Genomic DNA, 144,179 nt, shown 5'->3' on the forward strand with positions numbered 1-144,179 from the left:
AAAATATAAATTTCCCGTCTTTATTCTTCACTTCCAACCTCGCTTCCAGCGCACTCTTCACTGCACTGCGCGCTGTCCGACCGGCGAGTTCTCTTGGGTGTTTCCGTTGGCTGCTCCGGCAGCGTTCCTTTACTAGGGAAGTGAGCAAAGCTCCTTTGTCGAAACGTTCCTAGCGATAGTGGCGAAATGTCGTCGGGTCCACTCACTCGCCGCGGTAAACACCGATTAATGATCTACCCCAGGAAAAACCTTCGCCCACACTGCTTCGTTCTTCTTTGCGTTTAACTGCGGAGGAGAGCCTGGTTCGTTCGACTAATCATCCACGGGGAGACCGGTTCCGGTATCTATTGGGTTCTCTCAATTTAGCCTAGGGTAAGGTTGTCGTCTTTTCTGCACTCCAGAGATTCGGAACTAAACGACCCCGAAAGACTGCACAAAACAATAATCATCTGCAGAATCCGGTGGAGTTCCACACCGAAAGAAGGAAGTTGGAGAAGCATTTCTGGCAATGTGAATACATTATCTTCTATTTTCTATTTTATTTGGTTTTGGGGGAGGCAATTCTTACTTCTACTTACCTCCAAAATAGATTACCGCCGCGATCACTTCAAAAGACACCATTCGAGCTATGGTGGGGAACAAAACCCGATTTGAGTCAAGTTCATATTTTTGGGAGTGAAGCATTTGTGCACGTGCCAGATTTCAAAAGGGGAAAATTAGACAGCAAGGCCCGTAAGCTCAAGTTTGTTGGGTATTGTATGAATCAAAAGGGTTACCGCTTTCTAGTCCCCGGAACAGATAACATTGTTGTGAGTCGTGATGCCCGTTTTATCGAGCTAGGCAACGGATCCTCCTCCATAGAATTCCCTTTGGTGGATGTAGATACTAATACAGAACAGCCCAAGGATGAAATTAAATTGATTCCATTCAAGGAAGAAGATTTTGAAAATGAAGGAGCAGTTGGTGGGGAAACGGATTCGGAAGAATTCTACGAATCGCGAACTGTCGAAAACGAAACCTCAGAAGAAGTTCGACGATCTGGCAGACAGAACCAGGATGCAGCTCCCCGCTACCTGGAGGATTTCGAGCTCGGTTCAGCAGGAGTTGCAGCGTGCGCTATAGATGAGCCGGTTGATTTCAAGCAAGCTGTCAAGATACGGGAATGGCGTTTGGCAATGTATGAAGACTCCATGTCTCACCGGGTGAATAGTACCTGGGAGCTAACCACGCTACCCCACGGAAGGAAAACCGTCCGATCGAGATGTGTTTATAAGATAAAACGCAACGAACAGAATGAAATCGTTAAATTCAAGTCCCGGATTGTCGCACAAGGACACATTGTTATCTTGAGAGAAAAAAGGCTCGCTGACCCACTAACAAAAGCGAACAGTGCCTGAGGTAAGATGAGAAATGTGTAGACTTACCGCTCAGCCGTCGTGGTTCTTCATCCGTCCCTTGGGTGCAGGGGTTCCGGCGTACGTCCTGGGCATCCGATTATCCACCTCCCGTACGTTGAACCGTTCCACAGCAGCAGAGACAAGCAGAAATTGGGGGAAACTGGCAATTTTATCCATACCAGAATTAATAATAGAGCGGCCAGGTGAGACAGAGACCGTCCGAAAATCGTTAACACTACACAGCAGGGAAAAACCAGAGCTGCACAGCAAGTTTTCTTCAGAAATCGCACCACTGGCCGTCCGCACTCCACCGGCTCAGAAAAATTATGAACATGCGGTTTTCTTTTCTGACAGCTCCAGTGCTGCCGTTATCCCAACAACGCATCCCGTGTGGGGTGCGTTCACACGCGTGCTACACACTCCCGCCTAACACCTCATTATTGCACTTATAATTACCCTTTACCCACTTCAAATGTAACAACACCCAGCGTTATGGGGAAGACTTTGAAGAAGTCTTCGCGCCCGTGACTCGTCAAGCAACGTTGATAATGTTTTTCGCGGTTGCTTCGAAACGAAAGTTAGCTGTTCGTCACCTGGACGTCAAGACAGTGTACCGCTATGGTAGCCTTGACGAAGAGATTTTTATGCGACAGCCGCAAGGATACGCGAAGCATGGACAGGAACAGTTAGTGTGTAAATTGAAGCGAAGTATCTATGGACTTCAGCAGTCGGCTCGATGTTGGTGTAAGCGGCTGCAGGATGTCCTAGTGAGATACGAATTCAAGAGATCAGGCGCAGACCCGTGCTTGTACATTAAGTTGATAAGAGAAGTGAGAGTGTTCCTTGTTGTGTATGTTGATGACATTCCAGATCAGAAATTGATTGGTTATTCTGATGCCGATTGGGCCGGCGACCTGGCCACCAGAAAGTCGACGACTGGTTTTGCGTTTGCGTACGGTGGTGGTGTAGTTTCCTGGACCAGCCGCCGTCAATCGAGTGTCACTTTATCCTCAATGGAGGCTGGATACTATGCCGTCAGTGAAGCTTTGCAAGAGACAATATGGCTTCGGCAACTACTGAACGACTTCGGTGAGAAGCAGGAACAGCCAACCGTGATTGAGGAGGACAACCAAGGTTGTTTCGCCTTTGTGAGAACAGAAAGGAGCAATAGACGTTCGAAGCATATTACTACTCGGGAGCATTTTGTGAAGGAGTTGTGTCTGAAAGGAGCGGTTGTACTGGAATACTGCACTACGGACCAAATGTTGGCAGACATATGTACGCAGCCGCTCGGCCCACAGAAGCATCATTTTTTCGTACGATCCTTGGGCTTGGCGTCGAACAGTGAGGACATCGCATTGAGGGGGAGTGTGGAACGGGAGCATTGCTTGTGCCTTACCTGACGAGCAGATACCTTGCGCCCTACTGTGAGTGCACCTTTATTATATGTGCGCACCTTGGTATAACGCCAATGATTCCGACAGCTATCGAGTAGCATCATCCAAAACTAAAACGTGCTTTCCGACCATTAAGATCGTTAAATAAAGTTGTTTACTAAAACTTATTTTTCGCGTAGTTTTACCGTTTATTCCGCGACCGAAATCTCATAACAGCTTCTACTGATGCGCCTGAACTCTCGCCGTCACGAAATTCCGGGATTACCAGCAGAGGCATCTTGGCCACCCTGTCTCACGGGTCTGCCGGGCAAATTTATATCAGGACCTAAGCAGTGGGACAACCTCTAGGGGCTGATCACTCTAGGAATGTATAACAAATTTACATCAAATTAGAAAAAATGCATTTAATTTCCATTTTTGCATCCACTTTGCACTCCATCGCTGAAAAGCTTGTTTAACAAACGTCCTACGCTGATCCACTTTGTTCGACGTTTTGGTGGATGGAGGGCTAATTGTTTTGTAGGGTTTTGACGTCTTACACGCAACGCAAAATACATTATGAATTTCTATTTTGATGGAAAGAAATGCATTTAATTTCGCTGATTTTTAAAAAAAGCATCACTAGTGATCTTCTTATTAATATTTCAATTCCAAAAAGTTAATAAAGAATCGGACTTTGAAAAAATTATGACAACCTTTTTTTGAGTGATCAACTTTTTTTAATACAATCTGTAACTGAATGACGTATTGTCAATTAATCAATCACCAATATATTCGATAGCATTTATTATAATGACGTTATTATTCGGATACGTGCAAATAAACATGGTCCTTTAGTCAAGCAAAATCATTTTCAATCCCTTATAAATGCAGCTTCTTCTCCAAACCCTTCAAAAATATTTCTCCAAATTCTTGCGCAGCTCCAACGGACTAGTTTGTGGCCCATGCCGCTCGACCACTTGACCCTTCTTGTCCACAATAAACTTGGTAAAGTTCCACTTGATAGCATCGAACAACGTTCCACCCTGCTGTTGCTTCAGAAACTTCCACAACGGATGCGTCTCATCACCGTTAACGTAGATCTTGGAGAACAGATCAAACTTTGCACCCTTCACATCCCGCGCGAAGTGTTTAATTTCCGCATTGCTGCCCGGTTCCTGATGAAACTGATCGCTCGGGAATGCCAGTATGCGGAGTCCTGCAAAACAGAAACGGCTTTCGTTTAAATTGTTGTCACTTTGTTCGGAACAAACACACTTATCATTATCCCGATTAAACGTACAATATTTCATCACCTGTCATAATCAAACACACCATTACGGAAGATTACGAACCTGCACGTCAGGGAAACCAGACACCGGTACTCGGAAAAGTTTCCCGTCACGATGAAACCCGCTATGTATTATGTATGATTAATGCGACCGGAACCACTCCCTCCCCAAAGACTCCTTGATACTCACCCTTCGTCTCACCGTACTCCTCCAGCAGCTGATTTAGCTCGGCGTAATGACCATCGGTGTAGCCGCATTTGCTCGCCACGTTGACAATGATTAGCACGTGGCCCTTGTACCGGTCCCCACTCAAATCTACCACATTCCCATCGATGTCGACGGGACTGAAATCGTACACCGAGCCTCCACCCTTTCCACCAGTCAACGGGCTGGAAACCGGCTGCGAAGAGGGGCAGGCCATGACACTGGAAGTATATGTGTAGAAGCAATTGCGTTGGAGAGATAAGTTTGCTTTTGTAAGTGTGTGTGAGTGTATGCGCTACATAAATATTTATGTTTGATTAAAATGATTAATTAGCGGTTGGAAGTTTTTCTTCGGTGCGGAGATGTTTTGGCGGAGAAAAGTTATTACAGAAAGTTAATGAGAAAAAAGCTTCTGTGAGAGGTGGATGAAGTGGGAATATAATTAGACAAAGAATAATTTAAGACTGGTAAGTATTGTTTTGGTTGAACATTCAATATTGAGTCTTATTTTTAGTTAAAGCATGGAATCGACAAAAAATTTCAAAACTTCATTTCCCGCTTCGAGCAAATTGCAGCTCAACCACGAAACAACAACCACACCAACCAAACCATGGTTAATTTTCATCCCGAGTGCAAATACATTCAGCCCGGTCCTAAAACCTAATTGAATCGTATCCAAAAATGCATCACGTTCCGTCGTTCGTTCGTTCGTTCCGGGGGAACTCTTACGCTTTATACGGTGCTGCTGCTAGCTTGCCCATCTCACACTGACCTGGACGTCGACAGAAGGTTGATTGCGACCACGGCAGCAGTGCCAAATAGTCCGAGCATGGCCGTTCCAGTTTGGCTAGCCGAGGTGGAGCGTCCGCGGCGACCAAGCAGCCGTAACAGGAACATGCTTTTAGGCTAGAAATAGAAATGGAAAAAGAAAAACAAAAACAAAACAGTGAGAAGTAATTGAAATTGGCAGACTCGTGGCTTGGCCGGTTTAATGGTGGTCATGGTATATAGCTGAAGGCTAGTAGGGTGTCTCGTATAGTAGGAATAGACAGCGCTTCTCATATGTTTGTTTTGAAAAGTTTTTTCAGCTATAACCTGTATTGTTCGTTAGAATCTATGTCACCCCGGTTAGGTCTTGACAGTACACTCCCGTATTCATTTCGCTTCCGAGCCGGACTGGGATTTTTCGGGCCAATAAAGTAAGGTTTTAGAGTTTCGTATTCATCTCATTAGTAACTGGCATCGTAGCGGCAACCAGTTAGATACTCGTATGAACGCCCAAACAAAGGACTGGAGCTCTGGTTTGCTGGTTAGAAAGCGAAATCGAAATTTTGTTTTTGGATTTTTATCATGTACTCCACCAATTTTCAATAAAATTTTGCCCATTTTTTTGCCTTGATTGATTTTATGACCAGCGATGGACAAAATTCCAACTATTAAATAACTAATAAATTGGTATGAAGTAGGTATCAGTCACGTCCCTATTTGAGTATAATCGCACTTCGAACAACTAGGTCCTGCTTCCGTGAGCCGTTTATCTCCCAGTTTTGCTACGATCTACTCGAATAGTCCCCGGCAGTGGACCTAGCCTACTCAACAGGACAATTTCGGAAGGAACATAGCTGGCGCTTCGACGCGGAGTAGGCTAGATCCTCAGCAGTGGATCTATCCTACTCATTAGCTTCCTGGTAAGGACCAAGGTCGGAACGGCATCCGGTTCACTGGCACCTCGACGACCCGCAACTGGTGCATCTAGCCTACCCTGTGGATAAGTGTGCTTATTCAAACTGTCAGCTGTGGTCACTTGGTTCTTCTGCAGCTCCACTAGTTGCGCAACTAGTGATGGTGTTTCTTGTCCTCATCGCATCGCACATCTCTTCTACGACATTCCCTACGCTTGGAGCAGGCAACTCGCTCCTTTCACCATATCTACGAATAGCACGTTCTGCTTCGCAAGGCTTCATCTGGTCCGAGTCATAAAGATGGGCGAAATATTTCTTCCAGGAACATTGCGTTTTCCATACGCGTAGGCTCGCGCTCGCTCAGCCGCAATGTCAAGAACTCCGTAACCTCTGATATATCTGAAACCCGTCACAACAAGATAGTCGCATAGCTATTCCAGTGCATTCCGAATAGATTCCGAAAATTTCTAGACCGGAGCAGAATCCGGCGACAGTAGCTGGCTTCTCCTAGCCTCCAATTCTTCATCCTGTAGACAGCCCTACAAACGCTTCAAAAACTCTAGGTTTAAAAACTCACTGGCAGCTGTTGTGTACTCGAAGCTGTTGATAAACAGCGGCCAAATTTCGATAATCCTTTTAAACTTGGCAAGGTTCCGAGAAACCGAGGGACCTCCGAAACATCACCGTCACTCACATCTTCGTTGCTTCCCTTGGATGTTCGATCCCTAGTTAGGAAGTCAGTCCAGATAGCAGGTCAAGCTCCGAAATGGAATGTAGTTCCAGGGATTTGGTTTCCTTGACCTATTTTACCCCTTCGGACTACTTCGCAGTACCATCAGCACCATGGACGTTGTAATTCGTGTTTCACAACCATCCAGACCGCCCCGTGACCATCGACCACGATGGTGGGAGTCATTGCAGACAGCGGTCGTTTTCCCGATGCGACGCAGAACCTCGAAACGAGTTGACAACCTCCGGTGTCGAGAGGTTGTTGATCAAAGCAATGCCTGTCGATTGGGACCGACGGTTACAGCCGAAACGAGAATTCTTACGAAGTAATAATAAGTAATAAATATCGCCACCGCATTCCGATTGGACGCCAGCACTGAAACGTTTGCCGTGATCCTTCGGTTCAGCGAATACAGCCTCATAGTATTCGTAGGCTTTCAACCCTCTGTCTTCATCGATTTTCGCGCGAATTCCGTTCGCGTATGATTTACTATTAAGAGTGCGGAGCACTAGTTCAATTCGCATTACGAAGTCCGAGTCGATGCCAAGTTAGCAGAGCTTCCGGGTCTAGATCCTCGTAAACAGTTTCGACAGAAAAGACCCATTTTCCTGTGCACGGCGGCGGTGGTTGAGTGGTAACCGTGACCGCCCCTCATTCCAGTTGGTCTGGGTTTAATCCCAGCCGAGGTCGTTGAGATTTTTCTGAGGTGAAAAAATCTGTGGTCACGTCTTCCTTCGGAAGGGAAGTGAAGCCGTTGGTCCCCGGTCCATGTGTTAATGGATCGATAATCGAGCCCAGATAGTGGAGTTACCTCTCTGGCGTCGGTAATGCAGAAGTAGAATCCAACTTCTATACTCTTTAACAAAAATCTTCCTCCCGTGATACTTGTGGAGTGCGCAGTAATACATACGGTCTCTAGCAAAAGCAAGTATCGGACTAACATTCCTTCCCTTTCCTTCCGTGATCTACGTTCGGGCCTGGCCGCCGACGTTTAGGATTAGCAGGAGTTGCACATTGAAAGATGTTTCGCTATTCTCAAGCATAATTATCTACTGTTTCCCTGTGTAACTTCAGCTAGTTCAGATCTATAACGTAGTGGTAGCCAGAGGTGGTCGCACAAGCCCAAGCTCAAAAGACCCATTTTTTAGTGCAACACATACCAGAAGCGACCGAATCCGAACTCGTTCAGCTTGCCACAAAACCGGACACTCGCATTCTCTTCCTGCATAATTTAATAAACGGCTCGAATAGATCCTTCCACACCAGACTCTGCTTCTGCTGATGCATTTCCCAGAATCCGTTTATAACTCTCGGCGTGGACATAACAAGCCCAAGCTGAACTGCTGGCTCCCCATTGTCCACGAACCTCAGTCACAACCAGAGGAGCAATTGCTACTACCCCACGCACGTGCCGTTTGCAGATTTTAGCCAGGTATCCATCCCCCATTCCGGTGCTCTGCGGACAAAATACATTTTCGCAAAGCATTGTGGCGATCGCAGCATCAACGACCAAACCATTTTTCCGCATAATTACAACGCCGATGGCAGCGCATTCCAGCGATCTTAGCCCGCTAAAGTGCCTTACCCAATTTCTAACTAGCATAACCTCCATTTTGTGGTGTGCGAGCTGTAACCTAACTCCATTCTTGGCGTCTATCGTTTCCAGGGCGCAATATCGATTTCCCCTTCTCTTCTCTTTGGACGCCATATCGGCACTCTCTGTGACCGTTCGGATTACTTCCATCGTCTATCTTCCCGGAATCCGAACTGTCTGTTTGACGGCACGGTCATCTAAAGTCGTATCGAACCTTTCTGCGTACCACTGTACGCCTTCTTCACACCCATCGGTGCATCTCCCAAATCACATTGCTACTTCTCAGCTCGTCATCTTTCTTAAGGTGCTCAAATCAATCTTTATTACGGTGCTCTTTCTTTTCTTCAAACGTGGATTCCGAGGACTTTTCGGTGTCATTTGCGCTGAAAAAGAAAACAAATAAATTGAAGTTTACCGTTTATTCTCCCAAAATTCTTCACTGCTGGTCGTTTTGCGGATCCGCTGAAGTTGGTTAGCTAGTGTAAGGTTTCCCCCCACTTCATAGGTTCTAATTTTACCTGCCCGGCAGACTCTAGGTGACAGGGCGACCCAGGTGCCTCTACCAGAGTTTCGGATTTTCGTACATAAACAAATAAAAGGGAAAACCAAACATATGTATGAATTTAACGACTATTACTCCTCCTCAAGACTCCACTTCACTGCTACTGCTGCTGTAGATCCAATGCAGGTGGTTTCGTCCGACCGGTTGGAACAAAAAGGGTCGAGTTCTCCCGGGGGACTGTTGGCTGCTCCGGCAGCGGTCCGTAGCGATTAGCTAGGAAGGTGAGCAAGGTTATCTTTTGTAAGAATCCCCCTAGAGACTGCGTGAATAATCGCCGGCCCCACTCACTTCCCATGAATGGCCCAGGTAGACACCGCAGTGGAAGAGAGCAAGGCTCGTTCGGCTGATCCTTCACTGCGAGTTCGGCTTAGCGTCTCCTATGTCCTTTGGTTAGGAAGGGGGTTTGGAAGCGAGTAGCTCCTTTGCGATGAGCTTCCCTAATCGACCTGAGTTCTCGAACCGACACTTTCTGGACACTTGGATGTGTTCAGCAACAAATCTTTCCAAAATCGAAAACAAACCGACCTGGTCCGAGCCCTGTGGATCAACTACGATCGCCGCCTCTCGCACGATGTAAATAAACCGCCCGCCTTACACCACCGTCGTCACTGACGCCCATCGCTCCGCGATTTCAGCACACTTTTCGACAGTAAGGCAGAATTATCTAGCTTTATGTTACTTATAAACATGAAACAAATTTTATTTAACCTATCTGTGCAACTAAAACTGTTCACAAACACAAAAATCAACAAACATTTACAACTAAATGTGAACGATGCAGAATAGCCGGTGAGCATAATTTTTCGTAAACAAATACACTCTACGGAGTGTAAACACAAAAATAGGTATATTTGCATCCAGTTCTAAATTGTTACCCTGACGCGTTACACGTTACGGAGGTGAGTTTGGCTCCTTTGTTGGAACATCCATGGCGATGGTGTCAAACTATTGCCGAATCGCCTTGCTCGTCAATAGCGACCGCGAAAGTCACCACAATGACTACCTTGGTCCGTCCCGCTTCGTTCTCCTTGACGATTATACATTTAGTCTTCTTAGATTCGCAATACCGAGACTGGAAATAGGGATGCTTTTAGGCAAAAAAGGCTAACTTACGTACAATACTTGCCTGCAAAAGGTTTGCGGAAGATCTGTACTATTTCAATTACACAAGGAAAATGTTCGATTACGTCACTTTATGATCAGCTGCATTGGATTCGATCGAAAACGTACTAGCCTAATGGATCATTGATGACAGAAGCAGCAGCTTCACATATATGCCGGGTTATTAATTAGAATGCAAACATTCGCCGAGTGGGTGTCATCAAAGACGTAAACAAATCTGAAAAATTCGATTTTTTTTTCTAATTAACGCGTGATCGGAACCTGGAAAATCATGAAGACGCTCATACTTACTTATACTTGATGGGCAACAATTCGCTTCGTTGAATCTACGCCGAGTGAAGAATTCTCCTCCACTGGACCCGGTCCTGGGCCAATCTCTTCCAGTCACCCTGGACATTGAGGGCTTTTAGGTCCTCTTCCACTGCAAACAGCCATCTTGTACGCGGCCTGCCGTTTTCTATTAGCTTGACAATATCTACTCCTTTATATACTTGGTATAACTCGTGATTCATGCGACGCCGCCAGATGCCATTTTCTTCTTTACCGCCGAGTATTGTTCGCAGCACCTTACGTTCGAAGACACCGAACGCTCTACGATCAACTTCCTTTGACGTCCACGTTTCATGTACAACGCGAATTTTTCCTTCGTCCGCAAACTACGGGACTTCAGCTGGCTACCAAGTCCGTAAAAAACCCTATTCGCAGCTGCAAGACGCCTTTTCATCTCGCGGGTATCATAATTATCGCACGTCACTAAAGTTCCAAGGTACACAAATTCTTCCACTACTTCAAATTTATCACCACCTAACACAACATCACTATTGGACCCACGTATTCTTCCAGCTATCATGTACTTCGTCTTGCTGGTGTTGATTGTGAGACCAATTCTTGCTGTCTACCTTTTAAACGGCACGAATGCCTCTTCCACGGCTCGGCGGTCGATTCCAATGATATCAATATCGTCCGCAAATCCTAGGAGCATATGCGACCGAGTGACGATGGTACCGTTCTTTTGCACGCCTGCTCTCCTGATGACACCTTCAAGAGCAATGTTGAACAGCAAGTTTGACGGCGCATCACCCTGCTTCAATCCGTTACGTAAGGTTACGAAGGACGTCGAAATCTCATCCGCATTCCGAACACTTGATTTCGATCCATCCAGCGTTCCACGAATCAGCCTAATTAGTTTCGTCAGAAAACCATGTTCTACCATTATCTGTCATAACTCGTTTCTTTTCACTGAATCGTACGCCGCTTTGAAATCAATAAGCAGATGGTGTGTCTGCAAGTTGTATTCCCGGAATTTATCTAGGATCTGTCGCAGGGTAAACATTTGATCCGTCGTTGATCGGCTTTCACGAAGACTACCTTGGTATTCGCCGACGAAAGACTCCTCCAACGGCCTCAATCTGTTGAACAGAATGCGTGACATGATTTTTTACGCCGAATTGAGGAGCGATATTCCTCGATAATTGGCGCACTCCAGTCTGTGTCCCTTTTTGTATAAGGGACAAATGAGGCCCTCTAGCCAGTCAGCAGGTAGTTCTTCTTCTTCCTATATCTTCAAAAGAGTACAGTGAAGTATTTCGTGCAGCTGCTCACTACCGTGTTTGAAAAGTTCGGCCGGGAGCTCGTCCTTTCCAGCAGCCTTACAATTTTTCAGCTCTTTGATTGCCTTTTTCACCTCTTCTAGCGTCGGAGGCTCCACAGCTTGTCCATCGTCGCTTATGCTTATTCTGTTCGTTGACGCGCTAACATTTTCTCCATTCAACAATGTCTTGAAGTGCTCTCTCCACCTGGCGCTGCTATCATAGTTTTATCTGTCAGCAAGTTACCTTCACGGTCATTGCACATGACGGGAGACGGCGCTGTTTTTCTCCGTACGACATTGACAGTTTCATAAAATTTCCGCATATCATTTTGTTCCATACTGTTTTGCGCCTCAGTAATGACTTTCTCCTCATACTGCTTTTTCTTTCTGCGGTGAATTCTTTTTTCGGCTCCTCTTGCTTCCTTGTACCACTCTCTGTTCTAACATCCGCCTTCTGGCAGCATTTTTCTCATCCGTCACTCTCTGGCACTCCTCATCGAACCAACCGTTTCTGGGTCGTCTCTGAGCAGTACCTATTACTTCTCGCGCTGCTGTGCTCACCGCTCCCACAGATTGTTGAGGTTGTCGTCTACGTTGATTCCCCTTATCCGCTCATCAAGCTTCTGGCGGTACTCGTCCGTCACACCTTCTGCTGAGAAGCGCTGGATATTGAAACGCAACGGTCGCTGAGTTCTTGAGTTCGCTACGGTTGATAACCGTGCTTGAATCTTGCTGACAACGAGATAGTGATCAGAGTCAATGTTTGGTCCTTTGAAGGTCCTCACATCTATCCGAGAAGTGTCGGCCGTCTAACAGGACATGGTCTATTTGATTGCAAGTTTCGCCGTTCGGGTGCATCCAGGTGTGCTTACGGATGTCTTTGCGTGTAAAGTAAGTGCTGCTCTCTAGCTACAGCGAAGGTTACTAGTCTCAGGCCGTTGTCATTGGTTAGAGAGTGAAGGCTCTTCTTTCCAATGATTGGACGGAAAAAGTCCTCTCTACCGACCTGAGCGTTGGCGTCCCCGATAACAATTTTCACGTCATGCTTTGGGCACTCTCCGTAGGTTTTGTCGAGACACTCGTAAAACGCGTCCTTCACGTCATCGGGTTTATCGTTTGTCAGTGTTGATCAAGCTGTAGTTGAAGAATTTGCCCCGTACCCTCAATACACAGATTCGCTCGGTTTCCACCTTATAACACGCTGTATCTGCTTGCCGATCACTATGTAACCGACTCCGACTGTTCTGCCTTTTCTCCGCCGCTATAGTAGATGTTGTATTTGAAGGAAGTGTTGGCGATGAGATTCACCGCCCTGAATTCACGTTCTCCAGTTCTAGGCCACTGCACCTCCTGCAGTTCGCGAGCCAAAAGACTCGTCCGGGTTCATTCAAAGTCCTGACATTCCATGTTCCGAGTTTCCAATCATTGTCCTTATTTCGCAGCCGAGTCGGTTGCCGAATGTATCGTTCGTTTTTCTTTTCTTCGTCACTTTTCGTGGTAAGTGGCTACCTTACCGGGGTCGCGCTACCTTCATCGCGCTGGTGGGGCTGCCAGCTTAGGTATAACTGAAGCGATACAGCATTTCATACTCAACCGCTGAATGCCAGAAGAGACGCTGTTTCAGCCGCACCCTCCTTGGTGAACAGACGCTCGGGGCGTACCTCCTCAATCTAGCTGAAGTCAGAAGGACAACAGTGCCCAGGCTGCACTACCAGTTAAGCACACAACTCTTAGCTGGCGGTCGTTGTAATCATATGACCCGGGGAAGCATGAGGTAGCTCATACGATGTCTAAAATCTTTGCTGGGAAGAGTAAATTATGTATGTTTTCTTTGGCATTTATCATTTCACCTACTTACAGTAAGTTTCACCAATCATCACCACGATGCAGGCTATAATTTATATTATTATTTATCACTTTCACTGTGGCTATGATATACTTTACGTAAATAATACTTAGCAAATTAGTATTATTCGTTGCAAGAGCTTTAACATTGTAAACTGCCTACAAAGAAGACTATTTCAACATGTTCAATGACGCCAGAGAAAAATGACATTCGCAGAACGAGCCTATTTTACATTCAAGCCGTACAGCACGGCTTACATATACTCAGGGCCGTCGAGAGCCGCGCCGGGCCCCAGGGTTTGAAGTACTGACGGGCCCTACCATATATGACTTCTTATTTCAATATCGATTAGAGAAACTATACGGATGCAACCGTTTCAATTAAACTATTTTTTATGAATATTGTTTATTTGACACAATTCAATGCGTTAACTTAACAGAGTCGTCAGTATTTTAAATAAGTAATAGATGGAAAAAATAAAAATAATAAAGGAATATTTGTGGCTGGCCATTAGAATTACTTGCGTCCGATTTGCCATTGCGATTGGAAACCTTTTTTGCGGCATTGCCATACAGTCCATATCACCATCGTTCATGCTCCCTTGACGCACGTTAATGCTACCATCGTTAATGCTGCCCAGAATCCGAGCGTAGAAAAATTGACATCCCTTTGTGAGCTTGAAAGAGAAACAAAATTCAATTCATGCCCGCCGCGATGAATCGAAGGTTTGTTTGTTTCCCTCGTTCTTCGCTTTTTCGGTACAACGCATATATTCGGTTTCAGGAGCAAACTGAATTTTGTTTCTATACTAGCTCTGAGATCATCAAGCAAAAGTGCACCAGATATAGATTATGCAGTTCAGTTATGCTCGAAAATGTAAAAAAAACTGCCTACAAACTGTCCACATAATAACAAATGAATGCTTCGGTCAGTTTGGCAGTGAATTAATGAGGGAAGCATTGGAACTGAATGTTGAATTCAGCAAATTATTCAGAAATAGGCAACTGAATGTGAAATTTCGCGTTACTGATGCTACCTTGTTTCTTGTTGTTGGTACATGTTGTTGATTTTGAGGAACTGGATGCAGCTATTGCAGTTGTCACTATGACCTGAATGAATTTTCTTTATTGGTTTCTGAACATGGTAAAATCGGTTTTGGAATCATGTTACATTTGCGCTGACATTCAGAGAGAAAACATTCTGAATGCGATGACTGTGATCCAACAGCGAAGTCTGCTGTTAGAAAGACTGAGACAGAGAGTTGTGAGAGAAAGAGTTTCGACTTTTGGTGGAAACTAATGGGTAGAATAAGTATCTAGTTAAATTCCCATATTTTTCTGCATCAAATGTGTACACTGGAACCTCCATTTACGAACCAAGCCAAAGGTTCGTAAATTGAATTAGTTCGTTTTTTGGGATTAAGATCGTAAAAAAAGTTCACTTCACATTCTTATTAAAATTCGTTGGTTCAGTAACATTATCGATTACCCTAACAATATGGGTATTTCCGGAACGGGCTTGACAAGTACATGATGAAAATGGAAATTTAATACCTTTTGAAATCCAGGATGGAGACTTCCGATTGAACAATAATCTCGATAACCCCAACAATTTGGGAATTTTTGAAACGGGCTTGACGAGTAGATGATAGAAATGGTACTTTGGAGCTATTTCGAACAATATCTGTATAAACTATGAGGGTATTTTTAAGAAGGTTTGACGAATAGATGAGCGATGCCCTTTTGAAGGCCAATATAGCGTCTTCTGGTTGAGAAAAGTTTTCTATAATCATATCATCCGCATCACAAATCAATATACCTATATCTCTACACAAACCTCTAAGTACCACCCCCTGGTAATTACGTAGCTTGACGGTAATTCCCCCCCCCCCCCTGTCAACGTAAAATTAAAAAAAAAAAACGATGTTAGTTATTCCCCTTTAAAAAAGCTACGTCGCATGACCTGACCCACTACCTCCCTGTCGTCACACATCATCACAAAATACAATACTCCCCCTCCCCCATATAATGCTACGTCATTTATGGATGATCCCTTATAGAGATGTCTTAACTAGAATTCGCCATCTTGGTTTTCAAAATCGCTTCATTCATAGATTTTCGTCATTTACTCGTCAACCCCATTCCGAAAATATCCAACTTTTATTAGTAACAGTTAGTTAAGAATATGATAAATTGTATACAACTTCATACTGTACACTTTGACAAACACTTGCGATAAATGAAACCAGAATGGTTCAATTGCACTGTTAAATGAATTTAATTGGGTTACGTTCACGTACTTCAGAAAACCATTGGAACGATTGGAACGTAGTTATATAATATATTTGCAGTGTCGACAGAAACAATAAACTTCAACAATTAAATTAAAATAAATTTAATTCAGTTAAAAATGCGGGCCCCCAAAACAGACCCGGGCCCCAGGGTAGTTGCCCCCCCTGACCCCCCCTCTCGTCGGGCCTGCATATACTAGGCTAGCTCGTTAAAGTGTAAACATTTGACGAGCGCGCGTCATAGAAATCGTCGGCGAAAACAATTACATGAAATTCATTTATTGTTTGGTGCTACCGAATGATCGACACTTGATAAATCACAAGGAACCTATGCCGATGTTCAATACCTTTACCAAATTTACGCTAACAATCACATAGATACACTGATTATCCACTGTGTCTAGTGTAATTATGGCGTGATTTACGTCAAGAATCCATTTCACACTATTTTTTACACCATAAGAGCTCAAATATTGTCAATTAACAACTTTCGAGAAATTCGTTTGTTTATCTGAACGATTTCTCTGACGTCACCGAAAACTGTCAATTCGCGGAGTAGAAAGCCTCTATTCTGTGAGCCGTGTGCCGTACAGTAGAATGATCGTGTTGCTTATTTTCTGCGACGGCCTACTGCACTGAGAAACAAAAATATGCATAGTTAGCATACTTTCTATTCCCGTCTCTTTTCTTCTGCTGTGATTTTTATGCATTTTGATGCATATACTTCTAGTAAGCATTCAATGAGTGGATAGACCGAATATGTCCAATGCATAAAATTTACAGCAGAAGTAACGAGAGGCAAATAGAAAAGTATGCTATCGATGCATAAATAAAATTCTGAGTGTGCGATAGCAAAAAAAGTCCCCATTATTGTTCCGGAATCAGTTCGGATCGTAAATCAATTCCCACATTAAAAACACACGATGGGCGACGGAAGTGTGCGAATGTTTTATATTTTTGACTTTTTGGACTGAATTACAACCGCAGCACACACACGGCGCTGCCAGATTATGTCAGTGAGGGAGGTGCGTCGTTCGAGTTGTCGCTTTTCGGTTACCATCTTTATGCGTTTTTTTTACCGTTTCCCAGAATCCCTCCGGTAATCTATATAATGCACTCTTTTTACGGTGTCCATTAAATGCGGTGCCTGATGGGTTGCGGTTTTTTTTCGCTTGGCAAAAAATGCGTCATCCCACACGGGAAAGGGGACCGGTATGATTGTATTATGGTTTGATGTTAAATTTTTATTGTACATCTGGTGGCTCTATAATTGGAATGAGGTCACAGACTGACTGGTGTTGTAAATGTGAAAATGATGATAATCAAGAATGAATTTTCCTGTGTGATCAATGCGAGAACCATTCGCATATACAGTAAATGGCACCGAAAGTCATTCGATTTATTAAACATTCAACATGTCAAATATGTCACACGGAAAACCCCGCAATCACAAAAAATGAATATTGCAATTTTTGATTTTTGTCTTGACTGTTTCAACTAAAAATTGTTGATTCAATTAACTGTCCTGTTGATTTTCGCATCATCAATTGGCTGAATAAATTAGTTGTTTCTGAAAGCTGTCAGTTTTCAGAAAATAAAGACAGCAAAAAGGAAACAAAAATTTGCAAATTTTTTTTAACCATTTCTTTAGTTGAAAAGGATACGTCAGTTTTCTCGCTATATTCATTTTGTAAAATTTTTGAGGCTAACATAAAAGAGCTTGATTTTGAAGTTTAGATTAATAAACCAGTTATAATACTTAGAAGTGCCTACCTAATTTAGTGATATATATGTGAATTTATGAAAGTATTTTTATATAATACGTCAGGTAGACAACAAATTGCATGATTCGACTGATGTTCGAACGTGAGCAAATCTTCTGGAACCAGGTGTGTATGTTTCATGTGTTTTTACAAATCAGCCATCCAATTTTCTCACATATTAACGAATGTTAGACATTAGAATAGGACATTAGTCTCCATCAGTAAATTGATCTGTATATTCTATCATTGCATAAATAATTGTTCCATGCAAATAGAGAATCTAGTGGAACATGGAACCATAATTCGTATAGAAAGTCAATGCTATATATTTTTTTATAAAATAGAATTAATGTAAACGTATTGGCGCTGAACAGTGTTAATATTTATATTTCCTAGTAATGCAACGCGTTTGGATAAATCAAACCATTGATATGATAGCAATAAACTTCTTCGAAGATAATTTGGCTTTTTATTACTGGGTAACAAATCCTCCTTATAATTAACAAAATCGTTAGCTGTTACAACTGGTTGGGATATTTTTCAATAATACAATTGACTGAAACAACCATCTTGGTTTTTAGTTTCAACACGCACCAATCTTGAAATCAACAATTATATTAGTTGTTACAACTGGTTGGGAATTATTCCAATATTACAATTGACTGAAACAACCATCTCGGTTTTCAGTTTCAACTCGCACCAATCTTGAAATCAACAATTATATTAGTTGTTACAACTGGTTGGGATATTTTTCAATAATACAATTGATTGAAACAACCATCTTGGTTTTTAGTTTCAACACGCACCAATCTTGAAATCAACAATTATATTAGTTGTTACAACTGGTTGTGAATTATTCCAATATTACAATTGACTGAAACAACCATCTCGGTTTTCAGTTTCAACTCGCACCAATCTTGAAATCGACAATTATATTAGTTGTTACAGCTATTTGATGAGCTGATTCGGATGGTGTGTGTCTTTGCTAACTGACAGCATCGCATTTTCAACTAGATGATTTAGTTGTTTCAGCAACTGTTTTGTTCATTCAAAAACAAAAATGAAAGTTTAGAAAAATCAACAATCGTTTAGCTGTACCAAATTTTAACCAATCGATTTCAGAAATTCGACTAATATATTAGTTGCTATGCGATCGGGAGCGTTTCCGTGGCAGATTCACTTTTGTTGCTATGCTTGCCCCTACTCTCCCACGACCCCCTTGTTCAAATTGTTCAAATTTCACTTGATGATTTTACATTCTTCAACCATCAAGTTGGCATTGACATAGACAGACTCTACACACAACAGAGAATTGGAAAGATTGACAAGAAAACAAACGAACGCATTTTCCGACCCACATGTGACTGCAGGCGCTGAAGGAGGTGGTTAACTGTGAGAGTTTTGGTGAAACGATGTTCCATCCAGGAGGAACCGAAAACGACGAGAGCGAACTCGGAGCAGTGAGAGTCAGAGACAAGCAAGAAATTAAAACTAAAAAAATACACGAAGAAATACTCGACTACCTACCCGAAGGAAAATCGATTTTCCATAATTTTGGAATCACGACTCTGGGTAAGTACCGAAGATCTTATTCGATTTGGTTAGGGTTCATATGGCAGGGCCAGGGACAGATTGAAAGAGATGTTTTTTCCCTCCCTCGTCGTCGGCGCGGACCGGTTGCTGGCGGTAGCTAGCTAGCGGCTTCAAGATGTGTGCATTGAAGCTGAAAACGAACTTTATGCAAGGCGATAAAACAGGGAACGACTTTTGCTCCGCGCACGGATGGTGATTGATGGACCGTCTTCCTGGCGTGCTATTCCCAGGGCGGTGCAGTCGTTGATGGAAGCCGGTATGGTATATGATTTACGTTGAGCTTTTCAACTGATTTAGTGGCAAATTGTAAGCTTGATGGGTTCAGTTTATGGATGCTTAAAGGTGTAAAATAAGATGCTTCTCCGTCGGTTCGGAGTTCGATGGAGCCGCATAGTTTTTTATGATTTTTCCTGTCAACGACATTCTTTTGGGTTGTTTGAAGTATATTCAAAATTAATTAAAATCAATTTAAATTCGAGTAATAATAACCCTATGTAAAATATGAGTTGTAATTTTACTGTAGTTATACGGAAACTACCTTTAACAGGGTTTTTCGATCTGTGTACAGAAAACAAATAGAAAGTAATCTCAACCCATGCTCAAAATCAAAATATAATCTTTCCGCGTTAATTTCCCTGCCCATAGTTTGTTTTCCCCGTTGTAACAACACACCCCGTTCACGGTAGCATATGCGCCACGGAAAACAGTATAATTCTGCACGTCGCTTAAGCGCACTATTTGCATTTGGCGAAATGCAAATATTGCTACAACCCCACCCGCCGCCCTTAAAGAACTGGGTTTCTGCGGTACAGTATGGAAATGAACGGCAATCAAATAGACGATACAAATTTTGTGTGTTTCGAAATCTCCGAATGGAAAAGTCAGTAGTTGTAGCAGCAGGGACTAGCGAGCATTGGGTTAAATCCGCGCTGATTCCGTACACAAAATGGGCAACAAGTCGAACAGTGCGGTGCGATATGCTGGGACCAGGGTAGCCAAAGCACTAGTCAGTATCTTTAACTAAAAAGAAAAAAATGTATTCACTCTTTGAAAAATCCATTTTGTCATTTTCAAATTAAAATTAAATCGGTAATTCAGAGATTTAGTTGTAGAATTTGCGTTTCGACTTCGTCTCATCAGAATCCGACACTAACTTAGTGACAGGACTAAGCTAGCGCCGGATTCACGCAAGCTTCAAAAACGAAAACACTATGTGTGTTTTTGAGCAATCAGAGATTTTATTAATGTTCGTTTATTCTTACAAGTAATCATTTGATTCCAAATCCAAATAATTCTTAACAAGAATTTGAGAGGCAATTTAAATGGTATTGAAGCCAACAAATGATCACATATCTCAAAATATCTGTGAGTCTTTTCTAAACAAATAAAATATAGATAGTTTATTCAAAATTAATCGAAGAAAGTGTGATCGACTTATACTTTTGGCAACCCTGACTAATACTTCCCACATAGAGAAAGACAGACACCGACGAAAACGAGGACGGAAACCATTCGCCAGCTATGGCAGGGCGCTACTACTCCTACTACTACTGTCCGGCGGTGTCTGGTCGGTGCACAAAATGGACAAATGGGAATAGCATTAGCTGAATGAAGCTAGAGAATTGGCAATATAAAAAAAAGTTTATTTCCCTAGAATTCCACTGGCGAGGCGAGAAGGGAACTAATTTTACTGCGGTTCCGAAGCAATTGGCGGAGAACGATAAAAATGAAGAAATTACGAGCATCATGATTTGCAGACAAAATAGCAGCAGTTACGTGATTAAACTGGTTGGGAGGGCCCTGAAGGAAAATCTCTACGTCTGTAGCTTTTGAAATAGGGAAATCAAGTCAGGCATCAAAAGGCGTTTTTGCTGGATGAGATATAAGTATGTACATGTTTAAATCTATTACAATCTATTTTGGACACACTAATAATAATTTTCAAACACATCATAATCTTTACTATCATTAACAAAGATGATTTTGTAATCTGTTGATCCTAAATCCGTTTCCTTTGTGTCTACTGCTAAGGGAATCAGTAGTGCCAACCGCACATAGAATAAAGCTAAACATCCACATTTTTGCCTTACCATTCCCTGACCTCTCTTTCAATAGATTTCAAAAGACCTGACGTAACGATAAGCGGCCTTAACTGACACTTCGAAATTATGGTCACATTAGCGAGAGCTCGTGATTTCTAGTCAAAAGATATCACGTCACATTGCTGGAAACAATTTTTTTACGAAGGAGTACCATGTCTACGTGCCCGCACAGAAAGTTTAGATCGACTGTGTGGTCATTGATCCGAGCTTCACACTAGTGAATCTGCTGAAAACCATTGTCAAGTAAGATTGATGGTGTCGTTCTGAAGTTTTAACGGACCACTTCATAATAAACTGTGAATATTTACTTACTGCATATAACGATTTTTTCAGCATGCATATTGCATCTACCGTATTCAATTCGCTTCAATGCCTAAAACAAAGCATAGAAAACATTTTTGAATGAATATAAAATTAATATATTCATTTTCGGTAAGGATACCCTGTCCAGAAAACCACAGGCCAAGTACAGATTGCAACTCTACGGCGTATGAAGATTGTGTCCTCTAGAAGGGCTAAGTTCTGCGGTCTCCTTGCATGTACTGGTCGAACTATCTATTTCGCTTCAGTATATCGTTGCCGTTACACACTACTCAAATTAGACGATGTAATCTTATTTTTCCACACTGCGTTTATTGGTGAGCATGTTATAAACATTTATGAACGACGACTTTTTCAAATGAAATGCTAGATTTTTGTTTGGCATGTCTTGTCGAAGTAATCAAAGGAATCAACAGTGTTCCTAGAACATTTTCGCTGTCAACATATTTTTTTCCGTTGAAATTGCCCCTTAAGGGACATTACAGGGTTACATTTGGAAAGTTGAGCTTTACCAATGTATGCATTAAAAGAATTTAGCTCTTGATTTAATGATCCAATTGGGACACTGTAACCCGTCAGGGTAACAATTTAGCACTGGGTGGAAATATACCCTTTCGTGCGTACTCTCTCCGTAGAGTGTATTGTTTACGAAAATTTATGCTCACCGCTGTTTCGATACCGTTCACTTTTTCTTGTAAATTTTTGTATAGTTTCGCGTTTGTGAACTGTTTTGTGCGTACAGATAGGCGTAGAAAATTTTGTTTTATGTTTGTGAATCAGTAGCATAGGGTTTGGCTAGGCTATCGCTCTACTCTTGCGAAAATACGAGTGCGCTGGTTATGTTGCTCATGGGTGACAGCTATGCTATGAGGCGGATTGTGTTTGTGATAGTCGAGTGCGGAAGGCGGCCATCGAGTTTTTGACCAGCAGATAGTGACAGACCACGGTAAAATACAGACGTCCCCGTTCCATCAGTTCGGGACAGTTTCCAGCCACAATAGCCGTAGTGCGAAGTGCGCGTGTGTGACGGAAAGTTATTTTGTGGTGCTGGATCGCCGTCGGGGGAAGCTAATCATCAAGGAATTTTCGCTTCCCCAGCTAACCGCAAAGGATCCAGACGCACCAATCCGCCCTCGCTGGGAAGGATAAGCCGAACGAGCTTTGCTCTCCTTCCCAGCTAATAGCCAAGGAGGGTGAAGCAGGGTGGACAACGGCTCCCCCTGGGAAGAACACTGCGGTGTCTTCCGGGATTCTTTGCGGGGAGCAAACAATCCGGTGATTCATCACCACCGTCGCTAGGGAGGTTCCAACAAAGGAGCCAAGCTCACCTCCCTAGCTAAAAGACAAGGACCGCTGCCGGAGCAGCCAACGACCAAAGGAGAACGCGGCCGTTGTTGTCCCGGCCGGTCGGAGGAAACCGCCCGCCTTTCCGACCGCAGCAGTGAATCACCAGCAACCGTAGTGAAGTGGAGAGTTGAAGGACAGTAAAGTCGGTACATTTAGTAATTTATTTTGTTTTGTTTACCCTTTTTTGTTGTTACAAAAATCCGAATTTCTGTAGAGGCACCTAGGCCACCCTGAAAAGAAGGGTTCGCCGGGCAAACAAGAACCCGAGTAGTGGGCAATCCCCTACTTACAACACATAGCACTCATTGCAGAGATAATAGCCGCTGTGGCATGTGCGACGGGAATCATGTGGATAACACCCTTCTGCAGGGATGTTAGCTAAAGAGAGCTATGCATGCACTTTCGGCCCATGACGAGTTCTACACTGATGTTTCCCAGAACGGGATATTCTTTACTGTGCCAAGAAGTTTTAGGATAAAGTCAAATATTTGCTCAGCTGAGGTTCTTTGTAAAGGTCAAAAGTTTTCCCTTTAGGAGCCTTCATATATCTCAGCTCGAGGAACGACTTAGCTAAAAAGTTCTCAGCGTTGCTAGAAACACCAAAAACCCCAAGTGTCTAAAGCATTTCAGTCAAAGATTTTGCTCATTCTTCCCTTCTGTTTTCTTCATTTTCACAAATATTCTGTATCGACTTTTCCACATCCAACTCGGTGTGTTGCCAACCCGCATCAGAGCTTAAGTACGAAATCGTCTGGAAAGCGAACAAACTGATTTTGGTGCCTTAGGTAGTATTCGTTCGCGGGCGTGTATGAATAGCATACCTAGCGTGTTCTTCATCGTTGGCTTCCGGATGAAACAAAATCCCAAGCGGCAATGTTTGCGAGGAATCCAATCATTTGTCAATTTCAGGAAACGTTCGGCTAGGGCTAACGTGTTGGCTGACATCAGTACACACACTATGGCGAAGATAGCCGAGTTCCGTAAGCCTAAACTCCATTTTCACAATAAGGCAATATCTCACTTCACGAAAATCCAGAGCAAAATTTGAAGTCAATGACCGAGTGACGCCAACGGCGTTGGGCAAGGCCAGCGCTTTTTCATCATCTTTATGACAGCAAGAATAAATACAATGCTTTCTTTGTTCTCGAGACAGTACACACTAGATCGAGAGGCTGCTAGTTGTCGTTCACTTGCCTCGATTGTAGGTCTGACTCGGGCAGAAGTAGAAAGTAGACTACCAGTAGCATGCTGACTACGGTATATTAGTCATGGCGAACGTCCACGGACAGAGCACACTCACGGAATAGACGGCGACTTTGGACTAATGGTCGAGCTGTTCTGCTCCCTGAATAACTTAGGAAGGTCACCAAGATCAAGCTGCTAGTAACGAGCATTAAATCTAAACGTAAGCAGAAGGCTGAATCAGCCGAAAATAGCTCTAGAGAAAGTCTCAGAACGCGCCACGGCCGGAACTGAGGAGGCACCGCAATATTCACTCGGCGAAAAGAATGACGGACACGTCGGGGGAGAAAGACACTCCGATGAAAAAAAAAATCCTGCAGCGATCAGTGGAACGTGGCTGGCGCATCGTGAAATGCGATCAGACGCGAAGCTGAAAATACTGCCGCAATCGGAAGAAACGGATAAGAAATAGAAGAAGAAAGAAAAATGCCAGTCTTCTCGGTAGAGATACAAGAGCGATACACTGAAGGGAACGACAGAACATCGTACGCGGTTCTTCCCAAGAGAGTGAGAGCGGACCTGGAGCTGAAAGAGTTGCTAAAACGAAGTGCACTCACAAAGGCGAGATGTTATACGAGCTGAAGAAGGATCATTCCGTGAAGAACTCGGTCTACCGCGATGTTGTTGCTAACGGGTGTTCAATAAAAAATGGGAATGATTTTAATACCTCTCTGTAATTAAAGTAAAGAGCGTATTTTTTTCTCTCCAAGCGAATTGTACTCCCTAGGAACGGGTGCTGGCAGTTCAATCGAAGATGTCGTCAAAACAGCAAGCACTCCGCGAGCGTGTTGTACGGTTTTACGAAACGCATGGTCATCGTGGAGAAAAGTTTACGGTAGACCACTTTCGAGACGAAAACGTGCCCGTGAGTATAGTTTACCGGATCCTATATCACTGCATACCCTGATTCACCGACCCCTCAAGACTGGAGGACGCCAAATTTCACATCATTTGGACAATTCTAGACCCCCGCCCACTTCGCTTGAAATTTTTGAAATTGGTGCTATGGGAAAATGTGGAGGAAAAATATATTAAATGCTATAACTTTTGAAGTAGCAATCATAAAATTATAATTTATACCTCTTTTTAAAGGAAATAACCTTAGTATTGGAATGAAGATATACCTGTTTCTATAAAAATACGGGAAAGTGGGGTACTGGGTCATCTTGACCTCAAAATCATTTATTTTTTTGAATTTTTCTGCTCCTTTGTGCAAACCATACATATTTATTGCAGTTTTTCTAATGTGAAAAAATCTCAGAAATCGAACGAAACCTTTTTGATCTTTGTCCAAATACGAAAAGTTGGGGTTATAGGGCCTTTTGTCATTCATATTAAACTTTATCATTTTCTCGTGCATATATCTCTATTATTCTTCATTCAATTTTCATAAATTGTACCTTGTTGAACGTGGAAAATCCTTAGGAACAAAATAAAAATAGATTCGTTACCGGTGAAATTCAGAAACATTAAATTATCTCACATATAGTCTCGATTTCACATTTTTATCATAAAATCGCGCATATTAACTCCATTTAACAACATTCTTATTTAATTTACTATTTATAGTGAAAAATGCGCTTAGGAATCACATGAGAAAAGTTTCATACCTGGAAAAATAGGTGAAGTTGAGGTATTAGGATATTTAATGAAAAAAATGTAGTTTATAGAGTTAATTTTTAAAAAATTGATGTTTTTGAATTTTAACGCAAACGAATCTATTTTTGTTGTATTTCCAAGAATTTTTCTTGTACAACGAGGTACAATTTATTAAAATTGAATGAAGAATAATAGAGATATATGCATGAGAAAATGATGTAATTTAATATAAATGACAAAAGGCCCTACAACCCCAACTTCTCGTATTCGTACAAAAGTCTAAAAGATTCCGTTCGATTTCTGAGATTTTTTCACATTAGAAAAACTGCAAAATATGTATGATTTGCACCACGTAGCAAATTTTTTTTAAAAAATAGGGGATTTTGGGGCCAAAATGACCCAGTACCCCACTTTCTCGTATTTTTCTAGGAATTGGAATTCTTTATTCCAATACTAAGGTTATTTCCTTTAACTTTTTATAAAATTGTAATAATAAATTGTTATTTATTATAAAATTGTATTATAAAATTGTAAATATAAATTGTAATTTTCTGATTGCTACTTCAAAAGTTATAGCATTTAATATATTTTTCCTCCACATTTTCCCATAGCACCAATTTCAAAAATTTCAAGCGAAGTGCGCGGGGGTCTAGAATTGTCCAAATGATGTGAAATTTGGCATCTGAGCTTACTTTGACATTTGTCACAATATGAGAGGGGGGGCCTTTGAGAATCCAAAAAAATGTTTTTTTGCGATGCCCTACTGGGCGCACTAATCGACTCGTTAGTCGGACAAACGCCGGTTGATGTAGAAGTGGGGTAGAAGGTAGACCAACTATTGGCGAATCTGCGGGCGTTTGGTAGTGTTAAAACTGTGGAAGATTTTTACAATTACAGGTACTAGGTTCCAGCGAATGGACAAGATAGTTTCCTGCGATTATTTCTAACTTATTTTTCAGACCTCGTTGACTATAGTTCCGGCAGTGTATTAAAACGGTAAACTTCAAACCACAAGAACATATTGCTTGCCATACCAGCACTTTTTGGACCAAACTTCTACACATGAATCAAACTGAGCGGATCGGGTACAGTTTAGTTTTCATTTCGACGGCAGTATAGTATCGTGGACCTGGAAGGGGCTTTGAATCCTCTTTCACATAGGTCTCGTCGTCTTCTAAAATGCAAAACTAGCTAATACAGATGCCGGGCCCGGTTTATTAATCTTTCTATATGGCTTCAGACTGACTGATTTTTTATATGTTAGATCATTCCGACGCTCGTTCCTGTATTATTGATCAAAGCGCTTATCGACATTGATATTGACATACTACTGTATCGATTTTTGTTGAACATTTTCAGCAAATTGAAGACTAAGAAAAAGGTGCGCTGTGAAAAGTGAAGTACGGACAGGTATTCTAGAACGAATCAGTTATAAACTTACAACGGAAAACTAGAGCTAGACAGGCTCATCTGGGCATGATCGAAAAGAGCAAATATCGATACAGTAGAAATTTGTAGCAATTAAAACATAACATTGATTTATTCTTCCTAACTTCCATTGTCAGTCGAGTTTATCGCCTCTGATGCAAAGAGGAACGGCGCCGACGGTTGAATATGGTAAGCGTGAGCGACACTCAGCCCAGTTGGTCTGCGTTCAATCCCAGCCGAGGTCGTTGAGATTTTTCTGAGGTGAAAAAATTCTGAGGTCACGCCTTCCTTCGGAAGGGAAATAAAGGCGTTGGTCCTCGGTCCATGAGTTGATGGGTCGATATCTAGTCCAGATAGTGGGAGTCACCTCTCTGGACTCGGTGTTTGGCCTCGTAGCGGAAATAGACCGATGGAAAAGATGCAAAGAGCAGTAAGATCGTTTTTGGACGTGCTGAGAACCGGCAGTGACACTATTCCGGTCGAAATCACGACACGAAGCGCGTTGTTTGGTCAAATAGCTTGTAACAACAACTATTTAAATGAATTGTAACCACGACAAGCACAAGCAAGCACTTTGTTCGGTCAAACTGAACTGGTTGACGGGTTTGTTAAAATAAAATGTGGAAACTAGATCGCAGCTCAGAATAATAAAATTAAGTCCCGCATAGACGCGTTTGGGTCCAGTTTGGTATACCGAAAAAGAACAAGAACAACGTTTCTTTAGCATTACTAAGGTGGTTCACTCGCGTAAAAAACCAATCAAAGAAATAAACGGGGCAAATGCCAACGCTAGATTTTATAACCATTTTACATGCCCCCCACCAAGCAAACCAACTACAACAACAACCAGGAAAGAGTTTCTAACTCCCGGTTTCGTAGGGAGGGGGTAATCATAATAATCGCACTCAAGCGAATCGCTTGCGATACACCTAATCCCATTGGACACAGGTGAGTGGGGAACCATTCCGGAAACTCATCGCACCTGGGGGGGAGTGTGCTCGAAGAAAATCAGTACGCGTGATGTAAATAAAATACCATGAACGACGTCACGCTCAATTCATTCCCCGCTTAACTTATAACGATGGGTCGTTTCGAAAGGAGTCTAGGACGAGGGTGGCAAGTTGGAGAAATAAAGAGAGCTGGATCAGTTACGTGCTATAATTTTCACACTTTTCAAGGTTTAATTTGAAAAGCTGTGTAAATAATTCGCACGTCATTAGAAATCGAAATTGTTGAATTGTGTTAGAATTAAATTTACATCTGGAAATTCAATTTCAACGTTTGAAAAATGGCTGACCCGGTCACGATCCCAGCACACCATGACTTGATTGATACTAGGTCCGATGACAACGAATGCCGAGTAGAGCTGAATCGAACGTCAGATCCACGATTGTGACTGACATCGGAGCTGTGAAAATCCGAAATCAATTCACCATACCTACCCGAAGGTGGTACGGACAATGGACATGCAGTTTGAGTCATGATGCTGCGCACTTTTTGTGCCCTTGGTGACTGACTAACTGACTGGCTGGCTGGACTGCACTGGTAGCAATCAGTTGCTTTTGCATTGGTCGGTCTACTTCCATAGCCGTTTAGCAGCGAAAATGAGGAAGTAATATGTAGTAGCAAGCAGTCCGTTTAACGGCGTGAGATTTTCTCACGATTTGTGCCAGAAGAAGTCAGGAGGCCAGGGGAGAAGAACATGTTTAATTCGCTTAAAAGAGAATGTAAAAGGATCGATAATGCTTACAGCAAATGAACGGGGTATCCCCCGTCCGGGGAGGTTACATTTTAGGTGGAGGTAGGTCGTTGTTGGTGTTCGCGTTTGGTGTCGGACCAGAAATGATTTCACGAGAGAGAGATCTGGACGGTTTTACTTACTCATTCGTTGCACCTGATTGAAACACGTATCTTTTAATTATTCACAAATATAAAAAAATCGTAAAACTTAATTTGCGACGCCCGTAACTGTTTCTAACATTTGACAGTTTGTCGTGGCCTACTGGGTGATTCGTGAAAAAAATATCGATGAAGGTAAAGGGTGTTGATAAAGGTACGGAATACGATGGAATGTCAATCCTCTCTGTTTATTTATTTTTTTATTTATGACAAGGCAATTTTACGAACCCATTTAATACGCTGCTTGAAGTTATATCGCAATGTTCCTTCCTTCGGTAAAATCTGCCCTCACTGACCAGCATCCGCGCAGTAAATTCCACCGGCCCGTTAAACGGGCTGCTGCGAGAGAAATTTCCTGCCTACTGCGATGCTGACTGGTTGCATGGAGGTGAAAATCATCTTCAGCGGATAATCGGAGAGAGACGATTCATTTCCGGCAGCGAAAAAGGCTCCCATCAGAGAGGTAGAGAAAGAGAGAGATTGAGAACAATAAAAGAGAGTACAAGGGAAAAAGGCGCCCAACCAGAGACCAGTTTTCCGATTTTCATCATTACAATCGCGTACGGGTACGAGAACGGACTTGTCCTTCACCGTGGAAGCAACAGAGTGGAAGCAGTACAGATTGGTACAGAGTCAAGGTGCACTCATTTGCAGACGGGGTCCATGATCTGAACTTTGTTTTTTTCACATCCGCTGCCTGTTCCGAAGGACCACCGACCACACACACACACGGATTGGGGGGTCGGTTCGTTGGTGCGCGTTTTGGGCGTGTGTTTGTCGTAGGAAGAATTTTCCACGGATTGGAAACGTACGGACGCCGAAAGAAGATAAAACACGGGAGCAAACGGAAGTTACTGTATCCGATTAGTGATATTTTAATCTAGATTATTGGAATAGACCGGATTTTGGATAAGATTTCATTTTTTCAACTAAGAAGAAGGAAAATCAATTCAATTCCTTGAAAGGGAATAGTGAGAGAGTGCTATGCCAAGGTGACTTGTGCAGTGAGTAACGAAACGAAACGAAAAAAAAAGGAAGTTCAAACCGGAGCTAATTTGCTAATTGAGGATCCAGTGACCGAAGCGAAAGAAAGAAGATGAGTGAATTTCCGGCAGTGGTGGAGTTGAACGTCGGTGGTACCCTGTACGCGACTAGTTTGGATACTTTGAAGCTGGAGGAGGGTTCCTGGTTGCGGGAAGTTTTCAGTGGAAGCGCCGACGATGCACCGAAGGATAGTCAAGGTCGGTTCTTCATCGACCGGGATGGAGTGTTGTTTCGGTATGTGTTGGATTACCTGCGCGATCCGGCCAAGTTTAGAATCCCTGCAGAATTCCGCGAGCGAGATCGGCTACGGAAGGAGGCGGAGTTCTACCGGTTGGGCGGTATGATCGAGGCAGTGACCAAGGATCCGGGCTGTATCACGATCGGCTACCGGGGTAGCTTCCAGTTCGGTCGCGACGGGTTGGCTGATGTTAAGTTCCGGAAGATTACCCGACTGTTGGTTCACGGACGGGTGGCGGTCTGTCGGGAGGTATTCGGGGATACGCTGAACGAGTCCCGCGATCCGGATCACGGAGGTCCGGATCGATACACGGCTCGGTTTTTCCTGAAGCACGTTTTCATCGAGCAGGCGTTCGACATGTTGCAGGATAACGGTTTCCGGTGTGTCGGAAGCTGTGGTTCCGGTACGGCCGGATCGGTGAATGAGAACCTGAAACCGGGAGTTGATTCCGAGGAGAATCGCTGGAATCACTACAATGAGTTTGTTTTTCTCCGTGATTAAGCGGGGGTGAGAACCGAAGGACGGAGATTGGCGTGCATTTGAAATCGGTTGAAGATCAAGCGTTATCGGGCAGGGGACAGACAGATGGAACTGTTTTTACTTTTATTAGGTATCATGCAACCGAGCGAGGGATTGAAACCAAGGTATAGTGCTGATTTTGTGACACGTTCGGTTGACTAGTTTTAGTGCAGGAACCTATTTAGAGCATAAAACAAAAATCACTACATCAAACGTGACATGCATCGATTTCGACGGTCGGTTCGTTATAACGAGATAGCACGAAGAAAGTGGGTGGACTGGTTGAAAATCCCGACGGGGCCCGGGCGAACGAAGAGCCACATCATCATCATTATCGCTTTTATCGCGATTGCTGGTCGGGACCCGTTCCCGGAACGGTTGCTGCAAAGAGAAGCGTACGGTTCTTGTTTTGGTTGGTGACGGGAGAAGGGGAGGGGAAAATCAAAACGACCCGGAAGTGGTGAACGGAATAATTTGAAGCACTGAGACGGAACAAATGGAACACCCTTCGTCACTCAGTCTGTGTACGTTCGAGGGGCGGGGGGGATGTTTGTTTCGAGACCCACGTCACAATCATAGGACTGTTCGTGTTTGGAATGTGACACTGCCGAAGCGATCTTTGATGTGGTTAACGATGATGCTGGTGTCGATGATGATGATGATGAAGAAGAGAAATTGATTGACAAAGTGAAAAGCTAGAATGGGAAGACGTTGGGATTTTTTTCGGCAACATATTCATTTCAGGATGTTTGAAATGAGGTCAGAAATTGGAATTTTTAAAATTTATTTCAATGAAATGCGTAGTTTTATCTTCGATGGAAAAAAAGAATATAATCATTGAACAGAAAAAAAACATTGTAGAAGCAGCCATGAATATATTTGATGAATGAATAATAAAATTGATCCTTCTTCATTTCATGAGCTGTTCTCTAAGACAGCGTTAAACTCACCGGTTATGAAGAATTTTGACCGATATCTTTCGAGTTTTGTACCAAGTATGCTCTGTAGCAAGATCGGTTTCAACTTCAATATCCGAATACTCGATCGCCTTGCTGTGAAATGAAGGCAAAATGCAATGTTTGATTCTGCGGTTGCCCGCTTGTTGCAATTCCTCCGCCTTATCCAACAATTCGATCAAATCGATGAATAACAAAATTAGAGTTACTCTTCAATTTAATACACTGAAACCTCTATTTACGAACTCTTTTTTACGTCCTGTTTGATATATGCAACTTTAATACGAATTGAATCCGAAAAAACGTACTCTTTTTGCACGAAAGTTCGTAACAAAATTTTAATACCCACAGTATAATATGAAGTTGTATACAATTTAACATATTCTAAGCAAACTGTTTGCTAATAAAAGTTGGGTATTTTCAGAATGAAGGTTGACGAGTGTATGACGGAAATCGATGTCTGAGGCCATTTAGAAAACCAGTGTGGCGACTTTCTGTTTAGATAAAATCTAAATAACCTCAACAATAAGGGTATTTTCGGAATGATGCTGACGAGTACATGACAGAAATCGATGTCTAGAGCCATTTTGAAACTTAGGATGGCGACATCCGGTTTAGATAAATTCAAAATGAGAATTTTTGGAATGAGGGTGAACAGTAGATGACGCAAATCGATGTCTGAAGCCATTTTGAAATCCAAGATGGCGCATACCAGTTCAAATATTTCTCTAGCCTCAAAAATATTCGCGAATTTGAAATGGGACAATTATATAATAGGTATATATATATATATAATTCACGCAAAAAACTGTATTAATCAACAATTTTCCGTACTGAACAAAACGGAAATGGAAAATAAATAATGATTTTACCCATTTCAGTTCTGACAACTGTTTCATCATCTTGAGATTACTGGACGTTTGCTGTGCTACAGACGCGGGTGCACCACCGTTAAATTGGATGGCTTCTTCTGTTTCCGGAAGACAGAAGAAACAAATTTTTCTGCTGAAATCTCCCTAGCGACGGTAGTGACGAAAACCAGATTATCTTGCTTCTCTAAAAAAACCGCTCATCCCATAGGAACCCCCACTGTTCAACCTGTCAGGCTCTCTTTTGCTGTCTGCTGTTGTCGAGCAGAGCTAGATTCAATCAGATGATTCTTCTGGATGCATAATGAAAGCTCCTTGTAAAATCAGTGGTCTCCTGGCAGGGATTTAGCAGCACGCTGTTGTATTCTATCAAAAAGTCTACATTTTCATAAATATTTTCTTGGGAGACAGAACCACCCAAGTATCCATAAGCATTAAGCCATAGCACAATTTTGACTATACATTTGTACTAATGTTGCATTGAAACTCAATTATAGCATTAACAATGCAATCAAGCTCTATATTAGCATCATGAATGCATACATGCACAGCCGAAATATAGGATTGTCGTTTGCTTTCGATACGTATATAAAGCTGATATATGTACATGCTTGAAGGATCTTTACAGCATGTATGCTTTACATGTACATTTAGTGCCAAATATAAAGCCGATATAATGCTAACAACATATGCAATATAGCTTACACAGAAAGAGTTGCGCACTTGCCGTAAGGACGAGGCTAGGTACCTTTGTTCAAGACTTACTAAAGTTGATTTTCAAAAAACATTATGCATATCGTGTAAGAACGAAACTTCGATAAGGATATTCATTACAATGCATTAGAAGGAAGTCACGGTTCCAAACAGTATTTTTAAATTTTTCCTTTTTTGTTTATCATACCGAAATGGAAATTTAAAAATCGTTGCAAAACCACATTACAGAAAATGACAGCCAATTCAAGCTTTCTAATGGCATGACTTTAGTGCACTGGTGCTATATAATAGCATTAGTACCGCAAAAACGGGCTGTCAATCTCTGCACAGTAATAGCACAATATTTCGCCTTTTCTGACATAAAACTGGCATTATATCACAATATTTGGCTTAGCGGCTCTTTAGAACTGCCTATGTAGATCTAAAGCAGATATTAGGCTACGTTAGAATGCTTATTGGTTACCTGGGCAGACTCAAAAAAAATGCGAATGACATAGTGACCCAGAATGAAGCTGTCACTCCGAGCCATGACAAAGTAACCATCGAGAAAAAAAATTGTCTTACTCTTGCTTCCGAACAATAAGTTTCTTTGATTTTTTTTTGTCTAGGTTGATCAAAGTTATTATTGAAACAGTGGAAATTCTTGAAAATTCCATTTTGGCCCGCACTTCAACAATAACAATAACGAAACTAATATAATCTTGAAACTAATTTAAAATTTCTCAACAATGTAAAAAATTCGGAGGGGGTCCGGACCTCCAGGACCCTCTCCTTGGATCCGCCACTGTCTAAAACCCAATCAATGTGGATATTTTTGGAACGGTTTTGACTGGTAAACGCCAAATATCGATGTTTGACACCATTCTTAAGATGGCAGTTTCTGGTTAAGCGGAATTTCCTAAAACCCAATCAATATGGATATTGGGCGGAGTGGGCTCGATGAATGCATAATAAAGATCAATATATGAGTCAATACAAAACCGTGACAGTTGAGTCATAAAACTGGTAAAATCTGGGGTAGACCAAATCTGGTATTTACTATATTATTAAAGTTAATTAAATTTTCACTAAACACGTCAAGCACGTTCTAAGAATACCCATATTGATGATATTTTAAAGAATTGCGCTTAACCGGAAGCCACCATCATGGTCTTCAAAATGGCGTCAAACATCAAATTTTGGCGTGTACACGTTAGTCCTGCTCCGAAAACAGCCATATTGTTGAAGATCCGTCATTACCACCTTTTCAAAATTCATCAAGTACTTTGCATTCAAAAGTGCTTAGAATAGATTCAGAAACCGTGTTAATTGTACGTCCGAATACATTGAACCCTTTCATGCCCAACTTTTTTCTAATGCATGAAGGGTTTTTACAAAACATTTTTTTCTTGAAAAGCCTTTTTCATAAAGATAGGTGCTTTCCTCGAAGTGCTGCCCAGTCAAAAAGGGCAAGTTGCTGGCTAACGGGGGGCTATTTGCCAACTCGAATGCGCTAATTGCCCTTCAATTTGCCAGCAAATTGCTGGCAATTAGGAGGCTATTTCAAATGCAACATTTGGGATTCATTATCTACTCACATAAAGTTATCACTACACTAGGTAATCACCACCAAACTATAGGAAGAATCAATAGTAAAATTGACATTGCCACCAAAACTTATCACAATCTGACTTTTATTAAGAGTTTAGGTCAGATATCTTGTTCCACTATATTTACACACGATTCCACAATTTTCCACATTCGTTGGCTAAATGAAGTGCACTAGACAAACAAAATACAAGCGAGAACACGCCAATCGTTTAAAAAAAAACTATTTTAAGCTTAAGCCAAACATGAACCGCCATGTTTGAAAAACGCAAAATCAACCAAGTCCTTTTCAGCCGCCAGAAAATTTGTCTAAGTATTGAAATTGCCTTTAAATCGCATTCGCAAATTGCATTTGTTCCTAGGGGCAATTAGCACAGGCGAGTTGAGTTAAACGTCAAACTGTTTAAATCGCCTGACCATGTTCGTCCGCATTTTTTTTGACAGGGTGGAAGCTGCTGAATTTTTACCTTCCAATGCTCAATACAGTTCTCCTAGAATATTTACAATAGTCCAATTGCATGAAAAACTTAGCCAAAGACAATCCAAATTGATAGGTTTTATCAGTTTTTAATAATATTGCAACATAACGAAGATATATGTAAAATTCATTTTCCGTCGTCAACATAAACTGTCCCTGGCAGCACTGCTCCATCGGAATCAAAATAGATTGTTTGCAATAACTTCAGTTCTAGAGCTGATCCTTGTAACTGTTATTACTCAACTGAAAGGCAATAGTCACATTTGTTAGCATTACTTGTTTTTGTGAGCAAATCTTGCCTCAATCAGAAGTTATAGCTGTTTAAAAACGTAGTTGTTCCCAAACAACATGGGCATGAATGGGTTAAGCGCCTGCCTGATTAATTTTGACTATCGCAAGTATTTTTGCTTCATGAAAAGTGTTGATGTTTACATTTCGTGCGCACAGTTTTCTCTTTCTCTCTCTATCTAAGGTTTTACCAATAGCTTTAGGCTGGGAACCATTTGGCGAAATTTTTAACTTTTGGACACTTCGGAAGTTATTTGCAAAATACCCCTGCTCTGGAACATGATTAAAATTGATAGAGCGATAGTGGAATTTGACACCTCGATAGTTAAAATTTTGTACATGGTGCAGAATAAAAAGGTGGAAACATTTTCTGTACCTAATCGAGGTTGTCAATATTTTTTAATTCAAAATTAAGGGATAAAGATAAAAACGATAATGTGTTGTGTCAAGCTTTGTTTGGGTTATTCCATGATGTGGATGTTTACGTTTCGAGGCTATAGCTTTCATACTTAACGTAATAACAAAAAAAACTGATTTAAAAATATCGAAAAATGTTCACACCTATACCAATTTGAGGTCATCGCAGCTGTCATTTGTTAATCCTAATAACTATCGAAATGTCAACTTTCGAAATGGTTTGCTCTCTTGGTTAAATTTTGCCATTCGAGAGAAAATAACTTTCAAACTGTCAAATTTTAACTAAAAGTTTAAAAAAATCGCCAAATAAAAATTCACAGCCTTAATAGGCACGACATCAATGGCATTGTTTGTCTATTCAGCCAATGCATCGTTTTGTCGCATGGTGGCAGCTTGAAGGATCCCACCAAAACATAACTTCTTCACGAGCGTGCCATTTTTCGACGAAATGCTTCAATTTATCGGTATAAACATACGCGCATCGATCGCTTTAGCTTTGTTTAGACGGCAGAGAAAGGCACTGAAACACTTCTCGGAAATGGCTGCCTACAGCTACACCTTCTGTTCGAATTTTGCGATTTGCTGGCAATATTCAATATCGTCTCGGGGTTGCCTGTCTGTTGTCAGTGTAACTTCCACTTAATTCATGGTGCGAAAATGATGAATTTCCGACTCGCAAAGTGCTTAGGGTGAAGTGTACGGAATCAAATTAGTATTTTTCGTGTTGTTTCGCTGTACTGTTTAGTGCTCGCTGTATTTTTGTACTGTCGGTGTTTTGGCTTCAATTTCGTGTCTGTGATTCGACAGACTAGGTTCGTTAGAAACGTGCTAACCCTTTATAATTTCCATTATTTGAGTGCTGCTTAAGGACATTATACAAGCGAGCCACACCCGTCTCCCCTGCCTAACCATGTATCTGACATGAGCAAATCAAAAAATACGTTTTTCAATACACTAACCTTGCCGGTGTACCACGAAACTGCTATTTGAGGAAGCTAGAACACTTTCCTATACAACCAACCCGAGTTTTTGACGGAATTCTATCTGTAGCCCTTATTTTGTGCGAAAATATCATCCCTCTCTACTTGGGGTTCCTTTTCCAAACACTCCTATTTTTCTTCTTCTCATTTTCAGTGCACTTCTTCAAATGCACTAAAATCAAACACCACTGCAAAAACATTCGCGAAACTTTAATCGTTTATTAACAAAACTTCAAATTTTCTGCCAATGTGCAGATGACCGAGGGAAAATGTCCGAAAACTCTCATTTGTGCGTTTGAATTTTCACTTCGAATTCCATTTTTTCTCAATGTAAACAAGTGCGTCGGTGCCTAGCAACAAGCGTGCGTTCCTGGCTTCCACATATCTTCACCTTAACTTGAGGTCCAGTACTTCGCTGCTAACTGCGTTCATAAATGTAGGCTTATCTCCCTTGTTACATACATCTACATCATTTGACGAAAGGTATTCTAGTAGGTACTCACCTCTGGTATTTATATCCGTGCTAGCCCATACTGTGTGATGTGCATTGACATCATATCCAATGATGAACGATTTATTATGTTTTTGCAGTACTTTATAAATGAATCGATTTCAAAAGATGGAGCTGTATCCATCCGTATCGCCAGGGAAGTAAACAGATGTGATTACAATCTCCTGCTTGCCCCTACCAGTCGAGGCCTCTACTGTTATTGCAATGACGTCTCGTTGAATGCAAGACGGATAAAGGTGTGAACATTTTTTTTCTGTGTGTGAGTGCGGTTGACATTTTTCTTTGATGAAGCCGAGAAAACAAGAGAATATGAAAAAGAAAAGCACAAACAAATGACGTAGTGGGCCTTTCTGTTGCCGTAAGTTTTGTTTCGGTTCGGCCATAGTTAATTTAATCGGTTTTTTTCGGGGTAAAAAGTGTCCCTAAGTGTTCTAATCGGTAGATCCGAGGTGAAGCTCGGCCTTTTCTCACTTTTCGTCGTGCGCCAAAGAATCAGGATGCTCGTTCGGATGTTTATGTTTACTTCAGGGGGCCCCGGCCGCCATGCTTATTTTTTGCAAGTAATAAAACTAATACACTCAAAAGTGTCAAATGTTCCCACTTTTTTCTCCATCTTGCATTGAATGAATCCCGAAATTGGAGAGAATTTTATTACTCAGTTTATTAAAGCTGCGGCCTTTGGAGCTGGTTGGTCTTTAGAATATACTAACTTGTAAGCTGAGGAATTTAAACAAAAAAATTGTGCCCAAGGCTCCTGTATTAGAGCAATGTCTAGATGATTTTTGGTGAACTTGTCACTTAGCGAGTCTCATCTCGGGTATAAACTACTGCAATTGTGAACGTATTTGAAAAAAAAATCTTATCAAAATGGAGTCCAGAAATTCGTAATTGATAACTTCCCTTTAATTTGACTGTAGGGTTTCTATGGCAAAGCTTGCTTTGCTTTTCGAAACGTGAAAACTGCTTCCCCCCAAAATAAAAATATCTCAACACAATCCTTCGGACCTTTATTGATCCAACGTTGGACGACATCCAACCGATCAATTCATATCATGGAACCCATATTCGACGAATCGGAAGCCACTTTACAAAACTTCTCAGTAGGCGTCTATCACGAAGAGCCACTTGAAGAAATCGGTTTTTCTTTATTTTTCCATCGCTTCCAATATCGTCCGAAATTCCTGATTAAAATTAAACTTGACGGATGAAAGTAATCACTTTCGCAAACGGAATACTAATTTCTTCCTCCTCGAGGCGGGCGATAATTTTCGCACGTTTCGGCCCCGGGGGGATGCTCCATTCCATGATGGCTACACTACAGTACTTGTTATTAACATTTTGCGCTCCGTGCTTTTTCGGTGTAGCAATAGGTCCTTCTCGCATAGAATTTATTATTTTTTATCGATAAACCTTTAAATATTTCTAGAGACAATTCTGCATGAACAAAATTAATTTTTTTGCGTTTTGCGAGTTCAAAACACCTCCCGTTTGCCTTCTGTTAGCGTTCATCGGGGAAAGTTGCTAGCCAGCGGAAGGCCATTTGCATTAAAGTTACAACTCAATTTTTGAACAATTTTAATAAATCGTAGACACTAATAAAACATTCACTCTTGCGAAAGTGATGTTATAATTTTGAACTCTTTCAATGAAAAATAAGCGAAAAAAGGAATTCGATTCGTTGGGAATGCTCTATTTCGTTCAGTTTCACCCTTCCACCTTCGATAAGCTTTGGCCGAAATGGAACCACCTTCTTCCTTAGCGACCCCGTCAGACGTTACGGGAAGCTACCGGGGTTGTTTAAATGATGAAAAATGAGATGATTATAAATTCAGACAATGTGCTACGGACCTTGTGTATACCAAATTGAGAGGAATATCTAAACAATTACCGGCTTTTTTCAATTGAATTGGGGCTCGGGAAGACGATAGATGAGATTCGTTGGATGGGAATCCGGTTCAAAGAGCTAGAGCAGGCACACCAATACGGTGGACGATATCTGGTTGAAGGTTTCCAAACTGATACACTTTTGCAATCAACAAACATCTCGTTGTCTTGGTTACGGCAAAACGACACAGGAAGCCAGCGAGCAAACGTCAAAGAAGGTTTGAAGAGTGATTGTAGTAGGCCGGAGGAAATATTTGCAAACAGATAAATTATTTTCTTTCTAGTTGTTCACAATTTGAACAAATTTATACTAAACACTAGTGAGAAACGATTACTATTACACTCTTGTACAGAAAAATGTCTCCTTTGCCTGTAGACAGGGTTGGCAGTTCAACTAAAAATATCTGGCGAAATCTGGCACTTGATAGCGACCTCAAAGTCATCGAAATTTGGCATATATTTTAGTTTTCATAGAATGTGCATCAATCAATTTTTTGTAAAATTTGGGACATTATTACCCAAATTTCCAAAATGTGTATGTAGCTGCTTCTAAAACCTACAAATCGGGTCTTTTTGTCTGGAAGCTGCCAAAACCTCTGGCTGTGTCAAATAAATCTGGCATAATGGCATCCCTGCCTGTAGAACGAAGTAGAACACGCACACAATCTCGCATTAACTCAACTACACATGTATTACTACCTAGATGAAGAGAAAAAAAGGTGGAAACATTTGACGCTTTTGAGTGGATTAGTTTTATACTTGCGAAAAAATTAAACATGGCGTCCGGGGCCTTGGAAGTAAACATAAACATCCGGACGAGTATCTTGATTCTGTGGCATACGATGAAAAAAGAGAAAAGGGCCGAGCTTCACCTCGGATCTTCTATTTATCCCGAAAATACCGATAAAACATAATTATGGCCAAACCGAAACAAAACTTATGGCAACAGAGGAAGCCCACAACGTCTTTTGTTTATGTTTTTCTTCTTCATATCCTCCACCTGCATAGAAAAAAAATGTGCCCACCTGTACCCGTCTTGGATTAGTACATTATCGAACTGTCAAAATTCCTCATTTAGATATATCTCGAATACTTTTTCAAATAGGTGTATCTATCAATGAAATTCTCATTATTTATTTTCGCTTCCGTTAATTGATCTATCTATCAATACAAGTTGCCGAAAAATCAGCAATTTGAATTGAACTTGTTTGACAGATTCGTTTTGCTGAAAATTTAGTAATTCAAATTGTCAAATTGACAGCGCAATTGCCGGATTCTCAGTAGTCCGGGTTGGATTGCTGTAAATCCGGAAATTGCGCTGTCAATTTGACTTACTGAATTTTCAGCAAAGCGAATCTGTCAATCAGTTTCAATTTAAATTGCCGATTTTTCGGCATCTTGCATTGCTGAAACTTTCAGCTGATGAAAATTCAGCAAATTTTTGCTGAAATCGACAACCAAAGTTTGGTGTGTACGATCTGTACATACATAGAAAATAAGCAAGAGAGTGAATGTTTTGACGTTTCTTTGACAAATGAAGCCAACAGCTGACTTCCTGGCTCAGCTAGTTGCCAAAAATGACAGCGAACGCGCTTTAAACAACGTTCACATTACTACGAGCCAACGTTGTTAACTCGATTCGAAATTTGTCGAATACAAATAAACTTTATTTTGATGTGTCTAACTGGTGGTCAGCTGGTAGAAGCCTTCGGATTAATTCGGGCAAAAGCAATGCAAGAAAATTATTTCAAAAGCCACTGATAAACTATATTTTACTGTTCGTGTGAACAGACCTTAAACATTTGAAACGTAGCTAACACTACTGGCGTTTAGTGGCAGCTTCAGGCAACAAACGGTATTCACGAGGCTGGAAATATGCGAGTCAACGTCAGTGAAGAACAGCGAAAACAGCAAAGTTCCTAGCTTGCTTGCTTGAGGCACATCTGACATGTTGAAAAAACTATATGATTCATTAATTCCCAGATTCACAAACAGAGCACGATATACAAAATATGATTATAAGCATATCGTCAGTATATCAGTCATTCAGAGTTCACTGTCAATTGAATAACAGCTTTTAGTCATTGGACTTTTTACCTGTTTACTTTCAATTGAAGACACTATCTCAGCTTATGGTTCTCAGTACTATCTCAGCTTATGGAAGAGAAACCTTCAAATGAACCACATTGAAAACAAGATAATAAATACAGGTAGAAGTAATCTTTAATTCAGGATGTGAATTAATTTTTTAGGTTGCTTTAATGATTGATGCCATTTTGAAAACCAAGGTGACGGGTTACGATTATCACCAAACAGTAAAACTATCATCAATATGGGTGTTAATTGAAAAGCGAAAGGTGGCAATTAGTAGGTGATGTTAATCGATGATTGGTATCATTTTGAAACCCCGAAATGGCGTCTTCCGGTTATCACAAAACAGTGAAAACTGCCATCCGATATGGATGTCATATGGAAAGTGGCGTCAGTAGGTGATGAAAATCAGCGATTGGTGCCATTCTGTAAAGGAAAATTCCGGTTTTCACAAAACAGCGATAACTATCATCAATATGGGTGTCATATGAAAGGTGACAGTCAGTAGAAGATGCAAATTTAAGATTGCCTTTGCACTTTGAACGAGTTGTATTTTTTACGTTTCCGATTGTCAGCACCAGACTTGAGACGCATTAGTCGACACACTAGCAACAAAATTAGCTCTAGTTAGACGCTATATCTACGTCTTGCATGGCGCCTAAACAATTGGTTGGGTTTGAGTGATGTCTTGGATAACCAAGTACAGAAGTGTGGTCCTCGAATCAAAAGACAATTTCTGTATTATCATCTGCGAACAAAAACTTCTGTTCTCGGAACAAATTAGTTGTGTAGTCGTCAGACAGGGACGTTTGATCTTTTTGATTTAACTTCTAACTGGTGCCAATTTTGGTGCTAGTTAAGATTTATCGACTAACTGACCCAAAGTCTAATGTTAGTTACTGATGAGACGAATCCGAAACTACAATTCCGGGTATGGTAAGGTGCAGTCTTGTACAAAAAGCATTGGGTTCAATTAAAAAATCCATCGACAATATGGGTGTCATTTGAAAAGAAGTTGTCAGAAGACGACGAAAATAGATGACTTCGTTTTGAAATCCAAGATGGCGGCTATAAAAATTAAATTATCACAAATTATCATCAATGTGGGTGTCATTTGACAGGTGATGGTCATTGGATAAAGGAAATTGATGATTAACACTGTTTTGAAATTCAGGGTGACGGTTTATTGGTGCCACAAAACAGCAAAAAGCTTCCTCAGTATTGATGTCAGTTGAAAGGGGTTGTCAGTACATGTCGGAAATGGGTGACATTTCCCATTTTGAAGCCCAAAAGGAGGGCTTCCGGTAGCCAGAGAACTCTAAAAATCGTCAATACGGGTGTCAATTGAAAGGTATTGTTTAGTAGATAGCCTTTATTCTACATTACGACGGAGCAATTTTTCGTACGAAGCCGCAATCTTGGATTTCAAAATGGCCTCAATCATAAATTTTCGTCATCTACTGACCACCCGTCTTCAAATAATACCCATATTGATGATATTTTTCACTGTCTTGTAGCAACTGGAAATCGCCATCTTGAATTACAAAATGGCCTCAACTGAACAGCCCCTTCCAAATGATACCCATATTGATGGTAGTTCCCACTGTTTTGTGGTAACCGCAAGCCGCCATGTTGAATAATAAATTTTTGCCATCCGCCGATCATAACCTTTCCAATGATACCCATATTGCACAGTTCACACCAAATCGAACTGCACAGTTTGAAAGTGTGATGAATCAAAAGTGTGATCAAAAGTGCATCTCCTTTGACCTGACAAATTTTTGACATTGAAACGTGTCAAAAACCGACTTCTTCTTACTTTTACTAGTTGTTAGGATAGCATGGCTGCCGGTCTCGAGGTTTTTATAATATATTTGATCGAAAAAATTAATTTCATTTGGCAACCATGGAAAAACTGTGGTAGCGAAGTGCATCGAAAATCCAACTTTCAAAGCAATAAACAATATTGATTGACCCATATTGATGATGTTTTTCACTGTTCTGTGGTAACCGGAAGCCGCCATCTTCGATTACAAACTGGCCTCAATCATCAGTTTTCGTCATTAACTGATCAGCCCATTTCAAATGATACCCATATTGATAGTAGTTCTCGCTGTTTTGTGATAGCCGGAAGCCGTCATCTTGAATCTCAAAATGGCCTCAATCATCAATTTCCGTCATATACCGACAGCAACATTTTTGCCGTTATCTTGTACTTGAAAATGGCTTTAATCATCAATATCCATCATCTATCACCAAATACCCTTGACCTTGGACAATTTCGACTGTTTACCCGAATCTCATTTGACGGGTGTTCACTGGGTCAATTGATAGCGGAATTTTTTTCATTTGACACGAGCAAACGAAGTAGATTGAATATCAACTGCAACTCATTTGAAAGCAACGATGAATGAAGAGCCATGAACTGAACAGCAGTTTGAAAGCAACCGATGTGTTAAATGCCTATGAATCTTGTCATGGCCGACTGATTGGCTGTATGATAATCAAACGAGAATGTGATCAAAAAGATCCAAATTTTCTTCTTTGGGAGAAATTTAGCATCGTAAAAATCGCCAATCGGTTCCCAGCCTAAGTCGTTCAGATTTCATAAACTTTTCAAAAGGGCATCGTTCAGCAACATTTCGTAATGTAAAAAACAGTGTTTTAATCAACTCAGGAAAGCATCGGATTAAAAGTCTACTTCCGTACAAGAAAAACATATTTCACGTACCAATAAGCTACTTCAGTCGATATCGAAACACCTCCCCTGCCAATCGGGGTCACATTTATCCCAGGAATAGAATCGCATTACCCTAATTGCTTTTCCTACTATTACTACTCCCGTCACTACTAGTTCCACCGCACACAGTAAATCTCAAAAGACTGCTAGTAAACCGTGCCCCTCGTTACCTTCTGATTTCTCGCGTGTTTTTTGCAAACGGCCAATACTGTCAAAATTCACTTTGAAATTCCGGACAACCCGTAACTCGCCGAGAATTTAACATTTTATGAAAGAGAAAAGTTTTCTCTTTCATCCGCTGTTCTGATTTATAGTCGGCGACTAATGGTCTGTCCAGAATTTCCTCTCAAAGTGAATTTTGACAGTATGCTTATTGGCCCTTTTCAAAAAACAGATTTGTTCCTTCACTCAAGCACATCATCTTGTTCCCGCTCCCGTGAAACTTTCCCCGATATTGATTTTTCCTTCCGTTGTCACGTTTGACTTCCTCCTCCCACAACGAAACGAGGGTCAAGTTCTCTGTCCCGAATCCTGAAGACAAGCAGGTCCATTAGAAAAAACCTCTCATTTGGAGGGTCTTCTCGCTGATAAAGGTGAACGTAGAAAAGCAAAAAAAAGAAAACACCTATTTTTGGGTTGGGTTAACTTACGACAAATGGCAAAAAACGTAGCAGGCGACGTAAAATTCATTTTTTGGATCCACTTATCTGTTATATATTTTTGATTACTTTGCCAGGGCGGGTTAGAATCAAAGGCATCAAAGTAGGCTCGAGCTCGTGTACCTATATGCCATTTTCTTATCCCACCTGGATAAGAAGAGGTTTGGTTACTGGAATTGAAGTAGATTTTTTGAATATATTGCAGTGACTCTTGTGCCAAAAAGACTCCATCTCATCAGATGCCAAGTTGTTTCCGTCGAAAATGCTTCGGGCTAGATTGCCTTGCCACACTCACACACACACACACAGATCAACTCGAATGATTCGAAAAACTTCGAAAGTGGAAAGACGAGGAATAGATGCGTCCTTTGCCAATGGCGGTCGCATAACTTTCGTAGCCCCTTGAGGTGATGCGTACCGTTATTGGACCGATCGTTTAGAGTTTAATAGGAAGAAGGTGAACTCAAATCAGTTGATTGGATCATACCGTGATTGGAATCTAGCCTGGATGAAAGAAAAAAATACAAACCGGTCCGTTCCGTCGAAATCGATGCATTCTTCAATACACACACATACACGTTTCTAACTATATCTGTCCGTATAGGTTTTTATCAAAAGGTACAATCAGTTTGAGGAAATGTATCATTTCTCGACTATTCAACAGCAAACTATACCCACCGAGCTTTGTTGATACAATCGTGAAGAAGATTGAGTATTTAGATATTTTAGTTGTCCATCAGAAGAAAAAAAATTCTCGAAAAATTGTGTTTTTAAAACGACGAGAAAGTGCGATAAAAACGGGTATTCACTGTAACTTCCACAATATTTAGGATCTACTAAAAATATTTATATTGTTGTCTATTATTCAAATTCTCTTTCTCTCACATAATCAACTTAACTTCTTTGGAAAATGTATTGTTAATGAATCAGTGAAGCAAAGGGCAGGGCTCCTAGAATTGCGCTTACCGAACCTAACAATCGAAACAGTATTAAGTGCTCCATAAACCAACACGTAATTTCACGCCGCTGTAAACAACCAACCACACACAACTTGATTGGCTCTTACAAAATTGTAAAAGAGACCCCTCTTAAAACACGCTTCTGGGATCCCTCTAACAAAACCCAAACCACGCAAAAACATCAAAAAACGAAAACACTCCCGCTCCCGCTAATGAACCATAAATACCCATTAGAGCGCTAAAAGCAAACTTTCACTTGATGACACCTATCTTCCCCCCCCCCCCCTGAACAGTAAACACAGGCTTAAAATCCCACACCGAAAACACCAAACTGACTCTTTTCGTGGGAAAAAAGCACCAAAATATGACCTCCGCCATCTTGAAAATGTGACATGTCAGAAAAACAGCAAAAACACATAAATGAACCACCACCGCCGCCGCCATCGCGTTAGGCCTCTTTCGGTATCCACGTCTCTTAATCCGAGTAGACTATACAGCCGCTCGAACTAAAAACCATCGTCACGGACACGACCACCACGCAACACGTACTCTGTAACTGTTTTCCATCTCCGTCTCCGACAGAGTCGAGTTGAAGGAAGTTTCCGGTCAGCATGGCAGAATGTCTGCCAAGCGGATTAAATTCCAGCGGGCCGCTGATGCGTTTGGTTTTCGACGGCATTCCAGTTCTACAGATGGAAGGCGCAAAAGTAACCTAGCCGACGACGACGACAGTTTCTGTCGAGTCTGTTTCACGAGAAAAACTGAGAAATGGCTAAAAATTCCACTCTTGCAGTAGGGTTGGGTAAAGGAATTAAGCTTATAATTCACTGGGAAATGGTTTCGATTTTCCGAGAATGGAACGAATTGTTCTTCTAACGATAAGCCTTACGCTCACGATTGTTTTTTTACGAAATGAAGTCTATTTTAGGATTAAAGTGTCCAACATCGCGTCTGTTTCATATTGCATTTGCCGATTAGAAATCTACTTTAAACGACCGGACTATTTCGGAATTTGGTTAGGTTTTCGTTTTGTCATTCGTTCCGTTGCACCCCAAAGAGACTTTTGCTCCATCGACTACATCTTAAATGTTTCCGATTTTTGCTGTAAACAAAAAAAAACAGCTAACTTAACTAGCTACCATGCAAAGAATCGAAAAATAAACGGAATAAAAGTGAAAGCGACCGAATAATTCTTATTTGTAGATAGGACATATTGAAAAATAAGCCTGTGGATTTTTCAAGGATGACAATTCCATACCTCACCGCATGCTTTTTTGATCAAGCAAGCTACGCTTACGAGTGCTACGAATGCACCATAGAATTAAAATTTTTGACAGCTGATTTACAATCACAGATGCAAAGTCAAGTGAACGGAGTTTGGTTTGTTTTCATCACGAAATAACTAACTTCAAGCAGCTTTTGCAGTGCAAAATGTTTTGTTTTCATAACGATTTAGTACCAGCTCATTTCTAAAGGCAAAATCAATACTGCGAATCCGGTGTGAGTTGACTATATCTAGATGAACGACTCTCTCATAGTGGGACACGTGAAGAGTGCGACCCAGTGCTTCACCAAACTGCGACCGTGCTTTTTTTTTTTTGGATTGGGCCTAAATAGTCGTCAACGATGTATCTAAACACCCGTATACGGGAATTTTCAAACAAACCTACAAAAGTGGTCCAATCATCGTGTTACCTTCCAGCACCTGCAGTAGTGCCAGCTTCTAACAAAACTTTGTTTCAAAATGCTTAGCTTTTGCATACGAAACCGCTGAAGAATCTCATTGAACGCCGTTTTATGGTTCTGGTGTTTGGAAGGTCAGTGATAACTGCTGCCGAAGATCCTCGTGATCTTTCAGCAATACCTGCACCTACTGTCACTCATCACTAGTCAGCGGCTCTTATTCGGTTTCTTTTCGGAACAGTTTCGTTGCTCTCGGCAAAGGAAGCTGTCGCTCGCAACTTAGGAAATCAGTTTGAGAACCCGATCAGGATTTTGCCACGGATGATGAAATGGTGTCGACAGTGATAATCATCTACCGCGAGTTTCCGAAACCCTCCCTAGAATGTTCTCAACACGCTCGATCGTAGCATCGTACCTCAGAGGAATTCGACGAGAAGTTCCGAATGTCAAATCTTGCTTGAGCATGTATGGACTTCACTTTTATCACGTGTTGAACCGATTTATGGATCGTGTATACACTATCCAGGTAGTAGTCAAGGTAATGAGACTTGATCATAACTTCGGTAGCCTTTGAGAATTGTGATCGTCCTGTGCGATGACTGTTCCGGTTGCTCCCGATAAACTAACCTCTGCGACTAGTTATCCTGCAAAGTGATCTGGATTTGGAGGAACAAACATCTCTCGAATCTCCCACGAATTACGGAGCCGCATCAGAACTGCGAATAGTGGCCTCAATATATCTAGCCCCTTCAGGAGCGTATCATTGAGTGAAACACCATTTGCACGTGCAGCATCTTCTCACATCAGATGCATTTTCACTTGGTTCTTAGGGTTTCTCGCGATCCCTAGTATAATACCATAAGCGATCATTATTCGTCGACTCCACCTCCTCTTGTGTAATTTGGTGGGCGTACACTGCTGACAGTACGTTCACTCGTTCTCGAAGACCTGCTTTCTTGGCTTCTGTTCAGCGCCAGGGGATAGCTGTTTGGGCACAATGGCCGGTTTCAAACCCACCGTGAACTCTTCGCACAGGTCTCTTAAGAGATTCTTTTGTTTTCCTAAGATTCTAGTTGTGTAGCCATTGCTGCCTTCTTTATAAGATCAGATCTGGTGCAGCTCATCAAGCAGCTCAGTTGCCGAACTTCTTAGAATTAACATGCACTTGTGTGACAGGACTGCTTCGATGAATTTTCTGTCGTGCCTTGGCAATTGGGCGCATTCGATACCTCTAAGATGTAGATAGGTCTTTTGAAGCTTGGTCTGCTGGAACGAGTGATCTTGGAGCTTCAGCCTCCGTACAATACTCAATTGGAATTAACTCAAGAGACCAGTTAGGAAGACATTCGCTGTGAACCTTTCTGTATCGAATATGACACTTCAAGCTAGTTCGTCGTATGAGAATTGGGGTGGGTATAGTACCAGAGATAGTGATCAGATAGATCCCAACAATAACTAACAAATGCCCAAGGTCAAGCAATGCTTCTTGAAGATGACTGGAGCAAGCCATTTGATGATGTAATAGCTCCACGTATCTTCTTGAATGCATACCCAGGAACAGAGTTGCCATCATCAGTACCGATTGCCTACCTTCTGTTGACAGTATATTAAAACGTACCGCGACGTTCCTGGTGAGACACCGCAGTAGTGTCTACAGGTGCGTCTAATACTCTTACGGTGGGCTACATTGGAACGACACAACCGCATAGATCAGTCAATTCGTGATAGGCTAATCTAGAATTTGATCCTCTTTCGGCCTCTGAAGCTGCATGTTAACACCTATAGGAGCTGATACTGGCTTGCTAGATTTCATCCGCCGAAACGACCGAGAATTACTTCAGTATAGTGCAGTTCACTGAACCTATCACGCAGTGGATTGCTTCGTAAAGCTAGTCACTCCCGACTTTTAGAAGTTCGATCGGTATTCCGTCCTTCTCAACGGCCTGACCTTGGCTCTCTCTCTCTACTTTGACTCGGTGGATCCGCTGCTTGTCCATCATCTCCGATCCTCATTCTGTTTGTGCCCTCTCTACTCGTTTGTCCTTTCAATAGCAATTCAAAGTGCTTCTTTGACCTGGCAGCCACTCCTGTACGATCTGTCAACAGATTCCCATTTCAGTCGTTAATCATAACTGGCCATTCCACGGAAAGCTTTCCTGTGCCTCGGCGAGTACCAGTTCGTCTTGCCCGGGATTCTTACGCCGACGGTATTTTTTCTCGGTTCACCTCTGCTCACTATATCGTTTCCTGTTCAGACATGTAGCCGCTGCTAGCATTCAGCTTCTGGTCTGGTACTCAGTATCGAACCAACCATTCAGGTAGTTCACTTGCCGACCGATAATCGAACTTTGATCCTTCGGGTATAATCTTCGACAACATTTTAAGCTGACGGTCGCATGATTTTCTCACGTCTGAAACCGACTATGCTGGACATTCTTGCGCGAATTTTATACACCACTAGAAGTCTTTCAGTCCTCGAAAGGTGCTGACATCAAAGACATCAAGGCATCAAATTACGATCGTCCTTCAAAACATGTTCGTTTGGCGAGCTACACGCTTTTCAGGGGTCTCGGGGGTGTGCTTTCGTATATTCTTTCGGAGTTGTTTGATTGTTTATTCGACATGCCGCCTAACAAGGGTTGCGATACTCTTCATAGGTCTGGCATCTTTAGTATAGAAGACAAGGTACCGCGCATATCTGCTTCAGACGCCCGTTCCGGGACAGACACTGTTTAAAGCCGCTCCTACTATAGAGAACAGATCTCATGTTGCACAAACACATAAATATTCACTCGTGATGGCCAGTAGGTTTTGGTTCGGCTGACTTCAACGAATTTTTAAAGAGTCTTGCTGAACCATATGAAAGAATCGGGAATAAAAATATATTGGCTCGAATGGCACGTTCCCCATGTTATTCGGAAATACGTGCCTTGCCATGTCGTCTTTTCACTTTCACATTCTTGGAAACGCTTTAAGTTCTCTAATATTTCCGATCTCTGCCGATCTCTAGCATAAGAAACAGATGAAAACAAGATTTTGATCCTGTGTGGACACTCCCACCGCCAGGCGTGACAAAACTCATGAAATCGTGTATTATTAAACTCGTATTTATAACCCAGTATTTGGGTTCTATATACATACACCTGCCTGGAAGACCCTTATTGACAGGGCGGCCTAGATGCTTCAACTAGAATTTCGGATCTTCGTACATAACCGAACAAAGTAATCAAAACAAATGAATAATTACTTTTGCTTTTTCTCCAAAGCTTCACTGCTGGTGCATAGCGAACTGCGTTATGTAAGCATGGCGCATTGTTGCTCAATAGTCCAACTCAGAGCTGCCACAGAATGTAAATTCAGCTTGTAACTGAATTTTAATGGAATGACTGCGCGGCATCGAACGAATGAGTGACGAAGCAAACCAACGAAGGAATATCCGATCTCTACTGATTTCTAGCATAGCATGTTGGAAACAAGTATTTGTTTTTGTGAGAACACTCACAACGCCTGGCGTTACGCAACATCGCTGAATCTTTAAATAAAGATTCGACCTCTTAATATTTTGTTTGCCATTTATCTGTCAGCGTCATTCCAATCTAATGCTAGACCTGACAAAAACATTCGAATCGAAATGAATCTTGTCGAACCCTTGTAAAACGAGCACAATTGACCATTGTATAGTAGATTCAGAGCCTTTACAGTTTAGATATTTTGTTGAAACACGAAAAAAAAATCACGATTCGGTAGTTTTCTGTTAACAAAAATCGTAACCAGACACATGAAATCGTGTATTATAAACCTCGTATTTATGAAACTATTTTGTTTCCATAGAGCTAGTTGCAACAGTTTGCCCAGTATTTGGGTTCTATATACATCTGTCCGCGCTGACCCTTACTGACAGGGCGGCTTAGATGCTTCTACTAAAATTTCAGATCTTCGTGCATAAACGAACAAAACAAATAAATAATTACTTCTACCGCGCGCTGTTACTGCTGGTGATGGCAGGAAGGCAACGGTTTTGTTGACGGCTCCGGCAACGCTCCTTTACAATTAACTAGAGAAGTAAGCTTGGTTCTTTTCGACGGAGCAACCTCGTGCCGGATCGTCTACTTACCGTAAACGATCCCGGAAGTCACCCTACTTCGTTCTCCTTGGCGATTAACCGTGCAAGCAGAGCTTGGCTCGTTCCAAATGATCTTTCACAGCGAGAACGGTCGGTGGTTTGATTTCTTCGCGTTTAGCCGAGAAAGCGAGAGTTCTCTTTAGTAGTTAGCTATCTCCTTATGGCGAATCAACGTCATAGTTAGGTGTTCCCGAACTACGGGTTGAGACTCTTCGGCGGTTGTATCCTGCCGTCGAACGAACTCCCTTACCTTCGCTGGCAACAATGGCGGAAAATAGTCCCGGAAAGATTTTAATATTCTGGGCGTCTGTCAGTCCTGGAAGGTCCAATTTGTACCATCGAACAGGTAACATTTTGCAATCCTCCTCAATCAAGAAGGAAATAGAATCACTCGACCAGGAACAAATATGTTTCGAACATGTTTTTAATCGTTTTTTCGATGTTACATGGACAAATAGGTTTGCAGGTTAGGGCGTAATTTGATCCCATATGACACGAGAAAACTCGGCTTATTTACACAACAGCGCAAAGCTGATAAAAAGAAACACATCTTGCGTATCGCGTATCTAGCAAATAAACGTCAAACTGATCAAGGCAGTTCATGGAAAGGTGTGCACATATTTATGACCTCTAAATAATTAGTGATCAGATGATGATGATCTCAACAGATTGCGCTGATATCAATTCAAATGTTTCATTTGGCGAAATCTAAACTCGGAATAAGTTTTATTAAAAACTGATGTTTCTTCCAAACAAATTTTTCTCTAAGAATATGTGTTCTTCTTGTGCTCTGCTAGGTTGTCAAACTCAATTCAAACCGAAAAACTATCCGTGCATGTTCCTACGCTGGCAATTGCGTCACTTTAGCTTTTCCAAGCACCAGCTGAGGAAACGTGCTGCACATAATTTTTCAGTTTCCCGTCAACCATACTGAATCGGATGAGTTTTAATGCAAACACACACCGCCCCCCGTTTCTATGTCCTAGTCTGCTTCCGACGATCTCGACCGACCAACCAACCAACCGACTGCTGGGGCCCTGCACGAACTTCTCTCGTTTACACGAATAAAGAGCCCCAGGTGGTGGTGTTACCTTGCTGACGTACCTTTTCTGGGTATTTACGGGATGCTAAGGGACTTTCCCTCGCTTTTCCTGAAAGTTGGGTACAACATTAACTCATCCTCTGTGTTGGGTTTTGAGAAAACGTGCAACTGGAAGATTGTGAAAGTTCTTCCTTCGGGGTTTGTATGTGTACTGCGGAACGGATGGACAGTCGGATGCGTCGCAGTGAAATGCAATTTGAACGTTGTTTTGTGCAGCTGGAACAAGCTTCCGGTCCATGGATCGGCAAGAGTTTTGGAAAACCGATTAAAGTAACTGAAAGCAAACATTTTTTTTAAATCAATCACTGAATAATAAACGAGTAACCGGTTTTTTCCGTCACCTAAACTGAACGTCGTGCTGTTTCCATGGAGATGTATTGACACTCGAAAATTGAATCGAGAAACAACAAAAAAACACCCACGATTTAAAAAAAGCAATTTAAACACTAGATAAAGTTTCATAATCCACGAGGGCGCCACAGGTAAACCCCCCGTGAAAAGCAGTCAATTCATTTTTTTCCAATTTACTGCCCTGACACCGGTTCGAAATGAAATGAACCGTCTGGCGTGGCCTGGTACTAAAACAGCCGAAACGACTGCCGGTTGCAGTTTACTATAATGGCAAAGAAGCAAATTGAAATGTAAACACATAATTCGCTAAAGGTTGAGCGAGAAAATCATGAATTGCGAAACGAAAACGTGGAAAACTTTTCAATCAGACCCAGTCAGCGCCAGAGTGCACTGCTGCTGGTGGTGATGATGGCTCGGCAAGGTGGCAACATAAATAATAACAAAAAACTCGAAGGTGGAAAGGTGTACGGATACCGGAAGGGGGGCGCGCGATGGTGGCGCTGCTGTAAATCGACTGTCAAACGAATACGTTGGGGGTCGGGGGGTGCGAAAAAGCCAGACCGAAAGTTATTTATAAACGGATTTGCTTTGCTATTTGATTTGATGTTCCCGCACACGGTCTGAAGAAATATGATAAAAGCAGAGACGATCGCTCGCGATTTGATTTTTCCCGCAGAGTTTCCGCAAAACAGATTTTCTATCTATCTACGGCGCAAGCAACAAATTGAAATAAACATGAAAATCATTTCGCGGTTTTTTTTTGGCTGGAGTTGGAAGAGTGCGCGGGGTATAACAGCAAGTTAGCCGGATTGAAAAGGGGTTCTAGAGTTGGAGCCAAGCAGTGGTAGCAGTAGGCGTTGGAAGAAAAGTTTGTAATTGAATTGATTAACTAGCCCGAAAAAGGCGTAGCAAACATAGTGAGAAGTGGACGCAAACAAAATGTTTCAACACTGCAATAAAACGAGATAATCTATAGTAGACTCGAATACATACAGACTTGCACTAGCAATGTTGAGAATATCGTTAACACGCAAACGAGACAGTGGCAAATTATACAAAGATAAACGATGGAATGGAAGGTGCGAGCTAAAAAAAATATTCAGAAGAAAAACCCATTTTAAATACACTACAATATAAACTTTTTCCCGGAAAGCTAGAGCAAATCATACATACAGATCAGCAGCAAAAACTTACTCTTACACATGAACAACAAAAAGAAATAAAAAAGCAGTAGCGTGTACAGCCGTAAATAATACACCCAAACAGGAGGCTATGAGAATTCCACAGTTAAGCAAAATATATAAGCGATACATACATACACTCTTGGGTAAGAGAAGTGAGATTTGAAACTTAATAGAATTTAACTAAGCAAAAAGAATCCCTTTAAAACCAAATCAAATAATGGAAGTAAACCGAGACACACAAGAAACCAAAATGGTATTATATATTATTAGAAGAAACCTTTGAATCAAGAATAAAAAATATTATCTGAAGATTTTAGATATAGCGAATAATAAATAAATTTAGCGTACGTCTAAGATACCAAGTAATACAAGCAGCAAAAGAAATCATAAATATTTGAAGCATTCTGATGAATTAGAAACTTATATACATATAGGCAATGTGACTATGACGAACCAGCAGAGGAGAAAAATGGCCAAAAAACGCCGAAAGTAGACACAACTTAGTGATGAGAAAATAAACTTTACATCCCGTTTCACTCGGTGAAAGTGAGATAAATCATGAATAAAAGAAGGAAAAACAAACAAACAAACAACTGATGAATAAAGCTACCATACACGAGAATCCAGCACACTGTTTTACTCGTTGAAAAAGAAAATATCACAATCACCGTAAATCTAGAACTCTTTGATCTGTTAACGAGCGGATGTGATGAAAATCGATGGAATTTCGCACGAAAATCGGGCACTCCTGGATACAATTTGCGTTTCCCCGAAACCATCGAATCGAGTAGAACTCGGCTGACCCACATCACCACACTCGTTCGACCCCCTAGCAACAACAAACAGTCCTAGTAGGCTAAACGGATGGGGCTGCGAAAACTTTTTTTTGCTCGTCCTGTCCCATTTCGATATGACGAGCGGAAATTAAGCTCTTCGGCAATTATTTTTTCGCTTTTGAAAAGGTTTTTTTTTGCTACCGCGTGATTGTCGATTGTCGAAAGCCTGACGGTTGACGTGGGCACGTCTTTTTGTTTCATTATGAAAATTATTCAATGTAATCAAGGAATTATTTGAATGGTGCTGACTGGGACAGATCACTCTAGAAATGTACATCAAATTTGAATAAAATGCATTTAATGTCCATTTTTGCATCAACTTTGCGCTCCCTCGCAGACAAGTCTATTCAACAAACGCCTAACGCCGATCCACTTCGTTCGATGTTTTGTTAGATGTAGAGCTAGTTTCTTGCAGGGCTTTGACGTTTTACACGCAACGCAAAATACATTCGAAGTTTCTATTTTGATGGCAAAAAAATGCATTTAATTTTGTTGATTTAGAAAAATGCATCACAAGTGATCTGCCCCTAGATTTTCAAGCAGTTTTAGTGTGGAAAACTGCTTTTTTGGTGTTCAAAGATGGACGCTTTTTGAGGTTTTCTCAGTTGAACTATAAAAATTGCAGCCAAACGAACACGAGGAAGTGAAGGGAAAAGTTCTTGCAGAGCTTATGCGATCGGCCGTGATGGTAGTTTTTTTTTATTAGGCTTTTTATTTATTATTTGCAAGACTGACGTTACACACGCAACGCAAAATGCATCCCAAATCCGGTTTTATGGATAGTTTTTATCTCATACATCTAGTTTTATTGATGTTTCAACGTGATCAACAGGGGAAACATCTCATCTACTCAAAATTTTAGCAAAAATTTAAAAAAATATTGATGCATAAAAATATATCAATAAAATGTCAACTGGTGCCAAATTTGCCACTGCAATCTCTGTGCCGTGGCGTGATTGTATGATTGTGGCTTTTTTTTGGGATGTGGTGTCGTTAGAAACTTTTCCTTTTTTACTGCTATCACACACCAGGCAGATGAAGGGAAATTATATATTCCGGCCTTCGAACTTGTTGTTTGTTCCCCGGTTCTATGCGCTGGACCATTTTTTCTGTTGTATGCCAGTTGAGATCTGACTGAGATTAGTGAGTCAAAAATAGCACTGAAGCCAAGGATAGATATGATGCAGCTTAAATGTGGCCGAGTTTGTTTCGTGGTTCGAGTGTCCATTTGTAATACGTGAAAATATTATAAATCACTTATTCAGACCAACAATAAGTCCCATTAAAAAACAGGTATAAAGCAGAAGCATTAGGTTATTTGATAAATCAATGTCTCCGTACAACAATAAGTCAATCAATACGAATAAACTTGTCTCGTTTAGAAGCTGCAAGGTACTGACATAAGTCACCATCGCAGGTAAGTACTATAAGTTCCTTTATTCAGTTTATGACAACAGCTCTGATGCAATCTATAACAAATTACCAAGCGCCTTCATCCGTCAGATTCTTATGGAGGCGTTTCGTTTATAGTGATAGTTTACTTTAGAAAAACGCCGACAAATAGCAGAGAAGAGAAAAACATAATTTTTTTATTAGATCTCTTTTCACATCTGAACACTTATCTAGTCGAGCTTCAAAATGGAGTCTCCACTGTGCTCTATCTATGAGAATCTATAGCTCAAAAGAATTGAACGCGTCAAGTCGAAGTAGGCCAGGCAACATAACGAAGGCCGATTTGTCGTTCTTCTCATGCTAATTAGAACACTCTAGTTAGAGTGTGGCCATGAGGAAGAAAAAGACACATGACGTATCCAAACGAGAATGGAATTTGACAGATACACAATAGAAATACGTCAAATTTCAAGCTCATTTGGATGCGTCATGTGTCTTGTTCTTCCTCATGACCACACTCTAACTAGAGTGCTCTAATGCTAATTCCGTTTTTTTATCTGATTGAAAGACGCTTGCTGAATATGTGGTATAAGGATTTGACATCTTTATCTTTGTTTACTATTTATCTGTCAATGGCCTTCGTTCTAGAGCGATTCGAAGACATTTTTCTCTAATTGATTAGTGACAGGACAACGGTAAATTATTACAACAACGATTAGGATGGCGAATCTTTATTCAGAGATTCAACGTCGTTAATTTGAATCAGAGTAGATTCGCTTCAATGTTTACAAAATTCATACCGAAACTACCGTTTAGAGTGAACCTACTCAGACCAGAGCTACCCCGAACTGCCAAATTTTATTTTTTATTCATTGTAGCATAATATTAGACTTCACCGTAAAATACTGTAATGTTACTGTGAAAATTGTTCCAATGCAATGAAATATGTCGCACTTAATATTCAAGAGTATATGCATAACAAAAAATATCACAGCATTGCATCAGTACATCTATAATACCAGTGCAATATTTGCTCTATAACAGCACTATAATGCTCTATAATAGCACTAAATGTATATGTACAGCATTCATGGTTCAAAGATTTTTATCGCTTGTATGCGTTAATATTCGTATATAGAGCTGGCACAGACGCTATATTTTGCTGTCCTGATATTCTAATGCTAATGCGCTAATGTTTGAATTTGAAGCTCAACGTTTGTCACAGGCTTTGTTGACCGGTACCGCGGTCGGTACAGTGAATCGAAGATGAGTCTGACACACCGCAGGTGATGCTAAGTAAAATATTTTCTTTACGCCTTTTTCCCTGATGATTCGCTACTTTTATGGGTTCCTTTTCCTCCCATGAATTTAAAGGATAGTCCAAACAATTACTCCCTCACCTGATTCTCTCAATATTCCTCGCATAAAAAATGTCCAACCAGTTCAAATAGGCCCTTCGGAAATCAACTTCCAGCCCAACTCGAAATGTAACCCAGATAACACGTGTTCGAGCTAATAGGATTCGAGTTTTAATGAATGACCTCGAGCTGGTAAACCAAATTGCTTGCCGGGAGCGTTTAATGAAGCACCAGCATGTATACGTACCTGAAAAGGCTGTGGAGATCGATGGTGTTGTCTCCGAATCGGGTCTCTGAAGTACAGTTGAAGTACAAGGACCCCTCATTTCAACAGTTGCAGATTCTAGAATGCAATTCAGCGAACATTGCGAAAACTAAGTTTAAAACTTATTCTCTATCAGATTCGCTTCGGGTGAGTTTCGTCCGCCAGGACAAATTTCGTCCATGCCTGTTCGTACTGTGAGTAATGAACTGCAGCAACTGTGAACGGTGCGGTACGGCAAATGCAAGGTAGAGCATGAGCATGACTCTTTAAGCAAACACACTGAAACATGTATTTACTGCGGGGGACTCTGCATGATCTTCGATCATTCAGTATAAATCTGATGGACCGGAAGAGGAAACATCTTTTGTTAATCTGGGACCCTTAGGAGAAGGAGAAATCTCTACTCCTCTAGACTTCCTCATAAGAGTTCTAAGATCCCTCTGAGAGTGTGTCAACTACAACTAATTAATTCAAAAGAAGAGGCAGGCAATGTCGCCCACTAAAACACTGCATTAGGCCAATTGAAGCGGGCTGTGATTCTGAATGTGATATTCATTGTACGGCTCAAGTATGTGCGGGCGTAGGGACTCGCGATCGCGTGTATCATCGCGAAGAGCTCGAGCATTTGTACGTTAATGTGTTCGATCGCGTGTGCCTTTGTATGTCGCGTGTGCTAACGTGTATGTAACTTTGCGTGCATAAATTCTATATAAATGCCGTTTGCTTTCGCATATTCGCGTGTATTCTAGAATGATCGCGCGCAGACCGTGAACCTGATACTTAATTTTTCGTGTGCGGTTCAGATTCTAGAAAAAAAGGGTTCTTACATATCACTAGAGTTCTCAGTCATGTCGCCAAGGAACATGTTACCTTGTGGATATGAGCTTTATTTTTCGATTGGTATAACTGAATGTATGGACCTAAGTTACTAGAATGGAGGATAAAGATTTCTGGACGTGACCGATTCATGATCGCGCGCGTTTGCGGGTTCACGTTTGAGACCGCGTTTGTAACTTCGTAAGTACTAAAACGTTCACGTTTTTACCGGAGTGTTGCGATCGCGAATGTGTGCGTGGATGATCGCGAAGAGCTGTAGATCTCGAAGAGCTGAAGTATCGTTTGTTGACGTGTTTGTAACGTGTGTTCGTGTGTATGTGCCACGCGGACCGTCATTCTGATACTTAGTTTTCGGTGTACGGATCACATTCTGACAGGGAGTGAGTTACTCCATATCACTAGATTTCCCGGTCATGTCGCCATGGACCGAGTTGTCCAGTTTATATGAGAGCTTTCTTTTTAATTGATTCAATTGAAGGCATGGGCCTAGACTTCTGGAATCGAGGATAGAGACTTCCGGACGTGAACAATTCACGATCGCGCGAGTGCGGGGGACTGTATGTTCACGCTTGAGACTGCGTTTGAGTGATTACAAGTGCTGATACGTTCATATTATCACCGGGATGTTATAATGTCTGGAAGAGCGCGGGTATAGGTTGCGTGGATGGTCGCGAAGGGCTCAAGCATTTTTATATTTGTTTGTCGCGTGTATGTGACATTGTGTGTATACATTCCATTTTTATGTAGTTTAGTAGATATGAGCAATATATTTTTGATTGGTCCACCTGACGCCATTGGACTTATGCTACTAGGGCCGAGAATAGGGGATTCCGGACGAAACCGATTCATGATCGCGTGAACACGGGTATTTTGAGGTTCACTATCGAGACCGGGATTGTTAATTTATAAGTGCTAAACCATTCATTTAGTCACCGGGGTGTTATACTTTTACAAGATCGTGGGTATGGAAGGACTCGAGCGTTTGTATGTGGACGTTTTTGTCGCGTGTGCTAGTATGTATGTAACTTCGCGTGGACACATTATTTTATAAGCGTGTGGCCATTCGCATGTTCGCGTATTCTTCAATGATTGCGCGTGGACGTCTTATCTAGTTTTTATTTCTATTGGTCCAACTAAAGGCATGAATTTGGGCTGCTAGGATCAAGGGCGGAGACTTCCGGACGTGACCGATTCATGATTGCGCGAGCTTAGGTACCAACGTTCACCTAATCAATCGGGGTGTTTGAATATTGGCGAGATCGCGGGCGTTCGTATTTGTGTTATCGCGTTGGCCACGTTTGTACGTTTGGAATGAGATATTGTTTGTGTATATGAGAGAATATAGCAACAAAAGAAGGGTGCCTGCAGAGAGAATTGGACCATAAACCCACATTGTATATTATTTGACCATGGCGGTGGATAATAAAGGTCGCCAAGTTAAGTACTAAAATTGATCACAATGTAGCTTAACTAAAAAGAAAATAATCGTATCCCAAGTTTCTGTGATATAATCACTGTAATATTGCTTTGGTGGAAAAGTCCCCGGACCACATCAAGGTACAGTATCATGCCGAGGGACTTGGAAATTTGAATTCAAATTCACACAAAAAACCCCAAGTGTCTCCTTGTATCAAATACATTCCAGTAACTGGATCAATGAATTTTTCTGACAGCAATTTCCACAGATTCCCGATAGCTTTTCTCATTATAGTGTGAACATTTTTGAAGTAGTTGATTATCAAATTCCTTGAAGCGATTGTATCCTTCGATGGTTAAGTCATCGAACGAAATCACCTGTACGATCACTGTTCTACAGCGGAATTGGAGAAGAATCCTCTCGAAAATCGATTCCTTCAAAATGTTACTAAACAGTTGTTTAATATGTGATGCATTTGCATTATCCGATACTTGTCTAACTTCCGATATAGATTCCAACTTCCACTATTTTATAATTATTCGTCTGTATCGTGAATTTCCCTACGAAGTACTTTTGGAAATTAAAAAGTGCTATTCTTTTGACCTCCCTTCGATACCAGTTGCACTGCTGCTATCTACATTCCTTCTAGAACCTCGTTAGGGTACTGAACCTTCCTAGACGATAGAAAAGACAATGAAGAGCTTAATAAAAGCCAAAAAATGCAGTTATTGGCGCTGATTCATTGACGGGTTAACGAGAGAAACATCGATGAGCACTCTTTGGACCAAGTATGAGTAACCGAAACAGTCACAACCGCTGTTCGCTTTCGCCCAGACTCTGACCCGGAACAAAAAACCTACCGCTTAGTTTCTCCTCACAACACTGTGAACGAATCACCATTTTCAATGGTGGGGCCATGCAACAATAACGCCCAGAGACAGAATCAAATTCAACTTGTTGAATAAGGTGCCTGACTCTGCGAAAAGGGTCTTTTCCATTTATTTAACAAGTTCCTTAGGGGTAACGTGGTCCTCCATGTTTGGAGACAAGTGCAGTCCATCACCACTGCAAAACAAGGAAAACCAGCCTCCGATCATAACTCGTATCGGTCGATTGTGATACTGTCCTATATCCGGAAGTTGTTCGAGAAAATAATTCTGTTTCGCCCCGACAATTAAGTAGAAACAAGTGGTTTTTGTAAGATAAAATTTGGGCACCGCAAAGGTATAGGATCAAACGATTGTCTTGCGTTACTCCAAACCAAAATTCAAATAGCCTATGCTCGCAAAGAGACTTTACAGAGCAACGATATTGTCAACGAAGATAGAGTACGGAAGTTTCTGTTGCCGTTCCACTGCGAGCATATATTTTGTTAAACTAAAGAGTATCGTGGATTGCGCATAGATTTGGGCTGTATTTCTTCTGCTGATAATTGTAAATTTTGAATAGTTTGTCGAGCTAAATTCTCAGACCGATTTGTACTTTGATCATAAAACATACAGTCTACTTCGTATGATCTTAATCGTGCTCATCTGATTCAACAGTATTTTTCGATACTTCCATGACGGAAAGGATTAGTGAAGTCCCGGATCACATTAGCCCGTAAGTGATCCCAAGCACCTTTAATAATAAATACCAACCGACTGTGGCAAAGTGTTCTACACTGAAGGATCAAATCTCGACAGGTTTGCTGGTTTTATTATCTTCAACGAAAATCTCGCCGCCTAATTCGAACCCAGTGATCCTCAGCTCCATTGAGGTAACCCGTCCGCCGAAACCTGGAAAGCACTCACCGGTGTTTCCTTGGAAAATAACGGGAATATCTGAGTGCTTAATCTGGAAAAATCTTACCAGATTACCTCGGTTTGAGCCACCGAGGTTATGTAAACATTTTTTCCGATCATAGACGCAAGTAATTTTAAATGTTCGTTGATTTGATGGCATTGTAAGGGAACACAAATCCGCCTGGCGATAGCAATTGTGCTGACGTTTCTTTGGACTGAGAAGACTATATTCTTTATTTCGTTGTGTAGTATCTATTTGAACAACCAGGGAATTTAAATGTGCGTGGAGAATACGCATGGCCTTGTCTGAGCGGAATGATGATTGTTGGATCGTAAACGAGGGTGGAAAATTGACAATTCGTGAGAAGAATCGAAAATTAGTTACAAATTTGCGTCAGCCATGTCCGCATGAAGAACAAATGTATTATTGTCACATTCATTGGTTTCATTATATTGATTTTTCCCATTGCATTGAGTATCTTCATATACCCTTGATTGGGACACGAACTATACTATCGATTGCCATGTTAACCATATCATGAGCATAATATTATTATAGCTTTATTATTGCCGCAAAAGGGGACAAAGCCAGGAATCTCTTCTTTATTTCTTGTATCTTCTACATTTTTTTGGTTTTAGCACATTTTTGATAATCAATATGGTCATATAAACAATATGGTCATTCGCCTAATTGTTGTTTTAAATAAGTGAATTAATTAATCTTTTCGACCTTATTGTCTTCAATCTTGTTCTAGTAAATAGCATGAAAACACGCGTGCGGCTGGTACCTGTTAGAAGGTTGATATCATCATTATCTTACTCCGGACAAACCCAGCCTAGAGGCTATGATATCTGCTTGAACTACATTCCAGTGGTAAGGAAAATAATAAAGTACGCACCCATGGAATGGCTAGTATGTCCATCATACAAAGTACGGGTTTCGGTACAGTTTTTGCTTATTTTGGGCCGCCCAAAATTCTCGATACGAAAACAGTCGAACTTTTTTAATAGTGGCCCCAGTTTATTTTCCCTTCTTAATTATTTTTTCTTCGTGAAATTTTATTATTAAGCATATTACCAGACATTCTCTCGGTATTCACCGTTACGGATTTTAGGAACCTTATGAATTTTGATGGCCGGACGCCCAGTATCTTATAAAAACTTCGCACGCGAACTCCAATTTTGAATACTTGTTCTTGCTAACAATCTTGCTCCTCCCGTGGCACTTGTGATGTACGCAGCAGTCTATATAGTCGCTATCAAAAGTAAGTGTCGGACTAACATTCCTTCCCTCCCCTATTGCGATCTACGTTAGGGCCTGGCCCGGGCGCAGGTATCGTAAATAAATAACTTGGAATTCCCAGGGGTTGTATTTTGAATATATTGTACATTATTAACAAAAAAAAAACTCAGCTCAAATTTCAGCAGTTAAAAACAAAGTACCATTTTCAGGGTTGAAATTTTGGAGGATTACCATGAAACCATTTGGTCTTCTTGTTTGCCTTCAATATCGATACCGAGAAGTACCTTTAATTCGATGAGAAATTAATCTGGTACTATCCTGTATAGTGTCGATAGTGACAGGTCCTCCAAAAATAACAGACGTACATGGCTACAAACGGTATATTTACATCCGCACGCCCACACAAACGGTGGCATTTTAACGGAAGGGGTGCTATATTTACCAACCACTCCGGCGACTGGCGTGTAGAATCATCACCGTCATCAGCATCGCCTAGCGCCACTCAACTAAAATATATAGCCCGACTGACTGACTGGTGCTGACGGTTTAAAGCGATTATCGTCATCCTCCCCGAAGTGGACCGGGGTGTGGCAAATCACAGCTCAGCTGAAATTGATCTAGGACATCTAGGCAAACAGAATGGTGGAACGAGCATCACAAATTTGTCTCCAACACGCTGTTGCGACCGACCGGATAGGATAGAGAACCGATCGATGAGACACAAAATTGAATTTGAACTGTTCAAGTGGAACTAACTCTGAACGATGATTGTCACTTTCTGTTTCGAGTCTACGCTTGCTACGCTCGAAACGAGATTTCGGATCCACTTGAGCAGAAGGTATATGTTAATTCCACTGATTTTGGTGCGCGGTGGAAATTCTGATGTCAACTACCCTGTCAAAACATTTGGAAATCGGTTCGGAAATTTGAATGATTTCCGTATTTTGAGTCTACTTCGGATACTTATTCAATCTGCTTTCTGTTTGCAATCCCAAGTGACATTAGCGAACTATAGTAGCTCGGTAGAGGCAACTTTATATCCGTTTTAGTCTCATGGGTTTCGGATATGTTATTGTCCTAATTAAAATTAAAAAGATTTTTTTTTAATTTCGCTCTTAGAAATAATAGAATTTAAATATCAACTCACAATACGCCGCACCAGAAAATTAAACAACCCACATACCCCTAAAGATCCATATTACTGCAAGCAGTGTTGCCTGCTGGTCGCTGGCAGCTTTCACCAGTTTCTGGTAAATATTTTATTTCTAATACAACAGACACCCACCACGCTTTTCAGGAACAGTCGACAGACGTGCCTGTTCCGCTGTGCTTCCTGTCGCCAAAACGAGGCTGCGAACCGAATATGCTCTGCTGGGATGTGTGTTTCCTGTTGTTTGCTCGAATAAGAGCAGTCAGCGGCTGGGGAGGCAGGATTGCTCAAGTCTGTTGTTTTGAATAAATTTTTTATTATTTTCTTTCTGCGTAAAATGATAAAAAAAAAGAAATTTGAACACACAGGTACACGTTCCATTCAACCACCTTCATTTCTATTTTTTTGCTCGGTTAACTGTCACAGATGCTAACCCCCTGTGGCTGAAACCATTGTCAATTGTCAAATTAAAAATTGTCAATTATTTATTAAAAATGATTCGTATAATTAGTAAATTGTGCTCTACCAATCTATGCAATAAAAGTGAAATTTTCCATTTGCTCTCTGTACAACTTTCCCTTTGAGCATCCCTTTCTCAATAAATTCCCACTTACATAAAACATGGCATTGACTGTATGGTGCACGGGATGTTCCTGATTATACATATTTGCGCTACACAAAACTGACTGTCCTTTCACATCCCCTTCCACGTTTCCAACTAGATCGGGAGACCAGAATAGAGAGTCGAATGAGCATCCCATGTTGGCTCGACTCACCCCCGTGAACTTCGACGACAATGTACGGCCCCCTCCCGCTCCCATCCCCAACCCCAATAAAATCAGCGAGTTGCAACGTTTCGGATCGCATTTACACGTTCCACGCAGAATTAATGCGCGACACTAATGAGAAGGGAGTGTTAGAGAGTTGCCTATTGTTGGGAAGCGCTTTTGTTTCAACGCGTGCGGAATATAGCTGACGGGGGTTCGGGTGGGGAGTAGGGGGAGGGGGGTATGGTACAGAGAAGATACCATTTCCATTCAGAAAATAATTTGGCTCTACTTTAATCAATATTGTGGCGAGAAATTAAATAAATTTCGAAAGTGAGACACCGAGCAAGGAATAGGGTTCCTCAGGGGTATGTGAGTTATTGAATTTTCTGTGCTTCCGGGACATCAGCTCCAGTCAGTTTTTTATTGTGAATACAAGTATTGTTTCATTTTGAATTTAGCGTCTATGTGATGGCCAAGTTGGTTGTCGAATAACACGAGACACTTTTAAATCGATTAATAGAAATATGAAGGAGTTTTTGTTCCAAATTAAAAATTTCTATCGCGTTATTTTTCGGTAAACATTTTGTATCTTTCCTTTTGAGTAGAACATATACCACCTGACATTTCCTCATTCCTTCGAAACTGAACAGTCTTTGCAAGAAAGTGCAAATCGTACAAAGCTTCTCTGAACGCGCTCTAGCCGGGGCACCCATACTTGTACAGCATACTCCAATATACTCCGGACCAGTGCACAGCATAAATATTTCAGTACGTAGAAATCCACAAAATCGACGGTGTTCCGTTTAAAAAAAGCCTTCACCGTTGTTGCAGTGATGTGGTCGGCAAAACGAAATTTTCTGTCGAATAACACTCCCACGTCACGGATAGAATTCTCCCTCTGAATGACACAGACTTGCAGGGTATATTCGCAACGCCTTAGACCTGCAGAGCGTTCGAAACTTGTCACCTTACATTTATCGACGTTGATTTGCATGCTGAACAGCACCAGTTCTCAATATTTGCTATGTCATCTTGGAGCACAATAGAATCGAATTGAGCGAAAGATTTTCAGATCATCAGCATAGAGTAGTTTTTCAGACTTGATGAGGGTGCAGAGAGGTCGTTGATGAATAAAAGAATGATCAGAGCCCATAGGTGACTTCCTCGAGGCACGCCGGTTAGCCTTCTAACGAACGGACGGATCGTTGTGAGAGGTAAGAATGCAGCCATCTGGTTACCTATCCAGAAAAATCTAGTCGCTCCAGTTTCAAAATAGCAATGTTATGGGGCGCCTTGTCGAATACTTTAGCGAAATCAAAATATATAGCGTTCACTTGTTTACGCTTCTCTACAGCTAGAGCTAGAAAGCTTGTGTACGTCATCAAGTTCGAAGTGGCGGAATCCGTGTTGACGTTTGTCAATTATGCCAGAAGAAGCAGTGTACAGCGCCTTGTACTTCCAGAACTTTAGCCAAGCAGTTCAACAGCGAAATTCCTCTAGTTTTCAACATTGTGCATATCACCAATCTTACGAATAGGAACAATGTTTTATAAACACAGGAGGCAAGCAATCCGAACCAGGAAGATGAAGGTTGATATTAAATGTTGGAAATGTTTCAAGGTACTGTTGTGATGGATAGACAGGAGGGCTGGTAAATACATATCTGAGGTGATCAGCAAAAAGGTCCACCGACTCGGCTGCAGATTGTGAATTTTTGTTTCGAAGATAGACATTTTCTGGTATAACCCCGGAGCGTTTTCTGCTATTTATAAACGTCCAGAATGTTGAGAACTTGGTTCAGATATTCACCGAATGCACTGTTTCGGGCTGTTTCATATTACAGTTCAGTTAGAATAGATTTGTTGTCGCCGGCCCTACGATGTAAGTATCACTTTCGTTGTTTTCGGAGTACATAGCGTAGACGACCAAGCTCAGCGTTCCACCACGGAAACTTCAAATCTGCTTTTCTGCTGACACGGTTTTTAGGAGCATTACGGCGAAGAATGTCATATATGGCATGATAGAACGCCGCAACTGCCTGATTTAAATCATTTCCAACCAGCATCCTACGCCAATTGAGTGCATCAATGGCCACTGAGATTTCATCGAAGTTGCATCGAGTTTGAGGTCGTCGTTAATTGTATCAAAGGCTTCACCATTACCAGAATGCATATCAAATCTTAAAACGAAGGGTTTATGGTGAGGGTCTACCTTCAGTATAGATGTCGGAGGCTCAATCAATTCGAACACGTCCGTGTCGTTAACGAAAGCTATATCCGTCTCTTGTTCCGATGTTGCATTTTCAGGAAGCACTTATAATTGTCATCGAAAATCAACCGGAAATGAGAGATTGTATTCACCTACAGCAAGTACATTGCCGCACATATTAGTTTTGTCCAGAATGCTTTGGATAGCAGAGGAGTGAACGTTGTACAAACCAGAATCGCTGTTCGACCTCAGATAAATGCTGTAAATATATAACGATCTACCTGGCAGTGAAACGCGGACGACAATTTGCTCCAAACGTTCACATCCAGGCATTTTAGTACAATCCGAGTTAGATGTTTCTTTACCGCTATAAGAACACCACCTCCCGACTGGTAGAAGAGCTGCGATCGCATCGGTAGATTGCGTAGTTCGTCTTTGGCTCGGCGTTTAATATATCATTACGTAGCCAGGTTTCGGTGAGAACGATAATGCCTGCGTTTTAGATCTCATTCCACGAACGTTCTGGTAGTAGACGGTCATTAAATCAGGTGTTGTACGCGACGGTGTGCTATGAACCAAGAGGTTTTTAGGGATCGGATTATCATTTAAAGCAAAATACTCGTCTGATAAGGAAATTCAGAAGACCCTCACGACCTCCGAACGCAGGACCGGGACGACTAAGCTGGTCGCTGGCTGGTAGCGTGGCTGCGTCGGAGCACTCGGAGGCTTCCGTGGTACGTGGTACGGTGACGGCAGCGATAAATAAAGTGCACCTTTCATTTATTCGGTTCAAGTCATTAGAGAGCCCGACCCGATGAAATTCCAATGGACAGGTATGCAGATGATCTTCGGTGACTGCGTTGAAACTGTTGTGTTAAGCAGCATTCTGACACAGAAGGAGTCTCCGATTCGTCTGGTAGGTTGATCGCTGAGAAAAATAAAGTTAGAACGACGAGTTTCTCCGGAACAGCGATGAGTTATAGACCACCAACAGATCAATTCCTCTCTGCAACAACCCTGATAATTGGTCGTTGGATTGTTGAGTTATTCACAAATTCAAGAAAGTAGATTTCTTTAGGGCCAGGTGTGTTTGGAGAGAGCCTTATCCCCATACGATTTGCGGACACCGATTTTAAATGTTATGTAGCTCGGAGATGTTACATCCTTGTCCTTAGGAACTGGATCATCCGTCGTGCTGGGGTCAAATGCTGACAAATAGACCCATAACAGCTCCTCAGATGGTGAAACAGTTTTTATCCCTTTCAAACGCAGCCTTAGCTCCACGAATATTAGTGATTTTGGGTTTTAGCGGGTCATCTTCATAGTGTCACACCCGATTGTGAAACAGTCCCATCCTTTTCAAGTGCAAGATATTGCCAACCAGCTACTTTGCCTGGGAGAATAGACGTCCTAAGTTGGTACCATGTTTCGATAAGTTAGTTATCAAACTCTATCGTGAATCAGCCTTCGTACCATTATTAGATTACCTACTACACGCAACCGAGTAAATATACAACAGCAGATTAATCTGACACGCTTCCGTCGTTACGACAGAAGTTTCCAAATTCTCCCAAATCCTGCGGGGAAACCCATTCACTACTACGTGAAAAGCAACCACGCGTTAACTCAATTTTCCTGTTACTTCAAACGGTAGCGGCTTCCATTCAATGAACCAAAGCCTCACTCATGAAATCCGTGCCCGATACTTGGTGTACTTTGGATCGTTCGTATCTCGCATCGGTGAATACTGCTACACCTTCCCATCGCAGTCGGCCGTGCCGAAAGTCGTCACCGGTGCGCCTGAAAGGGTGTAGTATCTCGTACACAAATTCCCCTGAATTGCTACGTGCGTATCGTTCGAGAAGGCGCACGTTTACAGTCGAAATGAATTTCGGCGGACCGAATCCGACGAATTGGAATTTACGATCCGCCGTAACAAGTGCGTCATTCGATTTCGTTGCAACAAGAGAAACGGTAATAAGGAATATAAATCATTGCTTCATTAATACCCATTAACGCGGAACGGAGAAGTAAAAGTTCCGGTAGAATATTATTCCAATGAAATACAGTGCTCTATCAGGAAACGAAGAGACGCTTTTCAATCAGCTTTAATTTCTGCTCCCTGCTGGCACATTTCTGTCTTCCCTCAACCTCTCACCACCGGTTCTCCGTCATGACTTGCCGGGGGTACCATTTCAAAAGCTTATTTCTTATTAATAGGAAAAGTTGTTTCTATAAATATAGACCACTTTCACAGAAGGCAACCGATGGTATGGTGGGTGGCCTATCCCGGCCGTAACCAACTAACTTTGCCGTCTTATTCAAAATAGAGCCAGAAGTAGGTACCTCAATGACGGTACCAGCCTGCCTATGTAGTATGCTCGCAAAGCAGACCAAATCATAATTTACGGCTGCTCATTTCCCGGTAATCAAACCGTGTGCTTCGACCGGTCTGGCCCCAGACTGGATCAGGTGAGGATTTTCACTTGTCTTATAAATATGTTGTAATGAATATACAGGGTGCGTGAGGTGTTTTAGAACTAGTTGATTTTTCGTACGATTCGTTAAGATGGCAACACTGAAAAAAAAACTAAACATAAATGTCGACGCAAGGCAAGTACACGATCATCGCGATTGGCCGAAATCTGGATTATAAAAAAAACCCTTAAGCAGTTGGAATACATATTTTGGAGAGTGAGGTAGGGGTTAACTCCTCTCACCCAGAAGGGTTTGAACTTTTTTTTGAAAATTGCATAATTTCTTGATCAGAGAAAAATTGAATGCTGTGAGTCATTTTGAAAATGTGGTTTGATCGGGTACTCTGAACTAGGAACTGGTTCTCTCTTAGAAGTCTTATGGCATCTATTCTTTTGGAATTTTGTTAAGTATTTTGATGGTTCGTTCCGACATGTTAAAGCTCCCAGAATGGAAACATTTTCGTTGTATTAGAATTTTGCCACCAATGGAAGAGTGCATGAAACAAGTGACACCAGAAGTTTCAACACGGACAAACATCCGATATCTATACTGCAAACAACAGACCCGCTCCATTCGCCGCCTGTCAGGTGTACAACAACAGACACCTTGCGGCAGATTGGCTGGCGATACAATCTACATGAATGCTGTTGTTGTTACCGGCGTGTACTCGGTTGGCAGGGAAAACTATTTTGGTGCTATCTGCTAGTTCACAGATTGCAAAATTTGCATGTTTTTCGGCAGCAGCAGGAAGTTGTTGGGTGTGGATGATTGCGGGTATGTGTACGCCGTAAGCTAAGTGTCAGACCAGGCAGAACTGGATATTGCAATAATGAACCAACGAGTAAGGAATATCCATTTAATATACGCCCGATTACAGTGAATTTAACTCGGAATTTAGAAACAAAATTAGTTTATAGGAAACAGCTACACCCGTGAATGATTTAAACATTTTCTGTTGAGCGTCCTTGTTTGACAGTATTGGTGCAATTTTATGGTTATTTCTAGGGGTTAGTTGGAACCTTTGACAGTTTATCCAACAAAGTAATTATGCCCAAGGTGTTGCCAGGTTGATTTTATTTTTATATAATAATTTATTTCACCATTTAATGTGTAGTACAGATTAAAAAAAATACAAAACCCGATTACAGCTTAGATTAGATTAGAAATGTACTTATAGGATCGTTATCCGTTATTACTTGAAAAAGACAAACAAACCAGAATCATGACTTTAAGAAGCATCGCTCCAAAGATCCAGTGAAATTTGAAGTCTCTTTTTGAATGATTTTATCAGTAAGAGAATAAAGGGCCCGACAACGCTCCAATATTACTAGTTCATTCATACTAAAGACTTGTTACCAATCGGCCCTCTGAGACCCCTTGCCTTTATGAGGGTAAGATAATACAGCCGAAGTACTACTACACAATCAGTCTCCGTAAACACTCGATGCAAATTGTAAAATTTTGTCCCAATATGGAAAGATTATCTCCGTTATGGGGGATAGACTCGGGAATTCTAAACGATGTTAGAGTAGTTAAAATTCAGTTGAAATACCCTATGGCATCCTTCGTAACATGCAGCCTAGATCGGTCTATTCTCAGACTACGATGTGTACTTATGACAATCAGTTTCCCGCTTGTCAGTATTGTAAGGTGAATTTCACTACGGAAACAAGCTGCAGTACTCAAGGCAAAGAAATCTACCATAACAAATACAAAGAATTTAAGCTGCCGTTAGATCGCAAGATGTGTCCAAACGGTAACGAGTACCAAAATCAATAACGAACACTAAGCCAACGATGATTATTATTGTAGCAACAATCGGCACCGCTAATGAGAAGACAGGAAACATGGAACAAGGATTCACTCACTAATGAAAACAATCAACGAGCTCTAACAACAGCAGAGAGAACAGTATGGACGGAAGCGGGCGGAATGAATCAGTAGTAATCAAGCGACGCATTGGCTGGAAATTGGATTGAACTTCGTAAGCTTCTCTCTGTGTATAAGGAATAAGTAGCAAACTAGGAACGTTATTCAAAGCTAGCGCGCCTTTTGTTAGTTAGGGTGATGAGCGTATTTTCACCATACTAAGCAAGGTGCCTCACTAATTCGGTAATTTCTTGCCTTACAATCAATGGAATGCGTAAAAATTGACATGAACCGCTTTGCTTCGTTGTTAAGAACCAATATAATAACACAAATGCGTTGAAAACAGTAAAATTCTCGTGTTTGAGCACAATGAAAACTCGAATCGAGAGCCCCTATTGTTGCGCTACCATTTGACTCAATGCGTTGAACAAAGATGGCAGACACTGCTCTAACCAACGGCTTCAAATGGGTAGGGTGATAATAGAAACATGGTGCAAATAGGCTCATCACCCTATTTTGTGGATTCCTGACTTGTTTAACTCGAATTTTTAGTTTATCGATAATTCTTTGGATGCTGTTCTCGTTGATATATCATCAGCTTTATTCCCTATTACAACGGATCACTTTTTCGAACGAATGTGATCTGCATTGCCTACTTCGATCGAACTACATTCGTTCGAAAATGTGATCCGTCGTTATGATGAATAAGGCTGCATATGATGAAATGCTGCTATTTTGCGTTGGTGAGAATAGTTTGACGTGCTGATATTCTATGGCTTTCTGTACATTTAGAATTCAAAATTGTTTGACTCTCTTGCAACGAAAACGTCTAAAAACGTGAGCTTTCCATGTTGTACCTGTTCAAATGAGAAGCAAATATTCCTGTTAATGTTGTGGACAGATTTTAATAATTCAAGGTAATTTCTCACCTTTGATGATGTTGAACGTGTCGTCGACGTATCTCCATCAACGTTCTGGCAGCAGATGTTTATCGTCTATTTTTTCTCAATGATTACCATATCGAATTCGTATAAAAACGGGAACATGGGGTACCCATCAGTGCTGCTGTTTGTAGAAGTTGTCTCTAAACTTAAAGTAGTCCTTCTCCATGCACAGCCGTGTCAGCTTCAGGTAACACCGTAGCTTGTCCTTCCATCCGTTGTCGTTTTACCAGAACGCGTGGAAATAATGCTGACATCGAAGGAAATAATGATTTCGTCGTCTCTGATGTGGTTTATTGATTGAAGCTGTTCGAAGAATTCTTGTTTTTTCACTGTTCGACTCCGGAATTTGTAGGCATGGCTAGTTTCTCAGTTGGTGCTCCGAAGGCTAAACCAATTTCTCTCATCTCATTCCCTGGTTTATATACTTTCAAAAGACGTTTAATTCTAGAAAGTGTCTTAAGACTTACTTGTTTGATGATTTCGTCGACTCGTTTTTCCATGTCTGGGAGCAGGTTCGTTCTCTGCCGTGATTTCCTTTTCCTTCCCTAATCGCAGTGTTCAATAATTTCAACTTTTATCCGAAAAATGGAGGATTCAGCAAGGAAATCCTTTGCTAATTTTGGGATGCAATGAGTAGCACTCTCAACATTTTTATGATTAACTTTCTGTACAGCGACCGGATGTTCCGATTGATCCATTCTTCTTCCATGTGGGTTGTTGTTCCGACTTTTGTGGCTTTTGGGTGGTAATTGGTGTTTTCTGCTTCTTTTTAGAAAACCGATGTCCTTGTGAAAACCTGCTGTAACTTATTTTAATGCGATGAACATGTTCGGCTCCGAGGTAAGTTTAGTTGACGTGGTTTTAATGGAGTACTGAAAGTAAATAATAAGTAAGGTGAGAAACTTTTTCTTGTTCATTGATTTCTTCCATCGCTACCGTAATTTCACTAGCAACTGCAATGCTGAGCGGATGTAAACAAGACCCCCTAAAGAGAAACCGGGCAACACTTGGTCGATTTCGGTCAAGTATGAAAAAGCTACTAGATTCTAGATGAATCTTTTTTTCTCCGAAACTTTAGAAAATTTGTCTGTATTCTGATGGAACTTGGAACTGCTACCGAGCAAGACATGCTAAGAACTACGACATAGCCTGTCCTAGAAATAGAAAGTTGAATGAATCCTGTTGTTCTTTTATCGAAGACTTGCTGAGGATTCTCACGGAATCCAGCTCATGTCTTTAATAGGATCTGATAAAGTGCAACCAAGAATGCAGATGAAAAAGCTGCTCTGAATGATGATCTGATCCAGTTCCATTGGAATTCTGAGAAGGATTCAATCAACAGAATTCCGTTGAAAAGGATTACTCAAAGTAACGAGTAGGACACCGCCAAAGCGCAGTATAGCAGTTCGTCGAAATATTTTGCCGGATTTCTTAAGATAGGTTTTTGTGAGTCCTAAGAAGAATTTCGCCATAATCCTGAAGATTCGGACAAAATGAACATAAATATTTCACCACAATCCTGAGCAAGCCACCGTCTAATACAAAACAATACCGCCGTAAAAGTCAAAACTAGACACCGTCAGAGTCCTGGGCATGACTATCATCTGGAAAGGATTGCAACACAATTCAGAGTAAGATTCCACCGGAATTTTGAAAGCAACTGCATCACAATCCTAAACAGTTTTCAGTCAGAATTCCGATCAGAATAACTTCTGGTGTGCAAAGTTGTATTATTGTGCAACATGTGGCCAAACTATGTCGCCATTCACCTCTGATATAGAGCTCCTATTCCTTACCTCCCCGAGGTATCAACCAAAAGTACGAGCCAACTTATGTCGTTTCTGCTTGGACTCAGGGTCGGGTTTTGACCACCGCCGCTATCAGTTCATACATTTTGACAGGGTTGGAGCCTGACTCAGCTCAGCTTTGGGAATGAGCAACATTAGTGAAAATCTGTGGATCGTATGCTAAGACCATATCTAAGACCGTATGTATCCGGCATACAAAGTAAAGCTTTCGGTTTAGTTAATGCTCATTGTGGTCCGCTCAAAATTATTTCCTAGTCTCTTCACAAAGAAAAGCAAGTTTTCTGTTGCAGTCTCGGTTTGTTTACTACCCTCGATTAGTTTTCGAGACTTTTTCAATATTTTCTTTTGCTAGTTTTCTTTTTACGAAGAGGATTTTAAAAAATATCGATTTCGTATGTGTCAAGACATTTCTCGCCATTTAACATGAAATTCAAGCTTAAGCTTAACGAAAACTAAAAAAATCTGGAAATGATCATTGAAGTGTTAATAAGAAACAACACTCCCGATGGCTGGCTGTCCGGAGTTCAAGTTGCTCGTTTAAAATTTTCTGAAATTGATCGCGGGCGACTTTCGTACATATTGCTAAGAACATATTGTCTGCCAATACATACCTCCTGATCTTTTCTGTCCTACTAATACACCTCCTTTTTCGTGATGCTCGCGGAGATGCTGAGTTAGAGCACGGTCTCTATCAACAGCGAGTGTTGAACTAACATTCCTTTCCATCCCTGGTAGAACAGCATTGGGCGTGGTCGGCGTCGTGATTGACTATTTTATGAAAATGTTGGGATAGTGAAACATGCACAGAGATTTGCTACTCCCAACCATCAGTGTCAATAGTACCAACACAAAGTTGCTTTCAAAAAGTATTTCAGCAAATGCTCACTATTTACAGAGATCAATTGATATTTGTTTAATTCTAAGTTTGTTCTGTGGAATTCAGTGGCGCAAATACCGCATTTTTACAGTACACAAACGCTCGAAACGAACGGCCATTATTTATGACATTCACTTTCGAAATCAACAAATCCAACAACCTAGCTCTAGTCAGGGACAACATCGATACTGTTAGCAACTGCGTCAATTTCACACAGACAATCCTCCATCGACTATCCACATGCAGTGCGTTCCAACCAATCAATCATCCACCACCGATCCCGCCATGAATAGAGCAGCAAACGAAGCGTTGGGATGGTGTTCACTTCATCATCTGTGTAGCTCATAGCAACTGGCTGGCCTTTGCTTGCTATACTGTGCTCTGCACCCGTCTCGACCGTATAGTAGTAGCATCAATGGCCGAGCAACAGCCTGTTTTGAAGTACGTTTTTTTACTAACCATCTTATTTTCTCCACACTCTACCGGACATGAATTGGGCCATCGTGGGAATCTTTCTTTTTCTTTCTTTCGGCGTGACACAATATTCGACTCCGTTGGTTGGTGTAGTTGTTGCGCTGCTATCCAAGGAACGTCGAGGGGGGAAGGTGTAACATAAAAATGAAAAATTTATGCTCTTCTGCAATATGTTACAGCTCTAGACTATTCTCACCAGGCTGTGAGGAAATTGAAGCACAATTTCAAGCTACCAAGTCGAGAAGTACCGAAATGAAATTGTATCTGTGCCAATAAATATAAATGGTTCGTTATTGATTACTTGAAATAATGCAATCTATGAACAGAAACTACGACTTCAATTGAAACAAAGCCTCCTCAAACAAGAACATCCTCTTCATCAAGCTAATCTCTCAATTTACCACTTCAGCTGATGGGTGAACCTTGACCATCTAGAAATCTTCTCTTGTTTAGCAATTTCAACAACCAGTTAGTTGTACATTCAAAGCAAACAACTGCCAACTGCTTAAAAATCTCCTCCCTTTTCCTGTTATTCCACTACCAGCAAAGCATACGGGCATCACCGTAGTCCAGAGCAATGGCCTCCGAAGGCCTGAAAATCCCGGGGCTGTATGACTACTGTATGTATGTGTCACTGTGTCGGTGTGCATTGCTGCTGCTTGCCCATACGACCGACCCGACCAGATTTTATCGATTGTGTTAAACGTTCGCCCTCTCAATCCGCCTTCAAGCGAGAAGAAATGTTTTACCACTCGAGTAGCAGGCAGAGTGCATCGTCGTCGTTGTGCAGAGTGGAAAACGGGAAAAATGACAGGGTCAGTCGGGGTAAAACGACACAAAGTTGGAAGTTGGGTTTGAATGATAACGACAGACGTCGTGCATCTTGCGCCGTTCATCTCAGCTGCGGAAAGACTTTGAAGATCCTGGTTGGAGCGAGAGCGTACGAAAAAAATACGTATCCTAAAGTGGAAAAAGTGCCTATTTCCGAAACGGTGCTTTGATCTTCCATCGGGATAGGTTCAAAGGGTAAAGCCCCGTAAAATTTGCATTTGCGACGGAACAATGGAGTTTGGGGAAAATTTGGCTTCGAGGAAATGGTTGCAGGACTGGGGTATAGGTCAGCTGATTTTCATGTCAACGGAGCACGACGCTGCCTGTTGGAATATTAATTTTGGATCGGTTTTTATTTAGGCTGAGATTAGCCTCTAGTTCTTATGGTTCAGTCGTTAAATGATTAAATATTTAATTGACAAAACAGTTCTATTGTAAATAGAAGTAATTTACAGTCAGTTATCAGGTAACTGTGAGCACCCTGACCTAGCAAACTAAAATATTCCATATGAACATCATGGATGTATTATTAGTCGCTATTCGATGATTACGCACGACTAAATCTCCGTATCAATAGGATACGGGCAATATATTACCAGTTCTAGTAGGAAAAATTACTTTTTATCCTGACACATTAAATGAGCTAAATATTTGACTAAATTTATAAAGGTCTTGAAAAATAGCATTAAACTTACCAACACTTGGACTCAATGCGTCCTCGTTTTCCAAAATCTGATGGTATCCAGAATTATTTCCAATGATCGACCTAATTTTCATCGTCTCTAGCTCACTACAAACTCCTGTGCATTTGGAAAACAAAAACACCGTTGCCGATGAGAAGTTCATCCGCCTTCTAGACCATCAGATGTAAACGTGTACTTTCACACTTTTAAGACGAGTGCAAATTAGGGGCCATGCATAAATGACGTAGCATTTTGAGGGGTAGGGAGGGTATAGCAAATTTGTGACGAAGTGTGACGAGGGGGAGGGTAGGGTCAGAAGTTGCGCGACGTAGCATTAAGTTTAAAACCCATTGTTTACAGAAAACAATTTAATGATCCTCCATTCCCAAGAGAAATAAATTTAAATTCAAACAAGTTACTTTTGATGCGGGTTTTCATGAGGTAAATTTTACGATTCGCGGAATTACAATAATACGAAAAGATTTTGTATGCGGATTTAACTTGCTGCATTAGTTAGCTAATGTTGCTAACTAGTAGACTTATTTTGGAAGCTGAATTAAATTTTCACTTCCGATTCAACCAAACAAAATTTAGTAATTTAGATGAACGTATGGTTCTTAGAATCGTTGGCAGCTGCACGATTGTGAACTGAGAGAACTTGTCTTCATGCTCTCCTTGACATATAAAATTAAAAAAAACTATCAACACTATATTTGTCATGAAATGGGTTTATTTTGCACGCAATTTGCTGTTATAATGAAAATGTTGATAAAAGTCGTCAAACATTTTGAAAAAATTAAAATTATAATTTAAAATTTAAATTTAAAATAATTGAAAAACATCTAATTTTTTTTCATCACCCGGGCGCTGTGCATGGGACGAGGGGGAGGGGGTAGGTAAATGCTACGTTATTTACGAGGGGGCGGTTAGAATTTTGTGACCAAATGCTACGAGGGGGGAGGGAGGTGTCAAAAATCGCCGAAAAAAGCTACGTCATTTGTGTACGGCCCCTTAGTATTATTTAAACTAAATTATTGGTGCAAAATCACGCAATACACTGATGATCACATTTCCAATAAAACCACTGAAAACTCGGTTTGGAATCCTGAATGGATTCCACCTCTAACACAACCGATCCCGGATCAATCGGTTTTGTGATCACCTGTTACATATGAGCAACTTCTAACTAGTTTGATCGGGTACATATTCTTTCAGGCTCCTTTCCAATTCAAAAACTTACCACACCACTACACATTCGCGAACTCAAACTTGATCTTACCGGATGGTGTAGCACCGAAGCAATGAATGAAAATGAAACCCTGAATTCACTTCCGAAAATTGCACCGTATTAGGCCGATATTATCACTATTTTCATGCACTTTTTCACTCAGAAATTACTTGCACTAAAACATTACCATGCCAAAATATTACCTCGATCATATTAGTGGTTTAGTTGTTTTTTCTATCCTCACTTCGAAGCTTCACGATACATTACAATGACAGACGGTGTTGTTCGATGCCGGTCCAGGGATGCCAGACGTGAAAATATGTCTTCACTCTTCATAGTCGAAGACATTTGATTTGTCGAAGATGATGAAGACATTTGATATTGAGAAGATATTTGATGTTGAGAAAACAGTTGGAAGACTTTCTAACATTTTAGGAAAATAGACGAACAATCTAATTGCGGTGTGTTAGGCCCTAGGGACATGCTTTTGTTTTTTAAATCAACGTATTAAAATGCAAAGCCCCGCAAGAAATTTAGCTCTACATCCCACTTAAGCTCAGCCGGAAATGAACCGGAATTCTGGCTCGTATTCCGTATTCCGACTCCAGTGACACAACCGATTCTAGTACGAACTGAAACCAGTCAGAATTCCAGTTAATTTCCGGCTGAACTTTACTGGGATCCAGCACACCATCGAACGAAGTAGATCAGCCGGAGTCGTTTGTGAATTTTGTTTTTTTGATTGAATTTAAATTTATTATACATTCCAAGAGTTATCTGCCCCTAGGTTGGGCCACAGATAACAGATGTTACGTTTAGGCTCGATTCGAAATGTGTGGAAATGCGCGCTACTGAAATTCGTTTGGTAACCGTTTGTAGGTGACGCAGTGATCGACACAATGCAGTGGGAATGCAGTTGTCAAACACGTGTAGCAAGCAGTTGCGTGGATGGCAATAGTAAAACACGGATTTCCAACGTTTATCAATTTTAAGTTTACACAGGTTTTTAAGAAATTTTGTTCCAGCCAAAATGTCTGTTACCTGTGGTTAAGCCTTTCCGGTTGAATATTGTTTGCATCTTGTTTTTATTTTTTATTTATAATTTGTTTTATTGGATACAAAAACCTGTAAGTACAAGACTGAATATCAATTCAAAATCAGTTTATTTGGATTCCCAACAAACAATTTAACTGGATAAAAGCTTTAACAGTTATTGTTCAGCTTATCCCCCCAGTAATAAATACTTGTTCAGCTTCCATTATTCGTTGAGTGGTTTACATTTGTACAAGATGTCAAAAATAAAATTTAAATAAATGATATTAGTGAGTGTTTTTCAGCACACAAATTACGTCTCTCTCGCCCTATATGTTCGTGTTATCTTTGTGGCTACTGCCTGGATGTTGGCAATCAGATTTTTTTTTCTAGCTTCTGTGTTGGAATGTATTTTTGTACATGATATTTCCTCGTCGATTTCTGAGCAAGGTTATCTGTAATGCGCCGTCTGCTCACAGAACTGGTACGTATTATTTTGTCTTTCCTATCGTATGTGTAAAGAGTAGTCTGGGCAATGGTACCACATTTTGTTTTATATTCCAGGGACAAGTAGCGAGAAACATCCATAACTCCATAATAGATTCCACCACTCCGAAATGTGACATGAACTGTCTACAGGTAAGTGATGCCAAATCTTGTAGACGAGTTTCGATTTTACCATCATCCATAAAAACGGCGATCTGAATTCAGGTGCTGTCATATTCGACCACGTATTTTAGGTTGTTTTGCAAAATGTATCTGACTGTTTTTTCATATGTAACACTTTTCGGCGGTATCCAACGGGGAAACGGATCGAAATGGTGAGTTAAACGAAAGCGATTATGTGAAAAAGTTCCCCCAGGGGCAGGATTCGAACCTGCAACCCTTGGGATTCCGGCCCAATGCACAAACCCATATGCTATCGCTGGGCTATGATTATCAAATTGGCAACAGTGATCATACCACTGCCTCTAGAGAGAGAGCACACAAAACCGCCGATGCCGCCCAAGAGATTTTTTAATTTCCCCGCTAGATACCAAGGCCTGGGTTTTTATTATCGTTTGATGTCTGATTTTTAGTTCATTACCCATCGGACAGAGCTAATGGAGACTGCTGAATTCTGATCCCTTGCCCAGTTAACTCACCATTTCGATCCGTGTCCCCCGTTGAATACCACCAAAAAGTCTTAAATAATGTCCACAAACATGAATTAATTGTAAATTCGAACAGCGTGTTCGCTCCCATCATACCTCTGTTGACTGGGCAAGGAACCAGAAATCGGCAATCTCCATTAGCTCTGTCACCCACCGAAGTACGATGGGTAATGAAGTAAAATTACACAATCGCTTTCGTTTAACTTACCATTTGGATTCCTTTTCCCTGTTGGATACCACCAAAAAATCCCAAAGTGACCAAATCGGCTGGAAATGGCTATAGTTATTGTCATTGTAGTTTTACGGGAACCATGAGCCTCTTGTATTCCCTAAAAAGCTACGTTTTTCCAGCTCCTGATTTTGGTCGGCATTCAAGGTCGATTCGCGCCTAAAAATATCCAACGCCTAACAGTTTTTTCCATATCTTTCGCACCCGTCTGCTGTTTAGCAAACTTAATGCTAGTGATTTCTACATATAATAAGTAGGTCGCGAGTAAAATGCAATGCTCGAAAGCGCGGACTGACTCATTAATTGCCTAAGTGACAGACTCTGATTAGCTCTGGCTGGCTGACTAATTCGGCGGCTTCTAACGACAGCTGAAGTCAAGACAAGTCAAGGCGGCTTCTAACGACAGCTGAAGTCAAGACAAGGCTTGTATAGCTTCCGGGATTGTGCTTTGACCATCATAATTTGTTCATCGTCACAATTTGGTGTTACTCCCTTCTTATAAATCGACAGTCCGGTTCGTTTTAGCGTGTTTGCAAAATTTTGGCTTCTCTCATTCGATCTCACACCGACTCAGGCTTCCTGGCGCTTGATAAACGCTTTCCGAACGGTTTTATCACGGTAGTGACAGTTTATTTAGCCACTTATTTCGCTAATTCGGTGTGAAAGAAGTTTAGATCTTTGCAAAGGGCAGCAAAATTTGGATGCGTCGTTCTTCTTGCTTGGACGCTATTTTGATAACGGAAGAGTAAATGTCAAAACTGAAATAGCGACATCTTTCTGTAAGCAAAAATAATACATGTTGTGACCGAGAAAGGACAGATTATTATTAATGACAGTAGCAGAACCTTTCGCAGACGATCAACTGTCACGACTATTGATGATATGCTCTTGCACTAGCGATTAAATTACTGCCTTAAACTGGAGAAATTGGTCTAATCAAATGGGTAGCGATCTACACCCATCACGATAAGGAGAAGATGGCAGCGTCAGGATTTGAACTGTGAGGCATTCAAAGATGCCTGTTTGAAGCGAGGCTCACGAGATGAATAATATTCTATGAAAAATTGGTAGAGCTTGCAGCTTTCTAAGAATGTCGAAAAGCTCTTATACTACCATACTACCAAATTTACTCTAAAAAGCAGAAATCCTGAACGCCGTTCAAACATCACGAAATAACTTTCGCTCTGTTTTTTGGGAAGCTAAAAACTGAAGTTGAAAACAGTTTATATATGGTATACACTTGCACAGGAGCTATGCCAATGGGTGAAAGCACATAGCGGCAGGCATAGAACCGCTAAGTATTCAATATCGATCGGTGACTCCGTGATTGACGACCCTATCAGAATATTAGACGAGATTAATAGCTATTTTGAGAACTTATCAGCGACAAGTAACTACAGCTGGAGATTGCATGGGATCGAGAACAGGAGTGAAGCATATTTGAAGATGACGAATAGTTGAAAGACTGCAATATGTCGTTTACGATGGAGGAACTATTGCTAGTTTTGGACACCGGACGAGCAACTTCATGCAGTCCAAAGGAAATTTCGTATCACATATTAAAATGTCTCTAAGAGTTAAAACCACCCTCCCGAATTCTTACACCGAAATCTGGTCTTCAGTTATTCATACATATGGTAAACCACCACCTTGTTGGAGTTCTCAAAGACCAAAGGCTGATAGACAATCGACAATTCGCATTTCGGAAAGGAACAGGATCCGCTGCATATTTAGTATTACTAGAGAGAACGCTTGAGGATACTGGGCGGTCAGGAGAACACGTGGAGTTTTAGATCTAGCCAAAGCATACAAACGAGCAGGGAAAGTGTACTGATGCAGTTGTACGATTGGGTTTTCACAGGGAACCTCGATAAACTCGTTCAAGGATACCTCACCAACCGGAGCTTCGAAGTAGCAACCGGTGGCGTACTGTTTTGGTAAAACCCGTACTGTACGTACGGGTTTTACCAAAACGAAAACGGTGTTCTGCTACCAGGTCAAACCATTCGGAATCCTGAATGGAGTCAGTATGAATTCCTGCTCAAATGCAACAACTGATTACGAAACCGGTTTGAGATTGAATCCATACTGACTCCATTCAGAATTCCGGAATGGATTTAACTGGGTAGGATCTATGTTAGCAGTCACACTTTTTCTAATATCGATGAATTCTGTGTTCACAACCCTCCACCCATGCATGGTTACTGAGAAATGTTTCATCTCGCACATATGCGACAAAAGACAACATCCATGGACCCGTCCCGTGTGACGGCAAACGATATAGTGATTCTATACCCAAAGGAGCCAAAGGGAATAACACTATATCAACGACGTCAAATCAGCAGTCGCCGGATAATGCTCAAAGTCGGGAAAAGAATTGTCCATGCTTTTCCATAAGTTAAGCGATGATTACTTCTTATCGCAGGAAAATTCAGAGCGCTATCCCACACTACTTTTACAGTAAACGGCAAGTTACGGCGGATAGCCTAGAACAAAGTTTCAATAGCCTACCGATCGCCGGCATTCAGTTTAACTCGCCTACCTGTCTTTTAGTTTACGGCACCCAATTCGTTGCAATGATTTTCTTATGGAATGAATACATTAATTGTAAATACAATTTACGCATACCTGAAAAGTATCATTTTTATTCAGTTTAATTAACAATTACAGTTAACGTAGCCAATTAGCACACATTAAATTTGTGTATTGTCTATCTCGACATGATCTCGCATTTCGTTGATTTGTTGCTATTTGAAAAACACTCGAGTGCAATCGAAACAAAAACAAATGTCAAAACGTTTCCTTACTCGCATTGATGCAAATTAGATGGGCGCGTAATCCAACGCTTAGCCCGCCCAGTTAAGCTCAGCCGGAAATGAACCGGAATTCTGGCTGGTTCCAGTTCGTATTCCGGCTCCAGTGACACAACCGATTCTAGTTAGAATCGGTTGTTGCACTGGAGCCGGAATGCGAACTGGAACCAGCCAGAATTCCAGTTCATTTCCGGCTGAACTTTACTGGGCGGTGGCGCATGGCTGACAAGACGTATCCCACACTAATTTTATAGTAAACGGCACGTTACGGCGGATAGCCTAGAACAAAGTTTCATTAGCCCATCGACCGCCAGCATCTAGTTTAACCCGCCTAGCCACCTTTTGGTTTACTGGGCATCATCAAAATGATGGAAAGGCGCGTTTCCAATCAAACGTAAATATCGCAACGAATAAGCCCACTTAAAAAAGGCGGACGAACATGGTCCGGTGATTTAAACACTTTATTGACGTTTGACTCTACTTGCCTGTGCTGTTGCCCACAGGAACAAATTAGAAGGCAATTTCAGCACTTCAGAAGATAAATTTTCTGGCGGCTGAAATGGACTTAGTTATTTTTCGTGTGTCTCTAACGGAACGGTTCATGTTTGGATGCAGCTCGCATTAGTTTTTAAACAATTCGCGTGTTCTCAAGTGTATTTCGTTTGATGTACATTTAATATACGTTATTTGAGCATCAGACTATGGCAATTTTAGGTTATTTTAATACAAAGTTCCCATGCACATCGACAACTTTGTACCTGTGTAAAAAATTTCGTGCACGCGTTCAACCTCAAACATCCGTTGTCTCGATGTACAGGTTGGCCTTGAACATCGAAACCATGCGAACGATGTACGAACGGGTACGTACATGAGAACGATTCGCACAAAGCAAAAAGAGCCAACGCTAGTGATGATAAGAGTGAGAAAGAGAAAATTGGTGCCATGAACCTGTGGTTACGCCAGGAGTACCCACACCGTGTACGTACATGGAGTTCGGTAATGCAGGCGAACATGTGTATGTGTTTTGCTACGAAATAGCGCGTTTCGTACACAAAATGTGGGTTTAATATGAGCACAGAACCAGAGCGAACATTGCGTACGATGTTCATTTGAGAAGACTGTTTATAACATAGGGCTTGACTGGGGAATATTTTAATTATAATATCAAGAATTTTGTTCCAGCTTCTGATATCTTATTTCTCAGCTAATGAAAAAAATGGCATTTGACTGCAAAATAAAATGCGTTGAAATTTGATACAAACAATTTTGCAACAGTATTATTTGATGACTAATCGGAAAATAATTATTGTTTGCAATTTCCATATAGTCGATTTAGGGCGATTAAATTGTGCGTTCGGCGGACGATTTAAGGGTGTCTAGAGCGGCCCAAAATGTTGCATTTGAAATAGCCCCATTTTTCCGACAAATTGTAGGGCAATTAGCGCATCCAAGATGGCAAATAGCCCCCGCTAGCCAGTAACTTGCCCTTTTTGACTGAGGAGACTGTTCGCAATGCTATGATGTAAATCTGTTTCAAAATGAGAAGCCGTCGAATAATTTGGATCTGCAAAAAATACATCTGAAAAACAGTGTTCCAAATGCGATGATTTAGCCATCTGTTCTAAATATTATTTCTTCGATTTTGTTATTGTTTATCACTTATGTGACACATATTGTTCATTCTGCTGTCAGTCGTCACATATACTAATGAAAAATGATTGAAACAGTGTTCTATTTGTGTTTCAAATTGTGGAAAATTTTAAACGTAATGGTCGAGGTGTTCTAGATTTGACCTATTTCATTACATTCCATGAATTCCCGATTTGCCTTATTTGGTTAGCTTGAAACTAAACTAAGTTTAGTCTTGGCGCCAACTAATTTGAATTTGTTTTTACAATGATTACTTTTTTTCTGGGGCAACCGAGATGCCGACTCAAAAAAGAAACCAGAGATTCTTCGAATTTAAAAATATCAAAAAGAAAAGATTTTTATTATTCATTTCTGAGCAGCGTCTAATTATTATTCTGTTCAGTGCAACTACCGAGGCCCCTGAACAAAACGAGTTATAAGTATTCTACATCAAAATCAATTAGATATGTTAGAAATATGTTCGTCTGTCGAAGTCGGGAGTCTTTGTTCGCAATGGCAAGTTATAAATCAAACCAGCACACATCTGTCCGTCGATAATCACCATCATGCGGTTATCGTAAAATGCATTCGACTAATAAATAAACAGCGATTGTGGTATACGATGCTGGCGGTGTCTGGTACAAAAACAACACTACGGTACAAATCGGTTGGCCGATGTTTCCTCCCCCCCCACAAACAAATCAACCCGGATTCATTCCAATCATTTATCAACCAGCCGACTGAACTTCTATCCATTTTCCAACGATTGGGGCGGGCGTTTCTGGCTCTGTCGGGAAAACCCACCGATGACACACCGAATAATACAAAGCCGCAGACTAAATAGGCCATGGATTTATTGTTCTAAAAGCGAGTATGTGTCATATAATTAACCTCCTGTTGATGCCTAATTGAAGCTGTGAAGTTGATTCTTGTGGATTTTATACGGTTGAAATAATGTGGTAGTGTCATTTCCGACATGGACTGAAAAATGGTTGCGTTACTAATTTAACTGTCAAAGATGCTAACCCCTGTGGCTGAAACCATTGTCAAGTAAGATCGATAGTGTCAAACAAGAATTTTTACATTGTTTATAATATCGTAGAAAGCTAATTGGAGAATATTGTATGAAGTATGACTCTTCATTCAATGACCCAACTGAACTCCACAGTAGTAACAGTGATCACAGGACTGGTTTGCGGCTCTAAAACGGACATTTTTTCTCCGTTTTAATAAATAGTTGTAAGCCCAGGGCGCACCCTTACTCGAACAGATTTATCTACACCTTCTTAGACCAGACGCTGCTCTCGTTCGTGATGAGAAAAACTCATCAACTCGAGCCGCAGGGAGCTAAAACGCACCACCACCGACCGGCAGCAATTATGTAACGTTATCCTTGAGAAACTTTCTCTGTGGAATGTTCAACAACATTTTTCCACCGGTGTGGTGGCACAATGGCTCTCCGTCATTATCCTTGGAGTACAGTGGGGCAAGAGCGTAATCCTGGTAAAAGGCGAGCTCAAATAAGTTTCAAACTTATCCAATCGTCTCTTCAATATTAGACTGAAAACCGTTACCAGGTTCAAATTTAAAATCATCCTTTTGCCTCACACGTAACCTTGCCCATTCTTTCTCCGGTAGCAAGTGGATTTTGCCTCAGGATACGCACAAGACTGCTACCATTCGGGCTCGTTGTTCGCTCGGCGACTTGCCACCGCTCGGGTTGGAAAATTAATAGTGGATTTAAAGTTACGATCTTGAATTTTTATTACGCTCCCACATCCCACACTCACACACACAGGAGCAATTTTCCCAACTTTCATCATCAGCTGTGGCGGGCTAGTCCCGTGTTGTGCGTTCCCTGATTATGTTGCTTCCGGGCGCTTGACACGCTTCTCGGGTGTCCTATTATTACAGGGAGCAGGGAGGGAACTGCGCCGGATTGCATACACTGTTATCGTTGTGCTAAAACTTGGAAATGGCGTAGCTGTTGTACCAGAGCAGAATTGCCCCTGTTTTCAACGTTGAATGGAATGGTGCTGAGATAGTACTTAAACCACAGTACCATTTTGCGTACGACGTACAGAATATTATGCATGTACTAAAGAATAATAAATAACAGTGAGGTAACTGCCTTAATTCATTTAGCAGGTTTTAATACGAATGAACATGTATAGCAATGAAATCATAATTTTCTCTGTAATAGACCAGCAATATGTCACCAAATCAGAGATGCCAGATTTTTTAAGATTTGTCTTTATTTTGAAGACATTTGAAATGTTGTGAAGGCGTGTTTTTCATTTCGAAGACAATTTTTTTCGGATGTCCGATTGATTTCTGGCAGAATTCTGGCTCAAAATCAATACCCGATTCAGAATCCTGGCCGTTGAAGACAAATGAAGGCATTTTTTTATGAAATGTGAAGACATTTGAAAAATATACCCCCTGCACCAAATGAAGAATAATTTTGCCCACCATTTCATACATCGATGCAGCTGTTGCTAATTGATTTTCTTCGAAAATGTACGGACGTTGTTTGACACTATTGGTCTTACTTGACAATGGTTTTTGCCACATGGGTTAGCATTTTCGACAGTTAACCCAGCTAACGGCTAGGGCTCAAGTTGATTGAATTAAAAATGTGATTCTGTTTAACAGTATTTTCATCATCAAAAACGCTTTTGATCCACCTAACAGTGTTATGAGACATTTCTTATAACTCTCATTACTCTCCTCGGATATTATATCGAATGAGGACATTTAGAACATGATTTCTCGCGATGTTTTTGATAACACATACTTCATGAGATAGTGGCAAGACTCAGAGAAATACTCAAATCAGCATGGGGCAACATCAGTGCGAGAAATCTCAATGGTTAAACCATACTTAAAACTTTATTTCGATATCAGCTTTTTTGAAAAGTGACCTCTAGGTGAGCAATATTTTTCGAATACGGCGCGGAGGAATACGTGGCCCCTATTCAACCAGAAAGTGTTCCAGTAGAAAAGCGTTTGCATATTTTTCGACATTTCGAGGATCGTATTTTTTGCCAAATTCTTCATGGCTCTCCACGCTAGTCAAGGAAATCGTTCTCAACAATCGAAATTCCACTTTCCAAATCGTGGATCATCAGATATATTTTTCCAAGACGGCGTGCCCCCGCCCCCTTGAGTTTTTGAGATAAATTTTCAATTAGGTGGTTTTTCACTCATGTAAACTAATTATTATTTTTCACGGAAAATTCCGCCTTACTACCCCTTTAAATGAAAAATTATCTCAAAAAATCAACGTAGGGGTTAGGTATTTTTAACAAAAAATGTGTAAGCAAAGTTTGAAAGAAATCGGTTAATTAGTTTTTGAATGGCAGGTAACACTGCAAATCATGTTTTTTTTCCAAAGACGTTCCACAAAAAGCTTCGTCACCGAGTCGTTTGTCGACATTTTTGCGTAGAAAAATTACAGCATGTTATTGAAATGATACACTATAATGTACAAAAGTTTCACCCACAGTTCTAAAACAAATTCGCTAAAAAAGTGTTTTTTTCACGCTGAAGCCTTTACCACCCCCCCCCCCCCCCACCTTATCCATTGGACTGGAGCCGCCTATATCGCAAGCCATAAAAAAACTGCATTTTGAAGCGACGGTATTCTGCTCTGTACAATTAAAAAGAATTAAAATTTTCAAATACCTTATAATATTCACAAGCTTATCAGTGAAAGTTTGTTTAATTAGTTTTTGTAATATTGAATAAATGACGAAAATTCCTGTACTTTCTCGAACCGCAACATATACAAACCCTCAAATGTACCGATTAATTTAGGATACCCTTGGGAGTAGGTTCGCCAAATTTCAATGTGGGACACAGTGAATAATAAATCTAGCCAAACATGTCAAATGGTCCTAAGTGAAAATGACAGTTTCTCTTTGTTTACTTTCTTCAGAGGTGGACTGTAAATTCTAGAACTTGGGAAGTGGACTCTGGAACCTAGCGGACACTTGTTCGGAGGGTCGAATTGCGATTGAAACCACTTAACTTCTTTCGATGCTTCTATTTAATAACTTAAAACATTTTTACTTTAACTATAAACTGTTAATAATAACAACAGTTCACTTGAACGGCTCACAAAACTATGATGATGAAACGCGCACGCGCCGCCATTTATATTGCACACACGCGCCAAAAATGTCCTTTCCCTTTCTACCATTTCCGTAACGGCGACGCGTCGACAAATTTCTCGAACGATCACAGCAAGCGAGGGGTCTGCAAATATACGCATTCTCAATTTTTTCTCGGGCTGTCAAGGTGCAGCACGAACATCCTCCCCAGCGGAAGTGGTTGACGACTTCAAGTTATCAAGAATTGGAATCGGGGCCAGCTTGTGGATTGGCCGTTCCAGTATTCCGGACTGTGACTTCAAGCTGACAACTCGAACCATGTTGTCTGGACCTGAGTGAGCTTTAATATTTTTTGCAAGTCTCCATGATTGGAGAGGTAGATTGTCCTCCTTTATCATGACAATCATGCCCAAGGAGCATTGGCCTTCTTCTTGGTCCATTTGCCCCTGGTTTGTAGCTGCATCAGATACGTGATCAACGTCTACAAAAGTTGTCACGGAGTACCTGCACGTACTACCAACGAGACAACCTATTGGTAGAAATCTCCTTATAAGTTGGCTCCGGAATCGCTGTCAGCGGACGATCAATTAAAAAGTGGCCCAGGTGTAAGCGGTTCGAGATCATTTGGATCCTCGGATAGCGCATACAAAGGCCGCGAATTCAGAAGTGCCTCAATTTGGCAAAGTAGAGTAGCGAATTCCATCATCGTAAGCAACGCCGTATTGCACACCTTCTTCGGTATTATCTTTGCACTTTTCACTCCTGCCTCCCAAATTCCTCCCATATGGGAATCATTCTCTATTGAATCTCGCGCGGTTGGTAAAATGCAAATTTTTTTCTTTCCATCAGCTGTTGTTTAAACTACAAACACAGCTCAAGCAACTCGTGCTTTGCGCCTACAAAGTTTGTCCCATTATCCGAAAATAGCTCTTCAGGGACAACACGACGGGAAACGAAACGAAGTAGCGCTTCAGTGGACGAATTTTCAACAGCCTCCAGGTGAATCCCCTTTGTCGCCATGCACACGAACACGCATATATACCCTTTGACAGGGGCTGCCTTCCGTCCAGCTTGCTTAATTAGGAACGGGCCAGCAAAATCCAGGCCAACCTTCTGAAATGATGGTGCTCTGTCACAGCGACTCGACGGAAGGTCTTCCATAAACTGCTCCATTGTGATGGGATTGAACTTGAAACATTTAACGCAACTCCGTGTGATATTGCTGACTACAGAGCGGCCGTTTGTTATCCAAAGCTGTCTCCGAACAGTAGCTAGCAGTGACAAAGGGCCAATATGCAAATTTTCTTGGTGAATGCATCTGACCAGACTTTGCACAATTGGACTGCGGTGAGGTAGAACCCATTGGTGCTTGGTAGAATACGGTAAGTTTGAGTGGCGCAGCCGACTACCCACTCGAAGCATTCCGTCATCAAGGAAATGGCTTAAGCTGTAAAGTCTCTTGGGTGACTCACCTTTTTCGAGGTTGGCAATTTCGGTGGCAAATTCCAAATGTTGCACCGTCTTCACTATTACCCTCAATGACTCTCGCAGCTCTGAAGTCGTCGGGTAATCCGAAACGATACGCTTGTCATTGCATTTCTCTTTGCAGTTTCGGCAAAATCGCACAACAAAGGCAAAAATACGCATCAGTTTCCGGAAGGAAGCGATTCTTTCGAACATAGGACGAAAAGATTCGTACTAAACCGCCACGCTGACGATCGCAGAGCGACGAAGCTCAGGTATGGCATTATCGGGCAAAAGATCAGGTATCTCCATTTCACAAAATTCACTTCTTTGATACTCTGCACAATTCCACCATAATACGTTAGTTGCCAATTTCTTAGCTGATTGGCCACGTGATACTATATCTTCTGGATTTTCAGTGGTATGCACATATCTCCACTCGAATATATCTTCCGTAGAAACAATCTCATCGATCCGATTTTTCACAAACATTTCCAGTTGATCGGGTTTCTTCTTCAACCAGGCTTAATTTTTGTCGGTTGTCACGGTAAAGATGGACACGTCTATCGATACCAGGACACATGCTAGTGAGCTCGGGTGATTCGTAGTTATACTGCCTAAGCTCGACCCTCATTAGCAGAAGACAAAGATTAAGCCCGTACGATATTCAGCGTGTTCTAATGACCCTACCACTTCTAGTTTTCCGATCTGTTTACTTCACATCCTTGCTCTCACTTGAGTACTATGGCTCTAATTTTCATGACTTTCCCTACCCAGTATAAGTATATTTTATAAGAAATGTGAAAAAGAAAGTTTTAGTACGTATCTTAAACGTCAGATGTTACAGAAATAAGGAAAAACATTGGTACGTAAATTTACCCCTCGAAGCAAATTTCGTCAGCTGGTTCCTTGAGCCTCAAAAAATAGTTTTACTAATAATGACACGAACCAACTCCACAGCGCCCAGAAATCACGCCCCCAGACGGGATGCACCTAAACGTCAAGAAACAAAAGCCTAGGATCAGACTCGCCTTACAATGAGTGAACGTGAGTGGGCGTAATTGAATGTGACATAGATTTATCGTGCCGCAGGTGAAACGTGATGATGCCCCCCTCCAATCCTTTCCAACCCCGTACCAAACGCCGCTATGCAACCCGTACACTTTCATTGATTTTGGTTCTTCAAATGCGAGATGATATAATAGCCATGGCCATGTTGTGACGTGACGGACGTGACAGGAAACCCGCATCGGTGGCTAGGCGCTCATGTCATGAATCTTCCTTGAGCAGCCCCGGTGTCGGTGGAAAATTATTTCACGATTCACTAGCCGGCAGCCGCAATGAATAACTCACCTCTCGGCTTCGATGCGAAGGAACCATCCATCATCGGTAGTTTTCCGACTAGATATATATATAGGCTTCGTTTGCGGTTGGGTCCTGTTATTGATGACAGCAATGCGATAAGATGATTGCCGGCGATTAAGAAGTAATGGGTAGTGCAATTTGCATCTTTTGAACCGGTTCATAGCAGGCGACGCTTTTGTTCCCTATAATGACGGGGCTAAAGAGACTACACTAACAAATAGTTTGTTATTCTAGCTATTTCGAACCATGGCTACTGAAGACCACGAGTTTATTTTTAAAGTTGGGAACCAACGTAGTGAGTAGAAATTGAAGCATAATAATACTTCTGAAAGCAGGCGTTTCTCTATCAATAATCAAACGTAATCTTTCATACGAACGTTATAATTTTAATGTCTTTTTGTAGAAGAAAAAAGTGTAATAATACTGCTACGTCGTCCGGAAGAAGCCCTTGGTCGATCACCGTCTCCATGCGACTGGAACAAATCTACCTGCCAAAGAAAAACTAAAATCTGGGAAGACAACTTTCCAGCGTAAAATCTCATTGATCACAGAAATATTATCGATAAAAAGCAACAGATTTGAAATCTTTCGATGTGCAATTTCGAATCGGGATTGAGCTAACTTTCAACCATACACTGTACGTTATACCAGGTTTCAACACTTAGACCAGAGGAACCTCTCCTCAACCTGTGTCCCACCCGAACCCCAAATACATACTACAGTTGTGGTTATCCTTCTTGATCCGATCACGCACTTCCGGTTCGATAAACTTCTCATGCTTCGAATTCTTCTCGCTGCTCAGCGTCTGCTTCAGCAGCATTTCCTCCACTCCGGCGGCTATCTTCGCATTTTGGTAGGAAGAAATCTCACTCTCGAACTCCGTCACCACGAAGACCCACTTCGGAATCTCGAACCGAACCTGACACAGCAGATCCCGGATGTAATCAAACTCGTCGATAAACGTCTGGTAGATCTTATTTCCGAAACGCGCCGCCAGTTTCATCTCCAAACGCCATTCCTGCTGTTGATCGGCCGTTGCGGACGAAACCACCGTAGCCGACGGAGTCGTCGGTCGATTCGGAGTCGCGCTATTCCCCGGTTTGGTGTTGATGAACGAATCGTACAGCTTGGTCAGAATCATTAGCCGAGAGTGGCTAGCCTCTCGCAGTACCGTCTGCTTGGTTAGTTTTAGGGCAGCCGTGACGTACTCGCGAACCTGGGTCTTCTGCTTCTGGATCACGTGATAACGGGTTGGATTCTCCAGGCGAGTCTCAACCTGCAGCACCTTCTTCGGTAGATCGATGTCCATGTTCTCCAGCGGGAGTTGAACGGAAAATACCGACGGCGTTGCATGCGGCGAAGGACTTTTCTCATAGCTTTTCAGCTGCTCGCGCAGCAGCTGCTGCTTGAGCTGAGTTCGCGACGAGCTGGTCAGGTGCGGGAAGCTTGTCCTGTGGAAGTCGGTAACAGTTGTGTAACTCTTAACTAAATAAGATCCCAGCACCACCGAGATGAAAAAAAACTTACTGATCAAATGTGGCCACCGTGGAGGATTTAAGGTCTTTGACCACGTTGACCTCGGCAGATTTGTCCAGAAGGGAAAAGGCATCGTCCTCGTAGCGACTACAGTCGACGTCGACCAGGATTCGACAGTTGTTCATGGTGTTCATGGTGTGGGGAAAGTCGGGGCTGCGAGATAAATACAGGGGAGGTTTAGCATAGAGGTTTGAAAATGTTTGAAGGGCGAGATGTTAGCAGTAATGAAGGGATGTGGGAAGGTTGGAAATAAAATTAGACAGCATTTAAATTGTAAATTGTTCCTAAGTATTTCTTATAATGGATGTTTTACCATATAACGTCCAGTTTTTTTGACACAGCTCAATGCATTAGCTTAACTGAGCCGTGGTTCTTCTATGCTTTACAATATGCAAAAAATAACCCTAAGTTACACAGATTTTTTGTATGTTTTGATGATAAGGTTAAGCCACCAATACTGACATTACTAAGACACGTTATATGACTTCCAAAAGAAAGTAAAATTAATGCATTCGAAGTGACTCCAAGTGACGACCGATTAGTTAGTTTTCACTAGAAAAAAATGTAAGTCAGCAACAGAAAAGCGCGGCAAAGACTCTTTTGACCATAATCAGACGCCATTCATCCATGTGTGTATTGTAATCCGATACATATTGCCATCCTCGCCGTCCGTTGTAACCCGCCGATGATAACGGATGATAATAAATGCTGGGGCTTCTGGGAATTCCTATGATTAATGATTCCATCCCCAGCTTCGTTCTCATTCCAGTTGACACAATCATTCCAGCAGCTAGAGCGCGAGTGGGAAAAGCAAAAAAAGGCTTCTGAAGAATGGAATCCTTTTCCGCTGTCCGTTTGAATAATACTCTTTGTTTGGGCGTACCGAGACTCGTCTCGAATGATGAGATTAATCATCCGGCAAGGTGCAGCCATCCATGACATATACATAGTAGCTTTAGCTATGACTCATAAAACAAGCAATCTCGTTGCGTAGTTTCGATCTTTTGTTTCGATAAACTTCGCAGCCGATTCTCGGTGTACTGTACAGTAGGAATCTTCAGGGGTTTGCAGGTTATTAAATCTTATGAGCCGGGTTATTGGCAAAAGTTACTATCTCAGCCCTTTATCTATTTCTAAAAGCGGAAGAGCTTGTTGAAGGATGATTTTTTAAATATTTAAACAATGGCGATAAGATTGCCTTATCAGATAATGTATTTTGCAAGAGTCACTTTGTACAACCGTGATTCGCTAGGTGAGGACTTTAGTATGAAAATGAAAGTCAAAATCTCATGTCAAATTTACTTCAATAATCAAACTGACAACAGTTAGAGATGTGTACAGATGCATTTACACTACTAAAAATCCTATTGACCTTTTTTTTTTGACATCTGCCAGTCGGTTCAACTAGCGAATCGAGTTTGTTAGTTGTGCAGTGGTGCCCAGTTAAACTCATTCCGGAACCGATTCGGATTTCTGAATGGAGTCATTATGGATTCCAAATCAAATGCAACAACCGATTCCGACTCAGAATCGGTTGTTGCATTTGATTTGGAATCCATACTGACTCCATTCAGGATTCCGAATCAAATTCTGAATGGTTTGACCGGGTGGTAATCGTTCACACAGCTGATGATCTCTTGTTTATTTCTTCTGATGTTACTCCACAACGTCCGACAAATCGTTGATTCGATCCAACATCAAACGAATCGGACTGACGAAAAATGTTTGTCGAATGTTTTTACGTGTTCGCAGGTGTAAGGCAAAACAAAGTTGTCCATTTGTACCGTGACTCTCAGACAGTTCGGGTGTTTTTTTAATATCGGTGCGGTATCATACACTATGTTTCGGTTTCGCTTTGTGTTTTATTTTATAAGGTCACATTCCTCAGCCTTTTGTTCGCGCAGTGAAGATTGAACAATAGCCAGCCATATAAGCTGGATTGGTGCAGCGTGGGAAACAAATATGAATCTCTCTATCTATCTCTACCTTTTTCTACCCATTTCCTGTTTTTTCCCCGGACGGTCAAATGGAGGTCGAATCGATTCCCAAGGCTCCCCCCGACCCAAACGATATACAGAGCCCTCGACCGGTACGTTTGTGATCTTCTTTCGGCCCAATACAAAATCGCTGAATCTTACAGATTTTGAAAGACCTGACAGAACGGTTCTCGGTTGTGACCGAAATAACACAGCAGGCAAACGATATTGCTTGCTGCGAACGGTTTACGTAGGACTATTATGTGTGTATGTGTATACTCGTTGAAGCGACGGATCATTGCTAATATCGGGTTGTTGGCAGCGTAGTTAGTGTTGCGCATTTCCGGCTGTAGCAGTGTTAGAGGACGAAGGACACGGGTTGGGGCGTACAGGTTAATTTGTGATAGGAGATCGGGAACATCATATTCAGCCAGAAGAAGCTTAGATACGAAGGTGGCTTGCGAGGCGTGCCTACGGTCTTCGTATTGACGTAACGCATATCGTATGAATCTGCCCTGGACGGCTTCAATTCTTTGGCTCCAAGTTTCATGCTACGGGCACCAGACAACGTTCTCGAATTCCAACTGTGACCGCATCAGTGAACAATGTAACGCTTTGAAACATAAAGGATCCCGGAATTCATTGGCTATTTTGAACATGAAACCTAGTAGACGATTTGCTTTGTCAATGATCGCTGAGAAATGATGGGCCTTTCATCTAGAATGACATTCAAATCTTTTACATGGTCAACGCGTTAAGATGAAAACCACATCGCTCACGAACAGTGAAAACAGTAGCGGACCAAGCGTACTACCATTAGGAACTCCAGAATAGTTGAAAAAAGATTCAGATACATTGCCACCAATTTGGACAACGACATCACGGTGAACAAGGTATGATCGCAGCCAACGGTAGAATCGGGCAGTGCAGCCAAGTTTATCAAGCTTCGTTAACAGTATCTCATGATTAACAGTGTCTAACACAGCCTTAAGATCTGTGTAGATCGTGTCCACCTGCAGTTGTTTGGACACTTGTTCTGTGCAGAAGGACGTGAAAGAGACCAGGTTCGTCTCAACCGATCTACCGGGGAAAAAACAGTTCTGACAAGGGCTAATGTAGTGTCTGGAAACTGAGAACAGCGCCTCGTTGATGCGTGATTCGAAAACCTTAGACTCAACTCACAATGAAGTTATACTACGATAGTTTTCGATATTGCATTTGTCACCTTTTTTGTACACCGGAAACATCACCGAACACTTCCATTTATTAGGAAATTTTTGCTGCTGAAGTGACTTATTGAAAAGGTGTGCCAGTCGGATCGCTAAAATATAAATAGAAGGTATAGCACTTAGTCCTGGAGCAAACGACGATTTAGTTTTCCGAATTACAGAGAGAACCGATTGTTCTGAAGTTGTGAGTACATCCATGTCCACAGCATCAACGGGAACATCGCGAACAGCATTTTGGAGCTCGATAACAGATGGCGCATCAGTCGTGAAAACACTCGAGAAGTAACTGAGCTTTTGCTCGTAGTCGTTATTTCGTCATTGTAAACCATCTTAGATGGGAGGCCAGTTTCTTTTCTTTTCGTGTTAACGAAAGACCAAAAGCCTTTCGGATTTCTTCGTAAGTTTTTATTGAATGTGGTTCACATATCGTTTGTACAGCAGTTTATTGTAACTGTGATACTCAGTACTGGCTATTACAAAGAAGCGCTTGAGAAAAGGACATCGTCGATTTGTGTACGCACGAAGCGCTTTGGCACGAGTACGTTTTAGATTCCGAAGCATGGCGTTAGACCATGAAGACTTCCTAGGAGGTTGGTATTTAGGCACGGATGTTTCAACATAGTCAAGTAGTAATCGGTTGTAAAGGTCAACGGCAGCATCTCCAGTCGATCGACAGTAGGGAGCGGAGCAATGTAGCTAGATCAGTTTGGCGAAAATTACTACGATCCGCAATTACTCGTCTTCAATTTACGTCCTTAGTCCTCTGACATTTTGATAGTACAACCGCAAACCGTCAACGCCAGACAGGTGTCCCGGCATATTATCCGAACGTAATGTACTCGATGGAAAACTAGAAACCGAAAGGTTTTCAGGAAGCGGATCATCATATACAGCAAAATACTCGCCTGAGAAGGGAGTTTGGAAGACCCCCTCACGACCTCCGAACGCAGGGCCAAAACTGCTGGTAGCACGACTGCGTCGGAGTGCTCGAGGGCTTCCATAGTACTGTATAACGAGCGTCCCGGTGATGGTAGCGCAGGATGAATTGGTTGATGCAGTCGCGGTGGCAAATTTTCCTCGCCTGAGAAGAGAGTTCGGAAGAGGAGGAACATTTCCCTTCATAAACTTTCTTGTAAAGGCCAGAAGGTGTCGCTTGACGTGGCTCCGAAAGTGACATCTCTTGGAAGTGTTGCAACCAAACCGAAGCAAGTAGATCCTGGTTCCGGGGAATTAAGCTCCGAGAACGAGTTCCCAGCACTTCCCGGAACATCAAAAACTGTTGATTTCAGTTCGAGAATAATCATCCAGAACATCCAAAGACACTCCCCCAACCCATGGTGAGATAAATAGTGTTCAGTAGACTGGTTCAATTTTTGACTTTTAGCTCCACCAGGCTCTATTGATTCCTTTTATCCCCCTTAGTAATTGTGCAATTTTTGGTACCGATCGGTTGTGTCTACGGACCCTCCAAAAATTTCAAAGTTTATATGGAAATGAGTATGGAAAATCGGTTAAAATTGTGTTCAGACGCATACGAAGAGAAAGCAAACGTGTATAATGCCCACCGCGACGACGGGCTACCCGCTAGCTATCGACAGAAACGCGATGCTAGAAACGCGAATGAGGAGTTTGACGAAAGCCAAGAAACGTGGTTACTGGCGCCGGTTCGTTGATGGATTAACGCGCGAAACAGCGATGAGCACTCTTTGGGACACGGTCCGGTGTATGCGAAATCGTTGTATATTCGATTTTGCCAAGAAGGTTTGCCCGGATTCCGCCTGGCACAGAAGACCTACCGTGCTACACCCCCTCGCGATAACGCGAACGAAGCACCGCTTTCGATGGTTGAGTTCTCACTCGCTCACTTATCATTAACAATAAAACTCCAGGGCCAGACAGAATCAAATTGAACTTGTTGAAGAATATGTCAAAAGAAGCTTGCTGGACTTATATAACAAGTTTCTTGAGGGTAACATTGTCCCACACGATTGGAGACAAGTGAGAGTTATCGCCATTTTAAAACTAGGAAAATCAGCCTCCGAACACAACTCGTATCGACCGATTGCAATGCTCTCCTGTATCCGGATGCTGTTCGAGAAAATTATCCTGTTCCGTATCGACAATTGGGTCGAAACAAATGGCTTTCTGTCAGATAAACAATTCCGATTCGGCAAAGGCAAAGGGACGAACCGGAATTCAAATGGCCTATGATAGCAAAGAACAGATGGCATCCGTGTTCTTCGATGTTAGGGGGCTTTTGATTCAGTTTCTATTAACATTCTTTTAGAGAAGCTGCACCAGTATTGTCATTCACCGACTCTTAATCAACCTTTTACTAAACTTGTTGTGGGAAAAGTACATGCATTTTTCGCATGGTGACTTATCGGCATCACGATTTGGCTACATGGGCCTTCGCCAGGGCTCAGGTCTAAGCCCCGTTTTGTACAATTTTTATGTCAACGACATTGATTAATGTCTTGACAATTCCTGTACGTTAATGCCACTTGCACACGATGGCGTGGTTTCTGTTACGGGACCCAAAGCTGTCGATCTACAAGAACCACTACAGAATACCTTGGACAATTTGTCTGCTTAGGCTATTAAGTCATTCTATTAATGGGTCAAACTATCGCTCAGGTCTTCACAGTAAAATATCTAGGGTTCGACTCGAAAGGTTCTTGGGGTGCCGCATTAGGTACCTGAAACAGAAGTGCCAACAAAGGATCAACTTTCCTTGTACAATAACCGGAACACGGTGGGGTGCCCACCCAGGAGACCTAAATAGGTAGTATCAAACCACGATGCTGTCGATAATGGAATACGGATGCTTCTGATTTCGCTTCGCTGCGAACATACATTTCATCAAACTCGGAAGAATTCAGTATCGTTGTTTGCCTATCGGATTAAGGAGCAGGCAATCGACTCATACGATGAGTCTCGAAGTTATTTCGGGCGCTCTTTCGCTGAAAAATCGATTTGGGAGCTCTCATATCAATTGCTCATTCGATGCGATATCTTGAACCCGGTGGTTACTGAAAATCTCAAAAGGCTTACCGAGCTCAACTCTCAAACCCGTTTTATGTCCCTGAACTTTGACTACATGGCACAAAATATTAATCCTTTTTCTTACAATCCCAAACGTACCGTTTCTTGAATACTTCTGAATCTACTCTTTTCGAGACATTCACGAAAGACGAGATTCGTGAAATTCTGGTCCACACACCCCCACAAGTGCTTCCAAACATTTTTTATAAAAAAAATTCCGAGAAGTCGACTACTCTAAGATGTTTCATACTGACGGATAAAACCCCGAAGGGTCCACTGGCTTTGATATTTTCAATTAAAAGTTCACTGGCTTCGGTATTTTCAATCAAAAGTTCACCGCTTTTTAAAAACTCGGTTACCCTGTTTCAGATTACGCCGCAGAGCTAGCTGCTATTCAGTATACCTTAAGGCATTGACACATTACCCATAGACCGTTACTTCGTCATTTCAGATAGCTTCAATTCCATTGACGCTATTCGCTCGATGAAACATGGAAAGCACTCCTCGTTTTTTTAGGGTACGGGAGCTACTGAGTGCTTCATCTGACAAAGCTTTCCAAATTACGTTGGATAGGGTTCCCTCTTATTGCTCTATTCCGGGCAACGAAAAGGTGGACTCTTTAGCTTTAGGGTGCTTTAGAAGGTGACATTTATGAAAGACCAATTTACTTCAACGAATTTTTCAGTATTACTCATCAGAAAACCCTCGAAAGGAACTAGGAAGGTGGCTACATTTGATAGTCCCTATGATATCGACGAAACCTTGGTTCAAGGGGATGGATGTTGGTTCGTGTGATGTCCCGACTCGTGGCAAACCATTACACGCTGGATGCACATCTCCGGCGTATTGGGCTCTGCGCTTGTGGCGATCACGATATCGAGCACATTGTCTGGGCGTGTACCGAGTACAGTTCCGCCAGGTCGCGACTAATGGATCCCACACGGGCTCGAGGAAGACCACCAAACGTCCCGGATCGAGATGCCATGGTAAGCCGCTATTTCCTCTCTATATGTCCCTCATCTATCTTTTCATAAAATCATTAGGCTCCTCTCTTTTTTTCTCGTTCTCAGAGGGCTCCTGTACTGCTTTGTAGCACCGACTTGCATCAGAGCACTACTACGTGACTGTTCTCACTCTCACTTTTGAGACCATTCATAAATTAGGTAACGCAAAAATTGTCCAAAATTGACTCCCACCTTCCCCATGTAATGAACTGTCACAAATTAGTAGTCTCGTGTTCAAAAAGGCTACCGATTTATGTGAAAAAATAAGGACAATCTGCTGTCTACCGGATAATTATTGGTTTTTGAATTCGACATCATTTCAAGTCTTCCTTTGCAAATTGATGGTCAATAAAATAAAATCTCCCCTTCACGCGAATGATTACAGAAACTGACGGGCCTGTTGAACAATAAGAGCCATATCTAACGACCAGAATCTATGGGATTTGATTTTACCCGTTCCAAAAATAAGTCTAATTCAACATCAACCCTTGTTCACTATCATCCTCATATCGAATGTACTAAAGCGGGCTATCTAAAGACCCCACTCTACAGTAGAAAAAAAAAAAAGCAACCATACTACGACGAGCGGTAATAAAACAAGATCTGACAGACAAGATGAATTGATTCCATGGCTTTCTGTTTCTTTCAAAGATGTACGCTGGTTCGTCGTCCTTTTTTCTAGCCACCACACATTTTATCGGTTACGGTGATAATCCGGTTCAAATTTCCTATTCACTCATGGCCGTCACGAATGGCAACTGTTTTTTTTGCTCTGCGAAAGTTCGACCCCGCAATAATGGACTTGGACAGATCCGGGTTGAATTATTTTAGCATGCCATTTCTTTTTCCATGGGTATGAGTAGGTAGTATTCCTAAATCCGTTATAATTCATCCAAGCAGGTCTTTGTTACCAGATTATCGTATCAACCTAACAAGAAATAGAAGCCTCTTTTGAAACGGATAAGAAGTTTTCGCTTTTAAGCAAATGTCAACTTGATTGGTACTACACTTCCACGTTCGCATGATACTCCTTATCTGGTAATAAAATTCCACGAATCGTTTTTTGGATAGTGCGCTAATCAAACCTTTTGTTTCTTTTTCCATGCCATGATAAACGGTGGTGGACCGATCGATGGAAAAACTGGTGGTGTGACGATTACATGTCGGGTTCTGCTGCTGGGTGGTTTCGCTTCGCTCCGGTTATGATGAGCTTCGATTGATGGAATTCGATAAGGAAAACCTATCATTTCTTACTATCCTCTCTCTTTGACAGTTGACTCCAGATGACTCCAGTATGATGAAAATAGAGAAAAATGTCTTTGGTGGAGCGTCAAGGATCCAACTTGATGAATTTAAAATTAGTTTTTATTGTTGAAAAAATCAGTGGAGAATTATAGTATAATCTAATTGAATAAATTGTATTGTTTATTGGGGTTTTAACCTCGATGGGTCATACTCCCTTAAATGAATGAACATTTACCATTTGGTGATTTGGTTTCACTTTCATGCCATACCGACTGAGGGTTTTTTTGTAAACGACTTGATACTAATTTAGACATTGTACTTTTGTTGCTCCTTTCCTGGAGCTGAGACAGGGATGTATGTCCAATGCCAACATCCCTGATCATAACAGGAATTTCAGAGGGGTCGTTTTCCATTCCAAACTACCCCACCGACGCGGCGGGTAGGTACCTTTCCTTCACGACCATATGTATAAATTGTCCTGCTATCATTTTCCACATTTACCATTAGTTAGTCCCTCCGGGAAGCTACATACTAGCGCTATGACGGAAAGAGCAACGATGACAACGAAATGCGCAAGCAAGCTATGGAATCCCGTGTAAACGCAAGCCGGTCCACACACACAACACATGCTCACATATGTGGTTTTCATAGTGATATACGGTTGCCCAACACTCGTTTGTCACAAAAAGCATCAGTAACATGAATCTAGTCTGGTATTGCCTCCAGGATGTTCGGTCGCTTGGAAGCAAAAGTAAACGTAACTTCATTCGTTTGGATCCTCTTTTTTCTTTGCGACAGTTTTGGTTTTTTTGTGACTGCAGTTACCACGGTAAGCCTAATTATATAACCGAATTCAGGAACCTTGGGAACATTTATTTCGGTTTCGCACCCGTTTAAAACCAGACTTACTTGTTAGATACATCAGTAGCAACCGATTTTACCTTGTGTTCAGTAATACTAGGAAAATTGAAAACAAATACAAAAAGAAAACAGAACTCGTTCATATTTTCCTCTATTAACCCAAATGGTCCAGACTGCGCACTTCAGTACTAGTCAACTAGTTGAAGCATCGAATTTAAAAACTTTGAAAAATCTTTCCTGTTACCATACGCGACACGATATTGTGTGCGGAGAGCTTTGAAATGTATTTCATCGATCAGAATATGATGACAAAAACTAATAAAGTAATAAAGAATTCACTCTGGCTTAATAATTTAATATTAATAGCCCCAAAAGACATCCTTCTTTCCCATTTAGGGTGATGAGCCTATTATTGCTGTGGTTCTATTATCACCCTACTCATTTGAAGCCGTTGGTTAGAGCAGTGTCTGCCATCTTTGTTCAACGCATTGAGTCAAATGGTAGTGCAACAATAGGGGCACTCGATTCGTGTTTTCGTTGTGCTCAAACACGAGAATTTCACTATTTTCAGCGCATGTGTGTTATTATCTTGGTTCTATACAACGAAGCAAAGCTGTTGATGCCAATTAGTACGCATTCCATTGTTTGTAGACCGAGTAATTAATAAATCAGTGAGGCACCCTCCTTAGTATGGTGAAAATAGGCACTTTACCCTACCTAAGATTGTTCGAACTCTAGGAACAACTAGGCTGACAGATAACTATTTGCACACAATTATTTAATTTATACGTTCTTCTGCCATCCTTATTACTCGCACCATTCGAGTCGCCTGAATCGTTTTGGTCGTTGTATAATACCTAACCTGGTGCTGCTAGGAAGTAGATCTTTTGCATCACACATACAAACACAAACATACAAAAACTTTATCGACAAACCCCTGATTTGGTTCCATTCCCTACAATCTTTCAGCTGGTGCAAGTTCCGAACTACACAAACTGCTACTCTGCAAAAGCAATATATGGATATCTATCGAATTTCCCATCCAAAACACACCTTACCCGTTATCATCGTGTATTCCTTCCTCTTCCTTCCGATTCGAATCGTTATCCTACGGGAATCTCATCTTTTTCGTCCTCCCATCCCAGTGTAAGAAAGCTTCCTGCCCCATCCAATCCCCCCCGCTAACCATTCGTTGTTGGTGGAGTGTAATTTGTAGCCACCCTTCCCACGTTTCTACGGAGAAAATTTCAGGCAATGTTTGGGCAAACCACTATACTTGCTCTAGGTGGTACTGTACTGCACTAACACCGGTCCCAATAGCAGCAAGTAAACACCCATTCGATCCTAGCTGATTGGGGGAAAAATAGAAATCCAATTTCACCACATACCGTTGCCGTACTACACGATCCTGGTCGGATAGTCGGAAAGTTGAATCTAGGTGCAGCTAGGACGTCGACGTGCTAACAAAATTACTTTTGCAATAGTTTTGGCGATTATGTACTGAATCGATTTTTCCGCAGGGTGCAGAAGGTTGGAGCTTTTGGGAATAGGAAATGTTGAAATATTTTTTTCAGGCGAAAGCGAGCTTTGATTTCGTTGTTGCAGTCATATTGACGGGTATCTGCTGACAAGTTTATGCACCTTAATCACATTTTAATGTTATCTTTTTTGTGTTTGTTTGATTTGTATCTTCATCGTTTGTTTCCTCTATAAAGTAGAATATAATTATGATATTTAATAAGATCAATCACCGGTTATATCGACGAAACCCTGCCAGTCATGTATCAACAGATGTACTTCTTTCAATTTCTATTTACATTTTCACTTATGTCACCTTCGAGCGTAGGGGGATGCTGTTGCTTCAAGTAGTAATTGTCCTTTGACCGTCCTATCCACTTCATTGTATTGAGGTACAAGGCTCGGTCCAACTCCGCAGATTGCGTGTTTTACTCCACTCGTACATGAAAGAGAAAGTATTACATTATGAATAAACTTATAAATAAATAATAGCCACTCACTATGGTTCAAGGGACTTCAAACGGAAATGTGGTTTGGTTACTTTTGTGATATTCTTACTAAAGCGAATATTGCATAATTTAACTAATTTTCATTTCCGTTCAGCGAATCGAAACAGTTAATGGAAACTAATCCTTCTTCAAACTTGTGCCTGTTTCCTTTTCAAAATCTTCGATCGGTCCTTGACAGTGATTACGATCGGCTCAAGCACTAATGCGCGTCAAGCATTAGTTGATTGACAACCGAAATTACCGAGCATAAGTGCACGCATTTTTCCTCCATCCCAGTTTTAGGTCCGTGGGTATTGGATATGTACTGTCCTAAAAATGTTAAAAATAATTTAAATAAAATCGTAAGAAAACCCTTAAAATCAAGACATTTTTAGACATACGAAGGCTTTAGATTAATGAGTTGAGATTAATTGTTTTTTTTAACCGTCTTGAATCAGATACAAATCCAATATTACAAACGCCAACTTCCAACGCCACATACCAAACGTGTGGGGGCGTAAACTCTGTCAGGTCCGCAATAATGCCACCGCTTGAGATTCTGACCAAACAGCCTGGACTTACTTGACCAGAATTGGTCGCCGGAGGAGAGAGCATGCTGACTGCAATAAAAATTCCTGGCATTTTTGCTTTCCATTCACGTCTATCATCTGTTGCCGTGGGCACTGGTTGGGCGTTTCGTCGAGGTCGCTTTTCTGGTCTGATCGGCTGGTAATAAAAGCGTACGTCATCGCAACCTCGTGGGAGTAGGCGCAGAATGGTTACGCACTGATGGAGAAATTTCCATTGAAATGAAAACATATTTTCGGTGTTTGGAATAAAATTCGTTTGATGCTATAAATAAAGGTATCCAAAACTCAGAACCCACATAAAAGTCCATCAAAGATTCATAAATGACATATGTCTAACAATCACTGAGCAACCGCTTATTCCACTTCAGCAAATATTGCTAACTGTTCCCCTGGCATATCCATGTACAGGCAAGCTCCTCCCTTCGCAGAGTCGCCAAGCAGCACGTCATAAGCAGAAGTCAATACGCAAAAAAAAATCAGCGTCATGAGCAAAATAATTCGCATGAGAAATCATATTAAACCAAACGGAAAAACTCCACCCCCACGCTGTCACACGGTTGCACCAACGACACGACTAGACATTCAATGCAACATACCTTAGAAAAAGTGTCTCGAGCGATTTACCTCCAGTTACCAGTATATTGAGTCACCCCTCGATGCGCGCAACAAAATAATTTCTTCAGCAACACTTCTTTGTTTAGCTGATTTTCGGTTGCTGTGTAGCAACCATGTTTTGTTTGTTTCGGTTCAGCGAGTTTTGCTGGTATTAAATGAAAAAAAATTCCAACGGGGAGGAGGGTGTCGTCCTCGTAATGAGTATTTTCTTTGTGTTGAATCAAATAGAAGATAGATAATAATTATTGTTACATCTTGAACATCTCATTATGCCCTGTACCGTGCCTACCTGTTTAACCACGGATGGAACGTTTAAGCATTTTCCGCGGTACGACCTGCTTTCGGAACGGTGGCTCAAGGCAATATAGGTCGGCACTGGACTGCCGGTAGCAGTTTGTGATAAACAGGAACTGTCTCAGTACGAGATCTGCGAGCAGCATTTTACGACCGTACAGGACACGCAACCGGAAGACTGTTGGTACCAGTATGTAGATTGAGATTAATTTTACGAGTGAGTGATTGTTCCTTTTAATCGATTATAGCAACGGTGATTTACTGGAAGTTGGTAGCTGCCGGTTGTGCTTAAACTTTCATCCCAGTACCAATATGATTGCCATAGGCAATATGCTGGAGGGAAAGATTGTCCCTTCCATTGTGTTTGAAATATTGAACATTCACTTTAGGGACGATGATCTCCTGTTGATGATATGCGGCGAATGTATCGCTCGTGGCGAAATATTACATTCAATCTGGGCGGCGTTTCTTGCAGCTGAGAAAGATTTTACGAAGTTGTTAGCGACTGCACAAACCTCGGCACTGGAGATTCACAGTAAAATTGTTTTAGAACATCCGTCCGTAGATGCGTTCATTGAGGAAACAGAACTATGTAGTATCGTAGAAGCTGAGAACGAACAGTCGTTACAATTAACACTACCTCCAGATGAACCATTGCTTAGATCACCTTTCAAGAATACAGCAGTAATCGCACCTAAAACAATAACCAGATTTAGAAACTCGACGAAATCGGTTGCATTGAAAGCCGTCGTTGGTAGAAAGTGTTATATCTGCGTAACTGTTTTTGAAGACGCAAACGGGTTACTCCAACATTTGTCGGAAGTACATGCCACAAACGTGGGATACCATTGCAAAAAATGTTTTTCCAAGTTCCGTCAGGTTATCGCATATAACCGTCATCTGGGTCGACATGAAACAAAGGAACGACCGAACAAATGTAGCGTCTGTCAGCTTGGATTTTCTTCCCCAAATCAGGTGAAGGCCCATGAAAACAAAGTTCATGGAATTGAAAATAATGCCAAAATTCGTTCACCAGTGACGATATTCAAAAGCTGTAATATTTGTGATAAAACATTCAGGTGTAACTCTAAACTGAACTTTCACATACGAAGGGTACACAACAGCCAGGGGATTCCTACCTGTAACATATGCGACAAGACCTTCACAGCTAAGTCAAGTTTGGAACGACACATGCTTTTACACACGCAAGAAAAACCTTTCGTTTGCGACTTGTGTGACACCTACTTTAGTCGTTCGCTTGATGTTAAGAATCATGTAAGAATGGTGCACGAAGTTTAAATCCTCACGTTTGTGAGGAATGTAGTGAACAATTCAAAAACTATCACGGTCTTTGCAAACATCGTCAGATTGTTCATTTAAACAAATCTCTGCCAGCGGTACGGTTTAAGCCGTATCACTTGATCTGTAAGCTCTGTAAGCGACCTCACAGAAAATCTAGTGAACTGATTGAACATATTCGACAGGACCACTAATGAAACGTATCCATACGTACAGTGTCCGGTTTGTCCAAAAACCTTTTTGTCTACGCAACATCTGAGTTGCCATAAAGAGATTCATACGGACAAGTACACCTGTATGTACTGCGGCGCGCGCAATGCGACAATTCACCGGCTGCAAACCCACGTCGAAAATCATCACAATGAAGAGCGTAGGTATGACTGTCCCATCTGCAACAGTAAATTGTACAAATTGGCATCCGCCCTGCGAACGCACGTGCTCACCCATAGCCGCGGGAAGCAATACCGGTGTGATATATGTCGGAAAGATTTTATGCGAAAGGATCAGTTGAGCATACATCGCCGGTGAGAAAGAGTTTATAGTAGTTGGGTTGTTAATGAAAAGGAAGTTTTTTTTTGGTTGCAGGACCCATTCAGGTGAGAAACCATTTCAGTGTGAAATCTGTCAGAAACGATTCAGCGATGGTGCATCGTACTGCAAGCACAAGAAGCGCTGCATGCGGTTGTCTTTGAACAGTGATGTGTCTGTTTGAGGGGCGCTGAAGGCAGATCATGATCAAGAAGGATTCACAAAGGCTGTACTATTGATATTGTTTAAATTATATTGTCTATAAGGGATACCAAATTGTAGTATGTGTAGTCTTTAAGAATTTACATCACCACAGGATTGAAAATATATTCTTCTCACTTTTTAATTCGGACACTTGTGATATTTCATAAGTATACCACAGGGGTGAGAGGGCGGACAACGATGACCGGGGAAAGTAGAAGATAAAACTTGCAGCTTTGTGGCATCTGGAAGATAAACATCAATTAAATTCTCGAACTGTCTGACACAAGGGGCGTGACACTTCCAATAAATTATAAAATATTATACAAATATAATCTTGTAGAATTATAGAGCAACATTGTAATTTTATTGACACCTTATAAACATATAAGAAACCAGGAACTTTCGAATTTGCTTTCGAATTTATTCTCAGTGTGCGGCGAATTTCTGGGTATTTTTTCATTGTTGACATTGTCAAAATGCATTCCAGTGAAAATTAAAAAAAAATTAAATTTTAAACGTTCGCGGTGCAAAAGTATCGGACGTCTTTGTAACTATGCCACAAGTTAAGAATCCGAAACCGACCTAATTACTTACACCGTAAAAGTATAACTACTTATGGAGCAGCCGGAGCAGCAGATAGGCCAACATAATGATACTACTGATCTTCAAACCACATATTTTCGCTCTTCTAGAACGTTGAACTAACATCTCGAGGTTCATGGAGAAGAAATTTTATCCACGGAATCATATCCGGAAGGTATGTACCTGGCTTCGGTCCGCTGCGATCGGCAAATGTTCCTGTGAGATTGTTAAGGTGAGTGCGACAACGTCGGTAAAATGGAAGCATGAAGTGTCAAATGGTGTTAACATTCACAGCTACAGTACGGACAATTTGTTGCCGATATTCCAGCCTGTTCCTACCAGGATTCGAATAATAAAGATATTGATTATGTCTGAAGCGCTCCGACTGAAAGATACATGATGCTTTTCAATGGACACCAACATATATTACAAAACAATCGCTATGTTGCGCCTGATCTCAAAGATTCCAGCGGATAGATTTGTGTTCGGTTCAGCAGATAGGTTTGTATACATAGTGTATATATCATTATGATCACTACCATTAAATAGAGTTTGAAAGAGTCGCAAAAGGCTGTTTTTTGATTAGTTTATTGCAGCTCTTCTTTAACCCATTATAACCCAGCTATGTTAAAACTTTTGGTAATTTATAAAATACTTCGTGAGCTCTCATATTATGCCGAATTAAGTATGGGAAAAATAAAATAACCACTTTGGACCGTTTCGTTGCGAAAAAAACTAACGTATGAAATTTCATACGCTGGGCTGATAGGGTATCAAAAAATCATTACAGAGAAAATTCGGCTAAAATCTTTATACTCAGCATAAAATCGAATAATATCTTCAACCTTGCGAGATCATTCATTTAGCAGCTTTTTTGAATGATTTTAACACTACTCTCCTCTCTCGTGCCGTTTCGTCTCATGATTGGTTCGTTGCATCAAACCATCTTTCTCTCAAACTTAGTAATTATTTTAAAAAAAGAACATTTTCTTACGAGAATTTACATAAAAAATATTCCGGGTAGAACCAGGTATGATTTGCTACGTATTAAGCATTTGTTAGCCTTAAATGTACTGATTCAACTTTAAAATCAGCGAGAAAATTGTAAATCTCCTCCTAATCCTAAAGAGGAAATAATTTTGCCTTGGGAAAAAAGATATCGGTTCAGCCTAGCGTATGAAATTTCATACGTTGAACTACCAGCAGAATGTTTGCAATTGTTTCACCAATTTCTTCCATTTTTTCGCACTGAGCCACATCTTTCACTTCTCTTATGGCCATTCGTTCACAATCCGAAACAAGAACTAGTGATTTAGAAGAGAAAATTAATAATATGTATTGTTCACATTTTGGTTTGAATTTTATCCAACTTTGACATTCGAAAACACAATGGAATTTAATAAAAAATGATTATTGAGCATACACATTATAAACTATAGGGTATTAGTTAACATTCACAGAAGACCAGAAGTTTGAAAACGGCTTTATTGTATAACAAGTATGATCCAGAAATGTGTTGTTTTTGCGTATGAAATTTCATACGCTAGGACATAATGGGTTAAAAGAATACAACATATCGAAATGTCCAGGAAAATAAAAATATATTTAGCTTAAACCTGTCCGAAAAAACGTTAACGTTATCCCTATCGCCTCGGGCCATGAGTTCAATGCGAACGTCAGCGCTTAAATCCGAACAGATCGCGATGATGTGCATGTGATGATTCCTAGTAATCGATCGGCTCCATCTCCTGATAAAGCTTCATTTGTATAACTCTAGAGGATGAAGTTCTAATAAAAATTCGCTTTCTACTGCTGATGATTGGAAGTGATCAACATTTAACATAATGCGGTGCTTGTTGAATAGTTTTCGAAGTTAGGGCAGCGCTCTAGTCGTATCATCGCCCCCCGGGTCAAGCAACATAGAAACTTGTAGAACAATCGAAAAATCTGTAAAGTAGTGAACATAGATTTTGAAATTGTAACTGAAGAGCGACGGCTTTTATTTCCTACCTGAAACATTGTTAGCGTCCCTGCGTCAAACTGGGGCGGTCACTGTACAAACTAAACTATCCAAAAACGGGAAACGAATCTGACATGTTTCCGTCCTAATCAATCAACTCTTTTTAATCTCAGTTAATTCAACCGGTCGATTCATTTCGTGGTTGGAAACCTTCATTGCGGTAAAAGTTTTACTGTTGCTTCTTCTCAAAACGCTCCGAGTTGTTCTGGAAGAGGAGTACGATCTAAAAGGGGCGGGCCAGCCCTCGGAAGACGACGATGGCGAATTTAATACGACAGTGTAGCGTCGTTGGTGTAGCGCTTGATTAGCACAATAATTTACCAATTATTCGCACATTCGGCGTAAAGGACGCTGCGCTCGTTGCTTGGAGCAGTATCTCATGCTCCGTTTTTTTTTTTCATACTCATGCTCCGTTTGGAATCCGTATTCTTCTTTTAAGACGAAAGCAATTAACGAAATGAAACCGTGCGTGCGTTAGCGTCAATCATAGTAAATAGCATGCGAAAAGAAGAACGCTGTTAGAGAAATTACCATGGGAGCAGTCATTTAAGGATCCTTTCCTAAAAACACAGGAGTGTTGATGTTTTTAAAACAATTCCATTATTGAAGATCTGTTGCTTATTGGAATGCCCTATTGATTTCGGCGCCTTCGTATGTGATCTGCCCGATATTTTCTTATCAACACCTGTCATGGTGTACCAAGGCCATTTCGCGACAGCATTGTTTGATAGGCTTTTACTTGCGTGAGGACTCCGAAAGACTGGATGCGAGCACACCAAAATTAACTGTGCTAGTGCGGTAGTGATAAAATTCATAATATGAGCTTTAGTCGTTTTTTCAGGATTTATAAAAGTATAGACCCTATTAACAATCGAGTCCTGGTAGATCGATTCGTCCAGTGTGTGTTCCTTTTTGTATCTTTTCGGACCAGCTTTCAGGAAATATAGGATTTTTCTAGAAGTAGCGATTACTACTGTAAGAGAAAAGAAAGTTATGTAACAACAGGAAACTAGATACAACGTACCAATAGGAACCGTAATTTTCTGAGCAGTTATTCCCTGTCGATGCCAAACTTCAGCCGGTATTTATCTGGCAGGTCGATTTATACCCATTTTTCCTATCAGCAAGTTGATTCCTGGAAACTAAAGAGACTATACTCTTTACTGGAAACTAATGAAATACACAGTCGAAAAGGATTATTAGGAATGGTAACCCGCTCAGAACGGCAACGAACTGTCGAACTCGTGCGGTAAAAATATAATTTTTAATTCTGTGCTGTCAACTCGCGTCAAACCGCGAACGATGAACAGCGAAGGAACAAACGGATTGTCGAAAAAAAAAAGATAATTACGTATAAATATGCAGGTACTTACCATTTCTTGTTGATGCGATTCCATTTTTTCATTGTTTTTAATTATACGCGTAACTAAGGCTACTATGGAAACGGTTGTTCGAATTTTTTTTCGAACTTTCAGCAATTCGAATACAGTTATAACCTTTATAGATAATTATAAACAAATATAAGGTGATATAAAAAATATAAAATCAGGTGAAATATTTTTATAAAAGAGTGTCACGCCCTCGGTCTGACATCACGTACCGGGACGCCAGGTTACCCTTATCAATCTCGCAGGTAATCGTTTAAAAATGGGCTCGACCTCCAGGGAGCTCTGTTTTTAATTTCCAACACTACAGCTTCAGATACCTACAGCCAGTTAATGCAGGCACAAATGTGAGGGCACTACGATCATCAGTAGGACTCTGATGCATGTTGGCAGAAATTTTTGAAGCTGTCCAACCCGGTCAAACCATTCGAAATTTGATTCGGACTCCTGAATAGAGTCAGTATAGATTCTAACTCAAATGCAACGACTGATTCCGAAACCGATTGAGTTGGAATCCATACTGATTCCATTCAAAATTCCGAACCGGTTCGGAATGGGTTTAACTAGGAAGATGTCAGAAAATTTCATCAGCAAAACCAGGTAGCAATTGTCATTAGTGGTGAAACCACTAGCATTTCTTTCAAAAGATTGGAGTGTTACTGGGGGGAGACGAACTTTATCGAAGAGAACGTTGTTCAGCAAACTGGTCCCGATCTGCGAATTATCCATGAGTCGTATCTTGATCGCTGAAAATAGTAGTAACATTAGCGCAATAATCAGACTATTATAACATATTTTAAAAATCAAGATTTGTATTGTTGTCGTGTATTTGTTTTTCCCTGCGTAACCAAGGGATGCAAGAGGTTATTTGGAAAAAATAACAACAGATTTTTCAGTGTTGGTAGTTTCATGCATTTTCTAACGAAAAGTCATATTTGACATTACCAGTTACCTGAGTCACTGAGGGGTAGTCAGATTTGCGATACAGTTTTGAAATTCCAGTGTCTAGTCGTGTCGTTGGTTGCACCCGAAAGAAAAAAATCACGTTTTTTCAACATGCACAGCACACCGCCGAAAGATTGACGCTTCAAACTTTCACCGCTCGACACGTCAAGAGCGTTAAGTCCATGAGCCGCATCATAATTTCGAAGCACTCACACACATGATTCGCCGGAGTCTTGAGACACGGAACTGATGAAAGTACGCGGAGTTTGGATTTTTGCTTGAAAGTTTCCGACGTAGGCAAAAGCATTTGCATCGGTTTCTGGATGGCTGTCAGTAGGTGACATTGTAAAATAACGCACTCAAGAGGAAAATGCACTATACGTTAACTAACTTTTCTATTCGGCTGAGTTCCCGAATAGAAATGTACAGTAACAAAACCATGATTTTCACTGTGACAGTACAGTAATTACACAATAATTTACAGTAAGTTTTAGTGTTATGCTACAATACAAAAACAATAAACTTTAACGTTTTTACAGTAAATTTCAATGTAAAATAGACTTTTCCAGTGAAAAAGGGGGGTGGTTATGTATCTTAACATTAAAAAAATCATTTTTTCTCCATACATTTTTTTCTCGAAAACAGTAAAATTTAATGTTAATGCACTGTATCATTTTTTTGCTGAACAGTGAAATTTATTGTTACATGAAATTTTATTGTAAATCTACCGTGAGAACTTGGCATCGAACAATGTTGAAACAATAATAACTATAATATTCATTGTTTTATGATTGTTTGTAGGGTAAATGCTATTGTAAAATTCTATCCGGGTTTTGCTTTAATCGGTTGAACCGTGGCCTACATTATTCGGTTACGTGACTGTCATTTTAATTGGACAGACCCGCCTTCGATAGTGTGATATATTTCATCGATGTTCAGTATTTCGATTGAGATGGAAACTTGACTTGAAATTTCACAGATGTTTCACGGACTCTCTTCCCATAATTGAACCATTTGTTTTATAGAGGTTCAACTATACCGCCACGTTGATCAAATTGTTTTAAAAATTGGCTTACAGGAGTGATGAAAACAACAGTTCACTGTAATAATGGGAAGGGTTGAAAATTCTGATTTTATGGGGACGCGTGGTATTTCATCATCCAAAAAAATATCGGTTGCTATTTCAACAAGATGTACCGTGTATAAATAATACTATGTTCACATTAGCACTGATATCACTTGATATACCGAGATGATATGGATATCACGTCAAAGTGTTCACATTTGTGCGAGATAATATCGTTTGACATTTCAATTGACAACTCAAGTGTCATTCATTTCAAACCGGGATGTATACAAAAATATTCTTACATGTGCAAGTTAATTGATAGACGTAGGTCCATTGTATGCTCTTTGAGTTACACAAAAATTGCGCGGGGTCTTTCGGCGCAGGAGATCCGCGTCCCGCAAATACCGTCGCCAAAAATCGCTCCATTCACGACCACCATCGCAGTACGGACGCCGATGGTACTAATCGGTGTGGCTTGAAAACGTCACCATACCCAAGCAAGAACAGCAAGGTAACCTAGAGCTTTCTGTAGGCAACGGAGACATCGAAACATTAATATGCAGACAAATATCGTGGCCGCCAGGCGAATAGTAAGTAAACCAGGAGCGTGAACGAGAATGAGGACTAGGAAGCAACGGCAGCGGTGGAAGCGGGTAAACCGTAGGAGCAGCGTGACAATCAAAATACGAGTTGCCCAAATAAATTAATGAAACGGTTAATAGAATAAAGAGACATCGGTATCCGGAATAAGATGGGGTTTCTTTGAAGATGAAACAAGTTCCCTTGACAACACTCAGTTCGCTGTCGTACGATTTCTCTTAGAAGTGTGAATGGGGATCTCAAGTTCTGAGCAGTAACGACAGTAGTTACAGGAAAACCCCGGAAAGTTATCTGAGTTGGTGTGTTATGAGTGCAAACTTTTGTTCTATCATTACATTTAAATTGTTCATTTTGTTTATTGTATTGTATTATCCGACTTAGAATCATAAAGAGGCTGTATATTGAACGGAACGAAGTTTTTCTGGAAATCCGATCTGTCAGCTGTTCGACGAAATTAAGCAGACCGAATTCAAAGAAACCTAGTCTGCATACTTGCGCTAGTATGTGCGGGCTGTCGATATCAGACTTTCGCTGCAAATAGAACTACTTTTGCAACTTTTCTTAGAGCATACCAAACAAATTTCCGCTGAATACTTGCGATACGGACTTCTTAGTTTTTGTAATATGAAATGAGATCACGACACATTTTCCGTTCCTCAATGTCTTTCGGTTTTCAATGCACCATTCCGAGAACATAGAGAATCATCATTGTAGTCGATAGCAGTTTAGACTTCCGCCAATAGTAAATGTTTTGTAATCATTTGTGAAAAGTAATATACAAGGTTCAAAGAATATCGAGGTAATACCATTGAAGCACAGCACGAACAGAATCTGCCCAAGATTGTACCTTGTGGTACACCAGAGCGTTTGGTGAAATTCGGAAACGAATTTCCGATTTTCACCTGCAGAAAGTTGAGGTGGATTTCAAGCCAGCAGCATAGTATCGCAGAAAATCCAAGTTTGGAATATTTTTAAAGGGCAATATCAGGATTAATGCGGTCGAATGAAACCTTTAAGTCAGTGTAGATGGCGTCCAGTTCAACTTTTCTTTAATATTATCGGTTCAAAACGTCGTAAACTCCATGAGGTTGGTGGTAATCGATCTACTTGAGATGAAACCATGCTACTCAGGAGCTATACACCTACAGTAGTTGAACAGTAGCGATTCGGTAATGATAATACCAAACAATTTCGAAACCGTGCAAATTGGTGTTATTCCGCGATAATTGCTGATGACACGTTTCTGCCCTTTCTTAAACACTTAGTTTCGCTGATTCCGTATTTCCGTGATGGTGAGAACATCCACAACAACCTGATACTGGAAGTTTCTAAAAACTACATGGTATCATCATCGATGTTCTGATGTTGGAAAATAGATTCGGGATGTTGAGCGAATAATCAGCATTTATAAACAATGAATTGAATGATTTCTAATCCATTGTATTTAGTATTTACAAACGAGAACTTAGTTGGATAACAACGACGTAGCTCTTGTCGTTCTTCGAATATATGATGCGTATCGTTGTTGATTATATATCACTTATATTGAAAACTTGGTATTTAAAAGTCGATCCACAAGAATGGGCTACCTACGTTTTCTGTTAAACACCGAAGATGGACATTTGACTAGGGAAGCTTTGGATGTGTTCGGAAATATGGTGTTTTGTTAAACATTAAAACCCGACTTATATTGCCAAACATACGCATAGTTAACGTCATAGCAGTTCAATATAGATGACCAGGCGGTTGCTTCCAGTTCACGTAGGAGAAAATTTGGGTTTATTTGAGTTCAACGACTGGGTGTTATTGAAACACTAGGGAGATTTAGTAGGTCGAAAACAACGGTAGGATGGTGCTTATCCAATGGTACTAACGGTTAGTCGAATTCTTCCAAGACAGTATAAGACGTCACTTCGTGAACGAATACCAGATCAAGTACGCGCCCTTTGAAATTCTGGATGGTGTTGACCTACTGTACGCTGCTATGAGCCATTCCATCTAGTAATAGTCCCTGTGCGACTACTTCGCTTCTCACACGGCAGATAAAATGAGCAAATGAAATTTTTCGTTGCTACATACGTAGGACGATCTTTTCCGATACGTTGAGATATTTCCTGAGCATATAAACTAGAATCCAATGAACGTTTGACAACGACCTACTCTCGAACATTCTGGTATCAGAAGTGAATGCTATACGTTTCTAGCTGGATAGTCGGTTCACAAAATTGGAATGCATACACTCGGGAGAAACGTCAATCATCACGGAGCCATTCAGTGCAGAAGGTTGGTCACTTGTTTGATCATTTGTCGCTGTGCGCTAGAAGTTAAGGGAAACGAGCATTTCACTTTTTTCTGAAAATTATGGATACATAAATACTTAGATGGAATGGGGTCTTTTCCAACGCTGATCGAGAGTTATGAGCAGCAGTGTCGTAGTCATCTTTTATCAGATCAACATCGGCGTTTTTGAAAACGCCAGTCGATTATCAATGAATTCCTGGAAATAAACACAGTCTGGCCATGCTTCAGCGCTCAAGGCAGCATTACGTGTATCGATACCTACGAAAATAAATGGCATTATTGAAACCTGATCTTAAAAAATCGTTACCCCTCTAATGCCCAAATTATTGTTTTGCTTGAAAAAAACTTCTGCTATAGTCTTCGAGGTGAGAATGAAGAAAATAATATTAATAGTTCCTGTAAGTAATACATTTTTCATTCAAACCTTAAAATATGCAAGCCACTTAGAGGCGCTGTTCTGAAGTTGGGCGAATAAAAATCAAGAACTTTTTTTCTTCTAGTTAATTTGATATTAGCTAGGCTCATTTCGCTGTGTGGGCATCATTATCAGTGTAAGTTGCCTAATAAAATAATTTGAATTCATCAATTATGTATCATACATAATAGACGAAGTCAAATTATTTAGTTAGGCAAGTTGAAATTAAAAAAAAAAGTTTAAATTTAAAACAAAAATGATGAAATTTAGTAACTTCATCTATTACGCTCGAAAACCCAATAAGGTCAACGCTACAAAAAAGAATATTGCATTATTGCACATTGGAGAATGTATTACACAGTATTTGAAGCGCACAACTAGATACATAGCCATGTCAGAAAAAATTAAAAATAGATTCCGCTAACTAGCCCTAAACTTTCCTAAATATTATTGAATGATAAGGATATTGATTTTTTAATAGAATCATTCGCACAGAATTTTGTAAATATGCTTCTTTTTAGAAGACAATGCTAGTTCCGGTACAATTATTAATCAGTAACAGTCAGTATCAGTAACAGTGAGCGAAAAAAACAATGTTTTTTTTCGCTTAGCTGCCCAACACCGTCTTCAGGTGGGCAAAATATTTTTTCCAAAAAAGCTAAACTTTCGATTAATTCCACGAAACCAATTCACATCTATAGTGAAATACTATTAATAGGCTACTCAAAAATATTTGAAATTATAGAAATTTCCAAAAATAGTTAAAATTTGTTTAATGATTTTACCACTAAACACAAAATAGTTTTTTTGAGAATTACAGGGTTGAGGTTCAACTGAGAAAGCTTTAAAAAGCGGTTACCTCTGAAACCGAAGGTAGTTTTTTCCGCTACCCCTGTCACAATCATCATGAAAGTCAATCAATATATTTGGGGCATTGTTTAATGATGACTGTTCCAACCCAATAGAAAAAAACTGCATTTTTTGTTTTCAAAGTTGGTCACTTTTTGAGGTTTTATTATTTGAACCTCGATGTAAACTCTTTAATTCATATGTAATCACTTTGACCAGCTGCAGGTACATTGCAGCTGGTTCTGGGAGATCTTGTACACACATATACCGAAAAGCGCAGACCATAGCGACCGGAATATATAACATCAGCGGTCTTCGTAAACAGAAAAATGTGTCCAGTCTCATATTGGGCACTTTTGACAGTAGCTGGAAAATAAAAAAATGATTCTAGAGTCTGATTCTTCGGACTACAAATTTTTGGTTAATATTCCTGTTATGCGGCACAATGAACTATTCCACCTCGGTGATTTTTTAACAATTTAATCACATTGGAACTCCTTCGGATACATGTGAACACTTTACGACGGACGATTTCAGAATTCCGTTCACGGAAATGTCCCTGTCTTGCTACGCATTTAGCAAAGTGTTCTTGATCTCTGAATATTTGAAGACTTTTGGAAACATGTCGCCAAAACCATGTTGGGAAAATTTCAGAATCCGGATTTTAACAACAAACATTGTTGGTACTTTTGGCAGCAACTCACCAAATCGTAACAAATCGATGATCTGTATCGTAACCAAACACATTTCATGTTATCCGGGAACAGGTGAACCCTTCACAACCGAATACAATCAATTCGGATGGTTTGACATGGTTGGTTAGCGGTTAATATCTCGTCGTAAAACAGCCACCACAAACCGGCTAAATTTTTTGAATAATTTATCCACTTGTTTACTTATTTGAAGTTTGTTTTTGTCGTTTTTGTATCATTGCGAAAATAGGTCAGCGCTTGCCGTGATCTTCAGAATTTTTAAAATGACGTTAATAAATGAGTGCGTTCAATGTCGCTATCCGTGTTGCTAGTCGTTACTTTTGACAAATTGACTTGATTTCGTTCATGATATCCCGGATATCACGCAAACATGATGATATGAGATGACATTTAAAATGTATGGGATATCAAGTGATATGCTATGTAATATCACCGGATATCAAGATAATCCGCATATCACTTGATATCAGCGCTAATGTAAACATAGTATAAGCCTCTTTGTGGATAAATCTCGCGCACGTTGTAGATAATGATAGATTTTGTAAAAATCTGGTTCAAAACGCAATATGCAAAATAATAGGTCTGTTCCAGTACCAGGAGAAACTGGAAGCACTCCCGAGAAAATCGTTCCTGTACTCTCTTCTTCTCTTTTTTCTTCTTCTGGCAGCAAACCGGAGTAAAAAGGAGCAAACATTTTTTGCTCCCGTTTACTCCGGAGTGACTTCCGTATACTGGAACAAACCTAATGACTATTAAGAAGTGTATGTTTGTGAATTTGACGTACAATTATAGTTGCTGTCGAGGGAAACGTCACTTAAGAATAATTGTTATATTCTGTTCAATTTTGCATGAACTTGCATTTTTCAGGTAATTTTAGAAAATTTTATTAATTTCCGAACGAATCAAGTATTGCTAAAACAAACACAAATTACAACAAATCTATCCAATCTCAATCCAAATTTGCTCGAATTCTGCATATTCTATGTTCGAATCTTTCAAAAATTCTGCTAGCAAAATTAGTTTTTGTTTAAATTTCATCGAGCACTGAAACCACAGACTAACAGACATAACACTATGAGAGAATTTCCTTAAAAAATATCGATCTGGTAATTTTCCCAGAACACTAGCTCCACCTTTAATTCACGGTCCCCAACACTCATTTGCTGGTAGGTTACCCCTCAGGCTTGGGAACAATTTTTCACTAGTGGTCTATCCCCCATATGCTCGTTCATATGTAAGTGGCGCCATAATTTCAAAAGCGGCCACAGTCCCAACTACAAATCTCTACAAACATATTACGGCCTAAAAGCCAACTGTCAAAATCCACTTTGAATGGAAATTCCAGACAAACCGTTACTAGTCGAACACAGTTCACAACCGTTTATGAAAGTGAAAACTTTTCTCTTTCATTTAATACCAACATCTGTGATTGGCATGCGACGGTTTGTCCGAAATTTCCATTCAAAGTGGACTTTGACAGTTGGCTTTTAGGCCGTAATCATATGTTTATCGAGAAATATATTTAAAATGACCGTTAAAGTGGGCGGAGCATTATTTTTGAGTGTTATGTCTGTTAGTCTGTGCTGAAACTGTCAAAATTCAATTATTTTTTCAGCAATTCAATTATTTTTTCAGGATACATTTCTCGACAAACATATGATTACGGCTTAACAACCAACTGTCAAAATTCTCTTTGAAAGGAAATTCCGGATAGACCGTTAGCAGATGCTGGGAGTAAACAAAAGAGAGGTTTTCTTTTTCATTAACTGCTGTGAGCAGTGTTTGGGCAGTAACGGTTTGTCCGGAATTTCCTTTCAGAGTTTTGACAGTTTTAACCAATCTTTATCAATACGTTCAGAATTATAAATTATGAGCTCATTTCACCTACAAATCACGGCGTGTAGTTCCCCTCGGGTGTTATTGTTAATTAGTATATATTACATAAGAGAGACACACATTTTTCAGATTATTGAAAGAATTCAATTGGTCGAACGCACCGCTTTTTTGCAAAGCGCTCGAAAGGCGCGTTTCCAATTAACTATTGTAACATCTATTAGGACTATTTTAATTAGTTGGCTAGATATGTTTTGTGACCTTTTCACATGTTCGTCCTCATGTTTACACTGAAAATCAAAGTTACCTATTTTTTGGGTTAAATTTGCTCACTGGAAAGTTTATACATGGGCAACCCAAAATTAGGTAGAAATTTGAACATGGCGATTACCCATAATTTGAGTTGGTCGCTGTGAACTTCGTGTTGGGTAGGAATTGAATAATGACGTCTACTCAAATTCAAGTTCATCGCTTTGTACTTATATTTTGGGTAGTCCATTTCAAACAAAGTAGTAGGTAATGTTTTTGACAGCCATTGTTATTGTTGTGAATCAAATTGCATGAAGTGGCTCTGGAAAAGAATGGTAATTATAATGCATAATGCAATAATTTCAACTAAAATTAATGATTAATTTATTTCAGCCTAGAAACTTACACTCAGGCATACATACAGCGAATTTCACATGAATATCGTATAATTTTTAGCCACAAGCAGCACGTATGTAAATCATAAGATTATCTTATGAAACGGCATTTATTTGGTCAAATCGGTTTGCTATGATTTCATGTTCCATAAGGCATCTTTGAATTATCATAAGACAATATCATACATTTCTCTTATGTTTATGAGAATCATAAGATGCTCGTATGAAACTCGAACGACTGACATATGCAATAAATTGTAAAATGTAAAGGTAATCATACAAGTCGTATGTTTTCCATATTAATCTTATGAAATCATAGTTTTGTTACTTTTCTAGTCATCATAAGATGAATCTTATGAATTTCGCTATGCATTTTGCCTTAGCGTAGGATAAAGCAATTAGCGCTGGATCTAAAACATGAGTCGGTGAGTACTGAAACGTTGTTTATTTTTTGCTTGTGGGTTCATGTTGAGTTGCTCATAGTACTTAAATAGCGGCCACCGCATCATTCCGAAACCCGATCGGACCTCGAAAGACACATTGAACTCATGATGGGACGTTGATGATTCATATTTTTTGGAAATGTCTGAAATGCATATCGCTAGAGTTAAAATAGAATATAACTATTAGAGGGCAATGGCAGCGGCTAGCGGTGATTAAATATTTTCTCGTTCTTACATATGATGGGCCCATTAGATTGACATTTGTTGCCCCTGACACACGCAGGTTAAAGTAATTAGTAACAATAGCAGCTACAAAGCGATACAGTTTGGCAATTATATGCCAAATGTTCCAGGCTGCAACAATTCTAAGTCGAGTCTATTGATCAAAAGCAGGCAAAAACCTCAAGCGGTGTGAATTTAGTAAACGGGGTAATTCTAAAAGATGCGACGAAATGTTGAATGATAAAAGGTCGAATATAGCAAATGATTGAAAATAACAAAGGTTCCAATGTTACTAAAAGGTTTAATGAAACAAAAGTTTAAAATTTAAAAAACAGAATAATGTATTATCACCGTTATGACGTGTCACCTCGCCTAGTTTGGTGAGGTGAGATCGAAAAAGCGATCACCGCAGTCACTTAGGTGACTATAGTCACCCAAGGTGACAGAAGTCACCTGGCAGAGCGATTCCAATAATCATTTTGAGTGACGACGGTCACCGTAAGATGGGAAAAAGTGACTAAATGCACGAAAAAGAATTATCTATGTTTAATTCCACAAATTATTTCTTCACTTTTAATCAAGATAAAATTTTCATTTTAAATCAAGGAATTTATTAAACTAAAATGGATTTTTGGGTTGGATCAACCAAAATATCTATTACATTAATCTTACAGGTTTTGTTATCTGTGTTTTTCGAAGATCAACCAAATTATTGTTTATTTCAAATAAATCAGTGATTGAAGCATAAACATGCGTCTGATTGATTCCAAAAGTCTTCCTGTATTAGTTCGACAATCCTTGCTGGATTGAAACAAAGAGATAAAAGTTTGTTCTAACTAATAAGAACGTTGTTTACACGTGCGACAAACAATCGAATTCTGAAGCGATCGAAAGTAATTTGTTTTTGATGCGTTACATCGAAAACAAAATCCCAAAGAAAATATACTCTCCAGCGATTTGTTGGATTCAATAGCAACAAAGGTCAAGTTGGCATTACTGCCGGATTCGTTGAGTCGTTCGAAGTTGATATCAAGCGAGCATTTGACCGAGGAACTAACTGAGCAAAAGCATCCCGCGGAAGTAATGGTCTTACGCGAGTAGGCCGTCGCTATGCCGAAGGTTCTAAACATAACAAAATTCTTCAGTGGTAAGTTACTTATCATTTAGTCTTGCGCAATGAGTTGAGAACAATTTATTCATTTGAAGGTACAAGGAATGCTACGAAAAATCTGCTGTTGGATTTTTCGACGCATCAAAGAATAGAACAGAGACGATCGCATCCATAGAGTCTTGTTTGCTTTCAACTTCATTTTATAGAATAACTCTGCAGAAGACACAGTTCTAGTAGTACGAGATATTCGTCAGGCTACAGCGACAGTGGCGATGTTTTCTCACGCTTAAATAGTCCTTATAGATGCTACTGAAATTGGCCCAGAATAAGTGAATTCTGCAGATGAACAGGAGACACTCGATAGTGTCACGGAAAATATACCGATTGTTACTACTGAAGTTGATGCGAATGTACCAGGTGAAGGAGCGATGGTTGAAATTATATGCCCTGCAACAAATATAATTACATTTTGCAACAAAATTGGTGTTGACTCAACATTTCAAAACCATTATTTTGAACGTTTCTTATATTTAAAACAACGAAATGTACAATTTGAATTGATAAAATAGTTTTTTTTCATTTCAATGTTTGATATGTATTGATACAAATATTTGTATTGTTTAAAGCAACCAAACGGACTTATTGAAACAACAAATTTGTATTTTTGTTTCGATTATTGTTATGATGAGATCAATAAAACATTTTTTGATTCAATTTTTTTTTCATGTTTGACCCAATAAATTATTCAGAGTTATTTCAACAATTGTTTTATTTAAATTAACAAACATTTTTTATTGAACACTGAACAATTTGATAAATTTGTTGTTTTAACCCTCATTTTATTCGACTTTAATAATTATTTTTCTGCGCGTGCTCACCTAAAAAATGTAGGTGATTAGAACCAAAAAGTGTTGCGTTTTTTTCAGATATTTTTTTTGAATTTTCGGGTAACATTTCCTTTTGGATAATGGCAGTTGGGAAGTTTCTGAATGACGTAAATTGAAGATAGGCGTTTTTTTGAAATTCAAGAAGGCGGTTTATGGTTACAACCAAACACTTAAAACCACCGTTAATATAGGTGCCATTTGAAAGGTAGTGTTTATTAGAAGGCAAAAAATGATGATTGGAGCCATTTAAAAATCCAAGATGGTGGATTCCGATTATCACAAAACACTGAAAACCACCATCAGCATGGGTGTCATTTGCAAGGTAGTAATTAGTAGATGGCAAAAATTGATAATAGGGATCTTTAGGGGTGTGCGGGTTAAGGCATTTTCTGATGCATATTAGTACCGTGAGTTAATATCTCAGTCCTTTTTCAATTTTAGGCCAAAAACTATTGAAAAAACATGTTTTAGTTTGTTTCCTTTTAAGACAATAACACATCCAAACCCATGCGACTTGCACAGCTCTATAGGTTGCCTTATCAGATCTACCATAGTTTGCAGATGAAACTTGGGATGGCAGGCTGCTAGCGGATTGCAAAAGTACCAGATCATGCCGTGTGGGGTGCTGACCCGGTTGACAATGAGGCGAACGAGATATTTGCATATACGTCATTTAGTAGAACAACTGTCAGTTTGTTGGTTGAATTTAATTTGGTTTTTTTAAATTTAAAAATCAGAAAAGAATAATTAAGGTTTAAGAATGATATGAGTGTACTCGTGAGGACACCCGCTATCAGTACAAATGTTACACTGACATAATTTTTCCAAATTAAAGATCCCTATTGGCGCCATTTTGAGTTCCATGATGGCGACTTCCATTTACTACAAAATATTGAAAACCATCATCAATATGGGTGTCAATTAAAATGTAGTGTTTAGTAGAAGGCAAAAATTAATTTTGAAATCTAAGACGATTGACTTGGCTTGTTTGATAGAGCCCATCAAACAAATTTTCATGCAAGAGGTGACAGAATGGGGTCAATGCACTGACAAAATCGGGGGTAGACTGAATCAGGCACAGACAATATCGGTGGCTGATAATATCGGATCTTCCCTATATTTCTAAGTACTTCGATAGTACCATTAAAAATAACTATGTTTCTAGAATCATCCATTTCGTAAACTAGCATTCGGTGAAATGGAAATCATCGTACTGACGCTCTTCCTTTTTTCAAATCATCTATCTATTGCTTTTAACCCTTTCATTCCCAAAGTTTTTCTAGTGCATGTAGGGTTTCAAAACTATTTTTCCTTGAAAACAGTGATGTTAAGAAACACGAATTCTTTTTTCATAAAGATAGGAGCTTCCCTCGCAGCACTAGAAGCTGCTCAATTTCTACCTTCTAATGGTCAATACAATTCCCCTAGAATAATCGATTTGAAACAGATTTTGCTTAGTGACCGCACCCCACAACCCATAACTCTGGAATGGGAAATCGGATCGAGATGAAATTTAATAGCCATTTACGGGGATAAAACACCTTTCATTTGAGACCAAGTTTGGTCGAATCTCCGAAAAACCAATGAGACTGTAATTCTAAATTTGGATACTTCCGCCGGGGCTTCCGGAACCAACGATGGTGGCCAATGTGACCAAAGAGACTTTGAATGGCTGTTAGTGACCTAGTACTACAAATCTAAGTAGATGTGGCACCAGTTTGAAAAAGTTTTCACCTTTATACATTCATTACAGAATTTTTTAAAATCAACATTTTCTGCGTGATCGTACTCTTCACTCTGTAACTCCGGAACTGGAAGTCAGATCCATTATAAATTCAATAGCAGCCTGCAGGATGCACGTTTCATTTGAGACTAAGTTTATGAAAATCGGTTCAGCCATCTCTGAGTAAAGTGAGTGAGATTGTGGTCACATACACACAGAGAATTGACGGACTGAATCGAATGGTATATGTCACTCGAGCCTCCGGGTCTCCGTTGAAAAGACGGTTTTCAGATCAGTTTTCTATTGAGAAAGGCAAAACGTAAATCGTACGAACAAGTTATAGCAAATAGTGGTACATTTAACACTTTTATAATGAGTGGCTCATGTCCCTTCAAATTTGACCGCACTTACCGCTTGATGACGTCCCAGTTTGATATTTCTTTTGAGTGGTTTGAGAAAACTGAGAAAACGAAAATCGTCAACGCAGGCCTGGATACGGTTAAAGAAATATAAACAAATTTTGGTAGCCTCGCATCGTTTTGCGGAGCAGTTGGATATGTAAGGATATTTATTATTTTAAATCTAGTCCTGTAATTTAATTCTATTAATCGAATCGTATATTTAAAGCATTGTCATCAATACCCCCAGGGTTGCAAAATTGATTCGGTCCTGTGACTCCAAATCTAAAGAATATGGCGTGCGGCATCGAAGAATTTATTCCGTGCATTTTAGGTCGTCTTGTTTCAAACACCTATTAAATCTATCTAAAGGGAAAATGTTGCAAAATTACACAAACTAAAAATTAAAAATCTGACGCGTTTCGTTTTGCAGATGATGATCGAGTTGCACTTTTTGTTGCCAACGAACGGAAAAAAATAAATAATTGAAGAAATTTTTCTCCTCAAAATATTTGGTAAGTAAATAAGGAAACGACATTTATTCACTATTACTTGTGGATACACTGGAAGATAAACTAATGGCGTTTTCGTTTTTGACTCTGCACTACACCAGTGTAGTCGGTGCTACACTCATTCAAACCTGAGTGTAATCAGTCTATCTCTTTTTTTGCACTACACCTGTGTAGCACCAAGAACAAACGAAAGCGCCATAAGACTTATTTAATTTCTACCACTTTTTATAGAATATTTCTGCTGCCTCTGCACTCCTTGCGGTCGTTCGATTCCGTTCACGTGGCTTCGACGTGCTGCCTCGTGGATCGGCAACTCGTTGGTAGCGAGCCGCGTGGCTTGTTTCGATATTCCACCTGTTGCTATGGGCCTTGGTTGCCTCTAGATGACCTCGCATCTGCGTGGTGACTTCAGGTATGGTTAAGATGATCGGTTGTGGTATAACGTATATATAATAACATTTTTTTAAGGAAACTTCAGTCATGTCAAACTGAGGCTTCCAATAGTCAACACCGGTGAAACAACGTCATCTCGGTTATTGACTTCAGATACATCGAGCAATACGGAACATTTGAACAAGACTGTAGCTTACCCGAGCTCCGAGCCACTACAATTCCATTTGACTTTAGTCATACCGGCTGGAATATAATATAGAATTCTGGCTGTCTAAGAGACAAGTATTTTAATTGTGCATTCATTTTTTTTTGTTTTTTGTTGATGATTAATTCATTTCAAATATATTTGTAGTTGGGACTATGGCCACATTTGCAATTATGGTGCCACTGACATATGAGCAAGCGTATGGGGGATAGACCACTAGTGAATAATTGTTCTTAAACCTGAGGGGTAACCACCCATATTGATGGTGGTTTTAAGTGTTTTGTTACCAGCCGCCATCTTGGATTTCAAAATGACGCCAATCATCAATTTTCACTTTCTACTAATTACTACCTTTCAAATGACCCTCATATTGATGGTGGTTTTCAGTGTTTTGTGGTAACCGGAAGGCGCCATCTTGGATTTCAAAATGGCACGAATCATCGATTTTTATCGTCTACTAATTACTACCTTTCAAATGACACCCATATTGATGGTGATTTTTAGTGTTTTGTGGTAACCGGAAACCGCCATCTTGGATTTCAAAATGGCACCAATCATCAATCTTTGCCTCCTACTAATTACTAACTTTCAAACGACACCCATATTGATGACGGTTTTCAGTGTTTTATGGTAACAGGAAGCCGCCATCTTGGATTTCAAAATGGCGCCAATCATCAATTTTCGCCTTCTAACAATTACTACCTTTCAAATGACCCTCATATTGATGGTGGTTTTCAGTATTTTGTGGTAACCGGAAGCCGCCATCTTGGATTTCAAAATGGCACCAATCATCGATTTTTATCTTCTACTAATTACTACTTTTCAAATGACCCTCATATTGGTGGTGGTTTTCAGTATTTTGTGGTAACCGGAAGGCGCCATCTTGGATTTCAAAATGGCACCAATCATCAATTTTCGCCTTCTAACAATTACTACCTTTCAAATGACCATCATATTGATGGTGGTTTTCAGTGTTTTGTGGTAACCGGAAGCCGCCATCTTGGATTTCAAAATGGCACCAAGCATCGATTTTTATCTTCTACTAATTACTACCTTTCAAATGACACCCATATTGATGGTGGTTTTGAGTGTTTTGTGGTAACGGGAAGCCGCCATCTTGGATTTCAAAATGGCGCCAATCATCAATTTTCGCCTTCTACTAATTACTACCTTTCAAACGACACCCATATTGATGGTGATTTTCAGTGTTTTATGGTAACCGGAAGCCGCCATCTTGGATTTCAAAATGGCGTCAATCATCAATTTTCGTCTTCTAACAATTACTACCTTTCAAATGACCCCAATATTGATGGTGGTTTTTGATGTTTTGTGGTAATCGGAAACCGCCATCTTGGATTTCAAAATGGCGCCAATCATCGATTTTCGCCTTCTACTAATTATTACCGTTTAAATGATAGCCATATTGATGGTGGTTTTCAGTGTTTTGTGGTAACGGGAAGCCGCCATCTTGGATTTCAAAATGGCGCCAATCATCAATTTTCGCCTTCTACTAATTACTACCTTTCAAACGACACCCATATTGATGGTGATTTTCAGTGTTTTATGGTAACCGGAAGCCGCCATCTTGGATTTCAAAATGGCGTCAATCATCAATTTTCGTCTTCTAACAATTACTACCTTTCAAATGACCCCAATATTGATGGTGGTTTTTGATGTTTTGTGGTAATCGGAAACCGCCATCTTGGATTTCAAAATGGCGCCAATCATCGATTTTCGCCTTCTACTAATTATTACCGTTTAAATGATAGCCATATTGATGGTGGTTTTCAGTGTTTTGTGGTAACGGGAAGCCGCCATCTTGGATTTCAAAATGGCGCCAATCATCAATTTTCGCCTTCTACTAATTACTACCTTTCAAACGACACCCATATTGATGGTGATTTTCAGTGTTTTATGGTAACCGGAAGCCGCCATCTTGGATTTCAAAATGGCGTCAATCATCAATTTTCGTCTTCTAACAATTACTACCTTTCAAATGACCCCAATATTGATGGTGGTTTTTGATGTTTTGTGGTAATCGGAAACCGCCATCTTGGATTTCAAAATGGCGCCAATCATCGATTTTCGCCTTCTACTAATTATTACCGTTTAAATGATAGCCATATTGATGGTGGTTTTCAGTGTTTTGTGGTAACCGGAAGCCGCCATTTTGGATTTCATAATGGCACCAATCATCAATTTTTGCCTTCAACTAATCAATACCTTTCAAATGACACCAATATTTATGATAATTTCAAGTGTTTTGTGGTAACCGGAAGCCGCCATTTTGGATTTCAAAATGGCACCAATCATCAATTTTCGCCTTCAACTAATCAATACCTTTCAAATGACACCCATATTTATGGTAGTTTCAAGTGTTTTGTGGTAACCGAAAGCCGCCATCTTGAATTTCAAAATGGCGCCAATCATCAATTTACAGCTTCTACAAATGGCTACTTTTCAAATGATACCCATATTGATGGCTGTTCTTAGTGCGAATGCCAAGCATCCATATAATATATATTGGAAGCCTATATTTTGGGTTATCCGAACGTTACAGAAATTTTGGGTTATCCGCTCGTTATAAATTTTGGGTTATGCGCTCAGTACACAAACTTTGGGTTATCCGCTCTTTACTCAAATTTTGGGTTATCCGCTCAGTACTCAAATTTTCGGTTATCCGCTCAGTACTCAAATGTTGGGTTATCCGCGCGTTACTCAAATGTTGGGTTATCCGCTCGTTACTCAAATTTTGGATTATTTCATCGTTACTTAAACTTTGGGTTACCCGCTCTGTACCCAACGCTTGGGTTATCTGTAACCCAAACTTTGGGTAGTCCTCACACTACCCAAAATTTAAGTTCAAAGCTTGTTACCCAAAAGTGAGGAGATGCACTTTAGTCCATTTTGGGTAGGATTCTACCCAAAATTAGGTAACGGCCGGTAAGCGTGTAGTGCTGTTAGTGCCACTTAAATTCTCATAAGCAATAAACAGTTTCGAAAACCACAAAAATAATCGTCCAAAACATGTCCAATCAGCAACTCTTAAAACAAGCCATCCTGGAATATCAAGAACTCCAACGGAAGCCATCAAAAATCGAGGACTACATATCGGATGAGCACATTTTGGAATTGCTAAAATCATCCTCGCAGTCCACGGAGTCGTCGGATGATTTGACTGCTGCCGCGGTGAAACGTGCAGCGATGGACGCTGCCCGTACCTTTACCGTAGTCCGCCAGCAAAACTTGGAAATGCAGAACAAGTTCGACAAGCTGATTGCTAAAGCGGAAGCCTACGAATTGGATATCGCCCTGGAGCAGCAGGAAGCCAAGGAATTGGAGTTGTGTTCACTGGATTTGCAGTACCGGTTAAACATCTTGGCAGAAAAAGTGAAGGCTCAAGGAGCGAAATATTCCGATAAAATGTAATAAACAAAGGGGGCGCAAATAAATATTTTCAGGAACGAAGATTAGCGGTGTTTTAGTCAAGCTGATACAATATTTTGAAAGGAGCATTAATGGTTAATAAATTTCTCAAAGCTAACTACAAACTTGACGAACACACGCCATGATAATAAGGATTTCGTTCTAGCTTTTCACATGTGGCAACAACTGAACGTGAATAGAGAAGAAAATTCTGTGATTATTTAATGTAGCCTGGGCGCTATGGATTGCTTTAAGTTTTTTTTCCTTTATCACTGGAAAGATGAAAGACTAGACCAGTGGTTCTCAACCTGGGGTCCGCGGGCTCCCATGAAGTCGTTGTTGGGGATCCGCGAATTTTTTTTTCCGAGTGGATTTAGAAATTTCGTCATGTTTTCTAACCGACTAAAAACAGACCGACTGGTCCGCAACAAGTCCGGTTGATTTCCAAGGGGTCCGTGGCACGAAAAAGGTTGAGAATCGCTGGACTAGACCTTTTATAAATCATTTCATTAAACACTGATTTATCAGATTCAATATCTACAAAATAGGGACAAAAATATGAAATTGAATGAATTGTTCGAGGCCGATGCCAGAATGAGCCGAGTATTACAGAAACATGCCGCCGACCTACCTTTTGCTGATTCAAAACTGCTGAACTGAATGAGGCACTTTGATTGATGTAGCTGGAAAGAAAAATTAAAACGTTTATTCGTTACTGTTCTGCTCTAAACACTACAAAATAAAGATGGTCTATAAACCTGTTTCAAGTTGAAAATTTACGGTGGGTGAACTTTTTAATATGAATTCAATTCTGTCCGCAATGCAGGTATATGACACGAGACATTTCTTGAGCGTTTTTTCAAAACGTCATATCTGCAATGAGTTACTCTCTTTGTTTACTTTCTCTTCTGTTAATAATTCGGTCACTTTAACATTTATCCCTCAGCTCTTTGCATAATATGCTAGCTAAAACCACCGTCTTTCGATCTGTACTGTAAAATAAGTGAAAAGTGTTATAGTGACGCCGTAAAAATCGAAAGAGAAAGTATAAACAGAGAGTAACTCATTGCAGATATGACGTTTTGAAAAAACGCTCAAGATTTTTATTTTCGGTAGTGAGTGGTGAGGAGTGAGAACCCGAATAATCGAACTAATCGATTACTAAAAATTATAATCGATACATTTTTAGTCGACCTCTTCCACCCACTGAGACGTCCAAAAAAGTGTTTCAAAATCGTTCAACACGGGTCCAACGATGGACGTTTGTCGAACGGTTATTTGGACGTTGTCCAAATTGATCCAACGAACGTCCTTCTTCGGACAATTTTGAAACCAACCGTTCTTAGAGGGTACCCTCTAAGAACGGTTGGTTTCAAAATCGTCCAATGAAGGACGTTCGTTGGACCAATTTGGACAACGTCCAAATAACCGTTCAACGAACGTCCATCATTGGACCCGTGTTGAACGATTTTGAAACAATTTTTTGGACGTCTCAGTGGGTACCCTCTAAGAACGGTTGGTTTCAAAATCGTCCAATGAAGGACGTTCGTTGGACCAATTTGGACAACGTCCAAATAACCGTTCAACGAACGTCCATCGTTGGACCCGTGTTGAACGATTTTGAAACAATTTTTTGGACGTCTCAGTGGGTAGTTAAACGAGTTAAACTCATTTCGGAACCGGTTCGGATTTCTGAATGGACGGACCCTCTAAGAACGGTTGGTTTCAAAAACGTCCAATGATGGACGTTCGTTGGACCAATTTGGAAGACGTCCAAATAACCGTTCAACAAACGTCCATCGTTTGGACCCGTGTTGAACGATTTTGAAACAATTTTTTGGACGTCTCAGTGGGGAGTCATTATGCCCACTGAGACGTCCAAAAAATTGTTTCAAAATCGTTCAACACGGGTCCAACGATGGACGTTTGTTGAACGGTTATTTGGACGTTGTCCAAATTGGTCCAACGAACGTCCTTTATTGGACAATTTTGAAACCAACCGTTCTTAGAGGGTGGTTTCCAACTCAAATGCAACAACCGATTCCGAATCAATCGGTTTCAGAATCGGTTGTAGCGTTTGTGCTGGAATCCGTAATGACTCCATTCAGGATTCCGAATCAAATTCCGAATGGTTTGACCGGGAAGCTGCGATGCCAGATGTGAAAACATTTTGAAGACATTTGAATTGTTGTGAAGACGTGTTTTTCATTTTGAATACATTTTTTTCGAATGTCTGACTGATTTCTGGCAAAATTCTCTCAAAATTAAAAAATCGATTAAGAATTCTGGTCCTTCCCACTGAGACGTCCAAAAAATTGTTTCAAAATCGTTCAACACGGGTCCAACGATGGACGTTTGTTGAACGGTCGTCCAAATTGGTCCAACGAACGTCCTTCATTGGACGATTTTGAAACCAACCGTTCTTAGAGGGTTCGTTGAAGACTAATGAAGACATTTTTCATGAAATGTGAAGACATTTGAAAAATATACCTGTGGTATCCCTGCAATAATCGCTTCGGAAACCGATTGCCCAGTTAAGCTCAGCCGGAAATGAACTGGAATTCTGGCTGGTTCCAGTTCGTATTCCGGCTCCAGTGACACAACCGATTTTAGTTAGAATCGGTTGTGTCACTGGAGCCGGGATGCGAACTGGAACCAGCCAGAATTCCAGTTCATTTCCGGCTGTAATTTACTGGGTGAGTAGGAATCGGTTGTTGCATTTGAGTTCCCACTGAGACGCTCAAAAAATTGTTTCAAAATAGTTCAGCACGTCCAACGATTGACGCACAGAGAACAGACGTCCATCTTCAGAATCCAACTTGTGTAAAAATCCCCAACGGTTTCGAAGGTAATTGGGATATCCAAACCAGGTGCGCTACAGTCGTCATGTTTTTTTTGTGGCTGAGTTCGACAGAATTGACAGCGGTTATTCCTCTACCCAGTCAAACTAGTCCGGAACCGGTTCGGACTTCCAGCATGAATTCCAGCTTAAGGCCTATTTACACCTTCGGTGAAAATGAACGTGAAATCGATGCGAACCAAATTGTTTTTTTCCAATATCTCACTTATTAGTGCATAGAAATTGATGAAAATGGAATTAAACGATAGTTCATTAATATACTTAGCGAATCCATGCACAATTATTCGATATAATTGAACCAATGTAATAATTTTCGTATTCCCCGATCATTTTAAATATTCCACGGTGAAATATGTTCGCAGTGGATATTTCACTTGTTCACCGGGAGTGTAAACGCGACGATGGGCGGAATTGATGCGGAGTGGTGAATATAAATGTCATCGCTGTTCACGGTGAACGTTCACCTTCGAATACCAAATTACATTCTGACAAACTGTAAACTGCCAGTTGAGCGTGAAATCGGTGTTCGCTGATGAAACTGTTCACGACGTCCTCCACCGTGAACAATGGAAGGTATTCAACACATGTTCACGTTCATTTTCACCGAGAGTGTAAATAGTGCTTTAAATGCATCAACCGATAGAGTAGGAATCGGTTGTTTTCTTTGGGCAAGATTCCATACTGAATCCATTCAGGATTTCGAACCGGTTCCGGAATGGATTTGACGAATAGTTGGGATAGGTTGGTGTGGCGGCGCTAGTGTTTATTGCATAATAATTCAAATGTTTACACACGTTTTTTAAATATTTTTGTTCGATCATGGATGTCTGTTCTCTGTGATGCCGCATTGAGCAGATCAATCGAGCAATGTAAATAAACATTACTCATGCTCTCTTATTCCTCACTTTCCCACTCACTTCACCATGGTAAGCAGAAAGTTAGCAAAAGTTGAGCAAAGTGAAATTGATTCTGGCAGCGTTTCTGCCAGCATTTTGCGCGATTTGTGCGAGAATTCTGGCAAAGAATTCGCTCAAATGCAACAACCGTTTCTGACAGAAGCGGTTAAACTAACCGATGCTGCTCACTTTTATCCAGAATCCAGTCAGGAATGTACGATCAAGTAATACGCTTCCTGTCACATCTTTGTTTTGCTCGATTCGTGCTAAATTCTACCAGGTAGGAATTACCAGGATCTTTGAACGATTTATTTCCGAGTTAGACCAGGGTTTTGCTCGGTTTCTGTGAAAATTTGCCAGAAAACGCGAGCGAAACCGATTTAGCCCTAGTTCAACTAACCCGATAGGATGCGCACAGAAATCTAACAGAGCTTCCAAACCAAAACTTACAGAAATCTAGCAGGACAGCCTCTCCCAGAAATTTTGGTGACTGGGAATGTACTGCATTTTAAGGTGTGGCAACAGAGATACCAGGTGTCTTTTTCAAATGCCTTCACATTTCATAAAAATGTCTTCATTTGTCTTCAACGGCCGGGATTCTGAATCGGTTATTGATTTTGAGCCAGAATTGTGCCAGAAATTAGTCAGACATACGAATAAATTTGTCTTCAAAATGGAAAATACGTCTTCACAACATTTCAAATGTCTTCAAAATGAAGACAAATCTTCAAATCTGGCATCTCTGTGTGACAATGCTATTGCTTTTCAGTACAGTGCTTCTGCTTCTTACTTTCAATTTATTGTTTCGTTCGTCAAATTTGATTTTCGAAGAAAAAGAAAATAATATACTTTGTTTTTATTGGATGTTACGTCCTACCCAAATGCCATTTTTGGAAGTGAAGTCTGTATACGACACAGATCCTGCTTACTTATGTATAAATAAACTACTTTTAAAATAAAACGCAAAAATCGTTCAACCGGCAACTAAAGGGTGTCCCACATCAAATTGCATCGCGGAAAACAAACGCTGTTGAAAATTACCTACACTGAGCAAAAAGCATCTGAGAATTTCATAAGTCTCGGCATATGAACCAACCTTCTGACGATGTCATTGAACACTTTAGAATGTCATAGGCAGGCTTATGAATTCATTGATCTTTATTCATGCACTCCATAGACGTACAAATAATGAATTTCATAAAACAGTCTTATGACTTCGCTCCAATATATGCCTTTAAGAATTTCATAAGTTTTTCTCATGAAACCCATATGAGATCTATTATTGATTCTATAAAATTGTATTTTGTTTTTCATAAACGTCACTTTTGTGAAAAATTCATAATTGTTTCTTATGAATTCAGTACTGGCCTGTGTCGTGTCCGGACGAACCAGTAGTCGAACCTCCTCGTTCAAAATCAATTTTATTTTAATATTTCTCTCTCTTCGTCTCATTCCCTACAGCCTGGACGGCCAACCAGGAGTTAATAGTTTCAGCACTTTTTGATTACCGCTGTTTGAAACAAAAGAAGTGAGATTTTCAGTCAAATTGCAACAATTTTAAATTGTTTTTATGTTATTGAATAAATTACTGTGAGCATTAAATCTGTATACATGGTTATGATTTTTACAGAAGATATCCGATTATTTGAAATGAAATAAGTTGTGCATATAATTAGTGTCTGACGCGTATTTTATAATTATCAAAATCATTTGAGAAGTAACAATCATTATCATTCAGTCCAGTTTCCCAGTTGTCTAAGCCCAGTTTCCCAAGAAATATTGACGAAGCGTTGCTCATAATGTGCAAATTTTAATATTTAATGAGAGTTTTCTCTTCAATCTTCTGAAGGGATCTATACTTGGCGGTTAATTTGTCCCGAATTGAGATCTACAAGATGACCACACGAATGAACTCATGAGGAATGACGTTCATGTTTGACAATTCTCAGTGATTTGTTTTCTTTGTCAGTTGCGTGAGTTGGAGTGCAACGGGTGCACATCTATTACATTCAAACTCACATAACTTCCATGTAAACAAACCACCGAGAATTGTTAAACGAAGTTCATCCAGCTCATTTTGTGGGGTTATGTTGGTTGGTGTAAAACCTAATATCCTCTCAAGGTTGATTTTTACTTTTGTTTTTTTGTCTACTAAAAATGCTCGAGAAATGTCAGCCATGTTTTTTTTATATAAATGCACAATAATATACATAAATAACAAACATGGCATTCATTCGAACATTGTAATGAATTTCATAAGACTGTTCTACGGAAATCGTTATTTCTACTATGTTTTCTACTTATAAATGTCAGAAATTTTCATAAATGGGCACCTATGGCGCTCATTCGGACATTTTCATAAATTTCATAAGACTGTCTTATGAAAATAATAAGAGATGGATTTGGAAAATTTCCCTTCCAAATCATAAGACAGATTTATAAAATCCATTTAAAATCCTTATGTCTGAAAGTCATAAGACGTTTTTATGGAAATTCAATGTAAATTTTGCTCGGTGTAGTGGACCGATCCTTTTCGAACTTTTAGACAATAAAATATAGCCTATTAGTAAGCTTTTGGCATATTTTTTCATTCAAGTTCAATACCATAACCGTATGCTCGCACTTTACGCTTAACTCCACTCAGCTTCTTCTGTTCGGAAACTCACTTTTTCTTCATGTCTTCCTCAGATTTGACCTCCGTAGTGGCTGCTTCATACTGGCCCAGTATTTTTCGATGGGCTTTAGTTCCAGTGCGTGGGGGGGGGTCATGTCCTTGGGTACGAAAGTAACCCCGGTGGTTTCGTACCACTCCAGCACAACATTTGAATAATAGCACGAAGCTAGATTCAGTCATAAGATCGTAGGGCCCTCGTTTTGCTTCAATAGAGGGAGGAGATGCTTCTGTAGACACTCCTTCAGGTAGATCTCTCCGTTTACAGTCCCGGTAGTTATGAACGGCGCACTCCGTTTGCCACTTGAGCAGATCACTTGCCAAATCATGTACCTATTTATTGGCAAACTTCGAAAGTTTCTGTTTCCTTACTTCCTCCGGAACATCAAACTTGTGCTGGGTGGTGAAGAACAGTTCGCCTTGTCGTAAGTTTTATCATCCATGATGAGACAATGAGGCTTCGTCAGTATCTGGGTGTACAGTTCATAGGCAGTGTTGTAAGTAGTATATCTCAGCAAAACCTCTTGAAACTTGGACCCAGAATCGACTTGCGGATCACAATATTCGGTCGGACAATGACAAGTTTGGCGGTAATCCTCCGACAAGAATCCTATATTCGTATCTTTAAATACTTCACCGTTGTCTTATACCTTTAGGAACCCATACTCCATTGGCGATTTGGCCGTTTAAGCTTTTTTCATTCCGTTTTTGGAAGCAGCCAGACGATATAGTGCTTTAAACGGATCTTGTAACACTTTTCACCTTGCACTTTTAATCCCAAGAAAATACCAAACTTCTCCGAAATCAGATAAACAACAAATAAGGAACAGCCACAGTTCCGAATAGCTTCTAAACACGCCGCATCGCCCTAACACCAAAGATAAAGAACCACCCCGGAGGATATGTCGTTATCATATAAATTGGAACCAGGCGCGGATCCAACACTTGACAAAGTATATTCCATTTCTTTCCTGTTTTGTTCGGGCCTTTTCATCTCGTTCCGCAAATTTGCAACGCGAGCGGGAGAGACAGACAGAGAGAAAGGCGGATATGTCTGTTTTGTTCTTGTGGTCTTGTAGAACACAGGATGGGAATGCGGGCGAGAGAAGAGCTCGCAGACGGGAGACCATACCCAATGTCGGGCATAGGGCCAACTGCCAGAGAATAAAAAATCAATAAAACCGATAAACGACTTCGTGTCGTGAAGCGATGTTTTAATGGTTATTATCCGAGTCGAACTGCAGCTGGGATTGAGTGCGAGAGATTTTCTGTAAGCTGGAGGAAATCGGAAATCTTTTTTTTTTTAAAGAACTTCTTGGAAAGATGAAACAACCCATAAACAATTCAAACTAGTAATCCTCTTGGGATAGGAGATAATGCAAAGCGAACAAAAGATTATCATTAGCAAATAAGGTGTTAACGAGCTGGCAACAATTTTTCCGAAAAAAGTTCTGTGTGACTTTAGATTGGTTCGAATTCATTTAAAGTTGAATGTGAAGTCACAGAGAACAGACGTCCATCTTCAGCATTCAACTTGTGTAAAATCTCATAACGGTTTCTAAAGTAGTCGGGATATCCAAACCAGGTGCGCTACTGTCATGTTTTTTTTTGTGGCTGAGTTCGACAGAATTGACAGTGGTTATTCATCTACCCAGTCAAACTAGTCCGGAACCGGTTCAGACTTCCAGCATGAATTCTAGCTCAAATGCATCAACCGATAGTCGGAATCGGTTGTTTTCTTTGAGCAAGATTCCATATAGAATCCATTCAGGATTTCGAACCGGTTCCGGAATGGATTTGACGGATAGTTGGGATAGGTTGGTGTGGCGGCGCTAGTGTTTATCGTATATTAATTCAAATTTTATACACGTTTTTTTAATATTTTTGTTCGACCATGGATGTCTGTTCTCTGTGGTGAAGTGTACTCCGATTGAATCAGACTAGACACAAACTGGGAACGACTGCTATTCCAGTATGGATGGAGACTTGTAAATAGAAGAAAAACAAGTATGAAATAGGGACCTTTACCCGCTCAATGCTGGCTGCTAGACGGCCGTCTTTCGGCTGCCAGCGGGCGAAAAATGGCTGGCAGACATTTCGATGTACCAATTTCGCCCATCGCTTCCCACTGAGACGTCCAAAAAATTGTTTCAAAATCGTTCAACACGGGTCCAACGATGGACGTTTGTTGAACGGTTATTTGGACGTTGTTCAAATTGGTCCAACGAACGTCTTTCAATGGACGATTTTGAAACCAACCGTTCTTAGAGGGTTTTGAGAGGGGCATGGCTGGCAGCGGTCCAGTTAATCCCATTCCGGAACCGGTTTGGATTGGAGTCAGTGTGGATTCCAACCAATTCCAACTCAAATGCAACAACCGATTCCGACTCAATCGGTTTCAGGATCGATTGTTACATTTGAGTTGGAATCCTTACTGACTCAATTCAGGATTCCGAATGGTTTGACCGGGCGTCTACCACAGAGAACAGACATCCATGATCGAACAAATCTATTAATAAAACGTGTGTAAACATTTGAATTAATATGCGATAAAACGCTAGCACCACAAGAGTATCCGTCCAATCCATTCCGGAACCGGTTCGAAATCCTGAATGGATTCAGTATGGAATATGGCTGAAAGAAAACAACCGATTCCGACTCAATCGGTTGATGCATTTGAGCTGGAATCCATACTGAATCCACTCAGAAGTTCGAACCGGTTCCGGAATGGTTTGACTGGGTAGAGGTATATCCGCTGTCAATTCAGTTAATATTTAAGAACAACATAGCCAAAACCTATGAGATTAAAACGGTTATAAGGTTGTCTCTTCAGATCGAATTTAGATTGAAAATGTCAGTTGTGATTACCAGAGAGAATAATAAGAGAATAGGTGATCTAGGCTATCAGATATCGCACACGCGCCCAGTTAAACTCATTCCGGAACCGGTTCGGATTTCTGAATGGAGTCATTATGGATTCCAAATCAAATGCAACAACCGATTCTGACTCAGAATCGGTTGTTCAATTTGATTTGGAATCCATTATGACTCCACTCAGGATTCCGAATCAAATTCCGAATGGTTTGACCGGGCGGGTTTGCTAATAAAATTATTTCGGAAATAAACCGGAAAACATGAACATCCCCATTGCTCAAATTTCCTCAAAAAGCTTGCACTTAACATCCGTTTTCCAGTTCGAGAGCTCACGTGCATAATAACGAGCTCGCAGGAGGATGATCGAACGAGAGAAAACGTGGCAAAGTTCTACTAAATCACTTACATTCGGACCGGGTTGGAAAATTTCCCCCTAATGAATATGTACGTATGTACACCTGTAATATACAACGTTGTATAGCTGATGGAGGTAGAAAAATAAATCATGCTTACATTAAGGTTCTCTCCGAAAGGGGATAGTAGTTTTTGTGATCCGGAACATAAGTTGAACGTGTTGGAATAGGTAATAATTGAATAAATCATTTGATTGTACAAATGGAGACGGATGATACATTGTTAAGGTAGCATAATATGCGGATAAAAATCCAAGTTGGCATTGATATTTGCAATAGGGGTAAGTTAATAATAACATTTCTAAACTTTGAGTAAGCCTAATAACAAACTACATAATAAGTCTAATAACTGGGACTATTTCCTTTCATTTGAGGCATTTCTATAGTTCGTGTATGACAAAACCTGGGGTTGCTGCTCTCAAGACCAAAAAAAAAAAGAAATCGAATCGAATCTTGTCCCATCATCAGCTGTGCTACTGGCAAATATAATACCGGCATTGTACGAATGATGAGTATTGAACACGTAAATTCCTCGCCATAAAAGCTTTCACAGCTCCCATCACTCGGTAACGATGCGGCGGATACCAGGCACAGGAAATACCAATAAACTTGGTGGCGTTAGGATTCATCCATTCACATCGGAATGCTGCTGGACGGCAATGCAAAGTACCATTTCGTCGAAGGACCACTCAACCCACACATCCACCACGGCCGCTGCTGCTGGCTGGCGAGGATTGACAAAGGACGAACCTGTGGATCGATGATGGTAGTCAACATTTATGAATACAAATAAGCCGCAAATGGTACAATGGTACATGCTTTGCCGGAAAAATGTCCGTGTTCTTCTCCTCCGCTGTACCCGGATCGAGGGAGAACAACAACAATGACGAACCGTACGCCACTTCCATCACACGTCCCGGAACGTTGCAAAGAGAGGGTGCTGATGGTGTCGATGGGAGACGAAAAATGTTGGTATTTTGGGTATGAACCGTTAACCTTGTCTTTCTCTCTCTTGACGCTTCCCGCCAAAGGGGTTTTAAAAGGGAAAATATCCGTAGGCGAGGACCGTCTGTAGCTCCGTTCTCCTTGGGTGGGCCTACTTCGCATTACTATCATGGGATGATGCTCTTCCGTTACAGAGGGGAAAGACACCTCACTATGGCTGATGAAGATGGCTCCCAATCGTTTCGGCTGGTATCAGGCACACAATTCACCATATTTTACTGACTCAAAATAGTAATGATTCGTTCGTGCCTGTGCAAGTTTGATACGGGACCTTTTGAATAATAAATGAGTGATATTGACTATTTTAGAAGTGACTACGTCTTGGCTTTTTTATGCTGGGGTGTCGTCTCAAATTTTCTTAGACCGAAAGCGAATACGGTTCACCTGTCTTCACTAGCGGGGCCGGCGTTACACTTTTAGCTCGAGTGGGTAGTGAGACAAGCATAAAGTGAGTAGTTTATTACTGGGGATTTGTCGCATTTTCGCAATACATACGCTTACATTACATTCACATAAATTCGCTTGTGGTGTATTTGTGTAAATGTACCCGAGACACAGGTGTGGCAGATTTCAAATTAATTAGTTTAAAGTTTCGAGATAACTACCTATACTACCCACATTATCCGCCAGTCCTGCTCACTTCTAAGAAACCGAAATTAATTTGATGTATTTAAACTAGCGAAAATTTGAATCATTTCAAGTGATCTACTTCTTGTCTAGACTTTAGCTAAAGGATTTTATTGATGCATCACATGGACAATTGGTTGACTGATCACACATTAAGCCCAATGAATTATGTGAAACACCGAAAACGATGGACATCACTAAAACCTCACAGGATAACCAAACAACTTTCCTTTTTACAATGTAGGTCGCAATTTCATTTTCTCGTCAACGACAGTTACCGAACAACGATAGCATGTGAAACACCACCGGCAACAATAATGGCAAATGTTCACGAAAATATCTCCCTGCAAGTTTTGTGCTTCAAGTACCGGCACAACAATAGACCGGCCTGAAAATGGTCCCTCATTCCATTCCATTTGCGGATGGTTTTCACTGTGGAATGTCCCCATTTTGTTGTAATTTGTCAAAACCTTAGACGATCCCGTCAGCAAGATAACCTTAATGTTTTGTCAGTGTTGTTGAGCTCGTTACTGTCTTTCTCTCTGTCTACTATGAGCCAAGTACTGCAAATTCATTATAATGTGAATAGTGGCCCGCAGAGAACTGTCGAGCTTGGCCTACAGCTAGAGTGACAATTTGCAACCCTTTTTGGGAAGCTCTGGGATTGACAACAGTTTTTTCGGCATTTAATTAGCAAGGGACTGGAAGGTGAAGTATATTTTTCAATATTTAGAGCCATAGTACTCAAGGGAGAGCAAGGTGTTGAAAGGAGAAAGTTTAGAAAAGCGTGGAAGGATCATATATGCAAGCTTAGAGCTCACCGGCGACTTAACCCTTTGTCTGCTGCCGTAGTGGTCAGGGTATTTTGGCATTAGAAATGCGAATCACCTGAGTCTACGGCATGTCCGAACAAGCGTAAAGTAACTTGTTACTTCATGCTGTCGGAACCGACAAAAAGTTAAATGCAAATCAGCAACACATGTGACCATATTGTCACACACGCTGAGACAGTCACAATAGTCGATAAAATAAAATCACTCAGGCAGGCAATTGGTGAGGGAACAAACAAAACTGGCTCATTCAATGAGTTTCAACGTCGCAAATGCTTAGTGTGG

The 144,179-nt window shown here is 40.7% G+C and overlaps 3 protein-coding genes across 5 annotated transcripts in view; 1 reads left to right on the forward strand and 2 right to left on the reverse strand.

Annotated features, from left to right (window-relative positions):
* Positions 1 to 3,508: 3,508 nt before the first annotated feature.
* Positions 3,509 to 77,691, reverse strand: LOC131688929 (uncharacterized). Of its 2 annotated transcripts, none has more exons than XM_058973568.1 (4): positions 77,594 to 77,691; positions 5,042 to 5,175; positions 4,255 to 4,490; positions 3,509 to 3,992 (listed from the first exon to the last, which is right to left on the reverse strand). In XM_058973568.1, the coding sequence occupies exons 2-4, from the start codon at positions 5,164 to 5,166 to the stop codon at positions 3,685 to 3,687; spliced, it is 669 nt and encodes a 222-aa protein (XP_058829551.1). In that variant the 5' UTR covers positions 5,167 to 5,175; positions 77,594 to 77,691; the 3' UTR covers positions 3,509 to 3,684. The 2 variants fall into 2 exon arrangements, with proteins under 2 accessions (XP_058829551.1, XP_058829541.1); XM_058973558.1 differs by lacking the exon at positions 77,594 to 77,691 and adding an exon at positions 28,963 to 29,086.
* On the forward strand, positions 29,548 to 40,746 carry LOC131688920 (BTB/POZ domain-containing protein KCTD8). Its single transcript, XM_058973545.1, has one exon. The coding sequence runs from the start codon at positions 30,077 to 30,079 to the stop codon at positions 30,761 to 30,763; it is 687 nt and encodes a 228-aa protein (XP_058829528.1). The 5' UTR covers positions 29,548 to 30,076; the 3' UTR covers positions 30,764 to 40,746.
* A 15,284-nt stretch (positions 77,692 to 92,975) lies between the features above and the next one.
* Positions 92,976 to 144,179, reverse strand: part of LOC131688906 (uncharacterized) — a 57,011-nt gene continuing 5,807 nt past the window's right edge. Inside the window, exons 2-5 of one of the 2 annotated variants that reach the window (XM_058973537.1) lie at positions 132,350 to 132,401; positions 117,518 to 118,202; positions 94,138 to 94,299; positions 92,976 to 94,061 (exon numbers count right to left, since the gene is read on the reverse strand). In XM_058973537.1, coding sequence (XP_058829520.1) covers positions 93,293 to 94,061; positions 94,138 to 94,280 — 912 coding nt within the window. In that variant the 5' untranslated portion in view covers positions 94,281 to 94,299; positions 117,518 to 118,202; positions 132,350 to 132,401 and the 3' untranslated portion in view covers positions 92,976 to 93,292. The remainder of the gene's footprint in view (positions 94,062 to 94,137; positions 94,300 to 117,517; positions 118,203 to 132,349; positions 132,402 to 144,179) is intronic. The other variant, XM_058973529.1, reaches the window with a different exon arrangement.

This window comes from Topomyia yanbarensis, chromosome 1, assembly GCF_030247195.1.
Source record: "Topomyia yanbarensis strain Yona2022 chromosome 1, ASM3024719v1, whole genome shotgun sequence".
Classification (NCBI taxonomy): Eukaryota; Metazoa; Arthropoda; class Insecta; order Diptera; family Culicidae; genus Topomyia; species Topomyia yanbarensis.

Excerpts from the sequence above, each read along its gene's own strand:
- LOC131688929 (XM_058973568.1), bottom strand. The coding sequence starts at position 5,166 with ATGTTCCTGTTACGGCTGCTTGGTCGCCGCGGACGCTCCACCTCGGCT. Across the intron at positions 4,491-5,041 it reads AACCTTCTGTCGACGTCCAG|TGTCATGGCCTGCCCCTCTT; the intron begins GTCAGTGTGAGA and ends ATATACTTCCAG. Across the intron at positions 3,993-4,254 it reads GGAGTACGGTGAGACGAAGG|GACTCCGCATACTGGCATTC; the intron begins GTGAGTATCAAG and ends TCTGTTTTGCAG.
- LOC131688920 (XM_058973545.1), top strand. The coding sequence starts at position 30,077 with ATGAGTGAATTTCCGGCAGTGGTGGAGTTGAACGTCGGTGGTACCCTG.